The sequence below is a fragment of the Nuphar pumila genome, chromosome 10 (genome assembly GCF_984573655.1).
Source record: "Nuphar pumila chromosome 10, dmNupPumi1.hap1.1, whole genome shotgun sequence".
Classification (NCBI taxonomy): domain Eukaryota; kingdom Viridiplantae; phylum Streptophyta; class Magnoliopsida; order Nymphaeales; family Nymphaeaceae; genus Nuphar; species Nuphar pumila.
This window is the reverse complement of record NC_143258.1, coordinates 89331332-89475510: the sequence shown is the minus strand read 5'-3', so window position 1 is coordinate 89475510 and position 144179 is coordinate 89331332. Positions and strand designations below refer to the sequence as shown.

Below are 144179 nucleotides of genomic sequence, written 5' to 3'. Positions count from 1 at the left end.
ATGGCCAGCTCACATGTTTGTGGAAAAAATGGTTGTACATCTATTATCCCAGGAGTGCTAAGACCAACAGTCATCCTATTTATGGATACACGAGATTCAGCAGTGACTCGTGCAGGACATAATTGTCACATTCTTATGGTGAGGCCATAAAATCTTGAATTGTCTAGACAGAGATGGGCAATGGAGAGGACCACCACTTTCTATACTTCGACTTCTGGGACAGAAAAGGAGACATACAAACAAACAGTCCACATTCAGAAACTTCAATGTCTTTACCTTCCCACTGCAACAAGCATTACAGTTCATCACCTGTTAATTTCATCAACTAGAAAAAGTAAAAACAATTCCAGAGTTACTAGAGCAATAGCTACATGTATAGATCCATGTACATATGCATGAACACATGTTATGTTCATGATGCTGAATTTATGTCTGTCAAGGTAAGAATGCATGCACCGTGCACATTATTTCTGATTGATGTCTGCAAAAACATATTCGTATCTGTGTAGCTTTTCAGAGCATGTGTAAAACACCAAAGGCATCTCTTATTGACTATCTTGATGAACCATTTCAGAGGAGAATTATAGTGTCACATTTTTGAAAAAAAAAATACTACATTAAATAGATATTTGAAACATTAGAAAAAAGGGAGAAACAATTATGGCCATTTTATTTGCCAACTGTTACAACATGGAATTCATACTGGTTGCAGTTAGAAGTTCTTCAAGATCTTTTTTCTTGAGACTCCATCGGCAACAAGAATGGATGTAACATCCTGAAAACAATAGACAATCGCCTAGATTAGTCCTTTCTAATCTAAACAGGATCAGGGGGGCATTGCATTCAACATAAAAAAGCAATCCCCTGAAAGAATGAGACAAAAAGGAAGCATGAATTACTGGAAAAGAAAACGATGCAAGTAACAAACACAATTTTATAGGGGAAATCGTCAAGCGATAGAAATGATGATATGGAATTAGAATATTAGTTGTGAATCAAATCAAAAGTGAAGGAAGAATCAAATGAAAGGCAAAAAGAGAGCCAAATGAAACAAAAATCAAACCAAAAGGAAAAGAAGACTCTAATTGGAAGTAAAAAAGGAAAATACATACAGTCATTTCTACAGTCAAATGTAGGTATGGGTACAATTGAACAAGGATCTCTTGGATGCAAGTAGTTTTGACTCAATCTAACACCGCAGATGTGTTCAACATGGTTGCCTTGTGGCGGATCGCCTCTTTGATCATGTTTTTTTATGAAAAGATGTTTTTAAATCTAGAAACTTAATGTGCTTACAACTGTCATTTTTTGAATCATGGGAAAAACCCGTTCACACAATGGAATTTTGTGATCCAAATGCCAATCCCTTGGATCCCATCTGTTGGGTTAAATTTACCAAAAAAAGAAGCATGGTTTATTGTACTTATAATCGACCATAAAAGACTTATGAGTATATATAACCAATTAAAGTATATGATCCATGTTCTTATTGAGATAAATATTACAAGCCTTATAATTTTAAGAACACAAATTAAAATTAAATATATATAAAACTATAGTATTGTATAAGATTATCTTTAATTTTTAATGATAAAAGAGCCCTTTCTGCCATAGTTGGCTCACTTGGTGACTCAGAAAAAAAAAACGTTTGGGATCTAACTCATGACTCGGGGAGTCAACTCGGATGACTCAATTTTTTTTATTTTTCATATATTTTAAATAAAATTTCTTAAAAAATACATTTAAACTAGTGAAAAATAAAAATAAAACATAGAAAATATAATTTACATGAATTTTTGCTACTTAAGTTTTCATATTGTAAATCCAATTTAATTCGATAACTCAATAACCTTAGTTTCCAACTTTCCAAGGTAATATGGTGGAGACCCAGATCCAGATTTCATGCATGCCACACACTCAAGTCAACCAAACTCAACCCATGAGTTAAAAAAAATAAATAAATAAAAGAAAAGTTACCATGGACCATAGAGCCATGCCACTTTTCCCCAGATCCACATATGGTATCTGGACCCGAAGGAATTAAAAGGGATTCGAGAGAAGGAATTAAATGGTAACACTTGGTTCAAAACTAGTTAAACTTGAACCGCCACTCGATTGGGACCCCACTCAGACCGAGTCACCGAGTTGACTGGTCCAAACCTGCGAGTTTGCCAACTATGATTTCTGCTCCATTGTTCTCTTCTTGAGTGCGTAGTCAATCCTAAAATACTTACACATCATATTAAGTAATAGTAATGATACGGTGCTCCTGGAGTACCTACTCCCTCTTATTAGACGTTGCATCTTTTGAGATCTAATGGCTAATAAGGATGCAATCTCCCACTTTAAACAAGCATACATACCTTAAATGTCACACTCTCTGTCATCTTTTTCCATGCAATTGCCTTAAAGGCACTCTCTCTTTCTCATCCTTTGCAAATGCATGGCTCTCTCTCTCTCCCCCATCCTTTCTCACACAGTGGTGGATATTACCTGAAATGGACATGGATGATGGCATGTGCTCACATACCATATCCATGTAGTTGCATGTTTTTGAAGTCCTAATAAAAATGATAGTTTCCATCTCTCTCTCTCTCTCTCTCTCTCTCTCTCTCTCTCTCTCTCTCTCTCTCTCTCTCTCTCTCTCTGGACAAGAGGTACGGATAGGCAAGTTTTAGTTCAATAATGGATCTTAATTGGGATTATAATTCTGGATACCATGGTTGCCCAAGATCTCATCAGTTTGTGGCTGAAGACTATCCAGTCCCTAGACTAATTTAAACTAGTTCTAGGCTTCAGGTACAAAGCTAAATTAGTTTTGTATCAGGTCCACTTCCAGATCCAGTTCTGAAGTTGTATGTGGGGGCTCATACAGGTTACCGATCCAGAGAATCTTCTGTGTGGAGTTAATATGGGTCCTGCCCTGATCAGTGCAGGTCTGAAATGGGTCCCAACTACATGAACCAATGATGGTTATCTAGTATGCAGTCTATAATGGTTTGGGGTTCAGTTGAATGGATCCTGGTTGGATAAGTCAAGCCTCCTGGCTGGCTTGAATTTAAAAAATTACATAACACATGCAAACGGATTGGACACATCTAGTAGTGATTCAGGGTCCGAGTATTGGTTCTGGCCCAAATTTGTGTGACCAATAATATATGCAAACTACATGTGAGGCATACAACTGCATGGATGATGGCATGTGCATGTCCGTGTTCAATATCCACCACCGTTTCTATTTGTGAGAGGAGAGAGTGTCATTTAAGGTTGCATGGGAAAAGATGAGAAAGAGAGAATTTTTAAGGCAGTTGCATGGGAAAGGATGAGAGAGTGCCATTTAAGGTATTGCATGCATATTTAAAGTGGGAGCGTCTATATTTCTGCAGAGTAGGTGCCGTATCATTACTAATTAAGTAAAACATTCATTTCATAGAGTTTTATATGAAAGGATGAACCCAAAAATCATTAGTTTCTCAAAGAAGGCAAGAAGGGGGATGATTGTAAAAAAGTTCTATTCCTGGAAACTGTCTTTTTTTGTGTGTGTAAGATTCTCAAATCTAAGAATTATCATTCACAACTCAAGTGCAGAGGGTAGCGTGAGAGAATGCATGGAAGTACAAGGAAACGAGAGAGAAGTGCAGGGGAAGCACGATTCCTGTTGTGTTTCAGAACCAAGGTGCCCTGCACTTCCAAAGTATGCTTCCGGAAAAGCACGCTTCCAACCAGTACATGAAACTCTGGTTGATATGCATAAAAGATTGTGATCCTTACAATCTTCAATAAAAAGAAAATCCTGTTGTGCAATTTTCAGCAGATTGCTCCTCCTATCTTACGTGGCTTCATCAAACAAAAGTGATTCACCCAATGTTTATCATTAAGTTAATCTCAATAGCATCAATTGTGTTACTTTAGCCCCTCCCTTTTTTTGGGGTCTCTGTAAACCCCCTCCCACGGGTTCGTCGGAGGGGATAATATCGTAAAAAAAATGATGGTTCTCCCTTTTGGAGGAACTGCCTCTACGAGAGGGGGTGAGGATAAACCTCACCCCCCACAATCTGTGGGAGGGTGAGGGTTATCCTCACCCTGAGTGAGGGCTATAAAAGCCCTCACGCAACCCTCCATCTCGCATCAAGCAAGCGACAGAGGAAGAGAGAGTGAGAGAGAGAAGAAAAAAAAATTGGCAGACTTACCGGAATCTGGCCGACGACGACGTAAAACCCTTCCCTTTTCCTTCATCTTCTTCTTCATTCTTTTCTATTTCCGGTGAGTTGAGAGCCCGCAACCATGACCGCCGGTGATATAAAGAGGAAAAAAAAAACAGAGAAAGAGGGTGAGAGAGAGAGAGAGAGGGTCGGCCGGCCAACGTCGGCGGCCAGTCTCTCTACATCCGAGGAAACGAAAGGGGCAGAGCCCCTTCTGCTTTTTTTTTGTTTTTGTTTTTAATAAAACCGGGTTTGACCCCGTCGGTCTGGGCGGGACCCAGACCGAACCGGGTCGCACCTAGACCGAGTTAGAAAAAAAAAAGCTATTGGTTGAACCGGTTTGGACTGAACCGGTTCAGGTTGAACCAGTTCATGTGGAGTCGGTTCAGACTGAACCGAACCAGTTTGGACCAACCCGGTTTAGACCAAATCGGTTCAGGTGGAGTCGGTTCAGACCGAACCGGTTTAGATCAACCTGAGTCAGACCGAACCGGTTCGGTTTGACTCGGTCCCAGTTCTTAGTTCGAATCCAGTTTGATTTGGACCAAACCAAATCAAGATCTGCACTGACTGTTCTGGATCTGATTGGATCAATCCTAGACCCATATCAGAACTAGATCTAGATCCAGTCATACTATTTTGGATCCAATTAGACTGTTCTAGATCCAATCAGACTGTTCTGAATCCAGAGCAGTAATGGATCTGGATTCAGTTAGACAGTGTTGGATCCAGATCATAAATTAATCTGGATCGGGTTGTGAGTTAGTCTCAAATTGTACATAAATCTGAAATAACCCAAAATACCCTTATGAGTACCCGAGATCCATTTTGGTAAAATGGATATAACTTTGCACTCCGAATTCAAAATTGAGTGAGGTTTGATGCGTTGGACTTGTATCGCAGAAGGGAATCTACTTATCCACTAGTTTTGGTCAAATTAGTGATGCGAAAATTGAGGTCTCTCAAGTTAATTCGAGAAGAATATTTTAGTAATTTTATTTAAAAAGATAAGAGGTTTTGTACATTAATGCAAATGTGTTTGTTTAATGACCAGATCCTACTGCTAGAACATCTTCAATTGCGACTAAAGCATCGTGTTCGTATTTTAGGTAAAGGATATTATAAGTAATTTTAGACGTAAATAAACATTTTTACGATGCATGCTATTGTAATGTTGTGAATTAATATGATTAGCATGATAGCTTTCGAGTGAGAACATGACATGCATAAAAATTACCATGCTTGACATTATAAGATGATTTCATATACATGTTTATTGTGATGTACATGTTGTTATGGTATATCAGGCATGTTAGAAAAAGATTATGTTGTGATAGCATATCTGTGTAGTTACTGATAACATGTATTATGATGAGATTATGTTTAGATTGGAGTCTCATTTATTTTATTCATATTCTATGAATGAATATTTTGAGATCAGCATGCAATGACCCCTTAAATCCTAAAAGTAGCGACCTGTGGCAATGGCTACCTGGTTCGCGGCCAGAGTACAACCACTATGGAGAGTGGGTCGTCAGTGATTTAACAATGTGAAGACACTACATCGTTGCGTGCTTAGTAAGAGATAGTGTGAATCCTAATGTCATCATGAGATTAAAAAGTGAGATCTGTCGTAATCAGTTTGCGACATCACTCGTGAAAGAATAAGTGAATTACGAGTTTGAGAATGTGGTTCAACGTGTTGAACTTAGTTTATGACTTAGGGTTACACTCACATTAAGTTTGAGACTCTAAAGGACCATGAAAGGTTGATAACCATCATGGTTAGGATGTAGCATGAATCATACCGAGATTGAGAGCCTGACCTCCCAGCTAGCTACCGGTGGGGTCCCTTTTTTGTTTCACTGCAGTGCCTAGTGGTCTGGGGACTACTGAAAGTGTATGGTTTATTGTCTGACCAACATGTAGAATTTGGGTGTTCTACGTGGGTTGCTACGCTCATAGACGACTATGACTGGTATAGCCGAACTAAAATTAGTTTGGTGTGATCAGAGTATTTAAGAGAGTGAATGGGGGGTAATTAAAATATACAAATTTGTGTGGTGTGTCCAAAACTAAACTCAGACTAGAAGCTTAGAGCCCATTATAGTTGTAAGTTTAAATGTTTATTTGCTTATAATTATTTCTTACTGAGTTGTAGACTCACCCCCTGTTTAATTACAACTGTAGGTTTCAGGCACACTAACACAGACAAAACTTAATCAACTATTTCTTCAGCAGAGCATTTGGTAATTTTATCTTTCATGTCATTGAACATTCATATAATTGTTATGAATGATGAACATTGTAAAGAAAGTGAGTTATTGGAATAAGAATAAAGAAAAAAAATTAACCATGTTTCTCTTTATAAACTCTGTACACTTTTCCTCTGGGAAGTAATACCAACCGAACTCGGACTCCCGAGGTCCCGGATCGGGGTGTTACAGTCTCATATTTTTCATATTCAAATTCAGTGATAATCGCATCAATATAATTCATGTCATGTCATAAAAGAGACAATATATGTTTTCAGAATTGATTTTCAAATCGATTCGGCAAATTAACCATTGAATCCAATTGTTCCGAATCGGTCTTTTTAAAATTTTGATTTTTTAAAACGAATCCATAAAATCATAAAAATTAGAAAATTTATCTAAAGGGAAAATATAGAAAAAAGTGTAAATTGATGACTCATAGGGTCCAAACAAAATTTAAAATATGAATTAAATGCCTCAACAACAAAATGCCCAATAAATATCATAATTATCATAAACATTAAAAAATATAAATAAAAGTGATTCAGCTGATTTTCAAGAAAATCAGTGAAGGGCCAATTTGATTCAAATTGGCCAATCTAGGCCAATTCGTTTCGATTTTGACAACATTGGAGAAAAAGATCAAATTTGTGAATCTATAATCAACAAACCTGAACAAGAAAATGCACTCAATTTTGAATGGCAGTTATGTTCCCTTCTTTTCATTTATCATCATGCTTCTGAAGTTCTATCATAAATTTTCTTAGTAGTAATATTCCAAGTAGGTCATTTCAAAAGAATACTAACACTGATTTTGCAATAGTCAACAACAGATCATGTCAACAAGATTCCTCACAAACAAAGAAAAGAAAAGAAAAACTCAAGTGCCTGTCCAAGTTTTCTAATTTAAATTGAGCACATAAGCTCGACCAACCTCTGAATCCCAAAGAAACTACCAAGGGAGAACGAAGCACAACCTGAACTGCTCATAACAAATGTAGCCAAAACAAGTTTCCGATAAATAAAGGGTACTGATATGGTGAATACTGATAGAACCTAAAGTCAAGATAAAGTGGTCGTGCTGCCATGCATGCATAACCAGGGCATCAGTTAAATTAAGATGGAGGAGAATTTTGGAAAAAATCTGCCATATATTGAAATATAGAGGATAACACTTTTGCAGAATAGTGACACATTGATGCTTTTATTTTCAATTAGGAAACAAAGGGAAGAGGCACACCTCAGCCATTTGCTTGTGACCACAGAGGATTGCACCAGTAGACAGTGGGTCAAAAATTTGTTTTGCTCTAGCAAATGCAGCCTGCAAATTTTTTTTTTGAAAAATTAAGATTTACACCCCAGTGTAAAAGCACTTGCACAACCAATATATTTGATATTTCCAAAGGATACCTGTACATAACCCTGTTCTCCTTGCCATCTATCATCTGGTCGTGACAACACAGGAATTACTTTAACTCCAGAAGACTCCCAATCCTTGAATCTATCCTGTGTAATGGGATCAATGAAAATCTAAACTTCAGCCACAGTGTCCACTTAAGAGAAGCAACAAAAATCAAGCCACATGGAAGAGAATGCCACTGTCAGACCTGGTAGGCCATTCTTTGAAGGTTTCTTACTCCGTAATAAAGGCGAACATCTGATCGCTTCTTAGCATCAAAACCTGATTCTATAAGTGCTCGAATAGGACTGTTCAAGAATTATCAGAACAAGATAAGAGGGAAGCACATCAAACAAAAGAAAGTAAAAACGCAAAATGCAAATTTCATCAGAAAAATGATCTTTTAAACGCTAAAAGCAAAAAACAAAAGTAGTTAAAAAGTTTAATATTGTAATTATCTGTCCCAAACTTCAAACTTCGAAACAAACAGTACCAAAGAAAAGGAAAATTTAGCTTGTAGCATGGCAGAAGAACATTGCAAGAAAATGTGTATGTATGTAATTCTATGTCTGAAAGTTCAAACTTCAAGAGAAACAGTACTAAAGAAAAGGAAAAGTAAGTACTGCAAATTAGCTTGTAGCATGGTAAGAGACAGAATTCCACAGCATGAAAGACACAAGCCAATATTCAAGATTCACGGTCAGTAAATTCATCTAAAATTGTAGCCATTCCCGAGCACCGTAAAACTCAAAATGAAACCACTACGAACTATTGTAGCAAGAAGAGCATAGGAATTCCCAGTATTTCTGTGATCAAACACCATCACACACGACTACAAAACCCTTGGAAGCCCTAAGTGTGGAATTCGCACCCTATCGTAAACTAGCCAATACTCCGAGAAAGACAAACACAATCAACACCAATGAAGACACCAAGTGCACCAATGCAAGCTAACCCTCGTTTACGCTGGCAACAAAAGCACCAGTTCCATCTTCCTACTTTGTTTACGCATCTTCCTTTCAACTTTTTACGTGTTCTCTACCCTCAAGGGTATACTATCATAGAGTTCATACCATCTTCTCCGGGCGGTAATTAGAGAATCGTTGGAGGATAACCGGCAACAATCAAGTGCAAACTACAATTTCCACAACAATTTACAATATATGCAAAGAAGAAAGAAGAAAGAAAAGATTTTGTTGCAATAATCAATAAATTCTGCCTAGAACTCGGACAAACCATCCCAACATGAAGAAAAAAAGTGCTATTTTTTCGAAACTAAAAAGAAATGAAGTTACGCAGGATCCGCAAATTTCGCAGAAAGAGATCATCACAAAATTTCCTATAGAGAAGAAAGGAACGAACTTTCCAAAAGATGGAGAAGAAAGCGAAATAGCGAAGGACCTGACCTGATCGCGGAGCCGGTGGCGAAGATGAGGACGGAGGAGAAGGACGCCGGCGGCGAGATCTCGGAGATGTCGAAGCCCTTGCCCATGACGGGGCCGAGCTCGACGACTTCGCCGCGCCGGAGGCTGCATATGAGCGAGGCGGCGGATCCCTCGATGTCCTTGATGAGGAACTCCATCTCCCCGCCGGAGGGAGCCGGAGGGGAGGCGATGGCGAGGAAGGCCGGCCGGCCCTCGGGAACCCTGACCTGGAGGTACTGCCCGGGGGAGACGTAGGAGGCGGCGAGGCCGGGGCTATCGCTCACGTCCACCGAGACGTGGAAGAGCGACTCGGCGGCGGGATCCACCAGGGAGACCGGCGCGCGCGTCCAGAGGACCTCCTCCTGCTTGAGGGAGGCCGCTACGGAGGCGGCGGAGCGGCGGAGGTGGTGGCGGGTCAGGAGGAGGCGGGGGAAGGGCATGGTGGCGGACCGACCGGGAGAGGCATGGAATCGGTGGCGGAGGAGGTGGCGCGGGGGAGGAGAGAAGGAGGTCGAGGCGGTGGTCATCGTGCTTTTTGCTGATAAAGTGCGAGGGGACGAGGGCAAACTTGGTCGTCGCTCCGACGGTTTGGGAAGAACGGGGAAAGACTCGGATTTAGACCGAGACGGGTATGGCGGGACCCACCGGTATGCAGCTCAGGAGTTGTGATTCGTGAACGAGAGTGGGTAGCCGATGTGATGAGGCCCACTTGCGGTGACTAAGCGGCTGGGATACGGTTCGGATCATTTAGATTTGAATCAGTATCCGAGATTTAATCAGAAGGCCCCAGTTCGGGTTCGGATCCGAACTAGATCTGATGTAGCAGAGATGAATCTATCTCCAACTTTTGTATCGTAGTTAGGGCCATCAGTGGTCTTGGTAAGACCTAAACCGACCTGATTCAACCCAAAAGGTAGGTAGGATTAGCTAATTAGATCAAATCCATAAGAACAAAGTGTTACGTGGAAGCAGACGGGTTTACAGACTGAATAAAATCTGGTTCGAAATCCAATTAAGATCTAAAAATATAGAAGTTTGGAAACAAGGGATTTACATGTGAAAAATGCAAGCAGCTTGCATATGATCTTGATCCAGATATAGATAGACCCAACAGGAATTATTCATCCAAATCTACATCTGAACCTTAGAAGTCTGATGATATGGACCAAACCCGATCTGAGTATATTTTCTGATTTTATTTTAAGATCCAGATCCAAAATAGAAAGTTGAATTTTAATTGGATCAAGAAACTTTTTTTTTATAATCCAAGAAAAAAAAATCATCACAAACCACACATCTGTCCTCCAGTTAGTAAAACCCTTGAGGTTCCCCCTGTCCACTGAGGAGTACACCCAGCTTCTTGCGGCAAGGGACGCCACCCATGGGTTTCAAACTTGTGAAGTCAGGTCAACTTGTGACATTCACAAGCCACCCTTTACTGGAAGAGCGACGCCGGTGTGGGCCAATCAAGGTCAAACTTGGCAAGCTTAATTAAACACGAGTCCAAACCCCAAATCAATTATGACGAACCGTGGAATTTTTTGCAGTGTTCTTGGTTAAAAGGCCCTCATATACTCTGCCAAGAGCTTAGCCCTTCGCCCTCTTGATTCAAGGCCAAAATAGTTATACTGAAGTTTATGACATTACCCTCAAGAAAAAATCTCAAAAAGAAGGTAGCACATGATGTTCTCATCTGAAAGAGCCTGATCAGGAAATGACTTTTCATTCACATAGAAAAAAAGTGCAATATCACATATGCATTTGAAGGCCATCTCTTTCCACTACTAGTGGTTGGAAGATGCGAAGCTTACAACGAGACCACCTAACCATAGCTGGCCGCTGACATTGGTTGGCTGGAATCACTGAAATGTTGTCTTAGAGCGTGGACTCAACCAACCGACAGACTTGCCGTTAGTCAAATCAGATGTGAAAAAGAAAAACATCTTAGATCACAGTATTTTAAAGCGTACTCAACTCAAATCCTTAGTTCTAAAAGGATCATTGTAATAGTTTCAGGAATATTTAGTTGTCTGCAACTATTAGATTTAACATGCTTACTCTTATTATGATTTCATTTCATGCTCTACCAAGCTGATCGCTAACAATAGAGAAGTGAATTATCATGACAACACTTCTGATGATGACCATTCAGTAGCAAGATTTAAGATTCGGCAACCGCAAAGCATCTCGCAATTATGCATATCAATCCAAAAACCTTGAGACCAAATCCCCAGCAATGTAACCTTAAGAGTTTCAATGCAGAAAACATCAAAGGTTCTTCCATTAAATTTAAAGATTGAATCCACATATTCTTGATAATAAATATCAAGATGAACTAGTCAGAGAACATAAAACAGAATTTTACAGTTAGAATGCCAAAAAACAAGCAGCAAAGACGGTCCGAGCATGTAGTTTTTTACTCTTATTTTAAAAAAGGGAAAATGGTGCGCCCTTCGCTATATAGGTGCTTGCTCATTTGCTCTATCTAACACAAGCCTGTCCAAATCAACTAAAAATGTAAAACAAATGCTGGCCGTCATCATCAAAAATGTAAACTTTGCCCACAGGCATTGCCCGGGCTGAACAAATTATTAAAGGCACTGAGAAAAGAGACGACAGATTAAGCAGCAGATTCCTTGGCAATCTTCTCGGCCTTTGCAATCACCTCATCTATCCCACCAACCATGTAGAATGATTGTTCAGGAAGATCATCGTATTTACCATCCAAAACACCCTACCAATAACAGAAACCAACACCACATTAGCTGGAACAATTCCATATAAAACGAAAAGCAGAATAAGGCATAAATTTGTGAAATTTTTAAGATCATAAAGCAGATTTCTCTCTTTTTTTTTTTTTTGTGACATGTTTTGATTAAATCAACCATGAATATAAACTCTTAATAGTCCAACTCATACAACACCAACAACGCCTTCAACCCAAACAATTGGGGTCGGCGATATGAACCAAAAGGAAAATCATTCTGGGTCCTCCACATGAATCCTTCTCCTCCAATCATTTTTATCCAATGTCAAGTTCTCGGTGAGGTTCAAAGCATTCATATCCTTTCTTATCATCTCCATCCAAGTCTTCTTAGGCCTACCCCGACCTCTTTTAGCTAATATATTTTCCCATTTCTCCATCCTTTTAACCGGAGCATCATTAGGCCTTCGCCGAATATGCCCAAACCATCGTAAACGATTCTCACTCATCTTATTTTCAATGAATGCAACGCCTACCTTCTTACGTATTTCCTCGTTCCGAATCTTATCTTTTAGTCTATTTCCGCACATCCATCGAAGCATACACACTCATTTTTTGAACATGATGTCTCTTGGCAGCCCAACTTTCCGTACCATATAGTAAAGCGGGTCTAATTGTCGGTTTATAAAACTTCCCCTTCAACCGCAATGGCATTCTATGATCGCACAACACTCCAGTTGCACTTTTCCATTTCATCCACCCAACCTTAATCCTATGATTTACATCTCCATCAATTTCTCCATTCTTTTGAATGATAGATCCCAAATATTTGAAATAGTCCAACTCATGATGCATCAAAATTAATTGCTTGCAAGAAACTTGGATCAACACCAACATTTTGATTGGTTGCGCAGATAATGAGGCAAGATGTAGACATTCAACAGTAATTAGCACCAGAAACTTTAATAGTTTAAAAAAATACCAGTGTAAAGTGTAAACAAAAACAATATAGGAACATATACCATGATGAAAGAACAAACTAGTCAGAGTTACATTTTTCTGACTTGGAAAGGTTTAGAATGGTTGACAAATCTTTTTAACAAGATTTGGCGGACAAATAAGATGCCTAATGAGTGGAGGAAGAGTACTTTGGTGCCTCTATATAAGAATAAAGGTGATGCACAAACTATCGTGGTATAAAACTCATGAGTCATACTATGAAACTTTGGGAGAGGGTGATTGAGTCTAGGTTGAGGAAGGTTGTCATGATATCGGAGAATCATTTTGGTTTTATGCCTGGAAGATCAACTATGGAAGTTATACATCTTCTTAGACAACTTATTGAAAGATATAGAGAGGAACAAAGATTTGCATATAGTTTTTATTGATTTGGAGAAGGCATACGATAGAGTACCTAGGGACGTTCTCTGGTGGACAATGATGAAGAAAGGTGTTTCTCTCAAGTACATTAGTATAATGAAGGAGTAGTAACCAATGTCCGCACTTGTGGAGGGGTGACAACCAATTTTCCGATAACGGTTGGGTTACATCAAGGATCTGCTTTAAGCCCTTTCCTATTTGCGATAGTGATGGATGAGCTTACGAAATCAATTTAAGAAAATATACAGTGGAGTATGTTGTTTGTTGATGATATTGTTTTGATTGATGAGTCTAGAGCTGGGGTTAATGCTAAGTTAGAATTATGGAGACAAACATTGGAAGCTAGAGGTTTTAAGTTGAGTAAGAGTAAGACTGAATATATGGAATGTCGGTTTAGTAAGCAACGAAGTAATGATGGGAGTGTAGTGAAGCTTGGTGAGCAAGAAATACCGGTGAATGATTATTTCAAATATTTGGGATCCATCATTCAAAAGTATGGAGAAATTGATGGAGATGTAAATCATAGGATAAAGGTTGGGTGGATGAAATGGAAAAGTGCAACTGGAGTGTTGTGCGATCGTAGAATGCCATTGCGGTTGAAGGGAAAGTTTTATAGGACGACTATTAGACCCGCTTTACTATATGGTACGGAATGTTGGTCTGCCAAGAGACATCATATTCAAAAAATGAGTGTAGCTGAGATGCAGATGCTTAGATGGATGTGTGGAAATACGATAAAAGATAAAATTCGGAACGATGAGATACGTAAGAAGGTAGGCGTTGCACCCATTGAAAATAAGATGAGAGAGAATCGTTTACGGTGGTTTGGACATATTCGGCGAAGGCCTAATGATGCTCCAGTCAGAAGGATGGAGAAATGGGAAAATATATCAGTTAAAAGAGGTCGGGGTAGGCCTAGGAAGACTTGGATGGAGATGATAGGAAAGGATATGAATGCTTTGAACCTCACCGAGGACATGACATTGGATAGAAATGATTGGAGGAAAAGGATTCATGTGGAAGACCCAAAATGAATTTTTTTGTTGGTTCATATCGCCGACCCCAATTGTTTTGGGATGAAGGCGTAGTTGTTGTTGGATATCAGTGCTGACAGTCAAAGTTAGATTGGAATCATTTCTTAAGAACTCAGAAATTCTTGGGCATGTTGTTCATGCATAATGAAAGTGCATCTTCTAGACTATAATCATTAACAATCTGATGTACTCCAAAAATTCTTTTTTTTTATTCTTTAAATGTGTTCACAACAGAGTGGAATCTAAATAACCAACACTCTCATAGAGAATGCCAGGCACTACCTAAGACTCCCTGCAAATTGCTTTCTGACCTAAGCAAAGTATCAACCGAGTCATAGTTGTGATTTTGGGGTCCAGCAAAGTATCAATAAAACTGAAATTTGGAAAAAAGAAATAATAAAATGAAAATCCTAACATGGCTTAGCAGGGATTTGGATATGACAAATCCAAGTTCAGCAACATTAAGATTACCCCTTCTCTAATTAAACAACTACAGATTTATAATCTAGAACTCATCTTTTATACTATAAATCACGTTAATAGCATTCTCAATAAACACCAAGAAGTTTTATGAGTGATCAAATGTACAACAATGGCAGCACCATATCATCCATGCACAGCAACACGCTGTTATGAACTATGATTTACCATCAGAAAAAATTGCAAACTGAGTGAGAAGCTAAACATTAATCTTAGATGATCATGTGTATGGCACTATCGGCTCAAAACCGTGGGCTGCCCAGCCATTTTCCATGGGCACCCATAGGCCAGGCTGGGCTGGGTCCAAGAAGGCTAGCCAAGGCCCAGCCCATTGGTCCAAGCCATAGGCGGCCCACAGACAGCCCACCCTATCCATAAAGCCATAGGATTGCTCAAACACACCTTCAACTTTTACAAATGGATGCTCAACTAAAAAAGGGAAATGGAAAAAACAAAGGCTTGGAGATAGTGCCAACTATTGGAAAGAAAAAAGAAACAGTATAAATCAAATAATGTCCAGATGTGACAACAGAACCTGCACAGAAGAGACAAGGATTGCCATCTAGAAAGCAAAGCGATGTTCAGAATGTAAATATAGTCATCAGCATAGACAAGAAGAAAAACATGAAGACCACCACAATTTTCAAAATCTTTTACTTTCACATGGTACCAGTACTTCCTAGTTTTAGTAGCTGCAATTTCACACAACCACAGGTTCATGGCACAAATACTACGTGGATGTGGGATACAAACAAGGTATTTTATGAATAGCAATATGCACAAGAGAGAGAGAGCATAAATATCTTAAGGCAAGCACATATTACTAAAAAGACACTAATAAATTTGTCTAAAGAACTATAAGATGAAAAGCAACACTAAAACAATTCAAAGACAGAAACAAACTATATCATGCGGACACTTGACTTAGCATGTGTTTACCTTGTCGACACAACATGACACCAGACACAATCAAACCTATGTCAGCATCAAGTCTCTAACTCCATGTACTTTTGCAGACATGGTTGTTTATTTTGTACTCAATTTGTTGTTGACTATGTTGCACTATACTTTTCAAGTTGGATTTATTATATAATGTTCTTTTACTATAATGGCTCAGAATTGCTATCCAACACTTTGCACTTAAGATGATATTCATGCTCTTATTGCTAGATAAGGAATTCTTAATATATATATATATATATATATATATATATATATATATATATATATATATATATATATATATATATATACAGGGAAGGGCGTAACAGTGGACACCCTTCCGTTGGACACACGCAATCAAGGGGGTGTGCGCTGTGTCAAAAAACAAGGGGGCCTTTAGCAGCAGTTGTGACTGCCACTGTGCATTTTTTTTGTGCTGCTGATCGCATGTGTGATCAGCAGTCTCTCTCTCTCTCTCTCTCTCTCTCTCTCTCTCTCTCTCTCTCTCTCTCTCTCTCTCTCTGTGTGTGTGTGTGTAGGGTCATGACTCATATCCTAGTTCTGCAAGGTTCTCTGTACCAATGCTGCCCTTGTCTATGTGACACAGGAGATAGAACATTGATGAATTAATGATAGTGAAGTAAGAGTTGTTTGAAATATAATGCTGACATAACGTGACAACAACTAGGATAGTGCAATATAACTATAGCAGCTGAAGTTATAAGTCAATCACATGCTATCAAATGAGTGAGAACCGCTAAAATAAACTCAAACTGTCAGATAGCAGGTTAAAGCTTAATCTATAAGAAACTAAAAAAATGCATGAATATCCAAAATATGGCAGTCAGCCTTTAAACTACTTTATTGTAGGAAAAGTAAGCAAATCACTAGCAGCCCTAAAGCAACTACGAAAGTCAAAAGAAAAGCTTTATACACATTATAGACTTTTTTTGTGATAACCGGCAAAAACCACCTCACTCACCCAGGTCACCGTCCCCCTTGCCCACGAGGGAGTACATCCAGCTTCAACCTTTTGGCAAGGAATGCCCGAAATCATGGTTCCCCTTCCACTCAATGACTTTCATGAGTCACCCCTACCAGATGAGTGCAGCCCTTGTCGACATACCACATTATAGACCAAGTTATTCTATATAATCTCTCACAAAGTTAGGATATTTCTTATTGGATACTCATGCTTTATTTTTCCCACAACTAGAGAAAGACATAGGAAATGTGAATTACTTCATTAACTCACTAATACCAACTGGGATCGGACAGTATGGTGAAGATTTATGGTCCATGATATCACGTTCAGCATTTACTTAATAGAAGTGATCAGAGCATGTCACAACTCAGAGAACCTTAGGTACATGAAACTCATAAGATATACTGCCACAAAATCTCTCTCGCATGTTTCTGCCAGGGAATAACTTAAGAGTTAATCATTAAACTAATCCAAACATCCAACAAGCTGCAATAGAGGTCAAGGGCCCTGATGGAACTAGCTTACAGGTCCAACAAGCAGGGTATAAGGTATTGGGCAAAAGCTGTTTCAATAAAGAAAACAAACAGGTATGATGGAGGGGGCACTACAACAACTAATACCATTTCAAAGACTTGCATTCATCTAAAACAAGGATTTCAGATAAAAGTACTCAACAAATAAAATTCTCTAACCAATTCAGTAAATTTATGAAGTGAATATCCAACCTGGAAGCTGTTTATACTCTCTTTCAAATCCACATATTTGCCAGAAGCACCCGTGAAGACCTCAGCAACATGGAAAGGTTGGCTTAGGAACCGCTGAATCTTCCTCGCACGAGCTACGGTCAACTTGTCATCTTCACTAAGTTCATCCATTCCCAAAATAGCAATAATATCCTGAAGATTCTTGTAGTTCTGAAGAACCTTTTGTACACCTCTAGCAGTGTTGTAGTGCTCCACTCCCAAAATGTGTGGAGACAGCATACGAGATGTAGAATCAAGTGGATCCACGGCAGGATAAATACCTAGTTCAGAAATCTGTTCAAAATCTAAGGTTAGAAACATTTCAAATCAAGTTTCTGGCAGGTGAATAAAACTCACAGCAACCTTCAAGTCAAGAATGACAAACCTGTCTTGACAACACAGTTGTGGCATCGAGATGGGCAAAGGTGGTAGCAGGAGCTGGATCAGTCAAGTCATCAGCAGGCACATAAATAGCTTGCACCGATGTGATGGAACCTTTCTTTGTTGTGGTAATACGCTCTTGCAGACCTCCCAAGTCAGTAGCCAAAGTTGGCTGATAACCGACAGCAGAAGGAATACGACCGAGCAGAGCAGACACTTCAGAGTTTGCCTGTAAAATTTCAACTCATATTAATCAACATCTCACAGACACACTTATGAGTTAAGACATCGATATCATCGCCACCTTCATATTCCATGATGATTTCTAAACATCAGAAGTAAGACTTAACAACACAAAAGCCTGAAGGGAAGTCATGAAAAAAGGTTGCTCAAAAAACAATTCATGAAAAGTTGTACGCATGCATGTGCACACAAAATGAACACTAAAAAAAAATCAAAGAAGAAAGTTACTTGAGTAAAACGGAAAATGTTGTCAATGAAAAGGAGCACATCTTGTCCTTCAGCATCTCGGAAGTGCTCAGCAACCGTCAGGCCAGTAAGACCAACACGAGCACGAGCACCAGGTGGCTCATTCATTTGTCCGTAAACAAGAGCGCATTTACTCTCACTCTGTGATTCAGAATTACATAAAGGTTATATTAGAACCTAAACTTTCTCTTTTTAGTTTGTCCAAAAGAGGAAGAATTCAACAACGTAACATCTCCTGAAGTGTCAATAGTCAAACTCCCAAAATGAAAAAAAAGGAACCTGCTTATCTCCAAGCTTGATGACACCACTCTCAATCATCTCCCTGTAAAGGTCATTGCCCTCACGTGTACGTTCACCGACTCCAGCAAACACAGAGAAACCACCTGACACAAAAATAGAGTCAATCTCTGAAACCAGAAAAACAGAAGTATGATTAATGCCAATTCAAATGTTCTTCCTGACAACCGACCATGAGCCTTAGCGACATTGTTAATAAGTTCCATAATCAGCACAGTTTTGCCGACACCAGCTCCACCAAAAAGACCAATCTTTCCACCTTTCTGGTATGGCGCAAGTAAGTCGACAACCTGGGAAACACAGGTAACACCAATTTTAAGTAGATCAGGACAGATCAACAATCTAATATTTAGGAAACAATATAAAGGTTTCATTCAATAACTCAATGAACGCATACCAACAACCAGATCAGCAGCAAACAAAACAATCAAAAAATGAAAAAAAAATTGCAGAAATAAGGCTAGTGCAAATGACAATTCTAACAAGCACAATCGAGAAACAGATAAAAAACCTTGATGCCAGTAACAAGGATCTGTTGTTCGGTGGCCTGTTCTACAAAAGCAGGAGCTTCACGATGGATTGGCAGGAAATGATCGGTCGCTGTTGAAACAATCAAATCAATATCATCAAAAAGGTTTTTGTGGACAAAAGAGAAATTATATCCACAAAGATTCAATTGAACCAACTAAACAGAGGAAGAAAAACTTAAATCGGAAAATTTACAATCTAAGCAACTTAACAGAAGAAAAAAAATATCCTTACTTATATCACCCTTTTCATCAATGGGTTCCCCAATCACATTCATAATCCGACCAAGAGTTGCCCTACCCACAGGCACCTGTATATCGAAAACGCTAGCGTAAGCATGCTTGTAGCAGTGATGATAATGAAGATGATAACCGTGATGGTGACTATGTAATTCACACCTCCATCAACATTCTCATAATACACTAAATTCACCACCAGATCTACCAAAAACAACACTAATACACAATATTCCATTTCAAAACTAAATTTAAAACTGCAAAATTCACGATATTTGCATACGGAAACACAAATTTCAAGATAAAAAACATTGCAAAACAAAGAAACACACGAAACAACAAAACCATCCCACAGATCCACCGAAACGAACCGATCGGAGACGAGCTAAAACTCAGAAACTCAGCACCTACCGTGATCGGGGACCCAGTGTTGAGGACCCGCTGCCCGCGGACGAGCCCCTCGGTACCATCCATAGCGATGGTCCGCACCATGTTCCCGCCGAGATGTTGCGCAACCTCGAGGACGAGGCGGATGGAGTTGTCGAGAACCTCAAGCGCCGTCAGGATCGGCGGGAGGCCGCCCTCATCGAAGCGGACGTCGACGACGGCACCGATCACCTGGCAGACTTTGCCGACCGCGCCGGCGCCGGTGAACTCATCGGTGATCCTGCCGGAGGGGCCATCCTTGGCCGGAGAGGGAGGGGCTGGTGGTGCGGCAGCGGCGGCGGAGGTGGCATAGTTGACCACGCGGTTTAGCAGGTAACCGGCGGGGGACGGGCGGTGGCGAGGGGCGGAGCGGCCGGCGGAGGGGAGGATGGAGGTGCCGGAGGAAGGCTTCGAGGGGTGGCGGCGGAGGCTGGAGCGGAGAAGGGAGGCGAGAACCCTACGCGACGCCATCGTTCTCCAGAGAAGACAGAGCAAGAGAGAGAGAGCGAGAGAGATAAAAAGAGCTTTCTACTTTCTAGGGTTCGATGTTATATATTAAGGTGAAGCCTTCGACGAAAAACGGTTTATCTCTCGTCGGACGGTGGTCGTTTTTTTGCTTGCTTTATATTTTTAGAAAATTTCCCTTCTGTTGCTTTCCTTCTCACTGTGGGAGTGATGGATTGGAAGGGGTGGCGGACTCCAAATTTGGTGAAACTTGGCTTTGGATTGGCGTGGGTTCCGATATTTTTGGATCGTCCGGATTTCTTGGTCTCTAGAGTCCTGTTGGTGAGTTGACTCTAAAGGGTGGGAACGGATCGGATACGGTCCAGATCATGCTTGATCCGATATTCATTCGTTTGAGAGGGATCTGGCATGGGCCTAGGGGTGTCAACGCGGGTTTAGTTCGGACCCAGGTAAAACCAAACTTGTACCAGATTTTCAGGTATGGTATCTGGTCTGGACCTGAATTTAATCAGGTCTATTATAAGAGAAATAATACCCGAACCCGATAAAAAATACATGAATCAGACCTGGACCATAACCCTAAAGTAATATTTTTATCATTTTTACATTGAAAATTGCGGGTCTTAATCGGAACACGAATCAGGTCTAGGTCTGATATAGAATTTAACAAACTATACCCGGGTCTATGTATTAATCGGACCTTCAAGTCCAGATCTAAGTCTTAATCGGGTCTTCTTATTTGTCACCATTCCCGGACCCTATAAGGTTGGTCTGGGTCGGGTCCGGGTAAACTCAACCCGTTGGCACCCCCTACATGGGCCCCACATGCCCAGATTAGAGGCATTTAGAGTTTAAAGGATTTGACTCCCTAATAGGAAGCAGGTAGTTGAGGTGGGAATTGAGGCTAGGCTCTGGATGGTTGTGGAGGAGTAGGAAATTGACTAGACTTTTGCGGGAAGTTTGTCTCACAGGAAAACACCACGCCCTTCCCTGGGAAAGACGACACTTTCCCAAGAGACATGAAACAAAGGGTCATGTGGCTTGTGGGTGGGGATGGCCGATAGGAAACAAGATGAGCCGCTGATGTCTCGGCTCATATAGGCTCCTTAATTAATACCAAAAATATTTTACATATATTTTATATCATAGAGTGAAGATGATTGAAAGGAATAAGTTTTACAAGTTTGAAATAATTATTTATTTTATAAATAAACCATTTTGAGCTCAGCTTAGTAGGTATTGGGTGCTAAATATATAATTTTTACCTCTAAAAAATATTTTCTTGTAGTTGCAAGCAAGCTAGCTCATGTTCAACTCGTTTAGCTCAATATTTTCATGAGCTGAAATTCGGCTTCGCTCAAACACAAGAAGCTAGCCCAACTAAGACACTGTCTGTTCGCTTCATTAAGCTCGTTTACCAGCCCTACTAGCGGAAAGGTGGTGCCCGGCCACGTGGTATGGTGATGAGCCTCGCATTTGCTCACGTGGCACACCTGTTTTCCATGAAAGTCCATTTTCCCTTAGGGAAAGGTTGGGAAGTCCTTTTCTGCTGAAAAAAAGGAAAGTGGTTGTTTTTCAAACCTAGTGCACTTTGCCATGAAAGGGCATTCTAGCCCATCCCACCAAACACAAAAAAAGATTTTGTGCTATAGTTGCAACATCTTTTGTATTTGCACTCAAAAAGAGGCATCGATGACGCGACCTCTAAGGGTAGCCCTTCTATTAATTCTAAGAATTGGAGGGCACTCATTTTCCCTCCAATTCCCAGGTATTTTTACACGCGCTCTTTGTCTTGCATATAAGAAACTAGGAAAATTGGTTATATTCTAGAATAGTTCCAAGAAAGTTTATTCATTTGGACCTAGACAAAAGGTCAGAACCTGGTATCATGGTGAGAAAGTGTCATGCTGGCAAAAAGTGAGCCTTAGTTTTTTCCACCACCTTTCTTTTTTCATGTGCAAATCTTTCTTATCTCCCATGTAGATAGAACTTTTTACAAATCCATGCCCTTTCTCACGAATGCCCGTTCTCTTGCGTGGGAATGAAACAAATATCTCTTAAGAAAGGATGTGAGTGTGATTTTCCCATAAACATCCTTTCACGTGGAGGAAATGAGAAGGGATTTTCTAATTCCAGCATGGACTTTATCCTGCTTCATCCTTTGGCGTATGTTTTACCTATGGTGGGAAACGCCCTGACATCATGGACTTTTCTCATGAAAAGTGGTCGGTTTCCCTTCAACAAACGGGCCGTTATTACAAGTTCCCTTGGATCACATGGGCAACTTAATTGGGAGGTGCAACGACCTGGATCCAAGCATGAGCAATTTCATAAGCAAACTAATGCACCAATCACATGCTGTGGATTTGATTGGGGCCCACGTTCAAGTATTATGGGGGCCTTCTAATGCTGCCATGTGATTGGCCATGACCATATTGCTGATGATTGGATCCTCTCATGGAGGTTAAAATGATCTAAACCAGGGGTAAGTGAATTCCATCTAGGATATCATTCATCCAACCAACACCCATTTCAAACAGGTTTCAAACAATCCAAGTTGGTATCGGGTCATGTACAAATTCAAAATGTAGGCCCGTTTGAGTTTGAAGCTTATATTCAAGCTTAAGTTACCCACATCCACTCGGACCACTCAAGCAAAAGACAAAGATTTAAATAGGGCTGTCAATGGATTGGGTTTGTACCAGCTACCCGACCCTAATTCTAGAGTATGGACATAAAAATGTGCCAACCCAAATAATACTGGGGTTGACCCGAGCAATATACGGGCTGGGTTTGGGATATGATTTCTGCCAAGCAAACGACTTGACCCGATCCAAGTGTTTCACATGTAATTTTAGCTACTGAAATCACCCTCCCTAAAGAGGGAAGTGTGCTTCACTGGAAGCCTGCCTCTGAAGCAGCAAGTGTAGGCATGTATAAACAAACACAGGAAGTGTACATGTGGTTGCCATGGCTTGCGAGTGTACGTATTTGGCGTTCTCCTCAGCCGATTGATACCGACGATGAGCCCAAGCCTAAGGTCGATGGTGAGTAGGACCCTGAACTCACTGAACTGAACATAAGCTTGGTTGAGGCTAATACGGTTACTCATCATCCAATGCAACCAGCCACCTCTTTATGTAGTGGAGGAGGAAGAGGAGATACATTGAATGTGGACATTCCACATTCACGTAACCTCCTTCCTTATGGCATTAACTTCCCTCCATTATCATGCCCACTATGCTTTTAATGTCAAATCGGGTCACCCAATGGATTGAACCTGAATCCAAATATCCAACAGCAAGCACCACCCTTTAAAAGTGCGGCAGGAACTCGCTTCCCATTAGCACACTCCTACATGCTTTCCAAATCTCTCTCTAATAGCTTTCACTTTGTTTCTTACTCATTTTTCTTTCTCTTCTTTTTCTTTTCTCCGTTACTTCTCCCTTATTTTTTTGTGTTTTTTATGATATTATTATTTTAGTTTTTTCACTTCCTACTTGCTTTTCATTAGTTCCTCTTTGTTTCCTTCGTGTTTCCTTTTTAGCTTTTCATATCGTTCCGCAATCACTTCGAAAACAAATTTTGCTTCCCCACTCACTACAACAAAGCAGTAGATTAGCGACGACCACATTCCGTCGCTAATCCGTCGCTAACATGGTTAGCGACGGATTAGCGACAACGAGGCGACAATATGCTTACGTCGCGAATATTTCGACGCTAACTGACGAAGAAATTATTCCGTCGCCAGGTCTGTCGCTAATTGCGACGGAATAACGAGCGCTATATTCCGTCGCCAATCCGTCGGTACTAAACGGCGACCACGGCTTGGCGACGGATTTACTTCCGTCGCTAGATTAATATGAATAGCGACGGATGGTTCCGTCGCAAACACGAAAAAAAATTAAAAAAAATTTATTTGAAAATTAATTACCGAGAACTGTACAATTTCTATTTCCTGTATAATTTATATTTCCTGTAAATAAAAAACAAACCACACAAAAAAATTCATATAACAAGTATCTACAACAATTAATCGTTCCACCTTAAAATTAAGAAGTTTAATTATTTACAATTCAACAATTACAATTAGGAAAAATAAAAAAAATAGAACTTCTTCAACACAATCCTCTAATCATCGCCAAGATTTTGTGCGTCTTCTTGTTCATTGTCTTTATCTGTCCCTTCAGCTCCACTACCCTGATTATCGCTAGCAGCCTACACAAGAAAAGAACAGTCAGTATTGATAAACAAAATATAATGAAATAAATTACACACTATATGTGATTCTATTATATGCTCATGTGTGATCTAAGGCAATAAAAAAACTCTATATGTGATTCTATCATGCTCATATGTGTGCTAAGGCAGTCAAAAAATTGAAGATGTGATTATAACATGTTGATATGTGTTCTAAGGCATCTAAAAAAACTCTATATGTGATTCTACCATGCTCAGATGTGCTTTAAGGCAGGCAAAAAACTATATATGTGATTCGATCATGCTCGTATATGTGCTAAGGCAGTAAAAAAATTGAATATATGAATATAGCATGCTCATATGTGCTCTAAGGCAGACAAAGCCAAAAAATTTATATGTGATTCTATCATAAATGATATATAACATGTTCATATGTGTTCTAAGGCAGTAAAAAACTCTATATGTTATTATAACATGCTCATATTTGTGCTAAGGCAGTCAAAAAACTGAATATGTGATTATAATATGCACATATGTGTTCTTAGGTAGTCAAAAAACTGAATATGTGATTATAGCATGCTCATATGTGTTCTAATGCAGTCAAAAAAACTTTATATGTGATTCTATCATGCTCATATGTGCTCTAAGGCAGACAAAAAGTTATATATATATATATATATATATATATGTGATTCTATCATTCTCATATGTGTGCTAAGGCAGTCAAAAAATTGAATATGTGATTATAGCATGTTCATATGTGTTCTAAGGCATCTAAAAAAACTCTATATGTGATTCTACCATGCTCAGATGTGCTTTAAGGCAGGCAAAAAACTATATATGTGATTCGATCATGCTCGTATGTGTGCTAAGGCAGTAAAAAAATTGAATATGTGAATATAGCATGCTCATATGTGCTCTAAGGCAGGCAAAGCCAAAAATTTTATATGTGATTCTATCATAAATGATATATAACATGTTCATATGTGTTCTAAGGCAGTAAAAAAACTCTATATGTTATTATAGCATGCTCATATGTGTAATAAGGCAGTCAAAAAACTGAATATGTGATTATAATATGCTCATATGTGTTCTTAGGCAGTCAAAAAACTGAATATGTGATTATAGCATGCTCATATGTGTTCTAATGCAGTCAAAAAAACTTTATATGTAATTCTATCATGCTCATATGTGCTCTAAGGCAGACAAAAAGTTATATATATATATATATATATATATATATATATATATATATATATATATATATATATATATATGTGTGTGTGTGTGTGTGTGATTCTATCATGCTCATATGTGTGCTAAGGCAGTCAAAAAATTGAATATGTGATTATAGCATGTTCATATGTGTTCTAAAGCATCTAAAAAAACTCTATATGTGATTCTACCATGCTCAGATGTGCTTTAAGGCAGGCAAAAAACTATATATGTGATTCGATTATGCTCGTATGTGTGCTAAGGCAGTAAAAAAATTGAATATGTGAATATAGCATGCTCATATGTGCTCTAAGGCAGGCAAAGCCAAAAAATTTATATGTGATTCTATCATAAATGATATATAACATGTTCATATGTGTTCTAAGGCAGTAAAAAAACTCTATATGTTATTATAGCATGCTCATATGTGTGCTAAGGCAGTCAAAAAACTGAATATGTGATTATAATATGCTCATATGTGTTCTTAGGCAGTCAAAAAACTGAATATGTGATTATAGCATGCTCATATGTGTTCTAATGCAGTCAAAAAAACTTTATATGTGATTCTATCATGCTCATATGTGCTCTAAGGCAGACAAAAAGTTATATATATATATATATGTGATTCTATCATGCTCATATGTGTGCTAAGGCAGTCAAAAAATTGAATATGTGACTATAGCATGTTCATATGTGTTCTAAGGCATCTAAAAAAACTCTATATGTGATTCTACCATGCTCAGATGTGCTTTAAGGCAGGCAAAAAACTATATATGTGATTCGATCATGCTCGTATGTGTGCTAAGGCAGTAAAAAAATTGAATATGTGAATATAGCATGCTCATATATGCTCTAAGGCAGGCAAAGCCAAAAATTTTATATGTGATTCTATCATAAATGATATATAACATGTTCATATGTGTTCTAAGGCAGTAAAAAAACTCTATATGTTATTATAGCATGCTCATATGTGTGCTAAGGCAGTCAAAAAACTGAATATGTGATTATAATATGCTCATATGTGTTCTTAGACAGTCAAAAAACTGAATATGTGATTATAGCATGCTCATATGTGTTCTAATGCAGTCAAAAAAACTTTATATGTGATTCTATCATGCTCATATGTGCTCTAAAGCAGACAAAAAGTTATATATATATATATATATATATATGTGTGTGTGTGTGTGTGTGATTCTATCATGCTCATATGTGTGCTAAGGCAGTCAAAAAATTGAATATGTGATTATAGCATGTTCATATGTGTTCTAAGTCATATAAAAAAACTCTATATGTGATTCTACCATGCTCAGATGTGCTTTAAGGCAGGCAAAAAACTATATATGTGATTCGATCATACTCGTATGTGTGCTAAGGCATATACAATCGTGTCGAACTTTATTTGCATGCCATCTCATGTGTTTAGCTGTCCTTGAAGACATATACAATCGTTGCAATCTAGGAGTGATAGGAAAGTAGCGGAGCGACTTGTATGAAACTTCCTTTGATCTCATGCTACCATTGCCTCTTGTCTTTGGCTTGAACCGAGGATGCTCACATGACGGGCATGATATGTCGTTTTCCTGCTCCTTGAAATACAACATGCAGTGATTTGGACAAGCATCAATCTTTTTGTAACCCATACCTAGAGCGTTGACCATAACTTTTGCACGATAGAAATTTTGTGGCAATTTCTCATCTTTAGGCAACATACTCTTCACAATCATGCACAAACGGTCAAAACATGATTGACTCAAATTATACTCGGACTTCAAATTCATTAGTTGAAGAACTGCAGACAAGATAGTGTGACTCTCACAACCGTTCCAAAGTGGCTCATCAGCATCTCTAAGTAAATCATAAAATCTACTAGCTGCATCGTTTGGTGATTCTTCATCTACAGCAGTTCTTACATCACTAGAACTCATAGCAGAACCCAGTTCTGTTCCTGCAGCATCAAATATCAAATTCGTATATGAATTATCGTGCACCATATTCACCCGTGCATTAAAATCGTTTCTAAATTCTTCTCCATGAAACGTCCAGTTCTGATAATCACTCACAAAACCCTTCCTGTATAGGTGATGTCTAACGCCATGAGGTTCTACAAATCGATTATTCTTACAAATCTTGCAGGGACACCTAATCCGACCTGTGGGATCTACCGTACTGACACTTGCCATTGCAAATTCAATAAAACTGTCGACACCATCCATATATTCATGCGATAACTCATTGTCCACTATCCTACGGTACATTCATTCACGGTTTGCAGTCATTCTGTCGTATGATGTTACGAATAGTATCCTAACCAGTTAAAAGAGAACCATCAGAATGCTATGATGAAGAAAATATCAAATTTATCATGCAATATATGATGTCATACAATCACAAGAATTATGATGCATGCATTGATAACTTAATATTTTCATGTGCAAACTATTCATGACACGATACATTCATTTGAAGCATGCTTTCAGTATACAATTTCACATGGAAGATATAATCAAATTGAAAGTAACTACATGTAAGCATGTATACAATCACATCAAACATTGCAATGCATCAAAATAATTCATATCAAACAAATGTCAAACATGTACCTGCAGCAAATACACTTCAATATCCCACTAACTACTACCATGCATAGCATGGACTCCGTACTCCAAAAATAAGAACACTTCCATATTCATACATTAAAATCATGCTCAGCATGATCTCCGAACTCCAACAAAGCAGTCCTAGATATCAACAACTAAGTGAGTGTGTGAACAATAAAGTGTTACATTCAATAAATTAAATAACATGTGATGCGCTTGCATCACTTACTCACCACGGGTATTTACCCGATTTGCATTGTTTTTGTCACTTACTTACCACGGGTGGCGGGGCACAAGCGAGTTCCGTTGAGAAATCTGCAAAAAACACTGTGTTAAAATGAATATTGAAGCTAATTAGGGAAACACAAACACTTATGCAATGCAAAAAACAACTAAACTGATGATGATATATCTAATGATGAAATGCGATGAAATAAAGTGTGCAAGTAATGTACTGCAATGAATATTGAAGCTAATTAGGGAAACACAAACACTTATGCAAAGGAAGCAAAAAGACTAAACAGAACTTTTACAAGAATGAAAAACTAAAAGATTAACAAAAATTAGCAAAACAAGAAATGCAGACAAGGAATTATCTAAACATGAAATCCAGATCCCTTCCAAAAAGAAAAATGTTTAGAACCTTTTGCAGACCTTTCCAAAACCCCAAACCCCTCTTTCATTTGCTATTTTCACACCACCGCCATGACCATTCATGTAAATCATTTTTTTTTCAAAACATTCATAAATGAATTTTCTGTGGTAAATATCCACCACCATTTGGCAAGCAAAGCATCATTAGACCTTAGGTCCACAACCCCAAGACCACCTACTTGCAATGGTTGTTCCACATGCTTCCAATTCTTCATAACCCATCCTTTGGCTGATTTGGACCAGCCTATATAAAAATTTTCATTGATTTAATCATCCTCTTGATCACCTTCACCTTCTTTGGCATAAAAGATATTTGCATCCAATGGTGGCCATTGATGAAATGACAAATCTTACCAATGTACCGTGTCCCGTAAACGAGAAAAATCTTGTCTTCCAAGATTGAAGCTTGGAGTTGATGTTGCTCTCAATGTTTCACTCAAGTGATGCTCAAATCTAATGGAATGCCAAGGTAGCGCATTGATAACTCATCCTTTTGGCACTTGAAAATAGTTGATGCAATATTTTGCAACTCTTCCCCCAATAGCATTGAATACTAAGACTTGGCTCTTAGATCCCTTTATTTTTAAACCCAAAATGGCTGAAAAACATCTTAAGTCAACCACAAGAATTTTAAGTTTTTGACCGATGCCTCTCTAAAAATAATCAAGTCAGCGACAAACAATAAGAGAGAAATTTGTGGCACCCGGTAGTTTGATTCCCTTGTGCAATGGCGTCTTCCAACATTACACTAAGACCTTCCATGGCAAGGATAAAAAGCAGTGGCAATAAAGGATCACCTTGGTGCAGCCCACATGACGGTTTGAAGAAATTATCCTTTTTTTCATTCAGAGACTGCAATGGAAGTCGAGTTCAGGCATCCATTGGATCCACTTCTTTTCAACCCTAATATTTCCAAACATTGAGTTAAGGCCAACTTATAAGTTGGTTTTCTACCTGAAAGATTTTGTCTTGGAAATGTGTATGGATTGTAAAGCTTCATGGGCTAATAGGCAGCAGTCATGTAGCCTGCTTTTGTGATGATTTTTATGTTTTATACAGAATTAATGGAAGAAGAAGAAAATGCAGATGAGGAATCGGAGGAAGAAGAAGAAGAAGAAGAAGAAGAAGAAGAAAATGCAGATGCAAATGATTACCTGCGCGTCGCCGGGCGGTGGCGGAAGGCTGACGGGGAGCGGCAGCTGGCGAGCGGTGGACGGCTGGCGAGCGGCGACTGGCGAGCGGTGGACGGCTGGCGAGCGGCGGCTGGCGAGCAGTGGACGGGGAGCGGCGGCTGGCGAGCGGCGGCGGCCGGGCGGTGTCGAGAGCCGACGGGCGGCGGGCGGGAGCAAGACAGCGAAACAGGAAAAAGAGAAAGAGGGATGGGATTAGGGATTTATGCGACATTTAGCGACGGAATAATTACGTCGCTAAGCCGTCGTAAATCAAAATACCAAAAAAGCGACGGAATGTATTCTGTCGCTACTCCGTCACTAATTAGCGACGGATTAGCGACGACAGAGTTCCCTCTCTAAATCCATCGCTAAAATGGTGTTCTTGTAATAAGAATTAGCGACAAAAAATTGCAGTCACTAATCCATCGCTAAGTAGCGACAGATTAGCGATAAAAGTTGTTTCCTCGCTAATCCGTCGCGAATTAGCGACAAATTGTATCTCTCGCTAATTAGCGACGGAAAAAATCCATCGCAAAATTCCGTCGCTAATTAACAATTTTCTTGTAGTGACTTTCAGTGTACACATTATCCATTTTGCTTCTTGGTAACTATGTAAACTTCTGAAATTATAAAGATCCGGTTTTCAGATTTCAATTTGCGAAACCCGAACCTAGCAAATTGTTATTTGGATAGGTTTGTGTATAACCTGATGGGTCGGGTACCTAACCCGTTGACAACCCTAGATTGAAGTATACAGGTTATTAAGAAACCAGTGTGTAACTCTTGTTATTTTTTGCTCATTTAAATTTGAGGCTCTCATTTTTTTTTAAGTCAAGCCGGGTTAGGCAGACCCCCTACCAGTTATACAACAATACCATTGGGTTTTGAACCTGCAACGTCCCAACACATGGTGACGCACACTAGCTGCTCGTACAAGACAAGGTAGGAGTTCCTCGTATTTATTGCTTACAAATTAACATGATTTATTCAAGACCTTATTGGTTGGTTTGACCTCAAGGCACACTCGAGTTCGGATTCAAGCTGGTCCAAACCTGATTGCTTTCTCCGTGTAAATATAAAAGAAAATGGACCTATTATAACGCTAGGCATTGTAAAGTTAGCTTCAACCAAACTAAAACCCAATGTGGTACAACCATAGTGAAAAAAATATAAACAAGGATCCAATGGCTGTTTATTTGACATGAGAAATAAAAATGTAAACATTGTCATAACATGTGATATTTTCATTTAAATAAAAATATCTTAATATTTGCATGATATCTTGGCATTCTTATTAGGAATGGCAGTAGACCGGGGAACGGTTCTCCACCCCGCCTTGCCCTGTTTGGACCGGGGATGGAGGACATGAAACGACAATGAAGGTTAAAATCAAAACCTGTGCAAGAATGGAGGCGACTATGGACTTAAGCTTTTGCCTGCCCCGCCCCACCCCGCCCCATCCTCAATCCTTCTTTAGGGATGACAACAGATTGAGGAAAAATGGGCCCCCACCCCGCCTTGCCTGTTTGGATCGGGGATGAAGGACATGAAACGGAGATGGAGCTTAAAATCAAAACCCTTCAAGGATGGAGGGCAGGATTTTGAGATAGGGCGGGGATGGAGACCTTGTCTCCCGCCCTCGCCCCGGTCCACTGCCATCCCTAATTCTCATCTTTCAACTTGCCTAACAAAACACATTAATACTTTTGCAACATTCAATGAGAGTGTGTGTATTTATATTTTTGTGTCGAATAACATTATATTTGGTATAAATGTGTACCTACAATCTAGTTTGAATCTCACGATGTGAGTTGTTTTGATACATGCTCGATTTAGTAGAAATCAGCTCTTGGATCATATCTTCCCAATGAAAAATTTTGTTTCTATGAGTCAAGAAAAATTGATGCCTTCGTATCCATTGATTTTTAAATCAGCAAAAAAAATTAAATACAAGTCGTATTCTGGCAATCCAAAAGTCGGTTCCCACTAAACAAAACCCGTAAATCTCTCTCTCTCTCTCTCTCACACACACACACACACACACACATATATATATATATATATATCCAACCCATTATTGGCTAAAATTTAGAAAGGAAATTTGGCCAAACATGCATGAGTCTGATGACTGCTGAACTCTATCGATTCTGAACTAGCTGAAAAACTATGCCACAGAGACTCGTGGACATGACCAAGTTCATGAGCTTCAGCATTACTAAAATAGGATTAAACGAGGAATTTTCCTTGTTCAAATAAAAGAATATCTGACAATTATCAAATCAACAATAACCTTCTACCAATTAAAAAAAAGAGAGAAAAAAAAAGTTTGACATTCCTCAAATCAGAATTGTGAAGGTTCTGGCCAACCTCTTTTCCCACAACTGAATGGGTGGGGCTTCTGCTATATACAAAATTGCCCACTGCCCTACCAACCAAGGGATCAATCCTAACTAAATCACACAGAATTGCCGCAGACCTACAACCACTGGATCAATCCTAAACAAATCCTACAAAACTGCCAACGGACTTGCAACCATGGGATTGATCCCAACAAATTATGCAAAATTGTCCACTGGCTTACAACCATGGGATCAATCCCAATAAATTACATGAAGTTGCCACTTCCCTGAAATCATGGGATCCATCCTAACCGATTATAGAAAGCTGGCCACTGCCCTACGACTATGGGATCAGTCCAACAAACTATATAAAACTACCAACTGCTCACAATCATGGAAACTGCCAACTGCCCTACAACCATAGGACCCATCTAGCACGCTGTAAATCTCGTGTTGTCGCCTTTGGTCAGTTAGAAACTTTGCTGGATCAGAACGACCCTAGACTGAAGCCTGTACGAACTCGATCTGTCAATTTTTAGCTTTCGTGCGTGAAGATTCAATTAGATCTTAAATCTTGGATCATGAATCGATCATTGTCAGATCTATATAATTTCTTATATCAAAGCCTCGTTGTAGGATCCATTTTGATCTTAGAGTATTTTTGGAGCTTTCGCCATGTCAAGGTGAATGAGTAGTCGTGATTGAGGTGAACCTAATCTTGAAAATGAAAACCGAGATCTTAGGTATAAAAATTGTGACTTGTGGAACCAAATCATTGCCTTGACTTTAAAATTTTTTGATGCCATGATAGAGAGAGAGCGTCGATCTGAGCATGGTGTGCAAAGATCCTGAGGATCTTATAGCCGGTATGACTTCGATTGTTAGTCGGATCCACATATGCATTCATATTCAGGTGGGATTTTTGGATCTGCCTAAAAATCCAAATGGGAGTCCAGTGTTCAATATCCTAAGTCGAGTTATGCTAATCCTTCACATAGGGAACCAAGACAAAATACTAGTGTGCCCTTCTCATCGTTAAGTCATCAATCCAACTTTATCTCAATTAGGCCTACTAATTCTAGGGTTAGGTTTGAAGATGTCTCGTATGCAAGTTGTGAGGTTAAAGAAAACCTAGTTTTTTATGACTTAGAACTTTAAAAAATCAAAGAAGTCATATGGAAGAACCAAAATTTCGAACTTGGTTTGCATCTCGAGAAGGAGTCCTACTGCAAAGAGGTTGAACCTACATTTGATATTTTTGTGAAGGAACCTCTAGAGGAACCTTCTTGTGAAGTCTTTGGCAATCCAATATTTGATGAGTTTAATGAGAAAGATGAAGGAGAACCCTCACCAAAATTTGAAGATGTTCATCTCTCCTTGTGAGAAACACTCTGATAGGAAAGTCACTTTCCCTCGGAAGAGTCTTATAAAAAGTTGTACCTTTTTCAAAATATTTTTCAGTAAAACATTTTCACTTGGTTGGAAAGGTAGAAAAAATCATACAATTTTCTGACCTCAGTTCACCTTTCCAAGATGATTTCTGCTTTCAAACATGGCCTAAGTAAACAATCCTGATTATTAAGCTTCACATGAGTTGCCTTTAAAAATGCATTAACAAGAATGAGCAAAGAATAAATAGGAAGAAAATAAAATCAACCATCTAGATTAGATTTAGCAGCTGTAAAAGAATAAAGATTCTAAAAAGCATAATGGTCCCCCACTAAAGATAAATCAATAATTTAGGAAATTAACTTTAATATGAAAATAGATTAGGAATTTGTTTTACTAAAAATAACCATATTGCACTTTTAAAATGGTGCAATTTTGAAAATGCCTCAAAATTTTCCAAAATCCTTCGCATGTCTAAAATGTGTGATTATTGATTTTTTTTATAGGATATTTTTACCTTTTTGCACATGCAAACTTGCTGATGTTCCCATGATAATAGATATATAGCCCATCTGAAGGTTACAACATATCAATAAAACTGAGATTCACATGAACATTTCAGGTACCTCATGAAATTCTCATAAAAAATTTTGCTAAATTGGCTAACTTTAATCCCAACATACAAGATTCACATATGAAATAGGTGCATTTTCTGAAAAGTTCTAGCTTGGCAGGTTCATTCCATGCATTTGCAAAAGTCCTGACATTCATGCAAATGTCATGTGAACCTCTTTTAAAAGATAAGAAGTATGTCCGCAAATATATTTCCAACCTTCACAAATTAGTATTGCAAATGTTCCTAAACTTTACATGTTTTCTAATCCGAGCTAGACATGTTTGTGTCACACATTTTACGGACGTCACAATCTTCGCACAAATATCATGTGAATCTCCTGTAACTAAAACTCGCATAAAGTATGGATGTATGTCTATAAATGTGTGTCATGACATTCACAAATAGGGATGCACACGAGCTCGGCTCAAGCTGGGCTTGGCATGTACAAGCTCAGCTCGCCCCCTCCAAGAAATATGCAGGCTCAACACATGCTCGACTCGAGCTTAAACCGAGTTGAGTCTGAACCAAGCCCAGGTTAGTGTTTCACACTTCTGAGTGCAGAATAAACTGAGTTGGCCCAAGCTCAACACATAGAGAGAGTCTTCGCCTCAATCAGGAAGAGCGATAAAAAGAGAGAGAAAGAGTCTTTCCCTCAACCGAGAAGAACAAAAGAGAGAGAGGACCATAGGCTTAAGGGCTCCACCTCTACGCTCTGCCGCATTCTTCCACCATCGCACCTTCAACATGGAAGAGAGTGAGAGTGAGAAGATGAGTGAGAAAGGGAAGGAGAGAGAGATAAAAAAAAGGAGAAGATAGAGAGCAAGAAAGAGGAAAGGGGAAAAGAGAACAAAAAAGTGAAAAGCAAAAAAGGAGAAGATAGAGAGCAAGACAGGGGAAAGGGGAAGAGAGAGAGAGAGAGAGAGAGAGAGAGAGAGAGGGAAAAGGAGAAAGCGGTAGGTAAGAAGGCTTGGCAATATGGGGCCGGTGGGTTTGAAATGCCCATTTATGAACCGTTCAAGCCTTATCAAGCATGGATGGCTGATCAAGCTTGACTCATTTGCTTGCTCGAGCCTCAAACCAATGTACAAGCTCAACTCATTTACAACCCGATCGAGCCGTTGAAAGAACAATTTGGTTCTTTGGTATGGTGAATATAGATCCAAATCCATTTAGACCTAACTTGTATTTATACCTTACCTGAACCCAAACCCAATATGTATCCGAACTGAACCAAAGCAAAACACAAACCCATTTTGCAGGCAAACCAGTTTTTACGAGAACTAACCCAAACCCAAACCCAAACCCGTTGAGACCTGAGCCACCATTCAAACCGGTCCAAATCTAGAACTAATTTGACACTCATTTCAATGTATTTTCCATCTCCAATGGGCTTCATATTTCAATGGGTTTCATATTTTCAATGACAACTTATGTTGTGGGAAAATTTCAATTATAAGGAATAATGTTGGATGATTCATTGATTTTGATTTATTTTGAATATGAAATGACTTTTATGTATTTTATTATGGGTGTCAAGGGGTTAGGTTTACAAGGACCCAACCCGAACCACACCTTATAGGGTCTGGGTATAGTGATAAATAATAATACCCAATTATGACCCGGGTCCGGACCCGAAGGTCTGATTAATGCATGGACCCAGGCATAGTTTGTGAAATTTTATACCAGACTCGGACCCTACCCGAATTTCGATTAAGACCAGCAAATTTTCAATGTAAAAATGATAGAGAAAACATGGTTTTACAGGGTCAGGGTTTGGTTTATGTAATTTTCGTTGGGTCCAGGTATGTTTTTTCTTATAGTAAAGCCGATTATACCTGGGTCCGTAACCCAAATGGGTTGAAGTCTGGTACCACCAGGGTCCGAACCAAACCAGAACGTTGACACCCCTAATTATAACACGACATGATTGATTGATTTTGAAATAATATTTTGTTTTATATTAAGATTTTTTTGCATACTTTAAGATGGTTAATAAGCTTCTCAATTTAACTGCCCACAATAAATGTTGTTAGCATGACATTTTCTTAAAATTTGACTAGGGTGTAATTGGGTCTCCCTAGACATATGGTGAAACCCAAACCCGTCACACTCAATCTGGTTATACCCGAACACGTTAAACCATATGGGTTTGCATTTGTTGAAAGATATCCAGACCTGAACCAAAATGGGCCGGGTCTGGATCTAAAGCCAATTAAAAAATGAGTCGATTAGAAGTCTGACTCAAAGCATACCTGAACCCGCTAACTTATAAAAGGGTTCATGATTTCCAGCCTCGGACGAGAATTAGATTGGGCTGGGCTTGAGTTTAAGTTTTAGACCCAATTTGAAATCTGATCTAACACGACCTGACCAAATCACACCCCTAGTCCCATTAGAAGGTAGACCAAGCAAAGCGATAAATATTCAGTTTTGAAGTTTTGAAGCTTTCACATTACACAACCATCCACTTGCACGGAATGGGCATCTCCTGCCGGTCCAATGAGCCGAAAAACTGTCCAAGGCTTCTTGGATTCCGTCCTTCATGGAAAACATGAGGCACCAGAAACCGACAGCGGATCAGGTCCAAGGTGTCATAGATGCCATCCATCATCAAGACGAACGGCATCCAAAAGCTGTCCAAAAGGATGGACCCCACTTAGATGGATGCCACAATAATTTGTAGCAGATGCTGTTCGTCTTTTCATCGGAGCAAGAGAAGCAAGGGCTAAAAACAGAGAGAAGAGGCTCATTGTAAGCGAGAATCACCAAAGGAAGAAAGCAATGGTTAGCAGCCAATCGAAGGCGTCTGCCTCTTCTTCCTCACCATCATCCTCGTCAGGATTTGAGTGGGATGTGTTCCTCAGCTTCAGTGGGAAAGACACACGCAGGACTTTCACCGATCATCTCTACACTCGACTGACAAACGCAGGCATCAAGACGTTCAGGGACATGGAGGGATTGGAGAAGGGAGAGCGGATCGAGATGTTGATGGAAAAGATCAGGTGTTCCAAGGTGCTCATAGCCATCTTCTCCGAGTCCTACGCCGGATCAAGATGGTGTTTGATGGAGATCGCTGAGATTGTAAAGTGCGGTCGTTTGCTCCTTCCCATATTTTTCCATGTCGATCCTGGCAACGTTCGGGAGCAAGAAGGCCCTTTTAAAGCAGCCTTCAGAGATCACGAGGAGAACAATAAGTTGGACAAGAAGACCGTGGGAGAATGGAGGGAAGCGTTGAGGACAGCAGGGGGGTTTTCTGGGTTCAATATTGATACCATGGCAGATGGGTATGTGATCTCTCTGTGTGTGTGTGTGTGTGTGTGTGTGTGTTGGTGTGGGGGGCGGGGTGACTGGATCAGGATTCAGGACAGTAACGTTAGAATTGTTGCATACTTTTCAGTTTCAAATTGACAACATAGGAAACCAAAATTATCACATTCTTTCATATGGATTATATTAAACTTATGTTTATCACTGATCAACAATCCGAGCGAACCAAAATGGTGATCACAGTTCATCTCAAGATCTCCTCATACCACACTGTCTTTTTGCAGGCACAAACAATTTTTTCTTGCCTTCTATTGCTTTGACCTGCAAATGTGAAAACCCTATCGAAACAAATGCTTGGTCGCCTTTCCCCACCACATCACGCCAAGATTTGGCCTTCGTCCCTTTACCTTCATCTTCCTCCACTGGTGGCGTTGGTGAATCACCCCGATCCCAAGTTGCTGTTGATGTAGGGCCATCAGAACATCCCCTCACCTCAATCGTCATGCTTCCCGGTCTTATTTAATCGTGCTCTCTTTATTATATTGTATGATATAAAATATATCTAAAATATATTTCTTTCTGCTTAAAAGAACTTATATAGGAGTCAAAGCCAGCCGAGTTCACAACTTGCAAAGCCTGTTTTACAGAGTTCAAAGCAGTTCTTTACAAGCTGAAACTGCAAGTAGCTCAGCATGTTTCCTGGCCCTGGTCTTCGGCCTGCCATTCATCACATGGATAAATGACATTCAAGGCACCTCTTACTATAATAATGACCTGATCCGCTCTTTTAAAAATCTATAAATCCAGTGCTGCTGTTTGTACAGGCTAGACGGGTGCTTCTCTGCTAATTTTCTTATTAATAACCTCTTTTATTTTTATGAAAAAAAAGTGCTGTCGTTCTTACATGATAATCAACGTTTAGCCAACCTTGATCTTATATGTCAGTTGTTTATTTTTGAGATAATCTCATCATTGTGAACCAAGTAGTTGTTTGACCAGGGGTGAACACCCAGCTTGGTATCCATCGCGTTTATAGGTGCTCGGCTTGATTCTGGCCGGGCTCATGCCACCAATTGGTGATCAAGCCCAATTAGAGTCAAGCCGAGCCCAACCCAATAAGTAATCAGGTCAGGCTCAGGTATAAGGGTTAGCGAGACTCGGCCACATCCTTTTACTTATTGGGTTTATCACCACCCAGAGGCTCTCTGATACCCATTTTAAGCGAAAACAGGATGGAAAAATGATTTTGGTTCCACTTAAACTTACTCAATCCCCGACTTTGGAAGGAAGAAAGATTTGCTTTGATAATTACTAGAGAATTCGCCCTTATGGTCGGGCTATGTAAGATCATTTTCATGGTAGAAGAAAGTTTACATCACAAACCTTTTATCAAGGTTAAAAGAAAAAAGAACGAGAACCGTAAACATATTGATAATTTTAAAATGTTATTTTTTTTATGACGAATCAACCCTGAGTGAGAACCAGGTCACTGGCGGGCTTGTAACACACCGATCTGAAGCCTATAGAGTCCAGGTCATGTTGGTATTACTTCACAGAGGAAAAGTATATCGAGTTTACACAGAGAAAACATGACCAATTGTTTTTTTTAATAGACTCAAATTCTTTTAACAAGGTTCATCATTGATAACATACGAAAATAAAGATTACATGAATGTTTAATGTCAAGAAATAAAACTAACAAATATGTCTGCAGCACAATCAAAGTAGCTAATCACATATTGCCCCCACTCATGTACATGAAATCAGCAGTTGTAATTATTCAAAGAGGTGAGTATATAATTTATTAAAAACTATTTGTAAGCAATAAATCACTAACTTACAATTGTACTGGGTTACAAACCCCTAATCTGAGTTTAGTTTTCAACACATCATACAAATTTTATATATTTTAAACTCTCTTAATCTAACACTCACTCACAACTGACTATAACATTAGGTCGACTATACCGGTTATAGTCATCTATGCGCGTAGCAACCCATATAGAACACCATAATTCTACATTGTTGGACAAACTATGAACTATACTCTCTCAGTGATCTTTGGATCACCAGACACTAGAGTGAAACAACGAGGACTCTACAGGTAGCTAGCCGAGAGGTCAGACTCAAACTCGGCATGGTTCATGCTACATCCTAATCATAAATGGCTTTTAACCATTCATGGTTGTCTAGAGTCCCAGATATTGTGTGAATATAAACCCTAAGTCATATCTTAAGTTCATTACCTTAAACTTTACTCTCAAGCTCGTATTTCACTTGTTCTTTCATGAGTGCTATCGTGAAATAATCACGACGGGTCTCATTATCAATCTCAATATCTTACTTAGGTTCACACTTTGTATCATACTAAGCATGCAACAAGGTAGAGTCTCTATGTCGTTAAATCTTTGGTGACTCACTCTCCATGGTGGCTGCACTCTAGCCACGAACCAAGTAACAACTTTCAAAGGTCACCACTTTCAGGATTTAAGAGGTTAAGCATGTTAATCTTAATTTAAATTCAAACAACATGGCTAAACTCAAGGGACTCGAGGCTAATCATAATTCTCATTACAATGCATGTCATTTAGAGCGTATAACATAGATATGTTGTCAAAAGATGATCTTTGTTTCTAGTATGCATGACATATCATGTTCAGCATGCATATGCATTCATCTCATTGCAATTAACTCATGCATGGTCATTCTATGCACATTATGTTCACTCAGGAGATATATTTTTAAACATGCTAATATACACAAACAATGCTAACATGCAACACAACATGATTTATTCACAACTAAGGTTACTTATAATATCCTTTAGCTCGAATATAAATGTTGCACTGTAGTCATAATCGAGTCTCAAGTGACTCTGACAGTAGAATTTAACCATCACACAATCATGTTCATATTAATACACATATATTATTTATATGTTCACACAAGGGTAATTGCTTATTTCAACTTTGTGATTTGACCTGACTCATCCTAGTCAAAACAAGTTTGATGTGAGTTTACAATACTAGGTTTACTGAACCTAGTTCAGACCCAACTGGGTTTGTGTTCAAAATCAATTGAATTCTCAAAAATCCATAATGGATCCACTTACTAACATGTGCATATCCATATCCAGTTTGGTGTACATTGGATTGGATCCAACTGGGTTCAGTTTTGTCTCAGTCAGGGACAGACTAGACTTGTTTAGTTTTGTCCCATTCAAGAATAAACTGAACTGGATCCAGTTTAGTTTCAAACTAGATCCATACTAAATTATAAATTTGATCCAGATCTACTTCTGATTTAGATCCAGGACTGTCATACTGGATCCAGACCCAGTTATGATCTAGATCAAGAACTGATCTATCTAACTATGGACTGGATCTAGATTCAGATATATATTGGATCCAAAACTGATCTAAATTATCTCAAACTGGGTCCAGATTCATGACTGATACATCCAACTCTATACTAGATCCAGACCCAAATCTGTCTAGATCTGGTTTAACTTGGATCAGTCCAGGTCAACTAGATCGAACTGAACCCACACTACAAGAAAAATACTAATTAGCGATGAAAATGTGAGACGGATTTTTTTCATCGCAAATTTGCGACGGAGTAGCGAGAGAAAACTCTCCGTCGCTAACATTCAAAATATTTGTGAAATTAGCAACGGAAAAAATTTCGTCGCGAATCCATCGCTAATTAGCGATGGATTCACGACGGAAAAATTATGTCTCAAACTCCATCGCAACTTAGCGACGGAAAATTTTTCGTTGCTAATCCATTGCTAAGTCACGACGGATTAGCGACGATATTTTTCCATCGCCAAACATTACAAGAAAAAATGCTAATTAGCGACGAAATTAGCGAGAGAATTTTTCTGTTGCTAATTAGCGACGAAATTAGCAAGGTTCGAAACTCGTTAACCATACTTGGTCTGGACTGACCCAGACCGAGTCGGTTTTGGTCAGACCCGACCAGTTGGGGTTCACATCCAGACTGGTTCAGTCACACCAAGTGGGTCTGGTTCAGTCCAAACAGTTCAGTCAACCAAGACTCTTTTTTCTTTTTCCTGGATCAGCACGGGAGACATGACTCGGTCGGATTTAAACCCCCCCCCCCCTCCCCAAGACCAAGTTGGTTCTATCGACATTTGGGTTGGGGTTAAGGCAGAAGGGGTACAACCCCTTCCTGACCTTCACCCCCCACCACAGAGGTTGCAGGCAACCTTTGGTTGTCGGCCCTCTCTTTCTCTACAACAATGTCGGCAACTACAACTGTTGGCTTTTTTTTCTATAATACGTCGGCAGCCATGGCTGCCAGCCTTAAAAAAAAATAGACATAAGGAAGAACAAGGTAAGGGCGTACCTGCCGATGGTGGCTCCTCTCGGTGTGCTCCGGTAATCGTCATCCCACTGTCTCTGTCCCTCTCGAAAGCTCGCTCTCGTTTATTTCTTTTGTGGGTAGAGAGGTTCACTGTGAGGGCTCGACGGATGAGGAGAAGCCTCACCCTCCCACCCAACGATCGTGGGGGTGGGGTGAGGTTTATTCCCTTCCCTCGATGAGTCGGGAAGACAGTTGGGGAACTGTCTTCCCTATTCGTTTGTGAGTCTTTTTACTTAACTTCCCCACCCAACACCATCGAGTGGGTTTTACAGGGCCTGCCACCCTGCAAGTTAAAACTCCAAATTGAGGACACGATCACCCAGCCTTACGTGCCCCAACCGTGTAAAAGCAACAACAACCCCATGTGGGTTCGATCCTGGGCCTTCAGCTTCACACAAGACCCCTCTTACCACATGGGATACCACCTTAGTGTATTTTATGGTTTTAAACAAGAGGGAGAAAGACGTTTGAGAGAGAGAGAGAGTTTCTTCTTAGAGACATGGGGGGAGAGACAGAAGAGGTGCTATAAATATAAACTATTTAATGTTTAAAGAAATTATAATGTGTCATGTATCACTTCATTTTTTATGCACATACAATTGTTTACTTACATTCTCAATTCACATGATAAGAATGTCAATAAAGAAAAAGTTATAAAGCATCTATTTTTTTGCACTTGATACCCTTGTTTATGCTTTAATAATATTTAAGATACGAGAGATGAGATTTTAATCCTTCATAATAGGGGTGTCAACCGGTCTGACCTTATCTAAAATAGGTGGGTCCAAACCCGAATCCGATTAAATGATGTGGGTATTAGATTTGTATTCAAGTCTGATTAAATTTTTAATAAAAAAAACATACCCAGACCTGATAAGAATTACATAGAGACTCAATCCATACTTGGTAAAATACTATATTTTTAAGTTTTTTACATTAAAAATATTTAGATCTTAATTAGAACTCATTTCAGATCTAGGTTTGGTATAAAATTTCATAAATCGTACCCGACTTATTTAATAATCGAAACTCATGGGCACAACCTAGATAGTTAATGGGACCCCTTCTTTGTAACTCATGGTCATACCTGATCCGTTGACACCCCTCCTTCGTACTGAATGACACAAAACTGTTTTCTTCATGGATTGCACAAAAGGTGGAAGCTCTAGTTTTAAAAATCTATTGCATTAATTAATGCTCATTGTCTCTTCCTAAATGCATACCGTTGGCATTAATGTTTGTACAAGCACTTTTTACTTTTTCAAAGTAATGCATTTTAACTTTTAAGTTGCTTTGACTTTAGTGCTAGGACTGGAGAAGTCTAACCCATCACGAGCTTAGAAGAGAAGGCCCCTACGACGTAGCTTCAGGTAGTCACAAACACTAAAAGCAAGTCTTTTAAGCGTGAACATGCAACACGCGCACATGAGTGAAAGCAAGTATGCACATGCACAAGCACAAAGAGAGTACGGAGATAAGGATGCATAAAACCTCTTTATAGCAACTTGTAAGCAAATTACATAGAGAAGGAGAGAGAGGGACCCGATACACGGGGTACTTAAGCCAAAATGTCATATACAAGCACTGGAGAGTGCCAAAGAGGTATATACATTAGGAACAAAAATGTGAAAACATGGCAGTCTGAAATACACTATCCCGCCTAAGTTGGCGTCATCTTCGACACCAATTGTTCATGGTAGTCCTTTACAAGTTAACAATATTGAAACATTGGGTAGCTTTGTCCTATGTGACTTCACACTCTAGTAGGCCTCTTTACTCCACCAAGTACTTCTTGACTTCACTGAGGTAGTTATTGGAGTGGTTGATAATGACTTCTGGTTCTCTGCCTAGGATGTTGACTTTTGACAACGTGTGTTGCGAAATGGGAGCACGTTGAGGCATGCTCTGTTGAGAGACTCCTTTATCTTCTCTTACTTGCCAATAACTTGATCTCAGGTCCAACTTAGAGATGACCTTAGTCTTTTTGAGCTGATCAAACAAGTCCACAATCAAAGGAAGCATCATTGTCAATTTATTCAATGCCATGTAGTCGACACTCAGACGCTTCGTCCTATCGTGCTTTGCCTGAAATAGCACGAGCACTCTAAAGGGAGCTTTAAATGATTGGATGATCCCTGCGTCGAGCATGTCATTCAATTGCTTACGTAGTTTCTGCAGCTCAGAAATTGACATACGGTATGGAGCCATGGCAGGTGGCTATGCACCCGACACTAACTCAATCTAATTGTCTACCTCACACCTTGGAGGTAGCGTTTTTGGTAGTTCGGCGGGCATAACATTGTTGAACTCCTTCAATATGGGCACTAGGGCCCCCTGAGACATCAACAACTTCTCCTGCTTGATCCGTTGCTCCGATCATGAGGAGAGAAGTCTCTTCACCACTTTTCATGCCTCTTTTCACTTATAGTGTGGACACCAAGCACTCATGAGGCTTCTCTACAGGTATCGTAGTAACCATGTAAGGCTGATTCTCACTATCAAAGCTAACAATGTTAAGGTGATGCATCGACACTGCCTTGATACTTTTTAAAAATTTCATCCTAAGGATGACTTTGAAATAATCCATCGTTGCCACTTAAAATGTGATCCTTCCTGACCAGTTATTGATATGCACTGGTGCGTTACAGACAACATTGTAGATGGCCCTTGCTTTAGAGTTAATCGCTTTCATGCGGCTCTTCTTATTTTCCCACTGTAATCCCAAATGTTTTGCTTCTTCACGAGAGATGAAGTTATGCATATCATCTGTGTCTACCGACGCCTTAGTGAGTCTTCCATTGAGCAGAAGTTTCAAGTACATTAGTTCTTTGCATACAATTGATTTTACAGTAGCTGTCACCTTCAGTGTATTCATCATCTGCATTGCCTCAATAATTGCTGCCTCTGTAGGTTGATGAACTTCCTCACCCTAAACGGCATTCGCAGCTTGGGGCACGCAGTTATCTTCATTCTCTTGACCACGATTCCTGTTGGGATACATATCGGCTCAATGATCGCCATGGTAGATACGATAATCACGACGATGATAGTTAACTCCCTGAAAGTTGTTCATGTTTGATTATTGTTATTATTATTCTGACCATCTTGTTGGGCTTGATTCTGCTAGATCCCACGGCTAGCATTCTGCCCATTATCTTTCCTTCGATTATTATTGTTATGGTCATTTTTATGTGGTCTACCTTGAAATGTTGTATTATACCTATCAAGCTTGACAAGCTTCTTTGCAACAACAAGCGCCGCAACGAGAGTTGGAGGATCATGCCAAATGAGTTTCGTGGCTGCCCACCCCTACAATCCATGGCTGAAGTAGAACAACCGATATGCATCGCTCATGTCCTCGATGTCCAACATCACCGAGGTGAACGCCTTAACATAGTCATGAACTGATCGTGTATGTTTCAATGCCAGCAACCTATTGCGAGCCAATCTTTCTTTATTTTTAGGCAAAAAGAAGTCACATGTCGCTTTCTTAAGGTCCTCCTATGAGTCTATCATGCCAAGCTCATGCTCAACATTGCCTAAATGATGTCTCTACCAAAGAGTCGCTTCATCCACAAAGTACATCATTGTGGTGCACTGCCTATCTATGTCTTCCTCCATACTAGCAACATCAAGATACTGCTCCTTCTGGTAAATGAAGTTCTTGAAGTCTCTCGAGTTCTGAGTGCCCCTACACTTTGCAAGCTCAAGTATCTTGATACGTGGCCTATCCACATGCAGTGTAGCTCCACCAACTGGGAGAGTCCTTAACTGTCACTCCAACTGATCATTCTTTCGTCGGATAACATCCATTTCTACAGCCATGATGTTGAACCATCCTAACAGATCATCTAAGGTGATGGCAAGGTCATCCACCGAACACCCAAATCTAGTGGCAAGACTTTCCACAGAATCCTCCACCCCCTCTATTGCAGTCTTGATCTCTAGGTTGAGATCCGTAGAAGTAGCACAAGTTGCATTAACTAACTTCTTCATGTTGGTCATTGTCCCTATCAGCTCGACGACATCACGCATAATAGTTGACACACGATCATCGTTCATGAACTCTTCTTCAAGAGAAACTATACTACCTGAAGGAGTCATGATATGTTTTATCAGTGCTATTGTCAATCCCAACGTTGACAAGGCTCTGGTACCAACTTGTCATGGGCTTAGAAATGAAGGCCGCCACGACGTAGCTTTAAGTAGTCATAAACATCGAAAGCAGGTTTTTTAAGCGCACATGCAAACTCACAATACAAGCGCAGGAGAGGAAGCAATAGTATGCTCATGCAGAAGCACAAAAAGTGCAAGGAGACTAGGATGCATAAAACTTCTTTATAGCAACTTATAAGCAAAGTACATAAAGAGAGAGATATAGGAGACCGATATACTTAAACCAAAAAGTCATATACAAGCATTTGAGAGTGCCAAACAGACATATACATCAGGAACAAAAAAGGTGAAAAGATGACTGTCCTGAATAAAACAATTCATTGGTCATAAATATGTGCAACCTCCACTCCTTGCACAATGGGTAATACAGTTATGATTTGAGATCTATGTGTTGGTTTGATTCGGTTAACTAAAGGGTTTTTGGGGGCTATAGGTGGGTCACGGGCTTGAGCAATCAACTTGATTGATGTGCGGTCAGACCCAACCCGCTAGCTATCAGGTTGGATCGTCTGCAGTTAAAATATTATTGGGTCAGTCGGGCTTTGGTGGACCCTTAATCGACCTGGTGTGCACCCGCATGTTTGAACGGGTCGGGTTTACCCGAACTTGACCTGGTCCAAACCCTATAGGGTCTGGGTAGGATGACAAATAAGAAAACCTGGGTCCGGACCTCAAGGTCTGATTAATACATGGATACCAGTATAGTTTGTGAAATTTTATACTAGACTCAGGCCCAACCCGAGTTCTGATTAAGACCCACAAATTTTGAATGTAAAAATGATAAAAAATAGTATTTTACTGGGTTTGGTTCATGTAGTTCTTAACGGGTCCGAGTATAGTTTCTCTTATAGTATACTCGATTAGACCCGGGTCTGAACCCGATACCATACCCAAATATCTGGTCCAAGTCTGGTTCTATCTTGGTCTGAACCCAACCAGACCCGTTGACAGCCCTAGTCATTACTCATGGGGATTCTCATAAAACATGAATCATTTTTATTTTCAAAAAAAAAAAGAAAAAAGAAAAAGAAGGAAAGATACAGTCTCAAATTTCATGTGAATGAACTCTGCAGGCACGAGGCAAAGCTGATTGAAGAGGTCGTTCGAAGAGTTCTTAAAGAAATAAACAAGCTCCCTTTCGAGGTGGCCAGTTACCCTGTTGGACTGGATTCCAGAGTGGCAGATATCTTAAAGATGTTGGAAATGGAAGATAAGGGGGTTCAATTAATGGTTGGCATCCACGGTATGGGCGGCATCGGCAAGACCACTCTTGCAAAGGCTGTTTACAATGAGATATCTCTCGAATTTAAGGGTAGCATTTTCATTTCAGATGTGAAGAATAAAGCAAAAAAGGACGATGGTCTCGCTTCACTGCAGAAGCAGATGCTAGTTGATATCTTAAACGACGAAACTATTGTACGAGATGTTAGTGCAGGAAAACCCTTGATAAAAGAGCGGCTTGGTCGTAAGAACGTTCTCATCGTTCTTGATGATGTGGATAACACCGACCAACTTGAGGCGTTGGCTGAAAGCAAAGACTGGTTTGGTCCAGGTAGTCGAATCATAATCACAACAAGAGACAAGCATATATTAACAGCGGCGAGCCGTTTGGATGGCAGAAAAATCTACAAGGTTAATGACTTGAGCGATGGTCAATCGCTTGAGCTCTTCTGCTACCATGCCTTCCAGACAAGGCAGCCAAAAGAAGGATATGCAGATCTCTCAGAGAAAGTTGTGAAGCTTGCAGTCAAGTTACCCCTGGCTCTTAAGGTTTTGGGAACATATTTATCTGACAAGAACGGTGTGGAGTTGTGGGATGATGCTATAAAACAACTGAAAACATGTCCTCATGATGATATTATCGGGAAATTGAAAATAAGCTTTAATGGACTTAACGAAGATGAACAACGTGTATTTTTGGACCTAGCGTGCATATTCAACATAATAGATCAAAGTTGTGCAGAGTACGTATGGACAGCCTGTGGATTTTTTCCAAAAATTCTAGTCAACAACCTCGTGGATAAGGCTCTAATAAACGTCAATAAAAAGGGTGAGCTAGAAATGCATGATCTGCTTCAAGATATGGGGAAGCATATTGTTTCAAAAGAAGATCTTTGGAGAAATACCAGGTTGTGGGAGTATAATCACATCGTTCATCTTACGGATAACCTCATAGTAAGTACCAGTGCTGCACACTTTTGTTTCATCAATTTATCTTTATTGATTCTCAACTTTAATTTACTTCTTACGTCTGTCATCAGGAATGCAAGAAGGTAGAAGGCATCTCCATTGTTGGTAATACGAAAAAAGCAAATTGTTTAAGTGCACAGGCTTTTGCAAACATGTCTAATCTTAGACTACTTCGTATCAATCACGCTAACTTCAAGGATGATCTTGACCGCAATCTACCTATGGAACTAAAATGGTTGGAGTGGAAGGGTTGCCCTCTAAAGTCACTACCACATGGCTTTAATTTGGAGAAGATTGCTGTCCTTGACACGTCCAATAGTAAGATTGTTCGGGTGAGCAGCGAACAGGCTTTGTCTACAAAAGAGGTAAGCTACCACATGTGCCTTGTATGCTTTTCCTTTGGGAAATTTTCAAATATGTTTAGTTCTTGCACGCACGAAAAGTTTGAGAGTTTACTAATTCACACCAAAGTTTTTACTACTTGGGTTAATCAAATTCCCCCAATCATGAATTTAGGTTGGGTTTATTTTAAGTTAACACTAACTCATATTTTAAAGATATCAATTACCATTGTAACTTGTGAGATGAATTATTAATTTACCTTGATCTACAAGTCCGAAAAAAGTTTGACCGCTGGACTGTGATCAAAATGTATTTAATATAAAAAATTTATTAACTCTTGACCTCCTCAACATAAAACAAAATATTAACCAGTACACTAAATAATTAGTCATTGGCAATTTTTGAAAGACAGGCACAATTGCTCATATGTCAAGGGTTGGTAAGGTTTTGTGCGTTGTGTCGAATTACCATCAATTCCTTTGAGTTTCGGCCTTGCGACCGTACTCCTAACTCTAACATAAAACCTTTGAGTTTTGTGCGTTGGAGAGTGTTAAGATATTGGTGGAAGGGTGCATTTGTCCTAACATTTTGAAATGTGGAAAATGTAAGGACGATTTTGTAAAATGTAATTATGATTATGAAAAATTAAATAAGGTAGAGATATTTTTGGGTATAGTACATTACGGAGGGACGACTACAAAAGAACTCTTGAAAGGTAGGATATAGGAAACTTTTTCTGAAGAGGCTGCATCGCTTCTTTTTGTCATTTGTTTATGTTCCTTTTCTTTTTGAATGTGATACGTTGTCACTTTTTGTCATTTCCTTTCTTTCATAAAAAAAAATCAGGGTAGCTTATGTGCGTAAGCTCCAAAAATAAACATGCTTCCCATTTGAATATTTTTCGTCATGCTTTCCTTATCAAAAGTGGATAACGGTTGACAGGTCTTCGAAGAATTGAAAATCCTCAATCTCAAAGGCTGCACACATCTTGTTAGTATTGCTGATGTTGTTGCCAATGCTCACCAACTGCAGAAGTTGGTACTTGATGATTGTTATAAGTTGGCTAAAGTTGATGAATCAATTAGCCAATTGACAAAGTTGGTTTCCTTGAGCATGAGACGCTGTAAAGCACTGAAGGAACTGCCCAACGGTATTTGTTTGTTGAACTCTCTTCAATCCCTTGTCCTTGAAGAATGCTCTGAGCTTGCAACTTTGCCAGATAAGTTAGGAGGCCTAGAATCACTGATTGAGCTGGATTTAAGGGGAACAAAAATAGAAAGCAATCCAGATTCCGTTGGATATTTGACCAAACTCCACAAACTAAGACTTGGTAAATGCAGGTTGCTTGCTTCATTACCTTCTTCATTGGGTCGTATAGAATCACTAAGGGAACTCGATTTATCAGAGACTGCAATAAAAAGCATTCCAGATTCCGTTGGATATTTGAGCAACATTGAGACACTGGATGTTAGAGATTGCAAGTCACTCGTTGCATTACCTTCACTTAGCAATTGCAAGATTCTAAGATTGCATTTACACGGACCTGGTCGGTTCAAGTTTGACGTGTTTATCAGTAGTGTGAGAAGGGAAGATTCATGCAAGCACTTTGTTGACCATTTGTGCAGAGAACTGGAAAAAAATCTCATAAGTGTTTTTATGGATGATGAATCAAACAAAGGTGAGCAGATGGATGAGCTATTTACAGTCATCCAAGATTCAGAAGTCTTTATTACTGTCTTCTCAAAGCACTATGCGGAGGCAAAACGGCATCTTATGGAGTACGCCAAAATGGTTGAGTGTGGGAGGTTGATCATCCCCATATTCTTTGACATTCATCCCCACTCTGTCAAGTGTCAAAGAGAGTCATTCGAAAAAGCATTCCAGAAGCATGAAGAAGACAAAGATTTGGAAGAGGAAACGGTGACGCAGTGGAGGAAAGCATTGAAAAAAGTAGAGGAGGTCGAGGGCCATTGTGTGAATTCCGAGGCAGATGAGTATGCAAAGTTCCCTCTCTCTCTCTTGGGATTTTTTGAAATTCCTGCCACGTAGAAGTTTTCTAAGATGTTTTATGCTTCAATGCCAATGAATTGAATGTTTTCTTTTAAAAAAAAAGTTTTCAAAGATGAATGGGATGAATGTCAGTGTCTGGAACCTAGACATGGGTGATGAGTCTGATGACCCTTTATAATGACATTTCATAAACCTAAAACCTATTGAAGAAAGAAGTTTGCCCTAGTGACCTGTTACAGTTGGAGGCTTGTTTCATATCCATAGTTGCTTGTAGGGCTGTCAACAGATCGAATATGGATCAGCTTTTTACCAATAGTCACAAATCTCGGAAAATCTGGCAATATTTTAAAGAAAAACTAGGCTTTCTTGGTTTCCATGCACCCGTCTTTATGTTTAATTTAGTCCGACTGATCAATTTTTAACAAGGTTGTTACTGTTTTTAGAATTGTGCACCTAATTACAAGACTGCTTTGGCACTTGACTCATAACTCAAAAATGGGTTTTTATAGATCCAACAATGTAGATGGAACCAGGTGGTGGATTAAGTGCCGGATGCCAAATCCCCATTTAAAACAATTTTAGGGGATTTGTCGTCCCATGTAAAGCACTTGAAAAACAACGTAATGCTGATTTTCAACATCACCTAATCCAAAACCACGTTTACAATTATTTTTTTTTTAAGACGGGGAACCCTCACCGAGAACTGGGTCACTTAATGAGCCCATCCCCTGCGAAGTAAAGCCCGGGAGGGGTCACGGATACCCGAGCCCTTACCGGTCGAACCCACCTGTTAAAGGCACTCACACACAACCAGTGGAAGTTGGAACGTGGGAGGAAGGGGTCAGCACACTCCTTCAGTCCAAGCCTGCTGCCACTCAGGCGCGACCCAAGTGGGTGTAAAACCACGTTTACAAATTTATTGATATTGAAATTAAACACAAAGGGGTCAAGTTTATTGATATTGACCCCCTACAAACCACAAAAAATGAACAGAAGACCGAAGCGGTTGCAGGATGCTAGAACGACATCAAAGTGCTAGTTATTTTTCCATCCTAAACACTAGATTTGTTAGTTATCATTTTGGGAAAATCGTGTTGTAATACTTTTGGATCTACAACATCCAATTTGGGTTTACAACATTTTGAATGAATTTGTTTTTCATGCATGCTATATTAAGTATAATATCGTTTTGAGTGAAATATAACCCGCCCGAGGTTTAAAACCCAAGTTAAAAAGGTTTTCCGTTGATTGTTCTCAAAAGTAAAAAGAAAAGTTTTAAAATTTCATGTATTTCTTCAAGGGTTGGATATCTCGGGGCATTACAATAAGAAAACACGTTTTATAAGTAACAACTAAATCCCATATAGGAGTAAGTGAAAACATAGAAGTGTGACCCTTGAAAATAAATAAATGAACATATAAAATTTAAGATCTATGAATATAATGAAGATTATGGGTCCAGCTGCATGGAACTGTTTAGCAAGTTTCTTCACATCATATGAAATGTCCAGATCATGGAGTGTGCATTTTAACCATGTGGTCATGGGTTCAGATCTTGTCCTCATACAGACCATGAAAAAAATCATCCTTATGACATCACACTTTTTTGTTGGTCTATGTATCATGGAAGTCATTTTACTGAGAAAATGTTTCTCTCAATTAGGAACAACAAAGATTCCATTCTCTAATATTTGTTAAATCTTGTTTTTGATTTCTATCTTATTTGTTTTAGATCGAACAGAAACTACGCATTATTCAAACATGTAAAATGTGCTCGGCAAGCAGAATATGAACACTAGATACTCCACTCGTCTCGTATAAGCTTGTTAGGTATCAAAAAATATATTTTACACTTGCTTTTTTATAATCCTATTACATTCATGTATAACTTGGGTTCATTATAAGATCGGAACTTGGTTTGGCTCACCACAAGAATGAGCCAAGCTTGAACACTTCAAGCTCGGCTCGTTCAGTTTTACCACCCCTCGTTGTACTGCACACTTGAGCTGGAAATCATAGCATAGATGCCTTCAGCATGGCTTGTTTTTGCAGAATCAATTAAAGGTCATGTTTTTTCCAGAGCAGATCATGCCGGGTTACCCTTGACGCAAACTGTAAGGGTCTTCCTCCGACGTGATGTGATGAACGACATGCCAAACACCATGGTTTTTTTTATATAGCTTTCAGCCATTTAGGGGTGGCAGTGGACCTAGTGGGGAAATGGGGCCCCGCCCCCCCTCGCCCCATTTGGACCGGAGATGAAGGACATGAAACAGGGATGGAGGTTAAAATCCAATGGTTAGATTGTTGACCTCTGAGATGCGCACCACAAATTTTTTACGAACCCATTGATGCTCTAGGTGAACGGAACGACATGTAGAACGTAGAAAATAGATTGACTCTAGGGATGACAGTGAACTGGGGGCGGGGGACAAGGTCTCCACCCCCACCCTGTCTCAAAATTTTGCCTTTCATTGCCGCACGGGTTTTTATTTTAACCTCCATCTCCGCCTCCATTCCCTTTTCATGTCCTCCATCCCCAGTTCAAACGGTGCGAGGCGGCCCGTTTCTCTCTCCTAAAGGCATTTTAGTTATTTTACTAACGGGGATTAGGGATAGGGCAGGGCGGGAGAAAACGTAAGTCTATCCCCGCGTACATGTACAGATCAACAAGTATAAAAGTCATTTTCAACTCCAGCACCATATTCTTTTACATTTTGTGATGCATTAATTTTGAATTTCAGTACATAAATTTCCATGTAAATATCCTTAACCGACGACAGAGTTGATTTCTATGGTGCCAACATTGCTTCTAAGAAGATTGATAAAATTGATTAGATGATCTTTTTACTAAGCATACTTCTACTCGGCAAAAATTCAATACCCTGAGTCTACCTGCATGAGCAAGCCTTCAGGGTAGACAACCAACCCACCAACATTTAACCAGAGCACCAAGATAGATAAGAACCATGTGTTGGCCTGAAAATGTTGATAACAAATGAAAATAACTTTTCGAGTTATTTTTCAGCCCACCGCAAGAAAAGCACTAGAAAGAAGAAAATACATTGGTAATCCTAAAAAAATAATTCGCTAGGTACATTTCGGTCCCAAAATGACATGGGCCTAAGCGAGCCCAATGAAGTTATGTTCATCCTTGGCTCATTTATTATTATACTAAGCTCGTGACTCGGCTCATGCTCTTGTTTAGCCATGTCAAGCTCAAGCTCAGCTCATCCCTAAGTTCTCTTGTAAAAAAAAGTCATATTTATACACAAAATATATATTAATTTGTTCTACACATTACACTTAATATATATCATCATGAATCCTCATCCCCCCAAATACATGGGGTCAGCTTTACGAGTCCTATTTCTCTATTGTTGTCTATCTAGAGCTAAAACTTTGGTCATTTTGAAATCTTTTATATCACATCTAACGGTTTATTTTCAGGTCTTTAGTGTGGCCCTCCACATTTCCTTGACTTTTAACATTATTTGACTTTTAACATTATTTGAATTGGTCGTTCCAGACATCAACATCTCACCCTTAATTCGATCTCTTACAGTGAGTTTGGGTTTGAACCTAGGTTTGGGTTACTTGGGATAGGTAAAAAACAGGTTAGGTTCAAAACAAGTTTGAGTCCGACATGTTTTCGGAAAAAAATGATTTCTCTTAATTGGTTGAATAGAAATAGTTGATTTTTTACATGCAACTTCTAGACATATGAGAAAAAACACTGTAAAAATTATAAAACTAAACATGTTAATGTTTGAGAGAATTAGATTCGTGATTAGGGAATTTGGAATGGGCTGGTGAGGGTTTTAGGCCTGACAGGTTCAGGTAGAAATTTAATATCTAGTTGAGTTTTTTTAAGGTAACTTGGGTACATATAGGGAAAACTTTACAACATGCAAAATATGTTGGGTTTTGAAACCAGTTTTAGTTTAAGGGTTGCAAACATAGGTTTGGGTTGAGGCTAAGGAGAAGTTGAGTTACTAGGTCTCATACGGGGGTCCTTGGGAAGGTCTTCTATAGGGCTGATGATCATTTGAATGCAGAATGATAAAAAAGTTTGGCCCCAATCGAGCTTGGGTTCCCCTTTCTCTTGGCTTGGGCCAAAAAACAAAAGTTAGACTAAGGAGGATATGAACTTGATGCAGAAAGATTGCAACATAAGAGAAGGAACCCTTAGAGGGGGTGTAAACTAGAAATAGAGAGTAGAGAAGAGAAAAACGATTTTGAGAGAAAAAAGAAGCAAAAAGTAATTATATTTCTTGATATCTCAAAGCACAAAACAAAGGGTTTATATAGAGTGTAAAGAGGTAGTAAGAAAATGGGAGAGGAGTACCAACATTCGGCATAGTGGACACAGTACTCGTAGTCATTGGGGTTGCAACATTCGATGCTCAATGACCTTGACGGGGTGAAACTTGTTGTCCCTCCACCGACACATCACCCCCGTCCCAACCTCGAGTGGCATTGCAGCAACCTTCCTATGTTGCACCCCACCATTTTTTGCCTCCACTGCTCCTCCATCGGTGGGGGCGGTGCTTGCTGCCTCCTCCCTCGTCGGCTTCCTGTTGTAGGAAACTTCGCCACTGCCTCTCTTAGAAGAACGGGGGAGACGAAGAAGCAACGAGAGGAGAGGACACTGGCAAGGTCGAGTGGATGCGAGGAGGAAGAGGTGCTTGAGTGGGTGAGAGTGAGGGCGCCTCTTCTAGTAGGAAACACTGTGATAGGAAAGACTCCACAACCCAATACATATTCAAATTGGACCAAGCCAATACACAAACCAGTTTGGCACCCAAACCAATTTTTACGAGAACCAATGCAAAGCTAGACCCGTTGAGACCTGACCCACCATTAAAACCTGTTCAAATTTAGAACCTATTTCACACTCATTTCAATGTATTTTCCATCTCCAATGGGTTTCATATTTTCAATGACAACTTATGTTGTGGGAAAATCACAATTCTAAGGAATAATGTTGTATGATTCATCGATTTTGATTTCTTTGAATATGAAATGACTTTTATGTATTTTATTATAACAAGGGGTGTCAACGGGTCAGGTTAAAAGGACATGACCGGAACCAAACCCTATAGGGTCCCGGTATGGTGATAAATAATAATACCTAATTAAGACCCAGGGCTGGACCTGAAGGTCCGATTAATGCATGGACATGGGTATAATTTGTGAAATTTTATACCAGACTCATACCCGACCCAAGTTTTGATCAAGACCCGCGGATTTTCAATGTAAAAATGTTAAAAAAAATATGGTTTTCCCTTCATGTAGTTCTTATCGGATTCGGGTATGATTTTTCTTATAGTAGACCCAATTAAACCCGAGTCCATACCCAAAACCGGGTCCAACTCTGGTACCACCTGGGTCCCAACCAAATCGGACGGTTGACACCCCTAATTATAACACGACTTGATTGATTGATTTCGAAATAATATTTTGTTTTATATGATTGATTTGTGAAATAATATTTTGTTTTATATTAAGATTTTTGGCATACTTTAAGATAATTAATAAGCTTCTCAATTTAAGTGCCTATAATAAATGTTGTTAGCATAACATTTTCTTAAAATTTGACTAGGGTGTAATTGGGTCGGACTAGACATATGGTGAAACCCAAACCCGTCACACTCAGTCTGGTTATACCCGAACATGTTAAACCATATGGGTTTTCATTTTTTGAAAGATATCCAGACCTGAACCAAAATGGGCCGGGTCTGGATCTATAGCCAATTAAAAAATGTGTCGATTAGATGTCTGACTCAAAACATCCCTGAACCCGCTAACTTATAAGGGTTCATGATTTCCATCCTCGGACAAGAATTAGATTGGGCTGGGCTTGAGTTTAACTTTTAGACCCAATTTGAAATCTGATCTAACACGACCTGACCCGAACGTGACCAAATCACAGCTCTAGTCCCATTAGAAGTTAGACCAAGCAAAGCGATAATTATTACACAACCACCCACTAATGAATGTTGATTAGGGGATACTGGCCCATAACATGTGACTAGGGGGGACCAACCTGATGCACTCGTCCTTCCCTACTATATAAGCAATGTGTATCTAATAGATGAGAATAAAGTCAGACATGATTACTTCAGACGATCACTATCATAATTGGTACTAATGACTTTTGAATTTGGACCCACTTAAGCCTTCGGAAAGCTGAATTTAACATAGTGTTATGTCAATGGATAAACATGGTTTTGGTTGACAGCAGATCTGGTCCAAACCCAATACATATCCCAACTGAACCAAACCAAAACACAAATCCGTTTGGCACCCAAACCAGTGTTTTGGAGAACCAACCCAAACCCATACCCGTTGAGACCTGACCCACCATTAAAACCTGTTCAAATCTAGAACCTATTTCACACTCATTTCAATGTATTTTGCATCTCCAATGGGTTTCATATTCTATGTAATAATGTTGGATGATTCATTGATTTTGATTTCTTTTGAATATGAAATGACTTTTATATATTTTATTATAAATAGGGGTGTCAACGGGTCAGGTTTACAAGGACCCAACCCAAACCAAATCTTATAGGGTCTGGGTATGGTGATAAATAATAATACCCAATTAAGACCTGGGTCTAGACCCGAAGGTCCGATTAATGCATGAACCCGCGTATAGTTTGTGAAATTTTATACCAGATTCATACCCGACCCGAGTTTTGATCAAGAGCCGCAAATTTTCAATGTAAAAATGATAAAAATCGATAACATACTCTCAAGTCTATGAATGCTTTGACAAGACAAATTGCTTTTGGGGTCCAGACCAGTAAAGGAAGCAAACAGCAACTTGCAAGGCAAACAGCTTCTTCGTCATCTCTCGCGTTTCTTGTCTTTGCTTTTTACTGAATTAATCGGTGACTTGACTTGAAATATGATAACTAGAAATTTGGGCATTTCCAACACTTTTTTTTCAAATCTAAGCATAACCATGACCATGTGGATGTGCTTGACATACTTTAAGATGGTTAATAAGCTTCTCAATTTAAGTGCCTATAATAAATGCTGTTAGCATAATTAACATTTTCTTAAAATTTGACTAGGGTGTAATTGGGTCTGCCTAGACATATGGTGAAACCCAAACCCGTCACACTCAATCTGGTTATACCCGAACATGTTAAACCATATGGGTTGGCATTTTTTGAAAGATATCCAGACCTGAACCAAAATGGAATGAGTCGATTAGATGTCTGACTCAAAACATACCTGAACCCGCTAACTTATAAGGGTTCATGATTTCCAGCCCCGGACAAGAATTAGATTGGGCTGGGCTTGAGTTTAACTTTTAGACCCAATTTGAAATCTGATCTAACACGACCTGACCAAATCACAGACCTAGTCCCATTAGAAGGTAGACCAAGCAAAGGGATAATTATTACACAACCACCCACTTGCACATCGTTATACTCTCATTTAAAGGACCACCCACTTGCACGGAATGGGCGTCTGCTGCCGACAACATCATCAAGATGAACGGCATCCAAAAGCTAGCCAAAAGGATGGACCCCACTTAGATGGATACCACAATAATTTGTAGCAAGGGCTAAAAACAGAGAGAAGAGGTCTCATTGTAAGCGAGAATCACCAAAGGAAGAAAGCAATGAGTAGCAGCCAATTGAAGGCGTCTGCCTCCTCTTCCTCACCATCATCCTCGTCCGGGTTTGAGTGGGATGTGTTCCTCAGCTTCAGTGGGGAAGACACACGCAAGACTTTCACCGATCATCTCTACACTCGACTGAGAGACGCAGGCATCAGGACGTTCAGGGACACGGAGGGATTGGAGAAGGGAGAGCGGATCGAGATGCTGATGGAAAAGATCAGGTGTTCCAAGGTGCTCATAGCCATCTTCTCCATGTCCTACGCCCGATCTAGATGGTGTTTGATGGAGATCACTGAGATTGTAAAGTGCGGTCGTTTGCTCCTTCCCATCTTTTTCCATGTCGATCCTGGCAACGTTCGGGAGCAAGAAGGCCCTTTTAAAGCAGCATTCAGAGATCACGAGGAGAACAATAAGTTGGACAAGAAGACCGTGGGAGAATGGAGGGAAGCGTTGAAGACAGCAGGGGGGTTTTCTGGGTTCAATATTGATACCATGGCAGATGGGTATGTTATCTCTCTCTCTCTCTCTCTCTCTCTCTCTCTCTCTCTCTCTCTCTCTCTCTCTCTGTGTGTGTGTGTGTGTGTGGTGTGTGTGTGTGTGGGGGGGGCGGGGGCGGGGGGGGCTGGACCTGGATCCAGGACAGTAACGTTAGAATTGTTGCATACTTTTCAGTTTCAAAAGGACTACATAGGAAACCAAAATTATCACATTCTTTCGTATGGGTTATATAATTAAACTTATGTTTATCACTGATAAACAATTCGAGCAAACCAAAAAATGGTGATCACAGTTCATTCTCAAGATCTCTTCATACCACACTGTCTTTTTGCAGGCACAAACAATCTTTTCTTGCCTTCTATTGCTTTGACATGCAAATGTGAAAAAACCTATCGAAATAAATGCTTGTTCGCCTTTCCCCACCACACCACGCAAAGATCTGGTCTTCGTCCCTTGTACCTTCATCTTCCTCAACTGGTGGCGTTGGTGAAGCTCCTTGATCCCAAGTTGTTGACGTAGGTGTTTAATACGGATAGTATTCTATGTGATCCTGTTTGACATGAATACACTATGGGAGACCATGACTCATGGGAGTCACAGGGCACTAGCCTCCCACTACAAGCTTCTCTTAGAAGGGGCTTGGTTGCTTGATAAAAAAAACCTAGGGGTGTCCTTTTTCTTCTCAATTGGGTTGCTTGACGAGAACAACCTTTTGTCGGCGCTGGTGGGGATCACTCATCGACGACAGAGTGTCATCGTGGGGTGGCCTTCGCCGGCTGGACCATCGATGTTGATGGTGGTCGGGCGTTGTGGGGGTGGTTTTCGGTTTTTGAACATTCAGATTTTTTATCAGGTAACTGTTCCTGTGCTGGTCGGGTCTGGACACGAACCTGATCTGGCCAGTGGCTCAATCCGAAACCTGATCCATGTGGATCAGGTATTGGATATGTTCCTGGGGCCGACCTCATCTGGACTCGTTGTTGTGTGGGTCGAACTCGTACTCGGTGAATCGGATCTGACCCGAACCCATTTGTGGTTTCGGGTTTGGTTCTGATCCGGACTGGAAAAACTCGGATCCAATTGTGTTTCGAGTTTGGGTCAGACCGGGACAGACCAGTCCGTGGTTCAAATCTGACCTGGGTCCGGGTCTGGACCGGTTCAGGTTCCTATACCCGCCCTGGGTCCTATTGCATTAATTAATGCTCACTGTCTCTTCCTAAATTCATACTGTTGGCATTAACGTCTGCACGCCCAAGACTTTTTACTTTTCCGAAGTAATGCATTTTGCCTTTTAAGTTTACTTTGGCTTTAGTGCCATTCATTGGTTATAAAGTTATGATTTGAAATCCATGTGTTTGCTTGGATTCGGTTAACTAAAGGGTTTATGGGGCCTATAGGCGGGTCACGGGCTTGAGCAATCAACTTGATTGATGTACGGCCAGACCCGACCCGCTAGCTATAGGCTTGGATCGTCGGCAGTTTAAAACATTGTTGGGTTACATGGGCTTTGGTGAACCCTTAATCGCCCTGATGTGCACCCACATGTTTGACAAACAGTTTATGTCATGGGTAGGAGTGTCAACGGGTCGGGTTTACACGGACCAAATGCTTTAGGATCCGGGTATGGTGACAAATAAGAAGACTCGGGTTTGGACCTGAAGGTCTGATTAATACATGGATCTCGATATAGTTTGTGAAATTTTATACGGGCCTGACCCGAGTTCTGATTGCGACCTGCAAATTTTCAATGTAAAATGATAAAAAATATTATTTTATCGGGTATGGCCCCGATCTGGTTCATGTAGTTCTTAACGGGTTGAGGTATAGTTTCTCTTATAGTAGACTTGATTAGACAGGACCCGATACCATACTTGAAAATCTGGTCCATGTCTGGTTCTACCAACCTAACCCATTGACAGCTAGTCATGGGGATTCTCATAAATAGAGATGACAGTGGACCAGGGCAGGGCGGGGGACGAGGTCTCCACTCCCGCCCCGTTTCAAAATCCTGCCCTCCATCCCTGCACGGGTTTCTTATTTTAGCCACCATAGCCTCCCCGTTTCATGTCCTTCATTCCTGGTCCAAACTGTGCGAGGTAGGGTGGGGCCTTATTTTCCCTCAGTCCATCGCTATCCTTAAAGAAGGATTGGGGACAGGGAAGAGGCCGGGCGGGGGAAGGGGTAAGTACCTACCCGCACGGGTTTTGAATCTTTTGATTTTAACCTCTATCACCGTTTCATGTCCTCTATCCCATGTCCAAAAGGGGGTGAGGTGGGGGCGGAGCCCTGTTTCTACATCGCTACTCATAAAACATGAATCATTTTTATTTTCAAAAAGAAAAAGAAGGAAAGATACTGTCTCAAATTTCATGTGAATGAACTCTGCAGGCACGAGGCAAAGCTGATTCAAGAGGTCGTTGGAAGGGTTCTTAATGAAATAAACAGGCTCCCTCTCGAGGTGGCCAGTTACCCTGTTGGACTGGATTCCAGAGTGGAAGATATCTTAAAGATGTTGGAAATGGAAGATAAGGAGGTTCAATTAATGGTTGGCATCCACGGCATGGGCGGCATCGGCAAGACCACTCTTGCAAAGGCTGTTTACAATGAGATATTTCTCAAATTTGAAGGCAGCATTTTCATTTCAGATGTGAAGAATGCAGCAAAAAAGGACGATGGGCTCGCTTCACTGCAGAAGCAGATGCTACTTGATATCTTAAACGACAAAGAAACTATTGTACGAGATGTTAGTGCAGGAAAACCCTTGATAAAAGAGAGGCTTGGTCGTAAGAACGTTCTCATCGTTCTTGATGATGTGGATAACACCGACCAACTTGAGGCGTTGGCTGAAAGAAAAGATTGGTTTGGTCCAGGTAGTCGAATCATAATCACAACAAGGGACATGCATATATTAACAGCGGCGAGCCGTTTGTATGACAGAGAAATCTACAAGGTTAAAGAATTGAGCCATGATCAATCGCTTGAGCTCTTCTGCTACCACGCTTTCCAGACAAGTCAGCCAAAAGAAGGATATGCAGATCTCTCGAAGAAAGTTGTGACGCTTGCAGGCAAGTTACCCCTGGCTCTTAAGGTTTTGGGAAAATATTTATCTGACAAGAACGGTGTGGAGTTGTGGGATGACGCTATAAAACAACTGAACACATGTCCTCATGATGATATTATCGGGATATTGAAAATAAGCTTTAATGGACTTAACAAAGATGAACAACGTGTATTTTTGGACCTAGCGTGCATATTCAACATAATAGATCAAAGTTGTGCAGAGTACGTATGGACAGCCTGTGGATTTTTTCCAAAAATTCTAGTCAACAACCTCGTGAATAAGGCTCTAATAAACGTCAATAAAAAGGGTGAGCTAGAAATGCATGATCTGCTTCAAGATATGGGGAAACATATTGTTTCAAAAGAAGATCTTTGGAGAAATACCAGGTTGTGGAAGTATAATGACATTGTTGATGTTACGGATAACCTCATAGTAAGTACCAGTGCTGCACACTTTTGTTTCATCAATTTATCTTTATTGATTCTCAACTTTATTTTACTTCTTACGTTTGTCATCAGGAATGCAAGAAGGTAGAAGGCATCTCCATTGTTTTCAATGAGGAAAAAGCAAATTGTTTAAGTGCACAGGCTTTTGCAAACATGTCTAATCTTAGACTACTTCGTATCAATCACGCTAACTTCAAGAATGATCTTTACCGCAATCTACCTATGCAACTAAAATGGTTGGAGTGGAAGGGCCGCAATCTACCTATGCAACTAAAATGGTTGGAGTGGAAGGGTTGTCCTCTCAAGTCAATACCACATGGCTTTAATTTGGAGAAGATTGTTGTCCTTGACATGTCCAATAGTAAGATTGTTCGGGTGAGCAGCAAACAGCGTTTGTGTAGAAAAAAGGTAAGCAACCACATGTGCCTTGTATGCTTTTCCTCTGGGAAATTTTCAAATATGTTTAGTTCTTGCACGCACGAAAAGTTTGAGAGTTTACTAATTCACACCAAAGTTTTTACTTGGGTTAATCAAATTCCCCCAATCATGAATTTACGTTGGGTTTATTTTAAGTTAACACTAACTCATATTTTAAAGATATCAATTACCATTGTAACTTGTGAGATGAATTATTAATTTACCTTGATCTACAAGTCCTGAAAAAAGTTTGACCGTTGGACTGTGCTCAAAATGTATTTAATATAAAAAATTTATTAACTCTTGACCTCCTCAATACAAAACAAATTATATTAACCAGTACACTAAATAATTAGTCATTGGCAATTTTTTAAAGACAGGCACAATTGCTCATATGTCAAGGGTTGGTAAGGTTTTGTGCGTTGTATCGAATTACCATCGAATCCTTTGAGTTTTGGCCTTGCGACCGTACTCCTAACTCTAACATAAAACCTTTGAGTTTTGTGCGTTGGAGAGTGTTAAGATGGTGGAAGGGTGCATTTGTCCTAACATTTTGAAACGTGGAAAATGTAAGGACGAATTTGTAAAATGTAATTATGATTATGAAAAATTAAATAAGGTAGAGATATTTTTTGGGTATAGTACATTACGGAGGGACGACTACAAAAGAACTCTTGAAAGGTAGGATATAGGAAACTTCTTCTGAAGAGGCTGCATCGATTCTTTTTGTCATTTGTTTATGTTCCTTTTCTTTTTTAAAGTGATACGTTGTCACTTTTTGTCATTTCCTTTTCATAAAAAAAAATTCAGGGTAGCTTATGTGCGTAAGCTACAAAAATAAACATGCTTTCCATTTGAATATTTTTTGTCATGCTTTCCTTATCAAAAGTGGATAACGGTTGACAGGTCTTCGAAGAATTGAAAATCCTCAATCTCAAAGGCTGCACACATCTTGTTAGTATTCCTGATGTTGTTGCCAATGCTCACCAACTGCAGAAGTTGGTACTTGATGGTTGTTATAAGTTGGCTAAAGTTGATGAATCAATTAGCCAATTGACAAAGTTGGTTTCCTTGAGCATGAGACGCTGTGAAGCACTGAAGGAACTGCCCAACGGTATTTGTTTGTTGAACTCTCTTCAATCCCTTGTCCTTGAATATTGCTCTGAGCTTGCAACTTTGCCAGATAAGTTAGGAGGCCTAGAATCACTGATTGAGCTGGATTTAAGGGGAACAAAAATAGAAAGAATTCCAGATTCCGTTGGATATTTGAGCAACCTTGAGACACTGGATGTTAGAGATTGCAAGTCACTCGTTGCATTACCTTCACTTAGCAATTGCAAGAGTCTAAAACTGCATTTAAACAGAAACTCTTCTACACATGATGGTCGGTTCAAGTTTGACGTATTTATCAGTAGTGTGAGAAGGGAAGATTCATGCAAGCACTTTGTCGACGATTTGTGCAGAGAACTGAAAAAAAATCACAAAAGTGTTTTTATAGATGATGAATCAAACAAAGGTGAGCAGATGGGTAAGCTATTTACAGTTATCCAAGAGTCAAGAGTCTTTATTACTGTCTTCTCAAAGCACTATGCGGAGGCAAAACGGCGTCTTATGGAGTACGCCAAAATGGTTGAGTGTGGGAGGCTGATCATCCCCATATTCTTTGACATTGATCCCGACTCTGTCAAGCGTCAAAGAGAGTCATTCGAAAAAGCATTCCAGAAGCATGAAGAAGACAAAGATTTGGAAGAGGAAACGGTGACGCAGTGGAGAGAAGCATTGAGAAAAGTAGAGGTCGAGGGCCATTGTGTGAATTCCGAGGCAGATGAGTATGCAAAGTTCCCTCTCTCTCTCTCTTGGGATTTTTTGAAATTCCTGCCACGTAGAAGTTTTCTACGATGTTTTATGCTTCAATGCCAATGAATTGAATGTTTTCTTTTAAAAAAAAAGTTTTCAAAGATGAATGGGATGAATGTCAGTGTCTGGAACCTAGACATGGGTGATGAGTCTGATGACCCTTTATAATTACATTTCATAAACCTAAACCTATTGAAGAAAGAAGTTTGCCCTTAGTGACCTGTTACAGTTGGAGGCTTGTTTCATATCCATAGTTGCTTGTAGGGCTGTCAACAGATCGAATATGGATCAGCTTTTTACCAATAGTCACAAATCTCTGAAAATCTGGCAATATTTTAAAGAAAAACTAGGCTTAATTTCTTGGTTTCCATGCACCCGTCTTTATGTTTAATTTAGTCCGACTGATCAATTTTTAACAAGGTTGTTACTGTTTTTAGAATTGTGCACCTAATTACAAGACTGCTTTGACACTTGACTCATAACTCAAAAATGGGTTTTTATAGATCCAACAATGTAGATGGAACCAGGTGGTGGATTAAGTGCCGAATGCCAAATCCCCATTTAAAACAATTTTAGGGGATTTGGCATCCCATGTAAAGCACTTGAAAAACAACATAATGCTGATTTTCAACATCACCTAATCCAAAACCACGTTTACAATTTTTTTTTTTTTAAGACGGGGAACCCTCACCGAGAACTGGGTCACTTAATGAGCCCATCCCCTGCGAAGTAAAGCCCGGGAGGGGTCACGGATACCCGAGCCCTTACCGGTCGAACCCACATGCAGTTAAAGGCACTCACACACAACCAGTGGAAGTTGGAACGTGGGAGGAAGGGGTCAGCACACTCCTTCAGTCCAAGCCTGCTGCCACTCAGGCGCGACCCAAGTGGGTGTAAAACCACGTTTACAAATTGTACCTTGCATCATTAACATCGGCATCCGCCATATATTGTTTTTGCGTGAACTGCTTGTCAGGCACGAGGTAAAGCTAAGCCGTAATGTTATTCTCCTTTTATGTGATTAATACAGCAAGAATATGGCAGAGATGATCCAAGTCATTGTGAGGAGGGTACTTAATAATGTTGATGTCCCTATCCGTATTGGAATTGAATCTAAAGTTGAGGAAGTGTTGAAGCTGTTGGACATTAAATCCAGAAAAGTTCTTATGGTTGGAATATGTGGCATGGCAGGTATAGGAAAAACAACTATTGCAAAAGCTGTTTATGACAGAATATCTCATACGTTTGAAGGCTGTAGCTTCATCCCAGATATTCGGGAAATTTCTTTAAAAGCTGATGGACTCATCTCTCTGCAACGGCAGCTCCTTCGTGACCTTTCCGGAGATGATGGTTCAATAAGTGGGATTGAACAAGGGATCTCAGTGATAAGAACAAGAATTCTTTGTAGAAGAGTGCTTGTTATACTTGATGATTTGGATAGCCGGCAAGAGCTGGATGCGTTGGCAGGGAAGGATGATTGGTTTTCTCCTGGAAGTAGGATCATAGCCGTCACGAGAGATCGAGACGTATTACGTTCGCATATATGTCAAGACAGCATGATTTATGAGGCCAAAGAACTGAACGATTTTCAGTCGCTTCAGTTCTTCAGTCACCAAGCTTTTAGGGAAGGACAATTAACAAAGGAGTTGATTGAATTGTCTAACAAAGTTCTGCAAGGTGCGGGTGGGCTCCCCTTAGCTATTGAAGTACTTGGAACTTTGTTTTCGAAAACTAGAATTGCAGAGGGATGGGAGGCCAAGCTGCAAAAGTTGAAGTTAAATCAAAAGCCAGATATTTTTACAAGTCTGGAGGTCGTTGGCTACAATGGATTGGATCCGGAGGAGCAGAGAATATTCTTGGATATCGCATGTTTCGAGCAGGTTGGAAAGCGTGCAGAATATGCACGTCATGTGTGGCGTAGTTGTCGCTTATCTCCTGACATAGGAATTCATGTGCTCTCGATTAAGGGCTTCATGAAGATGAATGACAGGAATGGGTTTGAGATTTACGATCTATTCCGGGAGCTGGGGAGACGTATTGTTATTGAAGAAGACCGTTTGGAGCCCGGAAACCGCAGCAGGCTATGGAACGAAGAAGAAATACAGGCCGTGTTGCAAAATAACAAGGTAAGTTCAAACCTTTGTTTTATATTATATTTTGATTATGGTGATGATGATTTTATAATGTCTCGTTGACCTATGTCTAAAAATGAAGGACGAATTTGCCTTGACGGTGCAAAAGCCAGGGGTGAATTTGGGATTCAATATAATCCAGGATGCATTTGTGATTAACTTATAAGGTAGGGTTGATTTTGGAAAAAAAAATTTACTTTTATTTTTGCAGGGAACAATTAATACCCGAGCCATCTCACTCAATTTGGAAGAGGGACGCCAGGCATGTATTAGAACAGAGGGTTTCAAGCCAATGCCTAATCTTACAATGCTTTTTATCAGTTATGCAAACTTGCAAGGCCCATTTGAATTTCTCCCTCGGAATCTAAAATGGCTGCAATGGAGAGGTTGTCCTTTAGAATCTCTGCCATGTGTTGATGCCTTTTTTCTTAGCAAACTTATTGTTTTGGACCTATCGAAGAGCAGAATAAGACGAGTGTGGAATGGGAAAAAGGTAAGGGGTATTGAGAACTCTCATTTATATTGATTTTTTCATGGTTAAAATTTTTGGGAATTTCGATTTAGGGGGCAACTTTTTTGCAATTCTGAAAATCTGCCTAACTTTTTTGAATTTCCTAATATGGCCACATTTTTTCCCAAAGCTGCCAAATGGGTCGCTTCTGGATTTCCATCTATAGTAACAGTAATTCTCTCTGTGGCGCAGTTTTCTAAAAACCTGAGCCCATATCAAGTAATTCAAAAACATGAGGCCCGTTTTTGAAATTAGGGGCAAAAGTTGTGCTGTGAATGAATTTTTCTTTAAATTTTTCTTATGGGTGCAAAATAATTGTTTGGCAGGTGCTTCACCGTTTGAAAGTTCTTGATCTAAACGGTTGTGATCATCTCACCGCGACTCCTGACTTTTCCACATGCCCAATGCTAGAAAGGCTCGATCTTGAAGGGTGTAAGGAACTGACAATACTTCCAGAATCTATTGGAAGATTGCAGTCATTGGAAAAGCTGAATCTTGAAGGATGCATTTCGTTAAAACAGATCCCTCATAACTTGGGAAGGCTCAAGAGCCTCCGCTGGTTATCCTTAGAAGGGTGTAAGGAACTGACAATACTTCCAGAATCTATTGGAAGATTGGGGTATTTGGAAAAGCTGAATCTTGATTATACTTCATTAAGCACGATTCCCAGTTCCATAGGAGTCCTATGGTTGCTCGATCATCTATCATTAAAGGGGTCAAGTTTATTGAGAGAATTACCAGAAGCAATTGGAGGTTTGACGTCTTTGCGAAAGCTAATCCTTGATGGTACTTCATTGAGGACATTACCTGATTCCATTGGAAGATTGCAGTCATTGGAAAAGCTGAATCTTGATTATACTTCATTAAGCACGATTCCCAGTTCCATAGGATACCTACAGAACCTCGATCATCTATCATTAAAGGGGTCAAGTTTATTGAGAGAATTACCAGAAGCAATTGGAGGTTTGACGTCTTTGCGAAAGCTAATCCTTGATGGTACTTCATTGAGGACATTACCTGATTCCATTGGAAGATTGCAGTCATTGGAAAAGCTGAATCTTGATTATACTTCATTAAGCACGATTCCCAGTTCCATAGGATACCTACAGAACCTCGATCATCTATCATTAAAGGGGTCAAGTTTATTGAGAGAATTACCAGATGCAATTGGATGTTTGACATCTTTGCGAACGCTAATCCTTGATGGTACTTCATTGAGGACATTACCTTATTCCATTTGGAACTTGAGGAGACTTCAGCACCTCTCTCTAGATGGTTGTGAATTATTGGAAGAACTGCCATCTTCTGTGGGAGGCTTGTATTCCTTACAAGGGCTCATCCTTGACCGAACTCCGATTGTGCAATTGCCTAGTTCTTTCGAGAACCTAAGGAGCCTCCATCTGCTGTCTCTAAGGTGGTGTGTGTCTCTGGAAGGTCTACCAGATGCCATTGGAAGATTGAAGTCGTTAAAACTTGTGCTTGATGGCACTTCATTTGAAAATTCCCATTTCACTGGAAACTGAAGCAGTTTTGATGGCTGCCTTTTCTGCCCTGCCATTCATCCGTAGAAATAGGTGGATTTCCCTACTACTTATTCAATTCAGGAAAGAGTTTTTTTTTTTTTTTGTGTCCTAAAAAAACTGCTAATAATGAGACCCTTCAACAGAATCAACATCGAAAAGCTAATCCTAAATCGATGACTGCAGGATCCAGATCTGATTGTAGCTTCACAGGAATCCAGGAACTCTGCATAACGGATTTACAGATAACTTGAGCCCACCGTGGACCTTCTTCATTGAATCTGATCAAACAGTAGGAACGTGTTTTGCAGTGCTTAAATTGAGGGACCAAGGACGTGTGTCAAGTTTGCGGTTAAAGAGCACACCTGCAGTTGTTTTAGGGGAAATAGAAGTGGTGCATTTGGCTTTTTCTGGAAGTGATTTTGCTTATCCTCGATCTTTTGCAGGAAATTCAGGCGATCTTGGCACTGCATGCGGTTACTGTGAAATAAGCAATAATTTCACTTCACACTAATATTTGTGGATTTTTTGGAGGAAGATTATGTTAGAATAAAATCATCTGTGGCTTATGGGAACAATGCATTTTTTCTGTTGTGTAAAGTCATGGAGAGTTATGGCCATCAATTCTATGTTTTTTATCCGTTGTGAGAATCCAATATAATGTTATTGATATGTTACATTGTTTTTCTTTGAATAGTAATGGGGATGATTAGCATCGTATTGTTAAAAACATTTAATAATGTGCATTAGGAGTGTCTCAGATGTAGATTGACCATATCATATCTTTGCAGTAATATAATAAATTACGTCATGAAATGTTCCACATTGGTTTGTCGATTGGTTTCTTCATCACATTAATCCATAGAATATTTCTTAGACAACATAAGCATAATAGGATTTCTTTTTTGCCATGTAAAGATCGGTTCTACAACTTTCATTATATTGCTTGTGGCAGAAGGCAGTTATCAAGGCTTCAAATTTACCTACAGTTGCGCTAAGATGTTAACTCTATTCTCTTATGCCACCTGATTGGTGCTCGCTACTTATTGCTCATTGCTAACAGAATCATCTGGACTAAAATTTGAGTTGCATAAGCCAAATAGATTATGTATGACCCATTTAGTCATCTGAGTTCTGCCTCCAACATGATATGAAGCATAGCCAAATCCATTGAAGATGTATGTTTTCCTATTCTATGTTTCAGCTTGTACTCTTCCGGTGGTGACTTCTTGTCACTGTGCACTCTCTTTTGTTGCATGCTTGTTCAATTCTGTTTTTTTTTTTCTCATGTAATATGATTCAATTTTTCCTCAAAAAAAAAATTTCTGTTTTCTTTTTTTTTTCTCTCATGTAATATGATTCAACTTTTCCTCAAAAACAAAATTTATGTAGAACTTGGAGTCAACCTAAACCACATCATCTGATATCCATTTAAATTCAGTTGGTTATGCAATCACCCAGAACCCCCATCCTGCTTCAAGTTGATGGGCTTTGACTTAAACTGCTCCAAAAGGGCTTTGACTTAAACTCACACTTTTATAAATGAGTCAAGTTGAAGCCTGAAATTAGGCTCATTAAATCTTGGTGAGCTCGCCGCATGCTAACTATGTCTAATAACATTATCAGCGAGTATATTAAGAATACGTATACATGTATAAAGTTAAATAATATTTATTTTATGTATAACGGCTTATTAAACACTTAATATAAGACATTTAGAATTTCCTTTTAGTGCTTTCAATTAATACTTATATTTTAATTCTTACTTTATCAGTGTCACTCGTTGTTCTGAACGAGCCATTTTCTAGTGTTAAAAAAAAAACTAAGTTCTTTTTAGCCTGCCTCCACCATTATATGCTAACAGCACGTGCCATCAGCAGCACGCCCAGTGCGCAAAATTGTTAAAAAAAGGGTTTTCCAGCGGAGGACGTAAAGCCAAAAGTCTGTAACTTCAAATCGCATCCTTGAACCAAAGTCATTAGGATCAAACCCAATATTTAGTGGGCCCACCATTCAATGTGGTTGTGGGGATACTCTTGTGAGACCCTATTAGGGGTGGCAAAACCTGACCTGACCCGACCCGCCAACCCGCCTCTTAGCCGGGTTCGGGTTTGGGTTAAACGGGTTCGTGTCGTAAACGGGTCGACCCGACTAACCCGTTTATTAAACGGGTCGGGTTCGTGTTAAGGGTATGCCAACCCACCAACCCGGCTGACCCGTTTAATAAATGGGTTAGGCGGGCGGGTCAACCCGTTTACCCGAACCCGACCACCCGCAACCCGTATGTATTTAATTATCTAACCCTAATTTCCTAAAGTGTAAAGACTTCAGTCCTTCCTACCCAGCCGCAGCCGAGAGCCGAAGAGTCAGAGACCTCTCCTCTGAGTCCTCTCCACCTCGTTGCCATCACGAACAGGCGCACACCACCACCCTCTTCTCTCCTCCCTCTTGTTCCTCCTCTTGGTTTGGCACCACCCTCATTCGCTCCCTTCCTCCTTCATCAGCTCCCTCTTGTCTTTGCCCCCTTTCTTCTCTCGCCTCACCTTCTAATCTTTTTCCCTAAATCCTTTCAATTTGGGTTGAAACTTCCAATGAAAACGATGATAGCTTCTACTCTGAGCGATAAAGCTTCAAGGTAGACCGAACACTTTCTCCTTTGGTGACCAAACCCATTTTTTTCTCAAGTCCCTTGTGCTATTTTTGTGTGTTCCCTCTAGGTACTTGAGTTGGATGGGAGGAGAAATGGAAGATGGTACGGCAGCATCCCATCAATGGGAATTGATGGAATCCAAGCACCAACAACTATGATTGAGCCCCAACGACAACAACCATAATCTGGATTACCATGACCGTCTCGGCTTGCTTCCAGAGGCCGGCCTTCGAAGCAAAGCCTTCCAAGCAGACAACTAAAGCCCTTTCTTCCAGGCAGTACCATACTTTCTATATAAAATTCATAGGCGCAAGCTTTATTTCGTCAATTTGACCCCATGGATGGGGTCAGCGTATTCCATTTAGTAGGGACTGTACCTTAAGTAAACGGGTGCCTGTGTCTTGTAAACGGGTCGCGTTGACCCGATCCGTTTATTAAACGGGTTAACCGGGTTGTGTCGGGTTACCCGTTTAATAAATGGGTCGGGTTCGTGTTTGCCACAGCCGACCCGTTTAATAAACGGGTCGGGTTCGTGTTGAGGTATGCTGACCCGCCAACCCACCAACACGACCCGCCAACCCGCCAACCCGGCCCGATTGCCACCCACCCTATGGCCACATTTGGATCCCGTACCTAGATCCAACATTTATGAGATTCTATGCTCAATGAGAAAAAAAAAATAAGTGAGCTAAGCCGCATTAATTAGTGGAGATGCTGGATTGCGATAGACAAGACCAGAAACCTGCAAAAGCTAAAGTCTGTAACTTCAAATCTGCAATACATTGTTGTCATTTGATTTGTTGGAGGGAATATGTCAAAAGTTCAATATGTAGTTAGGAAAACCCACCTTTTTTTCTTGCTCACAAGGGCTCTAGACATCTCTCAGTGTGTGGATTTTTTTTCAAATTGAAGGACAAATGGGTCATACTGGGGATGGGAGGTAGTGTGACGAAATCATAAATCTCGCGAGAAATTACTCAAAGTTAAAAACGGTAATTTCTCGCTATTTTTTTATCGGAATCATAAATATTGCATTTTAAATATGATAATTATGTTTTTGTCTACTATTTATCATAAAAAAAATGTTATATTTTAAAATAACTTTTTATTTATATTTTTTATAAAAATTATGTATATTTTTTTGCCAATATTTTGCCAAAAATGCAAGATTTAAAAAAAAAATAGTTTTTTTGTGAGTTTTTTTTTTTGCTGCTTATATTTTGTTGTTTTTAACTTTTGTTACTATGGGTGGCGGGCGATTCAGATCTGACTCCCCATGTATTTAGCTGTTCCGGATGCAACCCGTTAACACCCCTAAGTTCGACACATGGAGTGTGTGTCTCGTCTTATGGCTAAAGCAGCGAGTTCCTAGGTGGTTAAAAACAGCAGGACTTGATTTTGGCAATAAATCTACCACCTACCCCATACAAAGTTTTAAAGCACACTAAGCCATGGGCTCGCAGCCATCTCCTTCGAGGCTCCTGTATCGGTACATATGGTGCTGATTAGGGGTGTCAACTGGTCTGGTTTGGTTTGGATCCACCGTAAGAGAAACCACACCTGAATCCTATAAAGATTACATTAACCAGACTTGGATCATACCCTATAAGTTTATATTATTTTATCCTTTTTACATAGAAAATTTATAGGTCTCAAACAATAAGTTCCAAAATAATGCAAATAATGGTTGGGAAAGTAAATGCTAATGAGCAAATATGTGGGAATTCAACTAAATGCATACCCAAAATATTTGTTCTTGAGAGTGACACAAAGAAAGATGGAAAATGACAGTTTTGCCCATCATTTTATGTGGATTAAGAAATGAGAGTATTTTTTTGCAAAGTTAGTTTCATTTACTATTTTATGCTCAAATGAATGGATTATTTTCTTGAATGATTTTTTTGGAACACATAATATGAGAAATGTGATGTTTAGTTCAATTACTTCAAAAATTATTTAGCGTGATCACGTCTTATTCATAGAACTTGTACTATTGAATGCATGACTCTATGTCGCATTGCAATAATTATTTGTAGGATCACGCTAAAGCTCAAAATGAGCTTGATGTTTTGCTAAACCATCACATTTGGCACATGAGCACTGGTGATTTATTTTATGTGTGACATATGAACTCTATAGTATTGATCAGTGGTGCAATTGAGCACACCTAGATGTTTGGTCCTCAAATCGTGCTTGAGCTCAATATTGAATTGTAGAGTACGGTGAGTATACCCAAAACATAAAAATTTGATAAATTGCATGTACATATAAAATAAAAGGCCCAGCCAGTTTCGTACCTAGGCTTGTTTTCGGACCTCGTCAGTGTAAAATTGGATGGGTAATCATAACGTATCATTGAATAATGTTTTGACTAGCTCGTGTTCTTCTCATGAGGCAGACGTTTGTGTACCCTAGTGCGGTGTGTAGGCTCTTGAAACCCTGGTTGCTCAAAGAGACAGGTACAATAATGTATTTTGTAAGTTGTTGTTGAAACATACATCATTTTTTATCACGCTACGAGTGATAATAGCTCGTTGGTTATTCGCCTAAAAGACTTAGGTAGGTAGGTCCTAAAACTTCTGTAGAAGTCGGATGCATCATATTCTCTCAGCTTTTAGGGGTTGTCGCTCGGTTATTATACCATTCATTTTGAAATTTGATTTAGATAGTCAAATGAGGTATTAATGGTCCAAAAAATAATAGAGACCCACGGTTGATCTGTATCTATGTATTAGAACTGCACATTAATAAAGTGAAACATAATCATTACTACAAAGTCGGTAACTTCAAATCTACAGTACATTGTTGCCATTTGATTTGTTGGAGGGAATATGTCAAAACTGCATTATGTAGTTAGGAAAAACCACATTTTTTGTGCTCACAACTCACAAGGGCTCTAGACATCTTTGAGTCTGTTGATTTTTTTTTTTCAAATTGAAGGACAAATAGGTCGTAACGGGGATGGAGGTAGTGTGACGAATCATAAATCTCGCTAGAAATTATTGAAAGTTAAAAGCGGCAATTTCTCGCTATTTTTTTTATCAGAAACATAAATGTTCCATTTTAAATACGATATTTATGTTTTTGTCGGCTATTTATCATAAAAAATGATATATTTTTAAATTATATTTTTATATATATTTCTTTATAAATAATTTTGTTTATATTTTTATTTATTTTTTATTGCCGATATTTTGCAAAAAATGCAAGATTTAAAAAAAAATTGATTTCTCGTGAGTTTTTTTTTTCTGCCCATATTTTGCCGTTTCTAACTTTTGTCACTATGTATGGAGGTTTTCCAACTTTCGGCTGTTCCGGATTCGATTCAGATCCGACTCCCCAAGTATTTAGTTGTTCCCAGATGCAACCCGTTAACAACCCTAAGTTCAACATATGGAGTGTGTGTCTCGTCTTATGGCTAAAGCAGCAGGTAATTCCCAGGTGGTTAAAAACAGCAGGACTTGATTTTGGCAATAAATCTACCACCAACCCCATATAAAATTTTAAAGCACACTAAGCCATGGGCTCTCAACCATCTCCTTCTGGGCTCCTGTATCGCGGTACATATACTGCTGACTAGGGGTGTCAACTGGTCGGGTTTGGTTCAGATCCAGGTGAAACCAGACCCACACCTGATTTGAGGTGCAGGTACTAGGTCTAGATCCAGATCCAATCGGACACACCATGCAGGTACTAGGTCCAGACCTGGATCCTATAAAGATTACACGAACCAGACCCGGATCATACCCTGTAAATTTATATTTTTTTATCTTTTCTACATTGAAAATTTGTGGATCTTACCATAAAGTTTTAAAGCATACTAAGCCATGGGCTCTCAACCATCTCCTTCTAGGCTCCTGTATAGTGGTACATATACTGCTGACTAGGGGTGTCAACTGGTCGGGTTTGGTTCAGATCCAGGTGAAACCAGACCCACACCTGATTTGAGATGCAGGTACTAGGTCTAGATCCGGGTCCAATCGGACACACCATAAGAGAAACCAGAACTGGATCCTATAAAGATTACACGAACCAGACCCGGATCATACCCTGTAAATTTATATTTTTTTATCTTTTCTACATTGAAAATTTGTGGATCTTACCACCAAGGTGGTATCCCATGTGGTAAGTGAGGTCCTGTGTAAAGCTTAAGGCCCAGGATCGAATCCCTCTGCCACATGGGGTGGTCGTTGTTCTTGTAGGGGTCCACCTAACCCCAGCTTGCCTTTCAAAAAAAAAAAAGTATGGATCTTAGTTTGATTTGTTTGTTTTTCTTTTGATAGTAATGGGGATGATTAGCATCGTATAGTTAAAAACATTTAATAATGTGCATTAGGAGGGTCTCAGATGTAGATTGACCATATCATATCTTTGCAGTAATATAATAAATTACGTCATAAAATGTTCCGCATTGGTTTGTCGATTGGTTTCTTCATCACATTAATCCATAGAATATTTCTTAGAAAACATAAGCATAATCGGATTTCTTTTTTGCCATGTAAAGATCGGTTCTACAACTTTCATTATATTGCTTGTGGCAGAAGGCAGTTATCAAGGCTTCAAATTTACCTACAGTTGCGCTAAGATGCTAACTTTATTCTCTCATGCCACCTGATTGGTGCCCGCTACTTACTGCTCGTTACACGCTAACAGAATCATCTGGACTAAAATTTGAGTTGTATAAGCCAAATAGATGATGTATGACCCATTTAGTCATCTGAGTTCTGCCTCCAACATGATCTTTGAAATGTTCATTTCTAACATGAACATGATCTAGTTTAATAAGAGTTCTGCCTCCAACATGAGGCTGGGCATGGTGGTTAATGGCTTGGTTTAGACTATTCTTTGGTTGTATAATAAAGCATATCCAAATCCATTGAGGATGTATGTTTTCCTATTCTATGTTTCAGCCTGTACTCTTCTGGTGGTGACTTCTTGTCACTGTGCACTCTCTTTTGTTGCATGCATGCTTGTTCAATTCTGTTTTTTTTTTCTTTTTTCTCTCATGTAATATGATTCAACTTTTCCTCAAAAACAAAATTTCTGGAGAACTTGGAGTCAACCTAAAACCACATCATCTGATACCCATCCTTCATGGAAAAAAAAAAGCAAACAAACTGCTTCAAAAGGGCTTTGACTTAAACTCACACTTTTATAAATGAGTCAAGTTGAAGCCTGAAATTAGGCTCATTAAATCTTGGTTAGCTGGCCGCAAGCTAACTATGTCTAATAATATTATCAGCAAGTATATTAAGAAAAAATATACATGTATAAAGTTAAATAATATTTATTGTACGTTTTTAAACACTTAACATATGACATTTACAATTTCCTTTTAGTGCTTTCAATTAATACTTATATTTTAATTCTTGCTTTATCAGTGTTACTCTTTGGTCTGAATGAGCCAATTTCTAGTGTTAAAAAAAAAGGCAAGTTCTTTCTAGCCTGTCTCCACCATTATATGCTATCGGGACGTGCCATCATCAGCACGCGCAGCACACAAAATTGTTAAAAAAGAGGGTTTTCCAGCGGAGGATGCAAAGCCATTTTTGGAAGACGGTCAATATTTGAGAATATCCAAGATATTTCTTTGTTGAGAATATCTCCATAATGGTAACTATGTGCAAAAATATTGGTCACTAAAGGAATTTTGTAAATTTCCCTTTCTTAATATAGATAAACCTATTGAAGAATTTGTGCAACTTACACAACTTACATAGTCATGTGAATTTTTTCATTATTTTCAAACTCCATGAAACAGATTGATCATAACATCTTGAGAATATATTCTTCAATATTTATGAATTTACCATATTACCATGCTATATAAGATGGCCATGAGATTTATTCATTTTTTACATCAATTATGCATTTCATATATAGCTCAAAAAAATAAATACAAATATTTTAAAAGAGTATTATAAATGAATTTTTGTAATGCCCAAGATTTTCAAAACAAAACTTTGTCCAAATTTCATGAATTTTTTTTCTTTGCAACAGAATTTAAAAAAGTCTTTAGCAATAAAAATAGATGATAGTTAGTCAACAGTTTTAGAAGATGCTGAGCAAATTACAGGTATGTGGCCAATAACTTATTGTCTACCAAGATATTTCATTTAAGCAAACCATAATGAGTTATTTATTACAAGCAGTGCTACTTGGCAAAGCAGTACTAGATAAAATTGGTATTGTAAATAAAATATCCAACATAGTCTGGAGAAACCCTTGATCTTGATGCCGCCCTGCTACGCATATTACACCACAGGTTCAGTACCTGTATCTTGATAAAATGGGGTCATAACTATTTTTGGTTTGGTATAAAAATATTTTAATTCAAACAAGTAATATAATTTAAAGACATAAAGTCACTTCAAGACCGCAATAAAAAATATCATAGTTCAAGTCTCCATGAGTTAGCATATCGGTATCCCATGAATCGAAGCAGGAGCTCCTCAAGCCTAGTTTAGCCATGCGAATATAATTTGTGTCTTTTGCTCAATCGGCCCAACAGTGTATCGAGATCAATACCTTACACAAGGTGATGCATGAGTAGCACTAACACATATTCATTCATTCATCGGTGTACCTATAGCTAATGCATTGCTTTAATAATTACGAGTTCAACCCTGGTACGTGGGAGAATTTAACTTCGGCGTCAAATAAAGTCATCTGGTATTTATTATGTTATCTATTTTTGTATGCCCAGGGCTTGCGTGACCCTGTCCCTAGTGGGGAAAAAGTTTTCATGTCGGGATAAACCCCACTAGGCCATTTCAGATGCATTCTCCTACTGCAGTAGCGGGGTTGAATCCATATATCTAAAGGATGACCCGACTTCCTAATCTTTGAGTGACCTTGAGTCCGGTTGAACTCTTTGGTTCATAAGATAATGTGCGTCACTTGAGGTGGTACCATCACTATCTGCCTCGATGAGCGTAAAGTCCTGAAGGAGTTTGATGGCATAACCTTTCTTATTAGAATATTGAGTGCCACATAGGCAATTCAGTGCATTCTGCACAAAGGGAATATAAATCCAACCCCAATCTGTTTTTTGAAGCACGGGTCAGTTCCCGTGTGGATAAAGACTACCTTTATGTTTTGTTTATATGCATACAAACATCGCTCTAGGCGTATACGACCTTCATGAGTATGTCAACCCTTACGAGTGGATAACCAATTCTGGCACAACGATGCTTATGAGCATTATTCTTGTACAATGTTTTACATAGGCATGCATAATCAAGGATCACTTTGGATCTACTGCTCGACGTATTTAGCCACAACGAGCATTGGCCTAACAAGGTACAATGGGTACTCTGGTGCAGTGGCCCTTATGAGCGCAATGCCCTTGAATGCAAAAATGGAACAAACCATCCAGGCGGTGTTTCCATAACAAGGGCATCATCGTGCCATCCATACTAGCTTATATGAGTATCTTGCCAAAAAACTTGGCAGCATGTTTCATATTTAACGAAAAAAATGTGATGTTCCTTTTAGCTCAGGAAGCTTCTTGTCAAAAATTTCAGCAGCATCTTCCCTATTTAACGAGAAAATCACTATGTTTGTTTTTGGATAGATGTGCACCATTGTGCATACTTTGGATCTTTTATGGTTTATTGAAAACCTAGGCCTTAGTTAGGACTTATGTTGGTGACTTAGATAGTTACATAAATGTGGTTTTGCATAAATCCAAAATCTTTTCAACAAGAGTTCCTTTGCTAAACAATGTTTTGAACGAGACAAGATATTTGAAGTCGCTTTTGGCGATAGAGACCAGTCACCATTTGTACACTTATTATACCATAATTATATTTAGTAAAAGTAGGAGCCTGTGCACATAACAACACGATGACAAAGTAAAGTGTGTAAAACATGGTCCCGTGAATGAAACCACTCATCAAGCTAAGTAAAATACATAAGTAGGGTCGAGTGAATAAAACCACGCATTGAGCTAAGTAAATTGCATATAAGCAGGAGCCTGTGCACATAACAACATGACGATAAATAAAGTATGTAAAGCAAGGCTCAGTGAATAAAATCACGCATTGGGTTAAGTAGAATGTGTAAAGAAACGTATATGTATATTTTTACATATATATAGTAAATAGAGAAGTAGTCACAATGATATGTACGTGGATACCAAAGCAAGCTTGTAGTGGCTTATAGGGCGTAAACCAATGACTAAGACCCTATGACACATAATTTACAGTAAATATCAAGAGATAGTCATAAGGGTATGCGCGTGAACATCGAAGTAAGGTTGTGGCGCTCTAGAGGGCGTGAACCAAGTACTATGACTAGATATTTTTTTAATCCAATAAATAACTTGAAAGAGAGATAATGGCATGCAAACCGACCAAAAATCCAGAAAAGGTGGCTTAGCACAGCGTAGAGGTGCTCCTAGGTCATGGTCAGCACGTCTTTATGTTCGATACGATCACAACCAAGTGCATTTTGTGTAGACCTTGTCGGCACAAGAAAACAAAGAGGTATAGGTCAAAAGTGGATCAAACCTAATTTTTGGTCGAACTGAGTTTGAACCTACCTCAAGTGGGCTAGACTAGGTCAGATGGGTTAGACTTAATAAAAAAAAAAAGATATAGGAGGTCAAGTGATCAAGGTCATGGGGTCTTGACTCAACTAGGTTCAGTCTAGGTCAAGTGGGTCCAAGCTCACCTCAAGTGGGTTTAGTCTAGGCCCAAAGCAAAAGAAAAGAGAGAAAAACTAACCTGTTAGGCCAAGTGGTTTGACCCAAGTGAGCTCGGTCTAGGCTAGGCAGGCTTAAGCTCACCTCAAGTGAGCTTAGTCTAAGTCCACTAGGCTTAACCTAGGCTAGAACCAAGATAGAGAAGAGAGAGGGGTGAGAGAGGGTTGTACATTTTTTCTAAAAGGAATAGGGGTCTCCTCTTATATATAGCCAAACATTCTGGATCCTGAGTGTGGGTAGAGAGTGGATCTAATCCATCCAGACCATCAGATGGAGCCCACTAAATATTTTTTTGGGACTCACAAGATATTTTTATGAGAACAACATGTTTTTAGAGTTTTGCCAATATTTTTTTACGAAAAAAGTGAGTATATCATTCTCTCTGTCTTGACGAGATTGGCTTTGTGAAATTCTTTAATTTTGCCCAATGAGTGAGATATGCCTTAAGGATATATACGTCCTAAGTATGATTGGCTCAGCGATTTTTTTTTGTTTTACATTCCAAGTTAATATGATAAATTTACATAAAAATACATTTATTTTTATTCAAAATTTTATTCAAGAAATTATGAATCTTATAATTTTTCTTTTGCACATGTGTAATTCAGTCGCCATATTTCATTTGAGTATATCATAAGATATATGTTTCACTTTCTTAATTAGTCATGTGATCTCTTAAGTCTCTTCCATGACCATAGGATATCATATGCTAATTACCTTGCACATTGTCCATATGTATTATAGTGGACTAAAGTAAACTTTCATGGATCATGATTTGCCAAATATGGCAAATACTTACACTAATTAATTCTTTTTTGTAATAACACTCACATTATTTATGTGCATTATCGAAAACATCATTATACATAATCAAATTCTTTCATTTTGGATCCATGTATATATCCATATCCAAGTCACCATGAATTGAATAATTCAAAAACATAAATCCATTCTCTTGCATACTATGCATAAAGCTTCTAAAGAATGACATAAGAAAATATATTTAATCACGTTCTCATAATAAACAAACCATAGAAAGCATAACTTATGATGATTATTTATCACCATATGCTAACAATATTCACATACATAAGCAAAAACTATAATTCAGCTCAGTTTATCTATACATGCAAAATAAAGCATCACAAACTATAAGCAATATGCATTATTGCTTTAGGGTCAAGTCCAATAGTCCAATTTCAATTAGATATATATGAATTAAATTCAGGATGAGAGTTTGTTTTCTTTCTATCTCACTATTATTTGGATATACCAAAGATTATGAGCTTATTCATTTTCAAGACTCTTATTAAATATAATATGCAATCAAATCACAACATATCCAAAACATATAAGCTCAAAACATTTATAGATCCATGTATAAAACTATATCCAAATCCATTTGATTCATATAGGTCCATATCTAAGACTCACTTGAGATGTTATCATCAAATCCGATGCGACCCTTAATGAGATGATCTTTACTCAAGCATAACTATAGGTCCTTTTCAAAACTTGGATCTAGTGTTGTTTTGAGAATGTTCAAAATTAGGGATTCAGTGGTCCAAAAAGAAATTGCAAATCAAATACATTCAAACATGAAAACATGGGTCATATAGGATTTGAATATGGTTTAAATTCATTACATATATGTATCCAATTATTTCCAACAACCAACTATTCATACTCATCACATAATCTTGGACCAAACATAAATCAACTATATCAAGCTCATTCACATGCTTATTCTCGAGGCATTAGGACTTGACTATAGTCCAAACCCATATTCATACAACATATATTATTAGCTCCAGATATCCAACTTGATAATATCCATATTCGGTATCAAATTTGGATCAAAGTTGGATCCATACAATCAGAGAATCCAAAGAAGGACCATACAAAGCACATATGCATTAAACATATATAGATCAATTATGCCAATATAAATAATCTTAGATCCCATCCTACTAATTTGTATCCAAACTCATGCATATTATTAGGTAGAGTTTCATTTGGATTATTACTGGATCCAAACCGAACCATGAGTTTTCTGTCAACAACAATTCTAAAATTGAATCTCTATGTTTAGATCCAATATTCAGTTATTTGGCCCAATAAATAAATAGTCGCAAAACTCATAAGCATAACCTATTCAAATATAATACCAACATAGATCCAAAACAACTAATAAATAAATATGGAGGAGTGACTTGGTTCTTGTTAATGAAAAAGTCCACCAAGCCTTGACTTGGATCTAGTTCTGTAACAATGATTGACTATGTCCAAGCTGGTCCTACAGGTCCAACCGAGTCCAATATTCATGTTAACTGGAACCAAACTAATTTAGTATAGTCTTGAGCCTGTTCAACTAGTTCCGCTGGGTCCATTGAGCTTGATCACTTCAACATGAATCTTAACTGGATTTACTGGATCTAAATATATTGAACTTTGATACACATACATTATTTATATGTTCACACAAGGGTAATTGGTTATTTCAACTTTGTGATTTAACCTGACTCGTCCTAGTCAAAACAAGTTCGGTGTGAGTTTACAATACTAGGTTTACTGAACCTAGTCCAGACCCAACTGGGCTTGTGTTCAAAATCAATTGAATTCTCAAAAATCTATAATGGATCTGCTTACTAATATGTGCATATCCATATCCAGTTTGGTGTACACTAAACTAGACCCAACTATTTCAACTGGGTTCAGTTTTGTCTCAGTCAGGGACAAACTAGATTGGTTCAGTTCTGTCCCATTCAAGAACAAACTAAACTGGATCCAGTTCAATTTCAAATTAGATCCATACTAAATTATAAATTAGATCCAGATCCACTTTTGATCTAGATCCAGGACTGTCATACCAAATCCAAACCCAGTTATGATCTAGATCCAGAACTGATCTATCTAGCTATGGAATGGATCTAGATCCAAATATATATTAGATCCAAAACTAATCTGAATTATCTCAAACTGAATCCAGATCCATGATTGATTCATCCAGCTCTATACTAGATTGAGACCCAATTTTGTCTAGATTAGGTTTAACTTGGATTGGTCCAGGTCAACTAGATTGAACTGGACCTAGATCTAGTCTGGTCTAGTGCAATCCAAACTCAAATAGGGAACTGAGACCTTATAAGACCCGACTTAGTCTGATTCAGTTGACCAAGTCAGGTTTGAAACTCGTTAACCATACTCAGTCTGGACTGACCCAGGCTGAGTCAGTTTTGGTCAGACCCGACCCAATCGAGGTTCACATCCACACTGGTTCAGTCAGACCAAGTGGGTCAGGTTTAGTCCAAACAGTTTGGTCGACCGAGACTCTTTTTTCTTTTTTCTAGTTCAACACGAGAGACACGACTCGGTCGAATTTACCCACCCCCCCCCCCCCCCCCAAGACAAAGTTGGTTTTACTGACATTTGGGTTGGGGTTAAGGCGGAAGGGGTACAACCCCTTCCTGACCTCCACCCTCCACCACAAAAGTTGCAGGCAATCTCTGGTTGTCGGCCCTCTCTCTCTACAACAACGTCGACAGCTACGACTATTGGCTTTTTTTTTTCTATAATACGTCAGCAGCCATGGTTGCTGGCCTTCCAAACAAAATAGACATAAGGAAGAATGGGGTAAGGGCATACCTGCCGGTGGTGGCTCCTCCCAGTGTGCTCTAGTAATCCTTCTCCCACTCTCTCTGTCCCTCTCGAATGCTCGTACTCGTTTATTTCTTTTGTGGGTAGAGAGGTTCACTATAAGAGCTCGACGAATGAGGAGAAGCCCCACCCTCCCACCCAACGATCATGGGGATGGGGCGAGGTTTATCCCCATCCCCCTTCTCGCGATGAGTCAGGGAAACAGTTGGGGAACCGTCTTCCCTATTCGTTCAAGATTTTTCTTACTTACCTTCCCCACCCGACACCATCGAGTGGGTTTTATAGGGCCCACCACCCTGCAAGGTAAAACTCCAAATTGAGGACACGATCACCCAGCCTTGCGTGCCCCAACCGTGTAAAAGCAACAACATCCCCATGTGGGTTCGATCCTGGGCCTTCAGCTTCACACAAGACCCCTCTTACCACTTGGGATACCACCTTAGTGTATTTTATGGTTTTAAACAAGAGGGAGAAAGATGTTTGAGAGAGAGAGAGAGAGTTTCTTCGTAGAGACATGGGTGGAGAGACAAGAGGTGTTATAAATAGAAACTATTTAATGTTTAAAAAAATTATAATGTGTCATGTATCACTTCATTTTTTATGCCCATACAATTGTTTACTTACATTCTCAATTCACATGATAAGAATGTCAATAATGAAAAAGTTATAAAGCATCTAATTTTTTTCACTTGATGCCCTTGCTTATGATTTGATAATATTTAAGATAAGAGAGATGATATTTTAATCCTTCATAATAGGGGTGTCAACCGGTCTGACCTTATCTAAAATAGGTGGGTCCAAACCCGAATCTGATTAAACAATATGGGTATTAGATTTGTATTCAAGTTTGATTAGATTTTTAATAAAAGAACCATACCCAGACCTGATAAGAATTGCATAAAGACTCAGTCCATACTCAATAAAATAATATATTTTTAAGTTTTTTACACTCCCCTGCCTAAGTTGGTGTCATCTTCGACACCAATTGTTCATGGTAGTAATCTACAAGTTAACGATGTTGAAACATTGGGTTGCTTTCTCCTAGGTGACTTCACACTCTATTAGAACTCTCCACTACACCAAGTACTTCTTGACTTCACTGAGGTAGTTATTGGAGTGGTTGATACTGACTTTTGGTTCTCTGCCTAGGATGCTGACTTTTGATGACGTGTGTTGCGAAATGGGAGCACATTGAGGCATACGTTGTTGAGAGACTCCTTCATCTTCTCTTACTTGCCTATAACTTGATCTCAGGCCCAACTTAGAGAAGACCTTAGCATTTTCGAGTTGATCAAATGAGTCCATAATCAAAGAAAGCGTCACTGTCATTTTATTCAATGCCCTGTAGTCGACACTCAGATGCTTCATCCTGTCCTGCTTTGCCTGAAATAGCACGGGCACTCTAAAGAGAGCTTTGAATGGTTGGATGATCCCTGCTTTGAGCATGTCATTCAATTGCTTGCATAGTTCCTACAGCTCAGGAATTGACATATGGTATGGATCCATGGAAGGTGGCTATGCACCAGACACTAACTCAATCTAATTGTCTACCTCATGCCTTGGAGGTAGCTTTTTCAATAGTTCGGTGAGCATAACATTGTCAAACTTCTTCAATACGAGCACTAGGGCCCCTGGGACATCAACAGTTTCTCCTGCTTGATCCGTTGCTCCGATCATGATGAGAAAAGTCTCTTCACCACTTTTCATGCCTCTTTTCAGGTAGAGTGTGGACTAAAAGTCTCAAAAAAATCAATACCTACCTCTTGGTGAAAACCCTCAGCAATGAGACGAGCTTTGTAGTGAGCCACGAAGCCATCAACATGTTGTTTAATTCAAAATACCCATTTGGAGCCAATGCTATTATAGTAAGGAAGAGGAGGAACAAATATTCCAAGTATAATTAAGTTGGAGTGCATTAAACTCATCTTGCATGGTCGTGAGACACTTGGGGTCAAGATTAGCCAATTTAAACGAAGTGGGTTTGGGTGTGAGTAAAACAAAGCTAAAACATGCAAGGGAGAAAGGATAGTGGGTAATGGTAAATGCACAAAGTTTAAGAGAGTTGGTCATAGACCAAGTGATCATGGGGTAGGTATGGTCAGATGAGCGACTCACAATGGAGTAAAAAAAAGGGCAGTGCTGAAGAAGAATCTGGTGGGTCAGCAGCGGGGATGTGGTTCACAAGAGAGGAAGGAGTTGGCGAGGTAGGAGAGATAGGAATATTAGGGGGAACCATCCGATTAGGAAGAAGCAGTTGAGGAGGATCAAGAGGAGGTAGGACGGCGGTATGAGAGAGACCCCATTCAAAAAGACTAGGTGAGGAATGGTGAGCAGACGAAGAGACGGGTCCAAGGAAAGATTTATCAAAGTAAACATGGCGAAAAATATGGGTGCAGTTTTGAGAGGGGTCGAAGCAGAGATAGCCCTTATGGCGAGAAACATAGCAAAAAAAAGTACAGAAAGTAGTCTTGGGTTAAAATTTAGAGGTATGATTGGGCGTTAAAAGTGGATAACAACAAGTACTAATGAGACGAAGATTATGATAGTTGGTCAGTTTGTGAAAGAGAAGCTCATAGAGGGTCTTACGATTAAGTACTAGGGTTAGAAGACAGTTAATAATGGAAACAACAATACAAAAGGCATCAACCCAAAAGAAATATGACAAAGAAGAAGTGTGCAACAGGCTGAGCCCGGTTTCAATGACATGCCGATGTTTGACCTCAATGAGCCCGTTCTGTTCTAAAGTATGCGGACACTAAAATCGATGAAGTATGCCATAGTCCCATAAAAAAACTTTTAAAATCATGGATGATAAATTCACCTTCATTATCAGTTTGAAAAGCACAAATGGAGAGTTGAAGTTGCTTTTCAGTGATATGCTTGAAAGACTTAAAACACTCAAACACTTGAGACTTAGTATGTAATGAAAAGAGCCATGAGAAACGATAAAAATCATACACTATGAGAAGATAAAAGCAAAATTCTTCACGTGAAGAGACTGGAGCAGACCCCCCAAACATCAGCGTAGAGAAGTTCAAGTGGAGATGTCATAGAAGAAAAAGAATGACAAAAAGGAAATTTGTGAGCTTTTTCAACAAAACAACTATCACACACTTTTATTTTGTTATTTTTATTGACAAAAATAGCATGACTAGAGTTTAAGAAATGAACTTCTTATTTGAATATCCGAGACGTTGGTGCCATATATCAAAACAAGTCAATTTGCCTACATATGTTGTCGCTTGCATATGAGCATCAAATTTAATTGGGTAGAGTCTTACGCTGAATTTCAATCATCGAAGATGAATCTTGTCTGTCTGACAATCCTTGACAAGAAATTAAAAGGGAGTAAATTAAAAAATACAATCATTATCTTCAGTAAATTGGTCTATAGATAAAATGTTCTTCGTAATAGTAAGAACATGAAAAACATTCTTTAAATCAAAGGAAGAGCCTTGAGAATTCAAAATAAGATTACCAGTGTAGGAGATGGGAAGCATCTTATCATTGCCAACTATTTGCTCACCCCCATGATATTGTGATTTTTGAAAGAATTGTTGGTCATCCATGGTTAGATGATTCATAGAACCAATGTTAGGATACCAATAGTCATAAGTGGATTGCTGAAGAGACATGGCGAAGAAGGGTTTAGGACATCCCAACAGGTTTTGGCAGTATGTTTGCATTTTTTACAATATTGACATGTGACTCCCCCACAAGCACCTTAAGGTTGGGATACAGGGTTACTATTAGACATTTTTGGAGAGGAATTTCTCCCTTGTCCCCTTCCACAACTGCGACAAAAACCACTATCGTGACCTCGACCCTTGAAGGTAGTGAAGGCAGACTGCTAGGGTTCAGTGTTTCAGAAGGCTTGGCATGAATTAGAAGCATATGTTTCTCCAGATTAAGAAACATATCATATAGATTTGTGAAGATATGTAACACTGAATTAGTCATGATGGAGGTCACAAAGCTTTCATACAATGATTCTACTCAAAAGTAAGTCATTGTATTTCAAATTCAGATAGGGTGTAATAGTAGATGTGTATACCAACCCATGAAGCATGTTTATATCAAAAGTACAATGTTGAATTGTCTCTAGTTACATGATCTACTAGTTTCAACAATTGAAGTTAATTCATTATGAATTAAGAAAATGAAACAACTATAAGTATTATCGTTTCTACCAAAGTGAAACAATAATGATCAAATTATGTTTGTTTCAAAAAAAGTGAATAATAAGGGGTCTTACATTTACATTTTAAATATGAATCTCGTACAAAGCGATTAATCTCTCACTCATACAGAGAATAGAACAATCACTCTAAAGACTGTATATGATACATAGTAGTTTTTAAAAGGATGTCTATAAAAAGCGGGAGTCCTCGAATAATCTTAGCATGTTGTTTTTGCAATCGCGAGTGGCTAAGAATATTCGAGGTATCATCTCTCACTGCAAGACAGTGAAGAATTTTTTGAAACTCATTGGAACAAGAAATTATTGATTTCATATGAGATTTTATCTCAGGCCATATGAATTAGTAATTTTGTTATAGATCTGGGTAGATTAGACTCTATTGGAAGACCACTAAAGATCTTATGTGATAATAAAGTTGTTGTGTCCTTCTTGAATAACGACAAGAGCTAATCTTATGTCGACACATAAAGTTAAATGACTAATAATTATCTTGTATATATTGATACAATCGGTGTGAGGGAAATGACTGCGGTTCCCTTTAATAAATATTTAATATGAGGATTATTTTTTCAATATGTAAAGGGGATGGGCATGTTTGATTCCTTCTGAGGTATATGACAATACATTATAGATTTATGTGATCATATTTATGAAAATAAATTGATTTTCTATGACTTTATATATTTTTTATTCGGCATAAAAAATCTCTCATTTGGTTAGAGAGAATAACAAAATAATAATATTAAATGATCAATAGAATGGGTTAGAGACAAACATATTCATAAAGGTAATATTAACATGCTAAAGCACTTAAAATGAATTATATTATAGTGCATGAAAATATAATATTTCATAAAGAAGTGTTCATCTTCATGATTCATATGATTCATTTTTATGATAAAGGATAGCTTGTAGTTGTTTGACTTCATGATTTTCATTTATATGCCAACCTTGATCTTATATGTCAATTGTTTATTTTTTAGATAATCTCATCATTGTGAACCAAGTAGTTGTTTGACTAGGGATGAACACCTACAGGTGCCTGTCCAATTGGTGATCAAGCCCAATTAGAGTCAAGCCGAGCCCAATCCGATAAGTAATCAGCTCAGGTATAAGGGTTAACCAGAGTCGGGCCATATCCTTTTACCTATTGGGTTCACCACCACCCAGAGGCTTTCGGATACCCATTTTAAATGGAAACATGATTTTGGTTCCAGTTAAAACTTAATCAATCCCCGACTTTGGAAGGAAGAAAGCTTTGCTTTGATAAGTACTAGATAATTAACGGATCGCCCGTATGGTCGGGCTCTGTAAGATAATTTTAATGGTAGAAGAAAGTTTACATCACATACGTTTATCAAGGTTAAAAGCAAAAATAATGAGAAATGAAAACGTATTGATAATTTTAAAAGTTTTTTTTTTTGTGTGATGAAGGAATCCTAACCGAGAACCAGGTCACTAGCGGGCCTGCCTCCCTGCAAGGTAAAACTCAGGTTGGGGGAGACGACCATCCAGCCTTAAGTGCCCCAACCGTGTAAAAGCAACAGCAGCTCCATGTGGGTTCGATCCGGAGCCTTGAGCTTGACACAGGACACCTCTTACCACGTGATACCACCTTGGTATATTTTATGGTTATAAACACGCCCGCTCCCGAGAGAGAGAGAGAGAGAGAGAGAGAGAGAGAGAGAGAGAGAGAGAGAGAGAGTTTCTTCTTAGACACGAGGGAAAAGATAGAAGAGGTGTTATAAATAGAAACTCTTTAATGTTTAAAAAAATTATAATGTGCCATGAATTACTTCATTTTTTTTATGAAAAGTACTAGGAAAATGACAATACAAATGTTTACTTACATTCTCTACTTACATGATAAGAATGTTAATAAAGAAAAAGTTATAAAGCATTTAATTCTTTGCACTTGATACCCTTATGCTTTGATAATATTTAAGATAAGAGAGGTAAGTTTTTTATCCTTTATAATAGGAGTGTCAACCGGTATGCCCTTAGCTAAACATAGGTGGGTCCAAACCTGAATCCGACTAAACTATGTGGGTATCAATTTTGTATTCAAACGATGTGGATATTATATTTGTATTCAAGGCTGATTGGATTTTTCATAAACAAAAACATACCCGGGCCTGATAAGTAGGGTGGGGCCCTATTTTCCCTCAGTCCATTGCTATCCTTGAAGAAGGATTGGGGCAGGGATAGGGTAAGTACCTACCCGCACGGGTTTTGATTTTAGCCTCCATCACCGCTTCATGTCCTCTATCCCATGTCCAAAAAGGGCTGAGGTGGGGGCGTAGCCCTGTTTCTCATCGCTACTCATAAAACATGAATCATTTTTATTTTCAAAAAAGAAAAGAAGGAAAGATGTCTCAAATTTCATGTGAATGAACTCTGCAGGCACGAGGCAAAGCTGATTCAAGAGGTCGTTGGAAGGGTTCTTAATGAAATAAACAGGCTCCCTCTCGAGGTGGCCAGTTACCCTGTTGGACTGGATTCCAGAGTGGCAGATATCTTAAAGATGTTGGAAATGGAAGATAAGGGGGTTCAATTAATGGTTGGCATCCACGGTATGGGCGGCATCGGCAAGACCACTCTTGCAAAGGCTGTTTACAATGAGATATTTCTCAAATTTGAAGGCAGCATTTTCATTTCAGATGTGAAGAATGCAGCAAAAAAGGACGATGGGCTCGCTTCACTGCAGAAGCAGATGCTAGTTGATATCTTAAACGACAAAGAAACTATTGTACGAGATGTTAGTGCAGGAAAACCCTTGATAAAAGAGAGGCTTGGTCGTAAGAACGTTCTCATCGTTCTTGATGATGTGGATAACACCGACCAACTTGAGGCGTTGGCTGAAAGCAAAGACTGGTTTGGTCCAGGTAGTCGAATCATAATCACAACAAGAGACAAGCATAACTTAACAGCGGCGAGCCGTTTGGATGGCAGAAAAATCTACGGGGTTAATGAATTGAGCGATGGTCAATCGCTTGAGCTCTTCTGCAACCACGCCTTCCAGACAAGGCAGCCAAAAGAAGGATATGCAGATCTCTCAGAGAAAGTTGTGAAGCTTGCAGTCAAGTTACCCCTGGCTCTTAAGGTTTTGGGAACATATTTATCTGACAAGAACGGTGTGGAGTTGTGGGATGATGCTATAAAACAATTGAAAACATGTCCTCATGATGATATTATCGGGAAATTGAAAATAAGCTTTAATGGACTTAACAAAGATGAACAACGTGTATTTTTGGACCTAGCGTGCATATTCAACATAATAGATCAAAGTTGTGCAGAGTACGTATGGACAGCCTGTGGATTTTTTCCAAAAATTCTAGTCAACAACCTCGTGAATAAGGCTCTAATAAACGTCAATAAAAAGGGTGAGCTAGAAATGCATGATCTGCTTCAAGATATGGGGAAGCATATTGTTTCAAAAGAAGATCTTTGGAGAAATACCAGGTTGTGGGAGTATAATCACATCGTTCATCTTACGGATAACCTCATAGTAAGTACCAGTGCTGCACACTTTTGTTTCATCAATTTATCTTTATCAACTTTAATTTACTTCTTACGTTTGTCATCAGGAATGCAAGAAGGTAGAAGGCATCGCCATTGTTTGTAATGAGAAAAAAGGTGGTGAGGAACCAAATTGTTTAAGTGCACAGGCTTTTGCAAACATGTCTAATCTTAGACTGCTTCGTATCAATCACGCTAACTTCAAGGATGATCTTGACCGCAATCTACCTATGCAACTAAAATGGTTGGAGTGGAAGGGTTGTCCTCTGGAGTCACTACCACATGGCTTTAATTTGGAGAAGATTGCTGTCATTGACATTTCCAATAGTAAGATTGTTACGGTGAGCAGCGAACAGGTTTTGTCTACAAAAAAGGTAAGCTACAAAATTTGCTACTTTCAATGTGCCTTGTATACTTTTCCTATGAAAAATTTTCAAATATGTTTAATTCATGCACACACCAAAAGTTTGAGAGTTTAAGAATTCACACCAAAGTTTTTATTTGGATTAATCAAATTCCCCCCATCATGAATTTACGTTTGGTTTATTTTGAGCTAACACTAACTCATATTTTAAAGATATCAATTACCATTGTAACTCGTGAGATGAATTACTAATTTACCTTGATCAACAAGTCCGGAACAAAGTTTGAAGGTTGGACTGTCAACAAAATGTATTTAATATAAATAAATTTAGACCTCCTCAATATAAACCAAAATATTAACCACTACACCAAATAATTAGTCATTGGCAATTTTTAAAAAAACCTTTATTTTATGAGGTACCCGACCCAACCCAAACCCAATTCTTTGGTATGGGCATGAAAAGCGCTAACCCAAAAAATATTCGAGCCATCCCGAACTCGACCTAAGCAATATGCAGCACAGGATTGGGACATGATTTTTTTTGGGCACCCGGCCTGACCTGAATATTTTATATGTATTTTAAATAAAAATGAATTTATGAAATTATGCGGGTCCAAGTTTGGGATGCCATTTTCGTAACTCATTGAAACTTGAACCCAAAAATTTATTATTTGGTCAGGTTCGGGTGTACCCCGATAAGTTGGGTACCCCACCGTTGACAACCCTAAAGCTAACCAACATAACAATGAACTGCCCCACTGATAGTACAACCAAGTCCGCATTTGGAATCTTGAAATTTCATAAGTACCAATCATGGACCCAGTTGTGCTATCAATGGGTTGGGTTATTATTGGATTGATTGGCTTGCTGGAATTTAGACATATAGTTATATAACTTTTTTTTCTATTAATTATTTAGTGTAGTGGTTAATGTTTTATTTTGTATATGGAAGGTCAATAGTTCACGTATCATTGCAATCAATAAACTTTTTTACATTAAATACATTTTGTGGGAAACTTCTTCTGAAGGGGCTGCATCGTTTTCGGGATCCCAACCCAGGCGAGCGCTTATATGGTTTATTCTTTTTGTCATTTGTTTATGTTCCTTTTCTTTTTTAAAGTGATCATACGTCGTCACTTTATGCGATGGTTTGATTTTCCCATCTTAATAATGCTATATATTTCCTTTCTTTCATAAAAAAAAAATTTCAGGGTAGCTTATGTGCGTAAGCTCCAAAAATAAACATGCTTCCCATTTGAATATTTTTTGTCATGCTTTCCTTATCAAAAGTGGATAACGGTTGACAGGTCTTCGAAGAATTGAAAATCCTCAATCTCAAAGGCTGCACACGTCTTGTTAGTATTGCTGATGTTGTTGCCAATGCTCACCAACTGAGAGAGCTGAATATTGATTATACTTCATTAAGCACGATTCCCAGTTCCATAGGAGACCTACAGAACCTCGATCATCTATCATTAAAGGGGTCAAGTTTATTGAGAGAATTACCAGAAGAAATTGGACGTTTGAGGTATTTGCAAAAGCTAATCCTTGATGGTACTTCGTTGAGGACATTACCTGATTCCATTGGGAACTTGAGTTGCCTTCAGCACCTCTCTCTAGATGATTGTGAATTATTGGAAGAACTGCCATCTTCTGTGGGATACTTGTATTTCTTAGAAGGGCTCATCCTTGACCGAACTCCGATTGTGCAATTGCCTAGTTCATTCGAGAACCTAAGGAGGCTCCATCTGCTGTCTCTAAGGTGGTGTGTGTCTCTGGAAGGTCTACCATATGCCATTGGAAGATTGAAGTCGTTAAAACTTGTGCTTGATGGCACTTCATTTGAAAATTCCCATTTCACTGGAAACTGAAGCAGTTTTGATGGCTGCCTTTTCTGCCCTGCCATTCATCCGTAGAAATAGGTGGATTTCCCTACTACTTATTCAATTCAGGAAAGAGTTTTTTTTTTTTTTTTTGTCCTAAAAAAACTGCTAATAATGAGACCCTTCAACAGAATGAGCATCGAAAAGCTAATCCTAAATCGATGACTGCAGGATCCAGATCTGATTGTAGCTTCACAGGAATCCAGGAACTCTGCATAACGGATTTACAGATAACTTGAGCCCACCGTGGACCTTCTTCATTGAATCTGATCAAACACTAGGAACGTGTTTTGCAGTGCTTAAATTGAGGGACCAAGGACGTGTGTCAAGTTTGCGGTTAAAGAGCACACCTGCAGTTGTTTTGGGGGAAGTAGAAGTGGTGCATTTGGCTTTTTATGGAAGTGATTTTGCTTATCCTCGATCTTTTGCAGGAAATTCAGGCGATCTTGGCACTGCGGTTACTGTGAAATAAGCAATAATTTCACTTCACACTAATATTTGTGGATTTTTTGGAGGAAGATTATGTTAGAATAAAATCATCTGTGGCTTATGGGAACAATGCATTTTTTCTGTTGTGTAAAGTCATGGAGAGTTATGGCCATCAATTCTATGTTTTTTTATCCGTTGTGAGAATCCAATATAATGTTATTGATATGTTACATTGTTTTTCTTTGAATAGTAATGGGGATGATTAGCATCGTATTGTTAAAAACATTTAATAATGTGCATTAGGAGTTGTCTCAGATGTAGATTGACCATATCATATCTTTGCAGTAACATAACAAATTACGTCATGAAATGTTCCACATTGCTTTGTCGATTGATTTCTTCATCACATTAATCCATAGAATATTTCTTAGACAACATAAGCATAATCGGATTTCTTTTTTGCCATGTAAAGATCGGTTCTACAACTTTCCTTATATTGCTTGTGGCAGAAGGCAGTTATCAAGGCTTCAAATTTACCTACAGTTGCGCTAAGATGTTAACTCTATTCTCTTATGCCACCTGATTGGTGCTCGCTACTTATTGCTCATTGCTAACAGAATCATCTGGACTAAAATTTGAGTTGCATAAGCCAAATAGATTATGTATGACCCATTTAGTCATCTGAGTTCTGCCTCCAACATGATATGAAGCATAGCCAAATCCATTGATGATGTATGTTTTCCTATTCTATGTTTCAGCTTGTACTCTTCCGGTGGTGACTTCTTGTCACTGTGCACTCTCTTTTGTTGCATGCTTGTTCAATTCTGTTTTTTTTTTTCTCATGTAATATATTTCAACTTTTCCTCAAAAACAAAATTTCTGTTTTCTTTTTTTTTTCTCTCATGTAATATGATTCAACTTTTCCTCAAAAACAAAATTTATGTAGAACTTGGAGTCAACCTAAACCACATCATCTGATATCCATTTAAATTCAGTTGGTTATGCAATCACCCAGAACCCCCATCCTTCATGAAAAAAAAAACTGCTTCAAAAGGGCTTCGACTTGAACTCACTCTTTTATAAATGAGTCAAGTTGAAGCCTGAAATTAGGCTCATTAAATATCGGTGAGCTCGCCGCAAGCTAACTATGTCTAATAATATTATCAGCAAGTATATTAAGAATACATATACATGTATAAAGTTAAATGATATTTACTGTACGTATAACGGCTTATTAAACACTTAATATACGACATTTAGAATTTCCTTTTAGTGCTTTCAATTAATACTTATATTTTAATTCTTACTTTATCAGTGTTACTCTTAATTTCTGATCGAGCCATTTTCTAGTGTTAAAAAAAAGACAAGTTCTTTCCATCTTGCCTCCACCATTTATTAAAAGGTAATAGGCATTATATGCTATCTGCACGGGACATCAGCAGCACACGCAGCTTGCGAAATTGTTAAAAAAAGGGTTTTCAAGCGGAGGACGCAAAGCCATTTTTGGGAGACAGTCAATATTTGAAAATATCATCAAATCCAATGAGGTCCTCAATGAGATGGATTTAAATAAAAGTCTAAATTACTCAAGAATAGCCATAAGTCCTTTCCCAAACTTGGATCTAGTGTCATTTTGAGTATATTCAAAATTAGGGTTTTATTGGTCCAAAAAGAAATTGCAAATCAAATGCATTCCAACATGGGTCATATAAGATTTGACTATAGTCTAAATTCGTTAGATATATGTATCTAATTATATCCAATACCCAGCTACCTAACATAAATCAATTATATCAAGTTCATTCACATGTTTATTGTCAAGTCACTAGGACTTGACTATAGTCCTAACCCATATCCATACAACATATATTATTAGGCCCAAATATCCAACTTATACTATCCAAATTCACTATAAAATCTGGTTGAAAATCGAATCCATACAATCAGAGGATCCCAAAAAGCCAAGTACAAAGCACACATGCATTAAACCAGTATAGATCAATTATGCCAATACAGAAAATTCTCTATCCAAACTTATGCATATTAGGTTGACTTTCATTCGAATTATAACTGGATCCAGACTGCACCATGAGTTTTGAGTCAACAAAAATTCTAAAATTGAATCTCTACTTTTAGATCCAATATTCAGTTATTTGGACGAATAAATAAATAGTTTCAAAACTCGTAAGCATGACCCGTTCAAACGTAATACCAACATAGATCCAAAACAACTAATAAATAAAGATGGAGGTGTGACCTAGATAGTTCAAACGTAATACCAACATAGATCCAAAACAACTAATAAATAAAGATGGAGGTGTGACCTAGATAGTTCAAACGTAATACCAACATAGATGCAAAACAACTAATAAATAAAGATGGAGGAGTGGCCTACATACTGTTAACGAAAAAGTCCATCAAGCCTTTTTACAAGTCCCATGTGCAGATCAAGTTTTGTTCCAATGATTGACTATGTCCAAGCTGGTCCAACAGGTCCAATCCAGTCCAGTATTCATATTGACTGGAACCAAACTGATTTATTATAGTCTTGAGCTGGTTTAACCGGTTCAACTAGTTCGTCAGGGTCATTAAGCTCAATCACTTCAACGTTAATCTTATCTGGATTTACTAGATCTAAATATATTGAACTTTGATCCATTATAATCTAAGCAGCTCCAAAATGTTTCCATAAAGTGAACATATGAGCCAAATCCAAATAGGATCCATTCAAGTTCAACCAGATCCAATCTGGTTTGGATAAGTATATCGGGTCCAAATCAACTTGGACCATCTGATCTTGACCACGATGCATTCTAATAATTTTTTCACACAAGCAAATGGGAGAAAAAACTTGATCTGATGCAGTAAATGCCAAATCAGATCCAAATGGGATTATGGGACCATCAAGTCACTTGATCCACTCTCCTCGTTATAGCTGACCCATTTCAATCGATCGGATAAGATCTACCACCTTTTTTATCCATCTGATTTGAATTGGTCCAATTAAGGTGGCCTGATCATTATTGGTCTAATCCAAATTTGACATGATTTTGTTGATCAGATCCGTCCATAGTAGGTTTCAGCTCACCAGATCTGATATACTCCATAGATCTTGACTTACTCCAAATATGTTTGTTGGGTTTGACTTAGTTTTATTCAAACTGCATCCTTTGAACCAAAGTCATTAGGATCAAACCCAATATTTAAAAAGGATCCAATCTAAATTATATATGGTCTATTTCGCCACCTTTTCCGGCAGTTGGATGATTTCAGCTACGAGTTTCACCCAAGGAGGTTCAGCACAATCCTGGTGGTGTGTTGCTCTTTGCCAGAGCCGGACCTGTAAAGAGGCCAATGAGGCTTGGGCCTCAGGGCCCAAAAAAATTTTAGGGGCCCATTTTTAAGGCCCGAGCTCCCCTATTTTTATTTAATATAATATAAATATTTGGAATATTATATTTGTTTAATGTGAATGCAAATTTTATTGTTATTTTGATTCTTTAAAAAAAATTCGGAGGCGCTGTCCCCGAACTCCTACTATTAATAGGGGGCCCATTTTTTCCCTCCGCCTCAGGCCCCATAAAACACAGGTACGGCTCTGCTCTTTGCATCTGGCCTCCATCAAGCAATGAAAGAGGGTGTTAATGGGTGGTCGCAGATGCACCAATGTTTCCACGTCGGCTTGTCAAAGCGACCGTCCCGTAACCATCAAATAGGGCAATGACTCTAATACCAATGTTGGAACCAATAGGTTCTCGAATCAGATTTGGTTGGTGTCACCAAATCAAAGAGACATGCTCACTAGGAGGGGTTGAACCTCCAACATTGTGAATACACACTCTACCAATTGAGCTATTCTAGCTTTTCTCCAACCATAGGATTTTCAAAACATTCCTTTCGAGCTCATTTTTTTTTTTCTGATATTGATTACCATGATCATGGTCCATCATATAGGCAACCAAGTAGGGTTGGAATTAACTCGGCATTAACTGAGAGATAATGCACCTTTAATCCTGCAATCCCCAACTATAATCCATGTAGGATATGCTATACATGTATCATTAAAACTTATAATAAAATCACATAAATGACTTTTAATGCATGAGCCCACCATTCAATGGCTGTTGGGAATACTCTTGTGATACCCCTATGGCCACATTTGGATCAGGTACCTAGCTAGATCCAACATATTTGAGATTCTATTGCTCCATGAGAAAAAGAAATAAGTGAGCTATATTTTATTTTTTATTGCTGATATTTACCCTTCCGGTCCAACCTGGATTTTATTTAAACCTTCCTATATATATCACCAAACCCTGACTCTATAGAGTTTGATTTGGGTTAGGTCTGGGTCAAACCCGACCCATTGACACCTCTTGTAACGCCCCAAATTCAACACAAAATTTGTAACCATTTTTTTTTTTTGAAACACACAATAGATTTGGGCTCGCTACAAACAAATAATGGAACAAACCATCTTATTGGAAATTCAAGTTCATAATTTAAGAATCAGTAGAATAAGTCTCAAAATATAACAAAACAGCCCAAAACCAAATCCCTAGAGCAACACACTCGTCGAGCCTTGTCCAACGCCACGCCATCAATCAGAACCTGTAACATTTTCAACGGAGAGGTTAGCCTCTCAAAGTACAACAGTAAAGATCATAGCATATGAAAACATGGCATTAGAAAATCATTTGTATGTACAGAAATATGTTCAATAGCAAACTTATATACATATTCTTTTGCCATGTTGTCCCTGGACCATAAAAGTCGGTATTGACCATTAGTCAAAACCCATGCCATCAATTCCAATTGTCACATACAGAGGACTGCGGTACCCACAGCCGTTGCTCCCACTAGGGCGATACATTGATCGGGAGGTCCCATAGTGAGCCATTCAGATTGAGCTCAGTCAGTAGGGCTAGTCATCGGGCTTTCCTGTGTAACTACCCAGGTCCCCCTAGGACTACCGGGCTGGGTGGACCGAGGAGACGCCTTGCTCTCCAAAATATAACAGAAATCCCGGAGCCTGGTACCACCTACCCTCTCCATAGGTAAACAGAAATCCTGACTTATTATACTCCCTCAGGAGGAGTTTCACTTCCCCATTTAGGGTACACGACATATGTACATCTTGGTCCAGGGTACAAGGGTTGAGGTGTTTTTACAAACATGAGAGATTTAAACTAGAAAAAAAAAAAACCAAAATTATAGAACACTGAAAAAAATCATCTCCCGTGTACATTATCCAAATACCCCTTTATAAATTGCCATTGGGGTTTTGTTTCAAATCCAATTACGTTTATATCTGAGCTGGAAGGAATCTCTTTCAAACACATAAACTTTTACCAGAAATTTTGAAACGAACAATTTCGGTCATTTTGACATAGACTCATCAATAATCAAGTCAATCAGTCATAAAAAAAAAAACTGCACCTTTCAAAACCTTCAACAGTTCAAATCTGTCCAAAACAGGATATCTCTTGATAAACTCCTGAAAAGACTATTTTTTTGCTGAAAATTAGGACTCAGACCCATTCCATCACTCGTGGACCAGTTAACGGACATCTCGATAATTCCAGAATGCTAAGACATGCCTAAAAATTCCATCGGATCGCTGAAATTTACATGTCACAAGTTGACCCAAGTTATATTCCTGTTTATACAGTCTGATAGAAACCAGTATGTCAATTAAACCATGCATGTCCAGAATCTGGTCTGTAATCATATCATCAAAGCCCTTGTTATGCTAAGCCATTCGCCATCACATATTATTAATACAATACCATGTCATCCCAAAAAGTAATACGAGGTACTTGCATTCACTAATAAAATAATATTATTTATAACTCACAGTTATATGAGTAATCTATATCCATCAAAAACAATATACAATACATGTTTTCAACCATGCCCTCTTGTTGAATTCTTCAACCACTCATCTGCACCGGTTTGAATTGCTAAAATACATGTAAGACATTAAACAAAATAATTTTAACATCCACCTAACCTCCAACACAAGTCTTGTGCTTATTATTTTTTTTTCTCTATGCTTAGGAACACCCGTACCAACACAGACACATGTATATAAAATCACCAAGCATACTAGAAACACACACTAACATCTGGTCCAGTATCCATTAATGTGTAAGTTCAGATTTATGTTTTTCATTCCTTTGAAAACCAAATGTTTTAAATGCCGATTTAAATTTTTTCAAAAACCTTTTTTCATATACATGCTACACATAATCATAAGCTTCAATCTAAACTGCCATACATTCTTTTTTTTTTCTCCAAATCGAGTTCCGATTCTTCGATTCCCTATGCAAGAAGATGGCGCACACCACGTTTCGTTGCACAAGCTCCTCTATTGGTCTCAAATTCTTGTTCCCCCTCTCTCCTTTCTCTAAAAGCTTGATTGAGGATGAAGTCTATTTCTCCTTCTCTCCTTTTTTTTTATGTTTCAACGTTACATCCTTTTCACCACTATCTCTCTCTTCATTTATGGTCACCTTTCCTTTATGTTGTTAATTCTATGAGTCAACCCAATCTTCCAGCCACCTCCTTTCCTTATGCTAGCCTTCAATAAAATTCTATTTCCTACAATTTCTTGTTGTAAAGAACATAAAATTTTCCTTGTTCTTAACTACAATAGCTCCCTTTCTAAATGTATTTTCTAAAACGTGTGCTACTTACCTCCTTAAAATCCAACCTTCTACCTTCACCTACTTAAATTAGGTTTCATTCAATCACTAACCAATTCCATATTTAATTTACTTATTTTTTTTTTAATGGATCAAAACAAGGAAGGAAAGGAATTTACTATTCCAATCATGCTGGCCAAAATTATTATCATTATACAGTTATATATATCTATAGGTATATTTATTACACTCATAAACCTTAAAGACGATTTTACCCCTCAATAGTCGATCCATGTAAAAATATACATGTACAGGAAAATATGAGCACCTAACCATAACAAATAAATTCATAATGAAAAACAAAAAACAACAACAATGAACACCAGGTTTTTACACCTCTACTGCTGACATGTAGAACAATTTTCAAATTAATATCGATGGCAGACTCAAATTAAAAAAAACTTGGGCAACTTCCAAAAATAAACCATGGAAATTTCTATAAAAAAACAAAGCCTATACTGAAACATGAATAGCCGCTTGAGTACTTCGCTTTCTTCACATGTAACAGCCATCTTTTTGGACACACGTGAAGGGAAATTATTTTATAGAATGTACTAAGCCATTAGATCCATCAGGTTCGGGATTGTAGCTGAGCCGATTTAATCGGGGACCATTCTCCTCGGCACTAGCCCCCTCCTTTCAGCTTCTTGTGTCCTTTTCTGCCGATATTTATGAAAAACTCGCGAGAAATTACTGTTTTCAACGTTTGGGTAAAATTTCACAATATTTTTGCGAGATTTTCATAAATCTAGCGAGATATGTCACTGTGGTCGTTGGACCCCAACTCCAACTCCAGAGAGGGCTGGGTAAAATTAAACATGAGTCACTAGAATATGAGAACAGAAATATGAGAACTAGAAACATGGGCATTTCAACACTTTTTTTTGCAAATCTAACCATGTGGATGTGCTTGGCATGGTGAATTTGCTAGGAATCAACCATTGGATAGTGTATTTTCTATGAAAAATGTGATTTTTGAATGCTTCAATATTTGTGAAGATTATGAGTCATTGATTTAAAGACTTAAAGAATTATGGTCGGATGATTCAAGAGTGGGTTCTTATAAAACCAATCCTGTAGATTACATCGATACAGTTAGATTCAAAAGAAAAGAACAAAAAATCTATGAAATTGGGTTCACACCTTAATTCTCATATTACCTGATTCTCATATTCTAGTGATACCATGGCATGTACTTGCAACGCCTTGTGCGACTGTTCGTTTGAGGGTGTTGCTGTTCGTATGAACAAGGTTTGCAAACCTTGTAGCTGTTGTTGAGACGTGGGAGACGTCAACCTTGCCGTGTTCGTGCCATTGAATCCAAGCTTGTCTTCATTTTGTGGCTGCAAAGAAGATAATCAAACTTTGTTCTTATTTTTCTCTCGTTCTGAATTTTGTAGTTTCTGCAACTTATGAATGGTAGTTGTTCTTGTGATGGTTTGTTTGAAATCATCTGTAGTTTTGAATCATCTAAATTGAAAAGTGTTTCTTGCCTTGTTCAAACTTTGGTGAAGTTGTCTTGCCTAGATTTGAATTCGCAAGTTTCGAGTTTCGGATTTGTAGTTGTGTCATTCTCGTCATTCCCGACTGTCAAACATAGTCCTGGTGTTTCGACCGTATCAGCCTAGATGCTGGTCTGTTTCATGCATTCTTTGGCTCGTTGGAAAGACACGGCGCTAAGCTACCTCTTTCGTGTTGCAAGTTTGGCTGGAATCTGCCTCTGAGAGCAGATAAAAATTCTGTCAAAAATCTGACATTGGGTCATGACGCAAGTCCTATCCAGACATCAGAGTGTCTGACAGTTGCTGGTATTTTGTCGTGTTCTCACAAAAGGCTGGTCAAAAAAATCTGAATTTTAGCTTGTCGGAAAGCTAACATTCAGATCTATCGTATTGATGTTTAAAAGTTTCATTGAGTCTGCTTCTTTGCTCATCGAAACTGTCTGCCAATCTTTGCTAAATTCTTGTTCTTCGAGTCTAGAATTTGTGTTTCGTTTTCATCAAGTGATTGTTCAATCTCGTATATGTTGATCAATTCTGTGTGTTTCATGGATCTATTTGATTTTCTGCAATGTAGATATCTTGTTTAGGATTTGCCATGTTCTCAGAATTTCCAGATATGATTTTCTGGTTGTCCAAAAACCATGTTTGTTTGATTGCATGTTGATTGCCCTGTTCTGCTTTTCGAAACATTTAGGATAAAAAACCTGTCAACTTCAAACCAACGTAGAACCCTTTAGTGTGGTCCTAAAATTGCGTTCTTTGGTGTTCTGGAAAGATTTGTTTCATCTGTCTGGAGTTTTCTGAAACTCCTGTGTCTGAGGGTTCAAAAACTCTCTCAAAGACGACTGACTACTTTCCAGTCAGTCTTTCGAACACCAGTCCCACTGGTCCAGAAATTTTGTTCGTGGATCAGGAAATCCAAATCCGATTTCTGAATTATCACATTCTCTAGAAAGGTGTGCATGCCGTGCATACTTTCCATGTTTATCGTTTCTGTCGAAACAGAGGTCTGCTATCTCTAATTGACCCATGTCTGGGTCATGTTCAGACTCAACAGTCTGCCTATTTGAAAGCTTCTACGCGTGGAGATATGTTTGGATCTTGGATCGTTAAATCGACCCGTTGGTCGAGTTTTACATCAATTTGGTATCAAAGCTTCCGTTATTGCCTATCTGGGATTCACCTAGATTTAATTTAATGCTTTGTAAGCCATGTGATGTAATAATTATTGAAAACTTAATGGAATGGTTTTTATTTTTAGTAACTTGATCCAAGATGCACTGATTTGTGCTTCCCTAAGATTTTCTGACTTCAATCAATTATTTTTGTTGCGTATTTAAAAAAAAATCTAAAAATTTGGAAAAAAAATGGGGCATTACAACAACCAACAGATGAGAGCATCCTCCCTTGCCCGCCCTTGATGAGAGAAGGAAAATAGGTTCCACCGACCTAACCCATATGGCGAGAGCTCACCGAACGGCAGCCCTTTGGTGTGTGGAGCTTGCCCTTCTCGAAAAGAAAAAGGAGTGGAAAACACCCTATCACCCTCCATGTTTGCTTCTAGCTGAGGGAGCACTGGCAAGGGTCACACTGGGTAGCCTAGTGGCAGAGGTGCATCACCGACGATGGCGATGGTAGCGCAGACAGTGGTTGAGAGGTGGAGATAGGAGGAGGGCCGGGTGATGGTAGTGAGGGGTCACCAGCGATTGTGGTAGTGGGTTCGCTGGCGGTGGTGATGGACACATTGGCGATGGTAGTAGTGGGTTCACTGGCGGTGGTGATGGAGGACATGTTGGCCATGGTAGTGCTTCGTAGGCTGCCAATGGGGTGATGTTGTTGGTTGTCCTCCCTATCCACTTGGCTTGTGTGCAACAAACAAGGGGCGGGAGAAGACGGGAACAAGTGGGAAGAACGATGCCCTGTAGAATCTGATTCGACGCTTCAGTCGGCTACTTCTCCATATGCCACGAGTAGGGGTGGCAATCAGGTCGGGTTAACGGGTTCGCAGGTCAGAATACCTCAACATGAACACGACCCGTTTATTAAACGGGTCGGATGTGGCAAACACGAACACGACCCATTTATTAAACGGGTAACCCGACACGACACGGTTAACCCGTTTAATAAACGGGTCGGGTCGACATGACACGGCGACCCATTTATTAAACGGATTGACCCGATAACATAGAGACAATAACCGACCCGAGTAACCCGAATAACCTGTCTAACCTGAATAACACAATTAGAAACACACACAAAAAAAATACATATTATACTTTTTTTCTGCAAATCTACAATTAGAGGAGAGGTCTCTCAGCTGCGGCTGGGTAGGAAGGAGTTAGGTGGGTGACTAAAGTGTAAAGTTAGGAGTTAGGGTTAGATAAGTTGATATATATATATATATATATATATATATATATATATATATATATATATATATATATGGGTTGCGGGTTGACGGGTTTGTGTAAATGGGTTGACTCGCCCGCCTAACCCTTTTATTAAACGAGTCAAACGGGTTGGCATACCCCTAACACGAACATGGCCTGTTTAATAAACGGGTTAGGCGGGTCGACCTGTTTACGACACAAACCCGTTTAAGCCAAACCCTAACCCTGCTAAGAAGCGGGTTGGCGGGTAGGGTCAGATTTTGCCACCCCTAGCCACGAGAGACCATTGAATCGCCATTCCATCATTGTCATTAGTGTCTAGTGTGAGTCATTCATCTCATTGATTGATTTGTTCAAGGACGCTATGTCGTCGCTCATTCTAAGAAAAATCTTTATAAAAAAATGTCATGTTCGCTCATAACACTACTGATGCATGACATCGTAGACACCATCAGGATTTTCAACTCTGATACCAATTGATGTAAACCAAATGGTTAATTTACAAAAAATTTCTAACCAACTACAAATTATCTAAGGAAAGAGGAAATAAATCTAAAAATAGCAAGAAAATAATAAAAAATTATATATAATTAATGAAAAGCAGAAAATAAACCAAATAAGCTGGAAAGTAACAAATCTTGAATTCAACCCTAATCTCCCTAATCCTATATCTTCCCTATATTTATAGAAAAAAAATCTTAATCTAAGTAAATCCAGGGATTTCTAAGTGGGCCTGAACACCAGACGATACAAAACTTCGAATCCAGGGATTTCTTAGGTCACCACATAATATCACCCACTACATTTTGAGTCGGGGGCTGTGTTTTGTTGCTGTGGGGCTCATAGAATCCTGTCATATCATTGGCTGTGGGCACATAAGGGATTACTTAAGAGATAAGAGACCCCCTCTAGATGACATATACTGCCAGGGCTAGCACAACACGGGTTATCACTCATTGGTTATGTTTAGATACAGCCCAATCGGTGGTGCTGTTTGTCGAGGGGTATGATGGCCACAAAAGAAGTGAGAGTTGGGGTGTCAACGGGTAGGGCTTACCCGGACCAAACCCTATAGGGTCCGGGTATGGTGCTAAATAAGAAGACCCGATTAAGATTCGGGTCCGGACCTGAAGTTTCGATTAATACATGGATCCGAGTATAGTTTCTGAAATTTTATACCTGACCTGAGTTCCGATTGATACCCGCAATTTTTCAACTTAAAAATGCTAAAAAATATTATTTTACCGGGTACGGTCCGGGTCTGGTTCATGTAGTTCTTATCAGGTCCGGGTATGGTTTCTCTTATAGTGGACCCGATTAGACCCAGGCCTGGACTTGATACCATACCCGAAAATTGAGTTCAAGTCTGATTTCACCTGGGTCCGAACCAAACCCGACCCGTTGACACCCCTAAGTGAGAGATTACAAGAAGCCCCCACATTTATAGTACAAAAGGTAAAGAAAAACTGAAACAATTGATTTCGTCTCATTGTGTAAATTTAATAAGTCAACTATTCGGTGCAACAAAGCGCCCGTGGCCTAATGGATAAGGCGTCTGACTTCTAATCAGGCGATTGTGGGTTCGAGTCCCATCGGGCGTGTTATATTATTCCTTACTTTCCCTCTATTTTTTCTATTCCTGGAGCTACTTTTCATTCCCTTTTTGTTATGGTTAAAACCAAGACCCTCTCTCTCTCTCTCTGCTTATCCCATTTTCGTGGATAAATACATGATTCCAAGCAATCCCCAAAAGATTGGGAAATCTTGGTATAGTGAGTGTGGGAGTGAAGATGGTCCCGAGTCCGGACTGCAGATGTGATTAAACAACACGAGATTAGTAAGCAACAGCCAAAAAGAGGAAGCCAAATGTGGGCCCGGCGAGGTTGGCAAACTTTAATTCAGCGATAGCAAAAGGTCCATCCCATGTATTTATGGGGATAATTTTCAAACGACCAACAAATTTTAGTTATAATTGATATATTCAGCATAGTTTATTATTTTTCAAATGCCCGCCAAATATTTTTACCGTGTGTTAAGCAAATAAACCCTTGGGTTAAGTCCCATTAAATTATATGTTGAAATAATCAATTTACTCTGACAAAAGTGACTATAGCCCGTTTTAGTTCCAACCTCTAACCTTACACATTCCTCTCTTGAATTCTTTTTCTCCTTAAGCAATAACGTAATTGACACCTAAAAATTTTGTCATGCTTTTCTGTTGGGCATCCAGGGAAAAACAGCTTTGCCACTGTATACATTACATAAAACCCTAACTCAAAAAAAGAAAAAAAGAAAAACCCTAAGTCCATCAGTAGAAGAAGAAGGTGCTAAGGTTGTTTGCTCTATGAACCCACAATGTGATTACTTGATACGAGGGACAATATTATCAGAATCGTATCGGCCGAATTGCCCACAGATTTCGCTTCATGTTCGAATCGGGCCCTACCAAAAAAAAATCAGCCGACTCAACCCCGAATCAGCCCTATCTGAGCCGAATCGTGGTTAAATCAGCGCTTTTTTACTTTTTTGCAATGATTTATTTTGCCAAATTTTATGATTTTCTGAATTGAAAAACATAAATCAATCAATTCAGCTCGATTCGCTTCAAGCTTGAATGAGCCGATTCAACCCAATCTGATTCAACTTCTTCTGTTCCCGTCCATGGTTCTGAACGTCTTCACCAGATTGCGGTATATGTTTGCATTGAAATATTTAGCAGATTATAACCATGGTTATGAACGTCTTCGCATTCCTTTGCTCTCTGTCTCTCTCTCTCTTAACTGCTCGCAAGCTCCTTTGGCTCCAGTTGGATGTGGACAGAAGTTTCAAGAATAGCCCTCACAAGCCCATGGAATACGTTATAGGCACCTCTAGGTTACGTTTGTAAGAGAGAAAAACTCTCATAGGAAAAGAAAGTTTTGCTTACAAGAGAGCTTTTGATATGAGAAGTTTTCCAAAATAAAGGTTTTCACTTGTTCGTGTAGCATGAAAAAATAGTGGAAAATGTGAAAAATGAGAGAGGAAGGTGGTGGTGAGATGGATAGTGAGATGATGGGTGGTAGTGGTGGTGAGAAGTGTAAAAATAAATTTTTTCTTGGTAGGTTTTCTATCAAAAAGTGTACTTTTAGAAAAACTTATGATAAAGTCTCTCTCGTTTAAAAATGTCAGAAAATCTGAAAGGGTTTTTCATTTTGCATCATTTTTCTTACATCTTTCTCGCTTCCAAACGTACCCCTAGTGAACATGAAGGTCTTAACCACCAAGGTATCCATTCCTTCTCCCCACCTGCATCAAATTCACCACAGAAACAGAACAAAAAATTTAAATGAAACACAACGATATCATGAAACTACATGAGAACTTTCGGGATTCAGGAATACAGTGACACATACCCTTGAATTACTAAATCCACCAGTCTGTTGCTCGTTTACCTGTAAAAGCAATTAACACCTTGAATCCATCATCCATGAAAACTGAAGCCCATAAAGTGAAAACATGAAAAGGCTTACTTCTGTCTCAATGCTTCCATGCGCACCACTAACAAGAACATATGAATGGGCATCAACACGTACGGTACCAGCCGTATCAGAAAAGCCCATACCACTAACAAAAAGCATATTTTTATATATTTGCTTGATGCGACCTTCCTTTCCCTGTAAACACAAGATGCACAGATTTTCAGATCGAAACATCCCAAGACATGAAGCATGATCAGAGAAATGGTACCTACAACATATCGAGCAGCACATATCCGGACAACGACCTCGCGGCACAGTCTTCGTAGCCATATATTGTGCATGCATCATCAGTTCTTATAAAGTTTTACATCTACTAATTCAACCCATGCCAATGCATTGTTGGGGAACGACCCTTCAACCTACAGATGGACCGAAGAAACAACGAATGGGAAAAACAAAAAGAGAAAACAACCACAAGCACACGCGAAAACAAGGATTTTACATGATTCTGCAAAAACTGTCTACGTCCACAACCACATTGAGCCTTCTTCTTTTATTGGGCCTACTTAAATAGAAGTCTACGAATTTCACTAGTCTACCAGTGTTGCTGGATATAACAAAAATTCTACAAGTGTAGTTGGACTATACAATGAGTCCAACATGCATGCCTACCAGGAAATCCCTTCAGAACCTACAAAACTAGTCACGTAGTCATATATCTAGGACATGCATGCCAAGAATAGAAAAGTAATCCTTACACAAATATATATAGCTAACCTCACGGACTACAATTATTCCAACTACGTAACCACTGCAAGAAATAACAGTGAGTTATTCATACGGAGTGAAGAATTCATGAATCTATATTTTTTTTCCAAGAAAATGGAGAATTCATTAACAAATAGGATCACAATAACCACAAAGTACATAAACGTCAAACTAACCCAAGAAGCACATGATCATGTAGCTTATAATCTCCTTGTTTCTTACTATCATAGCTTACTCCTAGACCATCAGTAAGGTTGGATGAGAGGACGTCGATCTGGATATCATCACACAAACTGCATCAGAATAATATTTATTCTCCAAAAATGAACTAAACCAACAACAAAGGAACTTTGACGAAACCATTGTCAAATATCTGTTGCTTTCTAGGTTCTGATGAAATGATAACCTTATGAGCATCAACATTGGCAACACTCCCTGTAACACCTTGATCAGCTCCATTTTACACTTTATGCTGTCACCAGGCTTGAAGATGTCAGAGTGCCCTTTTTCCTCTGCACAAAGATCGTCATGCAAAATAGAACCAAGGTGATATATCTGCAAGACAGATCAGGATTAGCAAAAGTTCTTATTGAAATTGGAAAAGAAAATTTGCTGGCAGTCTTCTACTTAGCCCTCTCTCCATAATTTCTCTCCCATACTGGACATATCCTTTCAAGTTTCTCAATACTCCAAAAGAAAACTGTTTACCAACCTTCTCAAAGCTGCAGTTCTTTCTTTTCTCAAACAAATAATCCTCACTTCTACTTTCAATAAATCCAGGCTTCATAAATGTATCCCACTCATCTGAAGTACTGGAAGACCAGTCATAAAATTGACAAACTCAGTTGGCATGGTTTCACAAAGAAGGCCATCTTTAAACATCATCTCGCCGATCTTATAAGCATCTTCGACAGACGCAGCACCTTGTATAGGGTGAACAGGAATTCCCATCTCCCTAGAGTCGCAAAATAGACCATTAGAAAATTTATACAACTACATCCTGCTGTAAATGGAAAAAATGACAAACCAGATCATAAACATACTCAAAGTCATGCTTGCTGAGACGACGTGGAGGTGGAATAGAGAGACTTTTCTTGCCACTATCATTACCATTCTGGAATAGCAAAGGTGAATTTGCATAACAATAACAACAATAATGAGAGGACAAGCAACAAGAGAACACTCTTCCTGAACATATTAAAAAAAATAATCCCAAACGAAAGGGAAAAAGAAAGTTCATACAAATACTCAAACCTAGAGTTTTACTACAATAGAAAAAGGCATTGAAAGAGCAAAGAGTTACCAGCTTGTTGGCTAATTCTTCCAAGTTGATTATAAATAGAAGCTTAACTGTAACTCTTTCATCTGTGCGATCCACACGTACAACCTGAAGAATGAAAGAGTAGAATTGAGATGAATGAAGCAAGAGATGACATACCATATAACATGAGACATAGCATCGGTCCCATATTAAGACAATACGAGATCAGACATGAAACCACAGCATCACAAGTCGATCTCAAGCCTGGGTTGTTCGAGATCAGGTCCAACCTTGGAAACACACAAGCTCAAGCTCAAGCTCAAGCAAGCTTGGGCTTTAGTGTTCAAGCTTATACGTATCTTTTGAGTAACTTGTTAAAGAAGAGGTGCAAGGATTGAACCTATCTCCACCCTAACAACCAACATAGAAACTGCACACAACAATTGTTGTAAAAACATGCAAACAATAGGCTAAATATACTCATTAGACAAGCTTAATGAAGCCTTAATGAGCATTTTGCCAGTGTTTCACCTCAGGCTCATTTATTTATTTGAGCTTATGATTAAACACGAAATGCTCATTTTATAGGTAAACTAGCTCCAGTCGAGCTTTGATAGAGGACGAACTCCAGCTACTGAACTTGTTGTGCACCCCTAGTTAGGAATGACCAACACCAGGTCCCTAAGTTCATTTGTTTTTTTTTTAACATTTTCATTGTTGATTTTTGTGTCCTCCCATTTCTTTTTAAGATCTTCATTGTTGATTTTATGTTTTCATGAATATTTTCCATTTTAAGTTCGTCAATAAGTACATTGCTTTCAATTTTCGAATTGGCTTTATTATTTGATGGGTATAATCCTATTGTTCTAAAATTCTTCAAAAAATTGCACTTTAGTATTCAGGTATTTTCATTGTATTTACTAGGGGTGGCAAAATCTGACATGACCCGCCAACCCCCTTCTTAGCCGGGTTCGGGTTTGGCTTAAACGGGTTCGTGTCATAAACGGGTTGACCCGCCTAACCCATTTATTAAACGGGTCGGGTTCGTGTTAAGGGTATGCCAACCCGCCAACCCGTTTGACCCGTTTAATAAATGGGTTAGGTGGGTGGGTCAACCCGTTTACCCGAACCCGACCCGCCAACCCGTTTACCCGACCGTGACCCACCCGCCAACCCGTTTACCCGAGCCCGACCTGCCCACCAACCCATTTACCCATTTATCCAAACCCGACCTGCTAACCCGCCAACCCGTTTACCCGACCCGACCCGTTTATTAAATGGGTTAATCGTGTTGTATCGGGTTACCCGTTTAATAAATGGGTCGGGTTCGTGTTTGCTACAGCCGACCCGTTTAATAAATGGGTCGGGTTCATGTTGAGGTATGCTGACCCGCCAACCCGACCCGATTGCCACCCCTAGTATTTACTCGAGAGTTGCATCCGGTAAAGGAAACAAATGAACTGAATAGAGGGTGTTCAAGCTCGACTCTTTCTTGTGGCAAGCTAACCCGAGCTCCAGCTCCTGGCAAGCATGAGCTAAACAAGCTGAGTTAGAGCTAGCTCATTTACCAAAAAACACACTTCCGAAATTTTGCTATAAAACTTACTAGCCTAAGCTCGAACTAGTTCAAGATTGTAAGTAATAGGATTTGAATTCTATAATACGATATGAAGTATTATATATTACTAGCTAACAAGCATATACAAGCTGAGTCAAGGTGAACACTTGTTGCTCGTGTTTGGCTAGGCAAGCATATTTCATGAGCCCAGCTACAAGCTGTTTGTCTCATTTCCCAGCCCTATCAAGAATTACTGTACATAATCATATACACAATATGTGCACACATGCATGAGCTTGCATGCATGGTTCTGTCCTTGTATACACAATTTGTGCGAACTTCTGGAGGTTCGCAATATATTTGTGCAAACGTCAGGACTTTCACAATATATTTGTGTGAACGTCAGGAGGTTCACAACATATTTGTGCAAACATCATGAGATTCGAAAATTTCATAAAGGGTTAAAATGTCCTACAAGTTGAGAATAAAAAATTTCGATATGGGGAGGATTTCGACAAATTGTGAGGCATTTTCGAAATAGCACCATTTTACAAGAACAATGTTGTTATTTTCCGTCACTTAATGGGCTTGCATTCCCATGAGGTAAAATTCTAGGTTGAAGACATGACCACCCAATAGGGGTGGCAATCGGGTCGGGTTGGCGGGTCAGCATGCCTCAACCCAAACCCAACCCGTTTATTAAACGGGTTGGCTGTGGCAAACACGGATCCGACCCGTTTATTAAATGGGTAACCCGACACGACCCGCCAACCCGTTTAATAAACAGGTTGGGTCGAGTAAACGGGTTGGCGGGTTAGCGGGCGGGTTGGCAGGTTGACCAGCCCGCCTAACCCGTTTATTAAATGGGTCAGCCGGGTTGGCATACCCCTAACACGAACCCGACCCGTTAATAAACGGGTTAGGCGGATCGACCCATTTATTAAACGGGTTAGTTTAAGCCGAACACGCCTAAGAGGCGGGTTGGCGGGTCGTGCCTTACATGCCCCAACCATGATAATGCAATGGCAGCCCCATGCGCCAACAGGATTTGATCCTGGGCCTTAGCTTGACACAGGACCCCGCTGACCACATGGGTAACTGATTTGCAAAACGAGTTTCAACAGATCTAGGTTGGGCTTAGGAAACCATCAGACAAGCCTTACCTAGACTCAGCCCCAGATTTATAGGCATTTGTAGTGTTTACCGAATCTGAATTGACAAGACATTAACTTGTTTGGAAGGACTTGAGATTACCAAGCATGGCATAGGTCTGGATACGGCAAAAAGCAATAAAACTATGCTCTTTATGTAAAAAAAATAAATAAATAAAATTGGATTAGATTTGATCCAGATCCAATTAGATCTGATCTATAATACTGATATGATTCGGAAAGAAATACAATCCGAATTCACACTTGGATCTTACTGTAAGTATTCAATATGTCGGCTACCGCGAATAATGCACGAGCACGAGTGAAGTTGCACATACAACTGGCAAGTTGATAAATCTGGCCATAATGGATATCATCAATTGCTGGTGATGCTTCAATCATGACAGCAGATCTCTCTACAGATTACAATTCAAGTGGGTCCCAGCTTGACATTCGACTGGGGCAATGCCATTAGCTCAAATCTTTTCCAAAAAAAAAAATACATAAAACTGGAAAAACACCCAATTATTGCATCATCTTCAATCATCCTCTACACTAATCATCATGAAGCATAGTATACGAAAATTTTAAAATTAGAAAGGATAATCACAAACCCGCTAGAAAATGTAAATTCCCAATCGCTCCTTAAAATGAGAAAGCTAAAAATCCACCAGAAAAGAATGAACATGGTCTCTTCCACACACACAGTACAGAAAAAGGTTTGTTCTTTTTTTCTTCAAATTTTTATTTGCATCATAATGTCTTAAAGTTCCATCCGGACCTTCGATGCGCAAAGGACGGTCAATGTGGGACTGGCCAGACAAAAATATCAGCAATTTGGCTGATTAATCCCCATAAATATCATCTATTGGAGTCGTATGCTGGCACAACAGAGGAGCAAATATTTCCTTTCTATCAACTCGGGAAATTTTTCCCTACAAAAATTGCATACAAAACTCCTATATTGTGCACAGGGAACCATCCTAATTCCACATGATCCAACAGAAGCATTAGCTTATATTGAGAGTGCTGGCATAACAATCACCATTTTTTGTGGTACAATACCTATACAAAACCCTCCTATTTTGTGCACAGGGAAACATCCTAATTCCACATGATCCAACAGAAGTATTAGCTTATATTGGGAGTGTTGACATATCCATCACCATTTTTTGTGGTACAATACCTATAACAGTGACCACTGTAAACATGAACAGTTCATCATTAACTATTTATGTTGTTTGGTGTTGATGAATGTTTGATACGGATTTTCAGATTTGAGCTACACCAACCATGTTATGTAGCCAAACTGCAATACAGAAGTGGACCAAAAATATACAATACCAAACCATCAACCAAAAACCTTACCTTACGCAGTCTACAATGCAGAAGAAATCTCTGGTGATCAAAATCAGAAGCCATAAGACTGCACTGTAAGGCTCTTGTGGCATACGCTGTAATTAGTCTTCAGCCTTGTGAGAGATTTTTCATTTATCACTTTACGATAATTATTCAAATAAGCAATCATGCAAATAAGTTCGACATGTAGATACTGCTTGACAGATTTTCATATTGTCCATAACCTGATCTTTCATCGTAAAAAAAGATGATGTACTTGACCGTCAAAAAGAAGCAACAAAGATTTCAACTGATTTGTTTCAATGAATTACAGTTAACATCTAAAAAAGGGATGTTGGTAACCAACAAAATGGCGCAACCGTCCAAAGAAAGGTTAAGCTTTTACCAATACGATCTCAACCTGCTTTCTAAGAATAGCTTATTTTACAGTGGCCTTCATACAGGAAAACAGAACAAAAGAAAGGTTTGCCGCATTGACCAATTACAACTGCTAATCCCCAGTTTTGTGCTTCTTCCGCTTCGGTGTTCTTTTAATCTTCTCTTTCACCTCTTCAGCTCCTTTTTTCATTGATTTCTGAATTTCATTAAACTTGGTCAGTTTTTACTTTGGTTCCATTTATAGGAAAAAGAGGATGACCTTACCTTCTTCCTCGACCTCTTTCGCTGTCTTTGACGCCCTTTATTCTTCTTTTTCTTTGGATCAACTGCATTCTGGATGCGGTAAAACCTTAAGACCTTAATTCATGTAACCACGGCGTTTAGATTTCTAACTTCATCAAAAATTTATATTACCTGTGCAACAGCCACTGTTCGAGCGTATCTTTCTGCATGGGTCTCTGTTTCTTCCTCAATTTCACCATCATCATTGAGCATCAACTTTAGCCTCCCTTCCTTTAATAACTTCTCTGAACGACCATGTCTCTGACACCAAATGTGACAAGTTTTTGAGATCTTCAATTTTTAATCATGCAAACATCATGTGATTACAAATAAAGTACTTAAGACATATCCAAAAATTGTTAGTTAGGCAAAATGAACTGCTCGTTAACAATCAAAGGACGAAGTTAAATGTATGATTCTAATTTCCAAAGGTCAGGAGCTAGAAATAGAGAAATAAATGGGATTGATCCAACGTAACCAGGATCATATTCACATCAGGTTTATGAAACCCAGAGAATAATTGGTTGCCCAGACATGACTTGACAAATATAGGACCTTGGCATAACCCATAAATACTGGCCTCTATACTTTCACTTTCAGCTATGACTTGAGACCATGTCCCATGGCTCTGGTGCGGTCACACGAATACTCCATTTTGATAGCCGTTCCATATCCCCTTTATATGCAAGTCATTAGAAATTTCATAAAAATGGTCATTTCCCCATACCCGCAGCTGTATCCATGTGATATAGCTCTGGTGACTGTGCAGACTGAAATGAGCAAGTGCATCAACTTTTTAAGCATTTCAAGGGTCAAAAATCTTGACCTCAGGGTCAGTGTCTTAAGGTTCAGAATGACACTTTTGATGCTACTCATAATAACATGTTATAAAGCATGGGCATCACTGTAACGAAGTAAGCGGAATCACTAATAACAAAGTGTAGAACACTTACAAGTTCAATAATGGACAAAATCAAAGAGAACAAACAAGCACTTTAAGTGCATACACAAATCCACAAAGGGATAATGCCAAAAAGGCAAATAAAAGATGAATATTATTGAGAAAAGGTGAGAAAGAGTACATTGAATATGAAGGGGGAACTCCCCTATTTATACACAACAAGTGAGGGAGAGGGGCCTTGGGAGCTCCACCTCTAGGAAATGTTGGGGAGCTCCCAACGGTCATAAATATGACCGTTGGGGCCCCAACGACTCCAAGAGTGGGGCCCCAAATCTCTTAAAAAAAAGAATAAAAAAAGAAAAGAAGATACAAGAAGAAAAAGAAAAAGAAAATTTGTTTCTAAAAACAACTTTAAGAAAAGTAAAAAGACTAAAATGCCCTTATCGGGCAATACAAAGGAAATACAGTGTGTATATATATATATATATGTATATATATATATATGTATATATATATATATATATATATATATATATATCACCACATGCAGCCGATTGAAAATCATGGCTGGATGCTCAAGTTGAAAATTTTATGCCAGTCATGTAGAATCCACATAGTAATGATAGTATGCATCACATACATCACTTCAAAACCTAAAATGGATCAGCATTGTCATACACCCTTTTCATAAAGTATCATCTAACCTGGGTCAATCCTCAAAGGACTATGAAAAACTGAATACCAAGCAACCTAGGTTGCACAGAAGGAAGAACATGAAGCCTCTGTTAAAATAGTATATATATATATACTATTTATGCCATGTAATTTGCTTTTTGAGTCAAGGGTATTTTAGTCTTATCTTTAGGAGTCTAGATGGATAGGATGACATGAGGTGCACACGTAACTCACCTTAACAACTAACCCTGACCCAACAATAAGGCCAAGAGAAATGATGCATCATACATAAAATTTTGTGATGCACAAAATCAATGCCACAAGAGGCAACAAATACTCACGAAAATCAATTTCCAAATAAGTGAGTTCATATCAAATAACCGATTTGAAAAAACAAGTTTCAAATCAAATTCAATATAGTTAGATGAAAACCTTATCATAAGAATTACTGCAATTAGATGCACAATCAATATGTCAATCGATGCAATCACATGCAATGCAACATCTGATGTCTTATGACAATTTTTATAATTTTGAATAAGTAAATAAACATGCAAATTACGGTGCTTGATAATTTTTAAAAATATCATAAGTCCATTACTCAAGAAACAAGCGCACTAAGGCACATCTCGTTACAACATATCCAATAAATCTCACTAAATAGACAAGAATACCATATATAATCTTTAGATCTAAAATCTACTATGAGGCAATTGAAGGCAATATATAGAGACTCCAAAAGAGCTAAGTACACAATCACACAAGTACAAAACCACTAGTGGGCGAGATACAAAGAGCCAACTAAGAGCTTTGCATAAACATAAAAATGTTGACATTATTGATAAAACGTTCTAAAAAAGATACAGAGATTTTAATAACATACATAACTATGAACCCACATATGATTACATTAAACAAGAGATTTTTCTCACAATGCAATGAATATACAATCTCCAAGATGAATGATATAAAATATCAATACACAAGAAAGAAACCACTAAGATAAGCACAAAAAAAGATTTGAGTATACGATAATAAGTCAGGCTTATGCTATTCAATAAAGACTATTTGAGGTATATACCTAAAGATGCCTTAATCCAACAGAAGTCATTTGAAAATAGTCTTACTTAATAGTACAATATCACTCAAACATATATGAAACAACACATTCACATGATAATAGAAAGACCTTATGAGAACATAGAAAACACATCTATATTAAAAAAGTATAAGAAAGTAGAAACTCATTAAGTGGTGAATGCTAAATTAAGACTATTTTAAATTATACTAAATTAAGACTATTGTAAACTCCCAAAGAGTACATACTTTCTCAAATAAAACTTGCTGCAGATATATGTGCTAAATCTCGTATTTCAGATGATAACAAAGTGAAAACCCCTGAAGTGGTAAAGTATAAATTAAGACTTGAAGACGAAACTCTTCTTAAAGACTCCACACCTTACAGACAGCTAATTGGGTCTCTCACTTATCTGTCAATCACGAGACTAGATATAGCTCATGAGGTTCACTCTGCTAGTCAGTTTCAACATGCTCCAACAACTGTACACATGAGTATTGTATTAAGGATTGTCTGATATATCAAGAATACCATGACTAAAGGGCTCTTTTTATCATCATCCTTATCTTTAGATTTACTTACTAATACTGATGTTGGTTAGGGAGGAAATCTTAATGATATAATCTCAACTACTGGTTTTTTTGTTTTTCTAGGAGATTGTCTGATGGCATGGAGATGCAAGAAGCAACAGAAGGTCTCATATCTCCTATTGAAGCATGATACAGAGCTATGACAACTACAACTATGAAACTTGTATGGTTAAGAAATCTTTTTAAAGATATGGGTGTTGACGTCTCCAAACATTTAAAGATGTGTTGCGATAATAAAAGTGCAATTTACATTGTCAGTAACCACACCTTTCATGAGCGCACCAAGCACATCGAGATGGATTGTCATTATGTTTGTGATGAATTCTTGAGAGGAACTATTAAGTTGCCTTTTGTCACTTCAAAATTCCAACTTGCAGACTTTACTAAAGCTCTTGTTGCTCCATATTTCTTGTTCCTTTTCAACAAACTTTCGATGTTTACACCGTAAGTTTGAGGGAAAATGTTAAAATAGCATATATATACCATTTATGCCATGTAAATTGCTTTTTGAGTCAGCGGTATTTTGGTTTTTGCCCTTATAATAAAATAATCTTTAGGGATTGTGTGTAGCCCCTTTTTTTTTTTTGTCCTTGACCAAAAGGCCAAGGCTCTTGCCCAACAATCATATTTATGACTGTTGGGAGCTCTCAACAACTCTTTAGAGCTCCCAAGTGGTCTCCCTTAAAAGGGGGGTTTTGTGTATAAATAAGGGTTGACCCCCTCCTGTTTTTTCAATGTTTGTGTTAAGCATTTGATCAATAAAGGCTTATATTTTTACATTCCTGTGTATTTTCTTTTTACCCTATTGATTTTTGTATTGTCCCATAGTGGACTTGTGCATGTGCATTTATATGATTGTGATCTTGTAAGCCTTGAGTGGCTAGTGTTTCATGCTTATGCATACTTCATTACATAGTATCAGAGCCATAGTATTCTTGGAATCATAGAAGGTTGCCATCAACAAAGTCTCCTAAGGGATCGTGTTCTCCTCTTCTCATTTTCAATCTCTTCCTCTTTCTCTCTTGCTCACGCAATGGAGACCAAGAGTGATCTCTCCTTTAAGCTCAATGAAAAAAATTATATGATGTAGGCTTCCGCCATGGAAAACAATCTCAAAGAAAAAAAAATTGGGGGTTATGTGATGGGCACTATCTCCGAACCCCAACTCAAGCTCACAAAACTAAAAGGATATCAAAAGAAAGCCTTAGAGAGAGATGCTCATACGAAGACCATTGACAAGTGAAAGATTGAGAGAGAAACCATGTGAAAATTCTTGCATGGTTCATGAACAACGTCGAGCTTAAGGTATGTGTATGTGCAAACATTGCAAAATTTTGAAAGTCAATAAAGCTTGGTTTTTATGAAGGGTATGTATACCCAAAAGAATCTTGCAAGAGCATATTTTTTGCAAGAAAATGTTAGGACCACCAAGTAAGGTAAAATGAGTACCCAAGACTTTTATAGTGCTTTGAATCCTCTATGGGATGAACTAGCACTTTAGAGCCTAAGTGGGTTGCTATTGAAGACGTGGAACAAGTTAGATGTTCTCTCCTACATAGATATACTCTTCCTCTTGAAGATGTTATTGCCGAAATTATCCACCAAGCAAGGTAAAATGAGTACCCAAGACTTTTATAGTGCTTTAATCTCCTATGGGATGAACTAGCACTTTAGAGCCTAAGTGGGTTGCTATTGAAGACGTGGAACAAGTTAGATGTTCTCTCCTACATAGATATACTCTTCCTCTTCAAGATGTTATTTCCGAAATTATCCACCAAGCAAGGTAAAATGAGTACCCAAGACTTTTATAGTGTTTTGAATCCCCTATGGGATGAACTAGCACTTTTAGAGCCTAAGTGGGTTGCTATTGAAGGCGTGGAACAAGTTAGATGTTCTCTCATACATAGATATACTATTTCTCTTAAAGATGTTATTGCCGAAATTATCCTAGAAGAAACTCGTCTTGTATGAGTAAAAGTTGTGATAAAGTCTTGGCGGTATCTAAACCAAGCAACCATGTCAAGACCTATAAACCTCCACACTTTGGGAGGCAAAATAACTATAGTAATAATAATAACTACAGTGGTAGAAGAAAATTGATTATTTGTCATTATTGTAATGAGTTGAGTCGCATTAAACCCTCTTGCCCTGAGTTGAATGAAACCTTTAAGTATAAAGTCGCTTTCATTGAAGAATCTATTCCCAAGAAGGAAGAAGGCAAAAGTGGAGTGGATCTTAAAGACACACTTGGTCAAATATCCATAGCACTTCAACAAATTCTTAACGCAACTTCACCTACATCGGGTGCCACCATCGCCTCCTCATCTTCACCCGATACATACTCTTGGATTCTAGATTCGAGAGCAACTTTCAATATGACTCCTCACGAGAATGCCTTATCCAATATATGCACCAATTCAAATGTCTTGTGTTTCTACAACCGATGGAACCATTTTGAAAATTAAGAGTATAGGAACATTAGATTCTAAATGATCATGCATAATTTGATGCAAATTATTTACACATTTATGTGCATGATTAAGTTTGAAAAGTGACTAATAACGCTTGTTTGTTAGGAGATTTAAGAAAAATGAGCAAATTTGGGCCCATTTGAGTTTTTAGAAAAATAGTTTTTGAAAATTAATGTATTTTGAATTTCTTAAAAAATTGTGAGGTTTTTAGAAAATATCTTTTGTTAAGACTCTAACCCTAGTTTCTCTTTAAATAGAATTAAGAGACAAGAGGGGAGCATCTTCCACATTTGGATTCATGCCCCCCCCTCCCTTGCTCTCTCTCTCTCCTCCCTCTCTTCCCTCTCTCTCCTCTCCCTCTTCTCCAGCCGGTTCCCTACCTCTTTCTTCTTCTTCTTCTTCTTCTTCTTCTTCTTCTTCTTCTTCGTTTCCTCGTCATCGCTGGCATCTTCTTCTCCTCGTCATCGGAGGGTGGTGGTACGCGTATGATTTCATCGGTAGTCTGCTCTTCTTCTCAACCCCTCTGTCGGAAGCGGCTGCGAAGTACGCTTCTTCTCTCCCCGTTTCTCTATACTTTTAATTAATTTAGGTTGCTGCAAATAGGTAGTTGTTATTAAGTTTTGCATACATTAGAGTTTAATTTTTTTATTGCTACATAAGTTAGTTTCCTCTTTATTAGATTATTTCTCAGCTTGATAGTTTAGTTTATTCTTTTACTTGCTGAAAAGAATATATATATATATATATATATATATATATATATATTCTTGATTTTTTTTATCAGATCAGCCTATTTTCAGCTAGCCAAACCTGACCAGATCAAGATCTTATCAAACTCGGCTAGCCCCAAACTAACCAGGCCAATCTACTGCCATTCTGATCAGGTCAGATCTGATCAGACCGAGTAGACTTGTCTAGCCCAGATCCAGTCTGCCGAGCCTGGCCAAACCAGGTCAGTGAAGTTTGATATTTTTTTTTATCCGATCTACCATCCTTGGCAGATCTGATCTAAAATTATTGATTAGACTCTGGTCTGGCCTAATCAAATCCGAAACAGGACAGACCAGATCCAACCCACACTGCAGTGCAAATCTGATCAGGCAACGTGACAGTGAGCTTGCGATCCGCCCTGCTGGCATATCAGTCCAGTTTTTATTTTTAAATTTTTTAGACTTGATCTGTGGCAGCAGCAGACCACCCCTGATCTGCTACCAGCCACTGTGCAGCTAGCCGAACAGATCTGTACACAGACCTGCCAGGCCGACTGCAAGGTAAGTAGATCAGGCTGCTTGCTTTGCAGCCTGATCAATTAGTGATCTGCCAGCAAAACTCCCAATCAAATCTGATCAGCGTCCAGCCAGGTCAGATCTGATCCTGACTCAGCAGCATTCTGCTACACACTCTGCAGATCCAACCAGCATACTAGGCCTGCTCAAATCAGCCTATCAAGTTGTGGCAGACCAGTAGTCTGCTACCATCTGAAGTCTTGGCTGAGTATTTTTGCATATCTAATTTGCTGATCAAACCTTGGCAGGGTGTGGCCTCACTGAATCTGCGTGTTTTCCTTAATTTATTGGTATAGGGGTAGATCTTATGGCAGTAAATTTTATTTTTTTAGATTTTGTTTTTATTGTTAGATTTAGACGCATTTAAATTTTTTATACTTAGATTTTCTTTATTTCCTACAACTAACATTGGCTAGATTAGGGAGTCTGGTTGGTTCATTTGTTTTGTGTTTTGCAGGAGGGTCAAACTTTGAAAGATAAAAGTGTGATTGTGAAGGGTCGTGAACGTTTTATAAAAATAAGGCTATATCGCGAGGAAAAGAAGCCTTGCAAATTTTACTTTTCTTTATTTTTATTTTTTGGGGGTCAGAGGGCCATTTAATTAAGTTGGGTTGTAATAAGACCTTTTTATTTTTTTGAGTCCGCTGCAGAGGGTAACTCCTTTAATTAGTTAATTAATTTTTTTTTATTCAAGGCAATAAAATTCATCTTTGTGTGGAGTACAAAAGTAGTTAAAACTGTTCCCTAAGTTCGACCCGAACTTCACCACTTGTGTGAGCCGGTATTTTATAATTTGATGCACGGTTTACACGAATGATTGTTTTGAAAAATATCTTTTAAAAACACTTTATTAAAAAGTTGCATCACTGGAGATTTTCAAACTTTTTTTGTTCCAAAAGTTAGAACTGTTTCCAAACTAAATTTAAATCCTTGTTTTGTTTATCAAATTGTCGACCATGGATGTGAAATATTTTTTTCATCTAAGAGTTGCTTTGTGGAGCATCTCCAGTCCAAGAAGTAGATTGGGGAGATCTTTACTTTATGGACTCATTGTCTCTTCCTTTAAAATCATTTTGTACTTATATATAAGATAAGAGTATTGAAACTTGGAATAATAGACTTGGACATTTAAGCTATTCTGAAATGTATTTTTTTGTTTTTGGGGACAAATTTTGTAATAAAAAAGATATAACTTGCAAAGATTGTATTTTTAAAAAAATGAAATCTATCCCATTTCCAAATAGAAAATTTGTTTCCACAAAACCTTTTGAATTTGTGCACTCGGATGTATGGGGTCTTTCGATCATATCTAAAGGTGGTTACTCATATTATGCGACTTTTATTGATGACTTTACTAGATATGTATGGGTTTACTTTCTTAATTTTAAGTCGAAAGTATTTCCTTCTTTAAAGAATTTCACATAAAAGTTAAGAATCAATTTCAAAGCAATATATTTATTCTTAGATTAGATTTGGGTAGGGAATATCTATCCAGTGAATTCAAAACTATCTAAAACAAAATGTGATTTGCCATCAAAGATCTTGCCCTAAGACACCACAACAAAATAGGCTAGTGGAAAGTGTTAAAATGTAAAACTGTACATATATATATAAATACAATTTTCATTTCTTTCTTTTCTGTAATTTTTTTCCTTTATTTTTATTTTTTGTCTTTATGTCATCTAGTTCAGTTTGAACTAGAATGACGGTTGCTAGTCAAGTCCTGTCCAGACTTGACTAGCAACAGAGTTGTTGGACTGACACATTCCAACAGCTCTAAATAGAGTTGTTGGACTGTGTCCAACAGCTCTATTGAGTCCTCTTTCAGCTGTGTATATAAAGGGGCGCAGCCCCTCTTGTATTTCATTTCAATGCTTCTTAAGCAATTGGTTTTTCATATCAATAAAGAATACATTTTTATTTTTATTTTGTTTCCAGTTATACCCTTTTTAAGGGTTATGCTTTAGTGTCATTCTTGACAATTGCCCTTGTGAATCTAAGCTCGTGTTTCGAAGATCCCCATTTCATTTCATGGTATCAGAGCCGCGAAAGTACTAAATCTTGAGGAAAAGTTGTCTCAGTTTCCGTGCCCGTTTGCAAAAGTGTTCGACACTTGAAGATAAGTGTTTTATCACTTCATTGGGGAAGATTTCACATATTGTTGTATTATTTTTTTTCTTCTTTCTTTTTCATTTTCCTTCTTGTTTCTCTTCTATCCTTATTTTTTCTCTCCTTGTAATCGATGGATGACAATGATAAAGTCACCATCATGCCTATGAAACTAAGTGATACGGACTATGTAACATGGGCTTCAATCATGAAGCACCATATATGGGGAAAAGGCCTATGGGGGATTGTGGATGGCTCCGATTCGAAACCTAAGTTATCTCTTACTAAAAAGGAGGGAGATAAAGAGGTCCCTCTATCGGAAGAAGAGAAAATAAAGGCTATTGCCTCATACGAGAAGAAATGGAAAGAATGGAGAATATCTCATGCGAAGATAATGTCATGGCTTATCAATAGCGTTGACATTAAAAAATGCTCAAGTCTTGCCAAATTTGATCATACCGATAAGGCATGGGAATACCTTAAGAATATGTATTTCCTTAAAGATATTGCACACGTGTGCAACCTCCAAGAAAAAGTTCAAATGATGACACAAGGAGACAAAACTATTCGTGAATATTACAATGGGTTGTCCGAACTTTGGGAAGAACTTTCCCGTTTAGAACCAAAGTGGCATTGTGCCGAAGACATCGAGCTTCGTCAGAAACAACTCGATGTTGAACATTTTTACCAGTTTATCACTGGATTAAGGCCGGAATTTGAAACCACTAAATCGGCCCTACTTCACCGGGGAAAAATTCCTTCTATTGTTGAAACTATTGAAGAGTTAACAATGGAAGAAAATCGTCTCAGGAAAGATTCTTTAAAAATTGAAGATGATTCCGTTTTAGCTGTGTGTAGACCAGGGAATCATGTTCGATCATATAGGCCTCCTCACTTTAACCGACAAAATGGTGACTATGATAAGAAGAAAGTTATTTGTCATCACTGTCATGAACCGGGACACTACAGGCCACAATGTCCCAAACTTAAGGAGTTGAGAGAAAAAAGAGCTGCAATTGCTGGATCGGAGCCTAAAGATCAGAATACACCAGTTTCCCTGGCCCAACTAATGGAGATTCTTCAGCCTCTCATCAAAGGTGTCTCTTCCTCATCTGAAGCTTCAACCGGCGCAGCAGCCTCATCTTTTTCTGATCTAGGTAAAATTTCTTGGCTCGTTGACTCTGGTGCATCTTTTCATATGACCTCACATAATCAAAGTCTATTCAAATGTGTTAAAAATAAAACAAGTGTGTCAAAGGTCTTTACTGCTGATGGGACTTCTCTTGAAATAGAAGGAATAAGAAATTTTGAAAAAAATTATAAAACAAAGAAATTTTCTATTCCAGAAATTAGACATGTTCCCAAATTAAATTTAAATCTTTTATCTGTATCTCAAATTTCTGATTATGAGTGTAATATTTCTTTTTCTTCTCATGGTTGTTGGGTACAAGATCGCCAGTCAGGCAAGCTGATTGGGGAAGGCCATAGAGAAGGAGGACTCTATTACATGAATTTTTTGAAAATGCCGAAGAAAGCTTTTTGTTATAATATTCAAAAACTAGAGTTGGAACTGTGGTATAAGAGACTTGGTCACCCACATATAGCCAAAATCCAACATTTTCCAAATCTAGGGAAATTTTGTAACTCTGAATCATTTGATTGTAAAGATTGTATTCTCGGCAAAATGAAAAGATTACCATTTCAGAACAGAACCGTTTTCTCTTCAAGACCACTTGAATTAATACACTCGGATGTTTGGGGTCCTGCACCAGTAATTTCTAAAGGAGGATTTGTTTAGTATGTTATTTTTGTCGATGATTTCTCCCGATATACGTGGATGTACTTTCTCAAACATAAGTCTGAAGTATTTTCATACTTTCAAACTTTTCATAATATGGTTAAAAACAAGTTTCAAAATGATATTACTATTTTTCGCACAGATTCAGGGGGAGAGTTTTTATCCACAGATTTTCAAAATTATCTTAAATTGCATGGCATCACACATCAAAGATCTTGTCCTTATACACCTCAACAAAATGGACTGGCAGAACGAAAACATCGTCATATTATAGAAACCACTAGGACTTTATTAATAGCAAATCAAGTCCCGAAAAACTTTTGGGCAGAAGTTGCCTTAACTGCCACCTATCTCATTAATAGGATGCCATCTTCTTCGTTACAAAATATCACTCCCATTGAAAAACTTATGAACATTTCTCCAGACTACTCTAGACTAAGAATATTTGGGTGCAAATATCTCATATTTACTGACAAAAATGATAAACTTTCCCCTCGTGTGATTGCCTGTGCCTTTTTAGGATATGTTGAAAACCAGAAAGGTTATAGATGTTTTGACTTCAAAAATAATAAACTATATGTGTCTAGAAATGTTTCCTTTCTTGAAAAGGAGAGCTTCTTTGATTTTAGAAAATTAAAAGACGTCACTGAGTACTCCTTTTTGCTAGATCTAACATCAACATCTGATGAATATGACCTTGACTGTAACTTTGATGATGATCAAAGAATTATTGATCTTAATGTTGAAAATGAAGTTCATAGAGATACTAGTATTCAATATTCCAGGCGACAAGAGTCCAATCCTCCATGTGCACTTGAAAAATATTCTAACATTCCAACTAGACAATCATCCCGAGTCTCGAGGCCTCCAGGAAAGTTTGTATCATACGAGTCTTTCTCACCCACATATAGGGCAGTTATTGCATTAATTCACTCATATGAAGAACCATCCACATATTTTCAAGCAAAAAATGATATCAAATGGATAGAAGCCATGAAAGCTGAATTAGATGCACTTGAAAAGGCTTCTACATGGAATATTCAAGATCTTCCTCCAGGGAAGAAAACTATAGGATGTCGATGGGTTTATAAAATTAAAACCAAGAGTGATGGTACTCTTGAAAGATATAAAACCCGTTTAGTAGCCAAAGGTTATGCCCAAGAATATGGGATTGATTATGAAGAAACCTTTGCTCCGGTGGCTCGTATGACAACTGTCCGAACCTTAATTGCCTTAGTTTCTATCAAAAACTGGTCTATTTTTCAAATGGATGTCAAAAATATTTTTTTAAATGGAAAGCTAGTTGAAGAAGTATACATGGAACCCCCTCCTGGTCTAAGTATTCCTAAGGGTAAAGTTCTTCGCTTAGAAAAAACTCTTTATGGACTTAAACAAGCACCAAAAGCTTGGTATGATAGGTTTAGTCGTGTTATGATTGATATTGGTTTTCAATTCTGTTTAACTGACACTGCTTTGTTTATTAAGAATTCTGATGCAGGGATCATTGTGCTTCTTCTCTATGTGGATGATATGATCATCACCGGAAGCGATAAACAGGGAGTTGAAACAATCAAAACACTTCTTAAATCTCATTTTGAAATGACTGATTTGGGCTTGTTAAGATATTTTTTAGGCATTGAAGTTGCTTATTCTCCTAGAGAATATTTATTATCTCAGACTAAATTTGCTTTTGATATTGTTTTCAGGTCTGGTATTACTGATGATAAGAAAGTTGACACTCCAGAAGTTGTTAATGTTAAAATGAAGATTGATGATGGAGAACTTCTTGCAGACCCTACTCCTTACAGACAGCTTGTCGGGGCACATTCCTATCTATCCATTACCAAACCAGATATATCACATGTTGTTCACACAGCAAGTCAATTTCAACATGCTCCTACTTCTGTGCATATGGGAGCAGTCATGCGTATTATCAGATACATCAAGTCCTTTCTTTCACGAGGACTTTTCTTATCTTCCTCCTCTTCTCTTGATTTAATTGCATATACTGATGTTGATTGGGGAGGTGATCCCAATAATAGACACTCAACCACTGGCTTTTGTGTCTTTTTAGGGGAATCATTGATCTCGTGGAGGTGTAAAAAGCAGCAGAAGGTATCTCTCTCATCCACCGAAGTTGAATACAAAGTCATGGCAACCACGACCATGGAAGTAGCTTGGCTCCGACGACTGCTTGCTGACATGGGAGCTGAAGCAACAAAGGCTTCACAAATGTGTTGTGACAACAAAAGTACGATCTACATTGCCAGTAACAGAACATTCCACGAACGCACCAAACACATCGAAATGGATGGTCACTACGTCAGAGAAGAATATCTACACGGGATAATTGATTTGCCATGTCACTTCAGAATATCAGTTACCAGATTTCTTTACAAATCCTCTCGCTGCTCCCCGATTTCACTCTCTTAGACAAACTTTCGCTCATTGTACCGTAAGTTTGAGGAGGAGTGTTAAAATGTAAAATTGTACATATATATATATATATATATATATATAAATATATAAATACAATTTTCATTTCTTTCTTTTCTGTAATTTTTTTCCTTTATTTTTATTTTTTGTCTTTATGTCATCTAGTTCAGTTTGAACTAGAATGACGGTTGCTAGTCAAGTCCTGTCCAGACTTGACTAGCAATAGAGTTGTTGGACTGTGTCCAACAGCTCTATTGAGTCCTCTTTCAGCTGTGTATATAAAGGGGTGTCGCCCCTCTTGTATTTCATTCCAATGCTTCTTAAGCAATTGGTTTTTCATATCAACAAAGAATACATTTTTATTTTTATTTTGTTTCCAGTTATACCCTTTTTAAGGGTTATGCTTTAGTGTCATTCTTGACACTTGCCCTTGTGAATCTAAGCTCGTGTTTCAAAGATCCTCATTTCATTTCAGAAAGAAAACATAGGCATATAATAGAAACTGCTAGAACTTTACTTATTTCTAAAAATATTCTCAAAAGTTTTGAGGCCGAAGCCGTTTTAACTTCCACTTATTTGATAAATCGAATGCCATCATCCACTTTAAAAAATATTTTCCCTTATGAAAGACTTCTCGAAATAACACCTGATTTCAATCGTTTACAAATTTTTTTTTTGTAAATGTTTTGTAATTTTAAACAAAAGAGATAATTTATCACCAAAAGCAATTGAATGTACTTTCATTGGATACGGTGAAAATAAAAAATGATATAGATGCTTTGATTTCAAATATAACAAACTTTATGTTTCCAAATATGTGTCATTCTCAGAAGATGAAAATGGTTTTGAAGAATATGATAAAAGGGAGGAAATAGAGTATATGTTTTTGTATAATCTCTCTCCAAGAGAAGATATGTGTACTAATCATGACTATTTGAATCATCATAAAATTATAAATGATATCAATCATGAATACTCTAATATTGGGACATCACTGAGTAGTGATGACATCATTAATAGGATCTCCTAAAAATATTCAAGTTTATACCCAGTGTGAGCAAAATAATCCTACCAGTGCCCTAGAAAAATTTTCTCAATATAGTGAACCTATAGGAGAAACTCCTCTTAAAAGATCTGGTAGAAAATCTATTCCACCAAATAGGTTTGTCTCTTATGAGTCATTATCTCTCAATTATAAGACTTGCCTAATAGCTTCACATTCATACCATGGGCCTTCACATTATAAATAAGCTAAAAATATTCTTCATTGAAATGAAGTCATGAGCATAGAACTAGATGCCTTAAGAAAGCAAAAGCTTGGGAAGTAGTTGAGTTACCTTCAAACAAGAAATCATTGGATGTAGATGAGTTTTTAAAGTTAAAACCGAAAGTGATAGAACTCTAGAGAAATATAAAGCTAAGTTAATAGTTAAAAGATACTCCCAAGAATATGGAATTGACTATGCGGAAACTTTTGCATCTGTAGCTAGAATGACTAATGTTAGGACTCTAATAGTTGTTGCATCAACTAAAAAATGGCCTATATAACAATTAGATGTTAAAAATATTTTTCTTAATAAAGAACTAAATGAAGAAGTTTATATGGATCCTCCACTATGATTTGATATTGAAAAAAAAAATCTCTTAATCTCTTAAAACCTTTGTATGGTCTTAAACAGGTCCCCAAGGACTGGTATGATATATTCGGTAATGTTATGATTAATTTAGGTTTTCATTCATGTTATACTGACACTGCTCTCTTTGTGAAAAGTACTGGTATTGACATAGTTATACTTCTACTTTACGTAGATGATATGATTATAACAGGGAACGACAAAAAGGGAGTTAGTAATTTTTAAAATGTTTTAAAAGATAATTTTGATATGTGAGACCTAGGATTCTTAAGATATTTTTTAAGAATTGAAGTTGCATACTATCCTAGAGGGTACATATTTTCTCAAATAAAACTTGTTGCATATATATATATATATATATATATATATATATATATGTGCTAAATCTGGTATTTCAGATGATAACAAAGTGAAAACTCCTGAAGTGGTGAATGCTAAATTAAGACTTGAATATGAGACTCTTCTTGAAGACTTCATACCTTACAGACAGCTAATTGGGTCTCTCGCTTATCTATCTATCACCAGACCAGATATAGCTCATGCAGTTCACTCTGCGAGGCAGTTTCAACATATGCTCCAACAACTGCACTCATGAGTGTTGTATTAAGGATCGTCAGATATATCAAGAATACCATGACTAAAGGGCTATTTTTATCCTCATCCTTATCTTTAGATTTACTTGTTTATGTTGATGTTGATTGAGGATGAAATCTCAATGATAGAATCTCAACTACTGATTTTTTTTGTTTTTTTAGGAGATTGTCTAATGGCATGGACATGTAAGAAGCAACAGAAGATCATTATCCTCTACTGAAGCAAAATACAGAGCTATGACAACTACAACTATGAAACTTGTATGGTTAAGAAATCTTCTCAGAGATATGGGTGTTGACGTCTCCAAACCTTTGAAGATGTGTTGCGATAATAAAAGTGCAAATTACATTGATAACAACCACATCTTCCATGAACACATCAAACACATCGAGATGGACTGCCATTATGTTCGTGATGAATTCTTAAGAACTATTGAGTTGCCTTTTGTCACTTCAGAATTCCAACTTGCAGACTTCTTTACTAAAGTTCTTGTTGCTCTGCATTTTTTGTTCCTTCTCAACAAACTTTTGGTGTTTACAATGTAAGTTTGAGGGGTTGTTAAAATAGTGTATATATATATATATATTATTTATGCCATGTAATTTGTTTTTTGAGTTATGGGTATTTTGGTTTTTTCTCCTTGTAATAAAATAATCTTTAGGGACTGCATGTAGCCCCTTTATATTTTTTATTTTTATTTTTTGTCCTTGAGCAAAAGGCCAAGGCTCTTTGGTCTTTGACCGTTTGGAGCTCCCAAGTGATCTTCCCTAAAAAGGGGGTTTTTGTGTAATAATAGGGGTTGATCCCCTCTTGTTTTCTCAATGCTTGTATTAAGCATTTGATCAATAAAGGCTTATATTTTTACATTATTGTGTATTTTCTTTTTTGCCTTATTGAATTTTGTATTGTCCCATAGTGGACTTGTGCATGTGCACTTGTACGATTGTGATCTTGTAAGCCCTTATTGGCTAGTGTTTCATGCTTCCGCATATTTCATTACAGCCCCAGTAACCCTGATGTTAAGACTTGTACAGGGTTATTAATTGCAAATATGTAGTCCTGAATCATTCAACTTAAGATGCAAGCATGCATTAACTCTATCTCATTGTGCAACACTACATTTAGGACGTGAACAACATGACTTGACACCATCTGTGATATTAAATAACTAGCTTCACACTTATTTCCACGTGAGAACAGAATTCATCAAAAAATTGCAATTGGCAGTGTTCAAGCAGAGGTAGGATGAGCACAAGCCCGTCCTGTCTATAAAGCAGCTAGACAACATGTCCATACAACCAAAATATGCCAAGGTCCACTAAGCCAATTAATCAAACCAAGACATATCACCAAAACTAGACTACCATTCTGAATGTTTAGCTAGACGAGCCTACAAAATTTGGCTTTGCCTGGCCCATCACAGCCTCACTCAAATAGCATTTTTTGAACAATTTTTGATGTAATAAAATCTAAATAGAGCGATCATCTGCAAAGAAATAAGCAAAGCTGAACAGAAGAAAATCCCTCAGCCTGGCAGTTGTTACCTTGAGAAATATTAATGTAAAACCAAAAAACCATTACCTTTGACTTAAGGTGTGTCCTCATTGTTTCCTCAGACAAACATACGATCCTGGGACACAGCTTGCATTTAAAGACAGATTTAAACCTTATAACACAGTCACTCAACTCAGCTTGAGAAGGGCTTGTGGTACTGTGAGAACTTGCCAAACACGTAGGAACTACTTTGTCAGCTCCTTTGACCACTCCTTTCTCACTCTTTTCGTCGATGTTAGAAGCATGTCTGCCCCTTCCATCAGCATCATCTTCTTCATTCATCATAACACCTGTAATTCGACAACAGAAAGAAGATTTTAGCCAAAAAAGGAACAGACACATTAATCTTGTTATTAACATTAGGAATTCCAGAGGCAAGTACCTTTTACAGCTACAGATGAGGACAGATTGCCCTACTATAAAAAACATAGTTTTTTCCAGCAAGGCAATAACAACTGCAGGAATGAGTTCAAGCATGTTTACATGTGCATCTTTAGGATGGAATCACTTTATAACAAGGCATCGCAGCACAAAAACATTGTTGTCATGTGGCTTAATGTACTGTATTGTGGAAATAAGTTTTTTTCTCATTCAACACAAAATGGCTTTGATAGATGCTAGACAGAATCACAGCAAGTTCTCGGTTCTTGAAGGAAGCCAACGACTAGAGTTTGCTTCAGTACTACTATTATTCCTTACAGTAGTGCACCTCTTAGCAGATTTCATGCATCACTGCAATGCATGCACTTTACTTAGGAACACTTGTTTTCTTTTGGCAAGGAAATCAAAAAATGGTGAAGTAGCCTCAAGACCGGGAGCCTATTAATTGGAACGTGCATGGGCTATCAAGCAATTGCAAAAGATTATTGACATAGTTCTAGAAAAAGGTATAAGAAAACATATCAAACAAGCAAAGGTATACTGCAAGGTTCCCATGACGTGAAATAATAACAGGAAATGTTATAGTAAAGGGAAGCAGAAAAAAGAGATGTTTTTCAGCTCATGTGGAAAAAAATATGGGAAACAAGTGGGAAATGAATTGGCAAGGAAAATGAAAAACGAACTAGAAATCATTTAGGAAATGAAAATGATTTTCTATTTTAAATTTCAAATGTTTAAAATGTTCTGTGATACATTAACCTACAATAATTCTACTTCCCAATAAATATATCACTATGGAAATTATCCTTGCTGAAAAGATTGAGGGTTTGACAGTTGGGCTTTAGGGTTTAGCAACTAAGATCTATTAGTTTTTCACAAAGATAGAACTTCACTCAAATTACATAAATAGCCTCTGTTATGATGTATTACATTCTCTTTCAATGTAGTCTAATGTAAAAGTACATATAATTTTTTTCAAATAAATGATAAAAAAATTTAATGCCATGTATATCCAATGTTTCCACACAGAGAAAACATGTTTCCTACCAAGGGAGACACATTTCTTATCTGTGAAAGATGTGCCTCCCTTCAGATGGGGTTCCCTCTATAAGTGAAATGCAATCCCCAAATTCCCTACTGTATTTGAAATGCTGTGATTCAAGAATCATAAACTGTCCTGTAGAAACACATTTCCAGTGCCCAAGTAGCATTATTGGTACCTTAGTTGACTACTAAGAGGTTGTTTGAGGGGAACTAGTAAACAATGATAAGAAATTTTATCAAAATCGAATCGAATCGACCTCTTTTAATTTAATGCAGGGACCCATTGCACCTGAATCGGCCTATATGTGTGTGTGTGTGCGTGAAATTTTATTTTTTTTATTTTGTTTTAAACTTGTTTTTTTAACAGATTGACTCGAACCAATTCAATTCAGACTGATTCAGATTTTTTGGAAGATCGATTCAGATCAAAAACAGAGTCTGAGACTCTGAAAACATTGATGATAAGCCCCTAAAACCAATTGAGCAACCAAAAACCACCACGACCAAAAAAGGTGGCCGATGACCAACATCAAATAAGAAACGTGGTCCAACGACATAAGAGCAAGCAACCCAAATGAGCTATAGACACACCAAATTTCCAATGCGTAAATAACACCAATGCTCCTGCCTTATTACCAAAAGTCATGTGTTGCAATCCACATTGGTATTTTGTGAAGGGTCTCTTTCCTTAACCACCTAACTTGTGTCTCCATGCACACATTTAACAAGAAGAAATGAGACAAGGTTGAATATTTCCAAGGACTGGATAATCCAATAACCCAACCGATCCCATTTTCCCAATAACTCGGCGCAACCAAATATCCTGCAATCCATTCAACTAAGAATTCATACTAAGGCAGAAAACCGATAAACCAATAGGAAAATGCAATCATTGACATCAGCAGTTACTATTGATAGATAGAACCATATTAACAGTGAGGACAAAGGACCAATTTGAGCTAAAATTCAGTTGCTTCTCGGGTTTCTCTTTGATGGGGGATGGAAAAATGTTTCATATTTACATCAAAATATTCAATTGCAGAATCTATGTCATAAACTAGATAAGAAAAACTAATAAAACCATCAAAATCTAGAGAGAGAGAGAGAGAGTAAGAGGAGGAACAAATAACACTCAAACCTGAAGGGTCGCAATCAATCTCATTCCCAGAGCTTTCTTCACTCTCATACCCAGATTGGGGGCACGAGTCTTCGGGTTCTCCGCTAAATTTTGCATCACCATCCTCACCACCACTACCATCATCGTCATCATCTTCTTCTTCTTCTGGTTCTCGCGCTTCTTCTTCTTCTTTTTCATCGTCTGAAGAAGAAGAGGACGAAGAAGAGGAAGGGGCGTCACCATCCCCATGCTCCTCCCTGTAGAACCGTCTTTTGATCATCTCTCTCTCTCCGCAAAGCAAGCGCTGCAGAAGCGTGGATGAAGAAAAGAGGGACACCCTTCGATTGTTAGGGCTGCATGCATGTGGGATCCGATGGGGTTCCTGTCCCCACAGGATGTGGCACCCATGGTGACCCACCGAATGACCCGGTCTGATATACTTGGACACGTTGACACTGGGACGACACGAATTACTATTATCTTACTATTGAAAATAAATATTTTAATGATTTTTAAAGTTGTTTTCAATAAAAGTGTACTTTTTAGTATTAAATTATCAAAAATGTAATTTTTTTATTAAAAATTGTTAAAAATCGTGTCCTCGTGTCTTATATTCCAAAAAAATCGAACTTGCTAGTCCAACATATATCACGCGTCCTTCTGCCCACGAAAGTTGTGACGGTGTGTTATTGAATCATGATCCTTTTGCTGGATTGGGTCAAACACACTATCCTCCAGGTCCGAATCACACCCTAAAACTGTGGATGTGAAGGAATCGGGTTTGGGTCCAAATCTAAATTCGGTAAAGCAAATGGAATCTAATTAATAATAGGATCTCCATTCAATATGTTTTAATTAGCTAACATTTAATCCAAATCCAATAAACCATGCATGGACCAATGTGCTTGAAACGTCAATTGGCATGAAATTGTACTCAAATGAGGATCTAGCAATCGAGAGTCCAGACCCATATTCTGATGGGTTTCAGCCACAGGTGCAGTCCATATATGTTGATTGAAATCAGAATCCAAAATTCACTCAGTAAATGAGTATCTGAATATGAACGCAAACCGGATCTGATGTTGCAAAAATAAATCCGGATCCAAATTTATACCGCAATACTAGGTTCAACAAAAGGGTTCAAAACATGTGGTTTATCCAACCGAACAATCATATATCTATGATTCTAGTTCAAAAATACACTCGGAATGTACCTAGAGATCCATACCTCAAAATAATGTGTTGGATTTGGATTCCAGATCCAAATTTATATTTGTTACTACCTAATCAACCAAGCCAAGCCAAGCCAAGCCAAGCTGCGCCGAACACTTGTTCATGTTTGGCTTGTTAAATGAGCTCGAGCCGTTTACAAGCCAAGCATGAGTCTAACCATGAGCAGATTGTCCCGTCTTTTCAGCCCTACACTACGGGGGAAATGGATCAGCTTGAGACCGACCACCAATTCTAATTCAATACATTATTTTTGGATATCGAACAGATTTTTGCTGTCAAATTTGTGCTCGGATCTGGATTAAGTCCAACCTATTTGTATGTATTGCATGTAAAATGCATATTTACTGTCAGTATTTCACCGGATCCAACAGTACCATGTAAGATTTGGATTCGGATTCAACTTTCACCAGGTTTATTTCAAATTTGTATTTGAACTTACTGCTTTTACTTTTAAAGTTCCGAATCAGATAAATCATGACTTGGATAGTAACCCATCTGCACCAAGTTTGCTGATGAATCTCTAAATCTGCCATGCACTAACTGCTGCAGGATCCATTAATGTCTGCGGTTTCCAGTAGGGCTGTGAAGGGGTCGGGTCAGGGTTGACCCGGACCCGATCATATAACTAATAACTGGGCTTGGGTTCGGATTCAGGTTCAGATTTTGTCGAGTCACTAAAATATAATCTCAAACCCGAACCAACATAACTTTAAACATTTATTTTTATTATAATCTGGTCGGGTACCTATCAAAAAAACCGGGTCGGGTTGGGTACCCAAAAAAATCATGACTCAAACCCGGTCTGCATATTTCTCTGGTTGGGTTTGGGTCGACCTGAATACCATTCGAGTAAAAACTTTTCATGCCCGTATTCGAGAAATTTTGTTCGGATCGGTTACAAATCAGACCCATTGACAGCCCTAGTCCCCACATAACCATATACAAATTGCAAAAGCCGCGCTATGGCTCTTCCAGAAAGAAACCTATATCTCCGATATTTAGAGACTGGCGATTTTATCCTGATATTCACATAACGGTATAATTCTGGAAAATATCATCAATTTTTTAAACGATGCTTCTATCGAAAAAAACAAATCCATACTGGCCCGATATTTCTTTATGTATTTTACATGTGTGATATTCTCTCCAGGTACTTTTCCGAAAACAAGAAGTTTTAATTTATCGCTAGGGTTTCCCTCCCGTTAAAATCCCGAAATCGAACCGCGAGGCCGCTACCTAGCTAATGATGACTTTTGGAAGAAGCGAAATGTGAAATGCAAATACGCCCGCGGCCGTTCGATCGAGCCAAAAGCCATCACTGGCCGTCGGATTAGACAACACCATCGCTTTAGAGTGCGCAGTCCACACACGGCTGCAGGGGAGGACTTCGACGTGGCTTCGTTAATTGGATCTCGTTTTCCGGATTACGGGTGGGCCCACCACTGACAGATTTAGATCCGTGGGCAAATGTATTATGTATGGGACTCGCCGTATCTGACCAGGACTCTCTCTCTCTCTCTCTCTTGTTATTAGGTATGTCTTGTCTTGGTTGTTAAAGTCTGTCAAGTAGATCACACCTCCCAAAATGTGTCCAAACAGTGGACCCAGTAATTTGGGGCCAACAGGAGACAAACTGGATCCAGTAAAGAATCATAATCACAACTTGCGCTTTCTCACGTTTGTAAAAACTTGGGAAAAGAGTTTTCTGGTTATGATTTGCACAGTTGCACTCACAGCATCTCCAGAAAATCTAACTTTTTAACCGAAAAAAAAAGAAGAAATAGTAGTTTTAATACTGTTCCGGGGTTGACTATGGGTCGGATCGTGCCATTCTGATCCAGATAATGGGACCCAGACGGTCGTCCCCACCGGGAGCCTATAAACATGCGTGCCAAACTGGGCTGGGAAACTCCCAACCTGATCCTAATTAACAAAAGAAAAAGTCCCGATTTTTTTTTTTCCTTCTGCAGCTCCAACTAGCTGGGAGCTCGGCATCAATGGCGGACGCCCGAGAAATCCCAATCGACGGAAACCTGCTCGCGGCGAGGGCGTTCGCCGGAGCCGGCGTCGACCACATGTTCGGCGTCGTCGGCATCCCGGTGACCTCCTTCGCCAACTGCTGCGTCGCAGAGGGCGTCCGCTTCATCGCTTTCCACAACGAGCAGTCGGCGGGCTATGCCGCCGGCGCCTATGGATACCTCACCGGGAAACCCGGCGTGCTCCTCACCGTCTCTGGCCCCGGCTGCGTTCATGGCCTCGCCGGACTCAGCAACGCCACCGTCAATACCTGGCCCATGGTCATGGTCTCCGGTTCCTCGGACCAGGCCGATGCCGGAAAGGGAGATTTCCAGGAGCTCGACCAGCTCGCCGCCGTGAAGCCCTTCACGAAGTGCGCCCTCAAGGCCACGGACATCCGGAAGATCCCCGAGCTCGTCTCCCGCGTTGTGAATTGCTGCGCCGCCGGCCGCCCCGGTGGGTGCTACCTCGACTTACCGACCGACGTCCTCCATCAGACCCTCCCCACCGCCGAGGCGGCCGAGCTTCTGGCGTCCGTTCAGCCGTTCGTCCCGGCGTGGGCCGGCAGAAACCCTAACCCTAGGGGGTCAATTGCGGTGCCGGAGGAGAAGATCGAGGAGGCCGTCTCGGCTCTCCGTGGAGCGGCGCGGCCGCTGGTGGTATTCGGGAAGGGGGCGGCCTACGCCCGCGCGGAGAAGGGCCTGAGGGACTTCGTCGAGATCACCGGGATCCCCTTCCTCCCGACGCCGATGGGCAAGGGTTTGATCCCGGACACGCACCCGCTTGCGGCGACGGCCGCCCGGTCGCTCGTGATCGGTCAGGCCGACGTCGTGCTCGTCGTCGGGGCCCGGCTCAACTGGTTGCTCCACTTCGGCGAGCCGCCCCGGTGGTCGCCAGAGGTGAAGTTCATCCTGGTGGATGTCTCGGAAGAGGAGATCGAGCTCCGGAGACCGCACGTAGGGATCGTAGGGGACGCGCGTGCGGTGATGGAGGCGATGGTGAGGGAGGTGAAGGACGATCCGTTCTGCCTCGGGCGGAACCACCCCTGGGTGGAGAAGGTGCGTGCCAAGGCGGAGGACAACGTGAAGAAGATGAGCTTGGGGCTCGAGCGGGTGGTGGTGCCCTTCAACTTCCTGACGCCCATGAAGATCATTCGGGACGCGATCCTTCGGCTGGGGAGCCCCAGCCCTATCTTGGTATCCGAGGGTGCCAACACGATGGACGTCGGCCGGGCCGTGCTGGTGCAGGACGAGCCACGGACGCGGCTCGATGCCGGGACGTGGGGGACAATGGGAGTCGGGCTGGGTTACTGCATCGCTGCGGCGGTTGCTGAGCCAGAGCGGCTTGTGGTCGCGGTCGAGGGCGATTCAGGGTTTGGCTTCTCCGGCATGGAAGTTGAGGTAATGAGCTTTGCTTGCTCTCTGTTTCATTTCTGGAGTTAGGCTCTCAGGTTAAACGACTTTTAGAATTGCATGCACTTCTCTGAGAAATTGGTATAATTTGGGATGTTGCCTTCTACTCAATAATGCAATGTCCCCTTGTCCCACTTTTCTGGGTAAGTGGGTACATCCAATGACCTACTAATGGTGTTCTCCTTGGTTCTGTTTCTTTACTCCAATATGGACTGGCTGAGTTCCTTGGCATGGTGTAGATTTTCAGAATGATAATCAAGTGGCTTTTAGTGCGTTTCTGGAGGTTTTTTTATATAAGTAGCATAGGTTGAGTTATTTGGCTTTTGAACTGTCAATAAAACAGCACCGACCAAATTCAGAGGCTTGTTGATTTTTTGATGCGGTGTACCTGAAGTTATGCTATTTGGTTGAGAAATCATGCAGTCTATAGCTCTATACACGTAACTTCATCGATACATGCAAATTGATAGGGAGATTCTTGCAAGGTCTAAGATAGCTGGTCTGTATATCTTCTCTATTTTTCTGAAACTCGAAAAGGTGTAGGGTAACGGAAGACAAGTTGACATACAGAGATGCCCAGCTATTCTATTTATCCTCTTCTTTAGGCAACTATTTATCGATTGAACTTTCAAATTTTTTGGGCCTCAAAAGATGGCTCAGACATAAATGGCAAGAAAAGTGGCCCTTTTAGTTTGCTTTAGGTAAATTTATTTTATGTATAAAGGCTGCTACAAATGTCACGTGATTGTGAATTTGTGCAGGAAAATTTTCCACAATTGGGATTCTAGTGCCACATGACCACTAAAATTGGCGATTAGTCTTAGTCCTATATGATAGAGCACATGCTTATTATAAAACCAAATATGAAATATAAATTTACGACTTGGATTAATTAATAAGTGCTTAAGTATCCTCTTCCCGAATGGTATTATCTTCTGCTGGTTTTCTTCACCTTTTACTACCCATTCTGCTTTCTGATGCTGGTCAATTAGTTATGTGGCTAATTGCATTTGCTGGTTAAGAGTTCTGATGAATCCTTGGGATGCCTTACAAATCACGCAAAAGTTAGGCACTGTTGAAAAATATTTGTAGGTCTTTTCATGGTAAGATTGTCCTGAATTAGTGGTGATGGATTGTGGTGATTTTCTCTTGCCAAGCACATCTCAAATAGCTAAAGCATAGCAAATCATCACCCTGTCATCATTTTTAAAGTTTCGCTGGTGAATACAGATCTTTATTTTATGAGAAAAGATACAAGTTTTCTTTCTTTTCTTTCTCCCTCTTCTTGCTACTGAAGAAGACACATTGGCTAAAGATGAGCATATCTATCATAATCACTTTTATCCTATGTCACAGGGATTCGGCTAGCAGGGTGCCGCACCCGCGTCGACGCGACTCGACGCGGGTGCGGGTGCGGGTGCGGCACCGGGTGCGGTCAACGCGACCCTGGGTGGGGGGAGCCCCCGGACCCCCCTTCCTGCAAGGGCAAAAACAATGAATCATGCTCCACAATCATCTTTGGGGACAACCATATAAGATAAAAAAATGGTAAAAACTAAAAAGTAAGTTGGGCATAAATGTCATGGACCTTAACAGCTACCATACATTCACACTATACATGATATATATATATATATATATATATATATATATATATATATAATTTTTTTTTTTTACATTTTTGCCCCTGCCGCACCCCCGCACCCGGGTTTTTTGGAAGTGCCGAATCCCCGCACCCGCACCCGCACCCGCACCCGCACCCATGTGACATAGCTTTTATCTTAGGTAGTGAACTTGCAAGACCTTCACAGGCCCACTTGTGGATGACATATATAGGATGGGTCAAATGCGTGTATATATGGGTAACATTTTGTAATGTTGACCTGGCCATTCAAATGGGGCTAAAAATCATAATGCATGTATATATGGGTAACATTTGGTCATGGTGACCTGGCCGTCTGAATGAGTTAGAAATCATAGGCGCAGCAGGTCTTGCTGACCCAATCCGACCTCATAGATGTGTTCAGCATGATCCAAATGCTAGGGCTAGCTATCGTGTTTTTTCTCGAAGAAACACAATGTTTTGAGCTGAGAAAAGATCACACATCATAAGGTGTTGATTTTTGAAGTCTCATAAAATCATGCCTATCTGTCATAGACTCATAATCGGATGATTTAAGAGCCGATTTCCAACCATGTAGATCACATCTGTAAGGTTAGTTTCATGAAAAAACAAAAAATAATAAAAAGAAAAAGAAAAAAATTCTCATTTGGATTTCATCACAGCCTGACCAGGTTAGTTTCATGAAAAAAGAAAAAAAAACTCATTTAGATGCCATGGAAATATGACCAAATGTTACTCTCCATAATCTACCCAATTTTGGGCAAATAGCAGTTATAACCTGAGGTCGACAAGTGTGTTTGCTGAGGTTCTTGTTGATGACAACTGTGACATTGACAGACGATAATAATGGTTAAACAGTCACTCCTGGTTGTATTCTAAGGATGAATGTCCATCCATATAGATTTTTCAGATATCACGAAAGTTAATAGGACAGCTACCCGAAAGTAATGGCACATCTCATCCTTTTCCTGAGGTGGAGTCATGATAATGTTATAATCTTGCCACTGAAATCAATAGACTCGAGAATTGTTGTGGTTGTTTTTTTCACGATATGGAATTCATCTACATAAATCTCTTATTTTGTTTGTTTTCATATGTTAGCCTGTTTAGACAGATAGGTATTGATTTTCTTGGAGTGCGTGAAACTTTCTTAATTTATTGTGTTTAACACATAGAGTTCAATCTATTGCCAAAATGCATGAAGCTTGGTTTTTTCTTTTCCTGAGACCTAATCTTATTGACTTTCAAAAAATAACTGATTCTAGTTTTATACTGTTGAATGGTACGAGCCTTAGTCATTGTGGCCCTTATTGTTTTTTTATTTTCTGAGTTGCCCCCAGACATTGGTAAGATACCAATTGCCTGTGGTTGTGATTGTCTTCAACAATGGTGGTGTCTATGGTGGGGATCGGAGGAACCCAGAAGATATTAGGGGACCCTACAAGGATGACCCTGCACCCACCTCTTTTGTTCCTGGTGCTGCATATCACACACTGATGGAAGCTTTTGGAGGGAAAGGTTATCTTGTTGGTACACCTGAAGAGCTTGAATCTGCTTTGACTGAATCTTTTTCTGCCCGTAGACCAGCTGTCATAAATGTGACAATCGATCCTTATGCTGGAGCTGAAAGTGGGAGGATGCAACACAAAAACTGAACTCACCTTTTAAAATTTCTGGAAGTTATGCTTATGAATGCAAGTTTTAATAGTATTAATAATGGTTGTATCACTGGGTTTTTGTATATGGTTTTGTATAGTGTGTCCTAAGCAGTTGTGATTTGAATGTATGGCAATTTGTGGAGCCAGAATAATCAAACTGTGACATCTTGTATTATTTCCTTATTCCCTTTTTGTACTTGTTTTCACTTCTATCAGGAATTATATGTTAAAGTATTTAGCTCTACCAATAGTTTGGTATGTACATCCGTAACTGAAAATTATTTAAAGCTCAAATCTCAACATGGATTGTGACCAAATACTTATATATTGCGACAGTTTGTTCTGGAAAATGCAGAACAAAGCATGTTTTATAGTGCCCTACACATGGCTGTTTACTTCTGATGTATTGCTAAACAATACTCACAAATAGCTCAATGCAAATAAAACACTGTTACTGCATCATCTTGAAGTGTTCTATCCTGTTTCCATCCTAATATCTGTTCATGAGCTCTGATTTTGAACCCTATCCCCTATCTTCTTTGCCTGAAATGGAAATGTCATCAGAAACTTATGTATGATATCATCCTTCCATCCTGAAAAAAAAAATGCAGTTGACACTTGACAGACATGACAAACTGTCTGCTTCTGATTCTATCCTGCCAAATTTTTGCATGTGCAACAATATTGTTTTTGATGCTGTCTTGGAGTGTACTTTTAGCATTTTGTTCATGTTATTATGGAAAGCAGAAAACCATTACAGATGAATACACATTTAGAATCCTTTGAAATTTAGTGATGTGAATGGTAGAGATTATCTCTATAAAGAATTCAGAAAGAAAAATATTCTCTGTAACACTTGGGCCCTTAGGTACTGCTAGAGGATGTGGTTGGCAGAAGTTTGGCGCTTTGGTCAATCTTGGAGCTTATTACATAGTGGGCATTCCATTAGCTGTTCTATTAGCATTTGTCTTTGATTTAGGTGGAAAGGTCGGTTTCATATCTTTCTGTCTTCTTTTTAAGCATTATGTAGGAAGTGTGGGACTTTGGATGGGAATCATGTGTGGAACTTTCATACAGGTGACCTTGCTTCTATGCTTCACAATTTGTGCTGACTGGGAAAAAGAAGTAGCACCTCTACTGAACCCACCTAAAATACCTCCCTAGGGAAACTTGTGCATCCAAGATTCCTATTTACTACATAAGAAGAAGCACATACAAATAGAAATCATATCTAAGTACACAAAATGAGAAACTTGGTTCCAATAAACTAAAGGGGAAATTTTAAAAAAGGCTCATAAAGTTTTGGCAATAATAAAAAGACACCTATGTTTATC

General features: G+C 38.8%; 6 protein-coding genes, 1 long non-coding RNA gene and 1 other non-coding gene across 8 annotated transcripts; 5 read left to right on the top strand and 3 right to left on the bottom strand.

Moving 5' to 3' along the window:
* Positions 1 to 549: 549 nt before the first annotated feature.
* On the bottom strand, positions 550 to 9860 carry LOC149827269 (fruit protein pKIWI502-like). Its single transcript, XM_090020274.1, has 5 exons — positions 9263 to 9860; positions 8065 to 8164; positions 7868 to 7963; positions 7698 to 7778; positions 550 to 775 (listed from the first exon to the last, which is right to left on the bottom strand). Exons 1-5 carry the CDS (start codon positions 9805 to 9807, stop codon positions 713 to 715), a joined length of 885 nt encoding a protein of 294 aa, XP_089876400.1. The 5' UTR covers positions 9808 to 9860; the 3' UTR covers positions 550 to 712.
* Positions 9861 to 11531: 1671 nt separating this feature from the next.
* Positions 11532 to 20570, bottom strand: LOC149827268 (ATP synthase subunit beta, mitochondrial). The gene is made up of 9 exons (XM_090019236.1): positions 19891 to 20570; positions 19478 to 19553; positions 19227 to 19315; positions 18888 to 19005; positions 18698 to 18801; positions 18401 to 18559; positions 17934 to 18158; positions 17531 to 17842; positions 11532 to 12014 (listed from the first exon to the last, which is right to left on the bottom strand). Exons 1-9 carry the CDS (start codon positions 20374 to 20376, stop codon positions 11901 to 11903), a joined length of 1683 nt encoding a protein of 560 aa, XP_089875362.1. The 5' UTR covers positions 20377 to 20570; the 3' UTR covers positions 11532 to 11900.
* Positions 20571 to 37269: 16699 nt separating this feature from the next.
* On the top strand, positions 37270 to 69683 carry LOC149827267 (uncharacterized). Its single transcript, XM_090018483.1, has 13 exons — positions 37270 to 37836; positions 47458 to 48559; positions 48646 to 48939; positions 49859 to 50961; positions 53007 to 53091; positions 58506 to 59071; positions 61455 to 62559; positions 62646 to 62981; positions 63897 to 64819; positions 65878 to 66973; positions 67191 to 67472; positions 67817 to 69064; positions 69197 to 69683. The coding sequence occupies exons 1-12, from the start codon at positions 37334 to 37336 to the stop codon at positions 69011 to 69013; spliced, it is 8592 nt and encodes a 2863-aa protein (XP_089874609.1). The 5' UTR covers positions 37270 to 37333; the 3' UTR covers positions 69014 to 69064; positions 69197 to 69683.
* An 18302-nt stretch (positions 69684 to 87985) lies between these two features.
* Positions 87986 to 93917, top strand: LOC149827266 (TMV resistance protein N-like). Its single transcript, XM_090018482.1, has 4 exons — positions 87986 to 88026; positions 90629 to 91733; positions 91813 to 92118; positions 93891 to 93917. Exons 1-4 carry the CDS (start codon positions 87986 to 87988, stop codon positions 93915 to 93917), a joined length of 1479 nt encoding a protein of 492 aa, XP_089874608.1.
* A 16-nt stretch (positions 93918 to 93933) lies between these two features.
* LOC149827265 (uncharacterized) lies at positions 93934 to 94614 on the top strand. Its single transcript, XR_016434869.1, has 2 exons — positions 93934 to 94030; positions 94163 to 94614. It is a non-coding gene; the product is annotated as an uncharacterized LOC149827265 (long non-coding RNA).
* Positions 94615 to 106547: 11933 nt separating this feature from the next.
* TRNAR-UCU (transfer RNA arginine (anticodon UCU)) lies at positions 106548 to 106620 on the top strand. Its single transcript has one exon. It is a non-coding gene; the product is annotated as a tRNA-Arg (tRNA).
* An 8154-nt stretch (positions 106621 to 114774) lies between these two features.
* On the bottom strand, positions 114775 to 135217 carry LOC149827263 (uncharacterized). The gene is made up of 5 exons (XM_090019235.1): positions 134924 to 135217; positions 132388 to 132650; positions 115367 to 115495; positions 115217 to 115285; positions 114775 to 115148 (listed from the first exon to the last, which is right to left on the bottom strand). The coding sequence occupies exons 1-5, from the start codon at positions 135180 to 135182 to the stop codon at positions 115065 to 115067; spliced, it is 804 nt and encodes a 267-aa protein (XP_089875361.1). The 5' UTR covers positions 135183 to 135217; the 3' UTR covers positions 114775 to 115064.
* A 2820-nt stretch (positions 135218 to 138037) lies between these two features.
* On the top strand, positions 138038 to 143093 carry LOC149827262 (Thiamine pyrophosphate dependent pyruvate decarboxylase family protein). Its single transcript, XM_090019233.1, has 2 exons — positions 138038 to 139551; positions 142528 to 143093. Exons 1-2 carry the CDS (start codon positions 138133 to 138135, stop codon positions 142840 to 142842), a joined length of 1734 nt encoding a protein of 577 aa, XP_089875359.1. The 5' UTR covers positions 138038 to 138132; the 3' UTR covers positions 142843 to 143093.
* The last annotated feature ends 1086 nt before the right edge of the window (positions 143094 to 144179 follow it).

What these genes read in the sequence shown, in the direction of transcription:
- LOC149827267 (XM_090018483.1), top strand. Translation starts at nt 37,334, where the DNA reads ATGGTTAGCAGCCAATCGAAGGCGTCTGCCTCTTCTTCCTCACCATCA. An exon ending in ATTGATACCATGGCAGATGG is followed by an intron (nt 59,072 to 61,454) that starts GTATGTTATCTC and finishes TGAACTCTGCAG; the next exon opens with GCACGAGGCAAAGCTGATTC. An exon ending in GAGTGTGGAATGGGAAAAAG is followed by an intron (nt 67,473 to 67,816) that starts GTAAGGGGTATT and finishes ATTGTTTGGCAG; the next exon opens with GTGCTTCACCGTTTGAAAGT.
- LOC149827268 (XM_090019236.1), bottom strand. Translation starts at nt 20,376, where the DNA reads ATGGCGTCGCGTAGGGTTCTCGCCTCCCTTCTCCGCTCCAGCCTCCGC. An exon ending in CAACTGTGTTGTCAAGACAG is followed by an intron (nt 17,843 to 17,933) that starts GTTTGTCATTCT and finishes GATTTTGAACAG; the next exon opens with ATTTCTGAACTAGGTATTTA. An exon ending in AGAGTATAAACAGCTTCCAG is followed by an intron (nt 12,015 to 17,530) that starts GTTGGATATTCA and finishes TGTTATTGGTAG; the next exon opens with GGTGTTTTGGATGGTAAATA.
- LOC149827266 (XM_090018482.1), top strand. Translation starts at nt 87,986, where the DNA reads ATGGAGGTCACAAAGCTTTCATACAATGATTCTACTCAAAA. An exon ending in TACAATGATTCTACTCAAAA is followed by an intron (nt 88,027 to 90,628) that starts GTAAGTCATTGT and finishes TGAACTCTGCAG; the next exon opens with GCACGAGGCAAAGCTGATTC. An exon ending in AGGTTTTGTCTACAAAAAAG is followed by an intron (nt 92,119 to 93,890) that starts GTAAGCTACAAA and finishes TGTCTCTGGAAG; the next exon opens with GTCTACCATATGCCATTGGA.
- LOC149827263 (XM_090019235.1), bottom strand. Translation starts at nt 135,182, where the DNA reads ATGATCAAAAGACGGTTCTACAGGGAGGAGCATGGGGATGGTGACGCC. An exon ending in GGACACACCTTAAGTCAAAG is followed by an intron (nt 115,496 to 132,387) that starts GTAATGGTTTTT and finishes ATTTGGTGTCAG; the next exon opens with AGACATGGTCGTTCAGAGAA. An exon ending in GAACAGTGGCTGTTGCACAG is followed by an intron (nt 115,286 to 115,366) that starts GTAATATAAATT and finishes TACCGCATCCAG; the next exon opens with AATGCAGTTGATCCAAAGAA.
- LOC149827262 (XM_090019233.1), top strand. Translation starts at nt 138,133, where the DNA reads ATGGCGGACGCCCGAGAAATCCCAATCGACGGAAACCTGCTCGCGGCG. An exon ending in TCTCCGGCATGGAAGTTGAG is followed by an intron (nt 139,552 to 142,527) that starts GTAATGAGCTTT and finishes AGTTGCCCCCAG; the next exon opens with ACATTGGTAAGATACCAATT.
- LOC149827269 (XM_090020274.1), bottom strand. Translation starts at nt 9,807, where the DNA reads ATGACCACCGCCTCGACCTCCTTCTCTCCTCCCCCGCGCCACCTCCTC. An exon ending in TTCAAAGAATGGCCTACCAG is followed by an intron (nt 7,964 to 8,064) that starts GTCTGACAGTGG and finishes CCCATTACACAG; the next exon opens with GATAGATTCAAGGATTGGGA. An exon ending in GAGAACAGGGTTATGTACAG is followed by an intron (nt 7,779 to 7,867) that starts GTATCCTTTGGA and finishes AAAAATTTGCAG; the next exon opens with GCTGCATTTGCTAGAGCAAA.